This window comes from Peromyscus californicus, unplaced genomic scaffold, assembly GCF_007827085.1.
Source record: "Peromyscus californicus insignis strain IS unplaced genomic scaffold, ASM782708v3 Scaffold_10__1_contigs__length_136768540, whole genome shotgun sequence".
NCBI lineage: Eukaryota > Metazoa > Chordata > Mammalia > Rodentia > Cricetidae > Peromyscus > Peromyscus californicus.
The window spans coordinates 84,499,939-84,633,000 of record NW_026294391.1 but is presented as its reverse complement, the minus strand read 5'-3'; the positions used below and the strand labels follow the sequence as shown (position 1 = coordinate 84,633,000).

The window sequence follows — 133,062 nt, the reverse complement described above, 5'->3', positions numbered from 1 at the left end:
TATTATTTTTATTTTAATTTATATATATATATATATATATATATATATATATATATATATATATATATATATATCTTCTAAATTCTTTTTTTACCCTACAGGTCTGTAGTTGGAGTTTTCCTGCCTGGCCCACAGTCAGGACAAATCTCTGTCATCCGCCAGTCCCACAGCCACTCAGACCCAACCAAGTAAACACATTGACTTATACTGGTTACAAACTGTATGGCCGTGGCAGGCTTCTTGCTAACTGTTCTTACAGCTTAAATTAATCCATTTCCATTAATCCATACCTTGCCACATGGCTCGTGGCTTACCGGTATCTTCACATTCTGTTTCTCATCGTGGCGGCTGGCAGCGTCTCTCTGACTCAGCCTTCCACTTCCCAGTTTTATTCTCCTCCTTGTCCCGCCTACACTTCCTGCCTAGCCAATGGCCAATCAGTGATTTATTTATTGACTAATTAGCAACACACTTGCCATACAGAACATCCCACAGCACTTCCCCCATTTTTTTTTTCAAAAAGGAAGGTTTTAACCTTAAAGTAAAATTACATATAATTTGGGAATTTGGGCGTAGCTTCTCTTACTACTTCCTGCTGGAGGGGGGCGCTGTATCTTATGGGGAAACAAAGAAAATTTTAGGATTATGGAGTAGTCCATGAGGCTGTATCGTCTGAGCCAGTTGCCTTCAAACCATTCTGGATGTTGGATCATCTGGGCCATGGTGTCATCGGAGACCTTTCAGGGGGCCTTGGCTGGTCAAACCTGATGTGTCTTAATCTGGAACAAATCCATAGCCTCTGGCTTTCTGTGGAAACAAAAACAGAGTCTCCTTTCCAAAGCAACATATCCTTATATTCAAATTTTGAAGTCAAGGTACCTTTAAAATATACATTTTGGCATAACTCGACAGCTTTTACAATCAAATGTTTTTCTGCAGTTAAAAGTCCCAAAGACAACACAATGCAGATTCTCTGTGTAATATCCATTTTTACGTGGCTTATTTTTTATACTACCTTTACTGTCTCTTTAAAGACTTTATTTTTTTAAACTATGTATTTGTTTCTATAACTCTATCATCTTTTTTGTCTCTTTCAAGCCTATGTATCTTTTACACACATTGTAAACTATTACATCTGAATCTGTCTTATTGTGAATCTATTGCTTTAAGCTGCAGCAGCTGTGGCTGCTGGCTCCACCCACCTCAGCTTCCCAACATGGCCTTGGTTTACCGCCAGCTCTGGGAGCTATCGGGGGTCTATGCTTTTAGCCAAGCAGCGTGTAGCCCAGAAACCTCCCCTTTTGCTCTGCACCAGCAAAGGCTAAATCCACCATGCAGCTCAAAGTGCCACTTGCAAAGGCCTCATTCCCGCCATAGGCAGGTCGAGCACGCATGCTAGGAACCCACCAGTAGTTCAAACCAGCAGCTGCCGCTCATTTGAGAGAGACAATTAGGAACTGTTTTTAGCTCCGTTTTAGAATCTTTTTTCTCAGTTTTTAGGTGGAAACTCTTGCCACCACGTTGGACGCCATTTGTAGCTGGAGTTTTCCTGCCTGGCCCACAGTCAGGACAAATCTCTGTCATCCGCCAGTCCCACAGCCACTCAGACCCAACCAAGTAAACACAGAGACTTATACTGGTTACAAACTGTATGGCCGTGGCAGGCTTCTTGCTAACTGTTCTTACAGCTTAAATTAATCCATTTCCATTAATCCATACCTTGCCACATGGCTCGTGGCTTACCGGTATCTTCACATTCTGTTTCTCATCGTGGCGGCTGGCAGCGTCTCTCTGACTCAGTCTTCCACTTCCCAGTTTTATTCTCCTCCTTGTCCCGCCTACACTTCCTGCCTAGCCAATGGCCAATCAGTGATTTATTTATTGACTAATTAGCAACACACTTGCCATACAGAACATCCCACAGCACAGGTCTTTGTGTATATACCATGGATTCCAGTTTAGTGCTTTTATGGGATTCTTGAGTGTGCAAACATGTGGATCTCTGATTCTTGTACCTTCTCTTGGGCTCTTTTCCTTCTGCTGGGTTGTCTTGTCCAATTCTTATGTGTTACTTTTGTTTTATCTTATTATATTTTATCTTATTATATTTTATTTTATTGTTATCCCATAGAAATCCATTTGTTTTTTCCTAATGAGAGACAGAAGGGGGTAGATTCAGATGGACAGGGAGGTGGGAAGAAGCTGGGAGGAGTAGAGGGAGGGGAAATCATAATCAGGATCTATTATGTGAGGAAAAACATCTATTTTCAATAAAAGAGAAAAAATTATGAAAAAAGAGTAGAGTAACAAGATGAGCATAAATGGCACTTGTGCCGAGGAGATGTCACAAGTGCTACAGCCTATTTACAATAATTTAAGTGCAAGATCAGTGGTAGCTGCCAGGGAGGTGCCCTCTCCTCTAGAACATAGGCACCATGGGAGCAAGGAGCTGGACGAAGACTTCTGAGCTGCAGAGATGTAAAGAGTACCTGAAGAAGTGTGCATGGAGAGACATCCAGAGTAGATCAGGCTGTAGAGGTGGAAGCAGAAATATACCACAGGAGCCTGAACCTAAGGTTCTTCTTTGGCATGCTAAAATTGGCTGATGGAGAGGCATCATGTCTGTATGAGCAAGCCACACAGGAATGTGGAAGTGTACTACTGAAGTTAAGGTAGTCTCTGGCAGGTCTGGAAGACAACAGTAAACACAAGTAGGCAGATCTAACATATTCCCTGGGAGCCTCACTTGTGGAAAAAAATGATTCCCCAAACACCAGAGATGGCTTTGTAACAAGAAGGCAGAAGGAGGCCTTCCCACATAGTGATGCTGTCTTCTGAATCTTATCAGAGACACAAACATGGGAGCACACAAGTATCTTCTGCAACACAACACTAGCCTGCTGTCAGGTCTCTGTATCAGAGACTGCAGTCTGCGTCACTCCTAAATAATAGTGGAGGACACAATCCAAAGGAAGACCACTCACCAGGGGACTCACATAAAATGAAACAGACACATAAAAGATTTGGGAAAGAGGGAAAAGAAATAAAACCTCCAGAAGCTCACAACTCCTCAGTTCTGGAAAGTTAAGATAATGAAGTAGCTGAAATGTTAGAACAATATTTCAGAACCCCATTTTTGATAAAGAGATCAATTCGAGGATGTGAGCAAAGCAAGGAAGGTGGTCAGTGGTTAAGAGCACTTGTTGCTCTTACAGAGGACCTGGTTTGGTTCCTAGCACCCACATGGTGGCTCACAAGCATCTGAAACTCCAGGTCTAGGGGATCTAATGCTCTCTTCTGACCTTCACGGGCACCAGGTATGTACATGGTATATATACCTTCATGCATTCATTGACACAAAATAGAATAAATAAAAATCTAATACAAAAACCATATTGAGGACTCTAATAATCAGGTGAGTGTAATAAAGAGGCCAATTCAGGCTCTAGACAAAAAGCGCCAGCAAAATGAATGAGACAGGCGTTCATTTGTAGAAGAAATCCAAAAGTATGGAGAAAAAGTCAGCAAGGAAATTAAAAATCCAGAAGCATGAAACAGAAATGTAGGAAATGAACCAATTACAACTGGCTAAGAATCACAATTGGAAAGTGTTAACAGACAAGAACAAAGGGGACAACAGTCAGGAACAGAGGATAAAATTCAGACAACAACCCACTCAGACGTCATCCTAGCTGGCTTTCTGTTGCCATTAACAAAACAGTATGATCAAAACCAACTAGGGAGAAAAGAGTGCGCTTGGCCTACGGGGTTACCTAACCCATCATGAAGGGATGCCAAGGAAGGGCCTTGGAAAGAGGAACTGAAACAAAGGCTGTAGAGGGACACTGGTTTTACTGGTTTCCTTGCTTTCCCTGGTTTGTCCAGCCTGCTTTCTTACACCACTCAGGACCATGTTCCCAGGGGTGGCACCACCCATGGTTGGCTGAGACCTCCCACAATACCCATCAATCAAGAAAATGCCCCCAATGACATGCCCACAAGCCAGTTTAATGGAGGCAGTTCCTCGATTGAGGTTCTCTCTTCCCAGGTAGCTCTAGTGTGTGTCATGTTGACAGAAACTAATCAGCACAGACACATATGAAGAAAAATTAATGATTTGATATGACCCAAAACTCCAACAATTTTGAGATACAATCAAAACACCCTAACTAAGAATACACGTGACAAATGTAGAAGCTGAGATATTGTCTAAGGGCATAATTTAATCAGTAAAATTACAACAGAAAATTTCCCTAACATAGTGATAGAAATGGATATTCAAACACAAGAGGAATTTGAAATCTTAGATATGTTCAGAAAATTCCACAGAACAATATACTATATTGTGCGATATCATAATCTGCTGTGAAAAATACTAAGGAAATAAATATTAAAAGCACTAAGGAAAAAATGTTAACTCACAGGCAAAAGAAAACATAGCCAAATAATATCAGATCTCTCATCAGCAACCCTAAAACCAGGGAAGCAGAAAATTGTATGATTTTAAACTCTTCAAAGAAAATAGCTACAAAAAAATCACTGCCCCTGACAAAGTTGTCTGGGCTTTTGTCTGCCCTTCCTGGCCAGCAACTCTGCCACATTTCTGAAAAGAAGCTTGCCGCACAAACTGACTGTCCAGTACACAAAGGAAAACTATGCAGCTGCTCATCCCCATATGCTGGAGCCAGCCAGCCTCCACTCTGAGTCCAGCCCTGGGAAGGCCCCACCAAGGCTGTTATTCTGTGAAATGCATCCAGAGCTGACTGATAGAAGGCCTTGCACTCCCCATGACCTCCAGGTTTTGGCTTTCCAAGAAACCTCTAACTTTGGATCACAGCAAAGACCAGGACCTGCTCATTTGCTTCTCACTGTTTGTGGCAGATGCCCTGGGTGCATAGAAGAGAGAACTGCTGATAAATACGCCACCTCACACCAGAAAGAGAAAGTCGGGGTTCATCCTAGGGGAGTAAGGAACTGTCTGCAAGCACTATGGATTAAAGGATGCAGAGAAGGCTGAAGGCCTGTAGTTCCCTGAACACTGATAAAGTTATTGTCCGGGAAGGAAACAAGTCAGGCTTGGATCTGGGTGGCAGAGAAAAGTTGAAGAAGAACAGAGAGAGGTCCTGGGAACCTCTGTACTTGAGGCTGGCTAGAGGTCCTATGGTGGCACAAGTGAGTGTAGAGATCTAGCTCTGGCACTGGAGATATGAGCAGATGGCACAAAAGGAAGGGGCATTGTAAGTCCTCTTCCACCACTGGATTGACAAGCTGAGTCTGTGGCAGTCTGCACCTTATGATGGGCTGTGAGTGTGTATAGTGGAGGTGTATACCTATCCACAACAGGACCCCGAAGCACTGTAGGTCTACAGAGAGGTGTCAGTCTTGCCCTTCCCTTAGTGGACCATGAGGGAAACCAGTAATGGGTTTCTATGGCAACCTAAATATTAGCCAGTCCCAAGTCTAGTTCCAAGGTGGGCAAGAATAGGAGTTCACTGTCACCTAGGAACTTAAAGCTCACATTTCCATGGCTGCTGTGGGTATCTGCTGCTTCCCTATCAGGCCACCAGAGTATCTGCAACTACCTTGTCCCAGAGGAAGCACGGTCCTCCTCCCTCTGCGGCCAAGGACAGTAGCATCGTCCTCTGTACCCTGTGTCTATCACACAGGGTCACTTGTCCTCACACATCAGGGACAAACTCTGGGTCCTGCCCTCCATATCTTGTAACAACTCTCCAACAGCCACCGTATCCCCTGCTTTCAAAGAACACAGTAACAAAGTTATTTCTGGCAAAATGACCTCTAGAGTTGTGTGGAGACCTGGAGCTTGCCTCATGAAAAGATGGAAATTAAGGGCCCTGGTGTCCCTCAGAGCACTGTCTTCCTATTACTTTCATGTCTCCCCAGATCTCATAGAATCTTCTGTCCCACAGGATTACAAGGTCCTTGTTTAGGAAACTCACCATTATGCCCATGGAGTGATAGCACTCTCTAAAGAGCCCTTTCCCTGTCCCAGCTTCCGTTTCCCTCATCTGTACACTGGCTTGCCTCTCTAGCCCCTTAGTCTGGTGCCTGAGTACTTTCTTTGAGAAACCACCCCCAATAAAAGGAAGACTCCCCATTTTCTCCCTTGTCTTCACAACTGTCATGGCTTCCATCTTTAGAACATACCCCTACACCAAACCAAACCCATCCCCAAGGTGTAGGGTGCACAGGGGTAAGGAGCCTTCAGGGTACCTCCAAGCTGTGCTTTGGCTTTAGTGAGCCAGAGAGATGGAGCCCTCCCTGTCTTGCCCAGCTGAACATTCCCATAGGCATCAAATTAGAAAAAACAGAGGACCCCCAGCTGATCACTTCTTACCATTGCTGCTCTATCAACAGCCTTTCTGCTTGGGGATAAAAGGCCAAGGCCTTGCACTAAGGCAGAGAGCGTAACTGTAGGAGCCAGCTACTGGGATGGTTGATGCATGGGTAAGTGGAACGGTGAGTTTTCAGAAATGTTCCCCAGGAGAAGCTTCCTTTGCAGGTGCGAGCAGAAGAAGAGGGGAAAGAAAGATGGCACAGGGCAGAGAAGAGGGTAATAAATGTTCCTCCTTACATGTTGACACTTCTGGACACCTCTGTCCAGTAACACAGGTACACCACACACAGCATGGGCACAAACAATTACACACACCATAAATACAACATTCAGTCACCACACACAATATGCACTAGTCAACACATAGCACACAATACAACAGACAGCACATATAATTTAGTACATACTACATACATCTATCATACCCCTCAACAAACAGAACACACACAACACTCAGTCATACACATATATAACATATACATATATAACACATAGAACAAACATAGAACACACAGCACATATACACGATACACATAGACAGGTAGAGTCTCTTATTCTCGGAGGGACAATAATATTGGGTACTCAGCTTCAGATCAAGCTTCAACTAAGAAATCCCCAACTGTTTCTTCCCCACTCAGTTTAGAACAAGTGAGTGATACTCCAGCCAGCCCCAAAACCGTCCTGTCTCTGATGAAAGAATTCCTAGAACAAAGATGGATAAACTTACAAGGTAAGTATAAAGGAGGAGTAAATACACATTTAGAGGAATGGGTGCATGGGTTGGTAGATGGATGGATAGACAGAAAGATGGATTGATATATAAATGGATAGGTACATGGCTGGCCAGATAGGTAGATGGTGGTTGGATGGACAGGTGGATAGGTGGATCCTGTATAACCGAATACATGTGTTGGTGAATGCATAGATGTGTGATCTGATAGGTAGAAAGATGAGTTCATAGATGGGTAAATGGCTTAATGGGTAGGGTAGATGGATGAATAGATGCACACATACATACATGACTAGACGGATGGGTGTCAACCTGCTCCATGGCCAGCGAGGCTAAGTTTTCACAGATTGAAGGATATTCCAAAGACTTGCATGGGTAACCAGAAGACTCCAGGCATTTGAAATCAAGAATAGTGCAAACAAAGTACTTCTCATTTGTATTATTAAAACAAGCAACACATGATGTGACATTTAAGCAAATACAAGTACAGTGAGGGAATATACCTGGTGTTATATCTTATCACCTTTGGTCATGTGAAAAGAGCCAAGAATATTTCTCCCAGGCCTTTGCCTCTCTAATGTGGACATGCCAGGGCATTCTTTTTATGTCCTTGAATTCAAGAGCATCCACTTATCATAATTTATGCAATTCTTTCTAGGCCACCATGTGGGAAGAACTTCTGCACTGTGCCCTATCCATAGTTCACAGGAAGTTCACAGCTTTCTTACACAGGCTCCCACAGATGGGGAATCTGATGAGGTTATGGGTGGTATGTGTGGATGTGTGGATGGATGGATTGGGGATGGGTTGATGGGGAGGGTGGGGGATTGGAAGTGGTGCTGGATGGCTAGAGCGTAAATGCTAAGCATTGGTTGAGTAAGGAGACACTTGGCAATGAGTTTATCCATGAACAAAATGGGGTTAAATTCTGTTTGTCCATCTAGGAATAGTGTGAACAAAGAGGAAGGGCAAGATCACACATCTTGGGTATGCCTGATCAGCTAAAGGCATCTCCGGTCAGAGAGAGGCAAGGGAAAGAAGAGAAAGATAGGCTGGCTGAATCTTACTTCCTTTTGTTCTTGTGGGGGAAGGGGCATGGAACAGGTGACAGTGAGTCTGTGACTCCAACTGTGACTCTATTTGTGAATATGTAAGTGTGTTGCTGTATGTGTCTCTGTGTGAGAATATTTGTGTTTGCGGAGCATGTTTGTACCCAGGTCATGTAGGGTTGTGCATGTGTCTCCTTCCGTTGATGTCTGGGAAGTATTTGGCTGTTTATCTGTGTGTGTTGTATGTGTTTTTCATGTGTTGTGGCTGGGGATCCTCCCTTCCTTGTTTCCTCCCTGCTCTCTGCCAGTGTAGAGATTGTCAAATATTTAACAAATGGCTCTGAGGGGAGGTTTTTATATTTTGTCATTTTTTTTTGTGAAGCAAAAGCCCTGGTTGTTTTCCACTTTGCCAGCCCTGATGGCAGTGCTGGTCAGAGACACATGTGCAATACCAACTCGCCAGAGTTAGTACTAGCGGGCCCCACGATGCCTCAGCCTAGGCTTGAGTCTTCACTTGTCAAAACTCCTGTCTCCCCATTCTACCCCAGTTCCTTGACCCAAGGAGCAACTCAGGTAGCCTAAGGGGCCAAGTGACTGTGAGGTCATGAGCTAGCCTGGAGAATTCTTTCTAGGCCTGTCTGTTCTGCTGATATGCAGGAATCAGGCTGAGTGCACAGAAGTAGAACATGGTTCTGCTGGAAAGGGGCCAGAGGCTCACCAAGATCAGCCCTGGAGTTCATCCTGCTTCCTAAGTATAGAAGTACACCTAAGCATCTCTTCCCTCCTCATCCCCTCTAGGAAGCCCTCTCTGCTGCATAGGCCACCCACTATGAGACAACCATGGAATTGCCCTCAAGTCTCTCACTGAATATGTCCCACAGGGGCACAGAGGATCCTGATATGGTGGGTGATACCATTTATTCATCCAGTCTAAAACTGAATTTTTTCTTACCCTATGCCTCACACGCTAGGGTGGATGTTGAAAGTACAGAGATGGTGATACACCCCTACTTCCAGGAAGATCGCCACAGGTACACCATCCCCTACTACAGATGTTTGTTGCTTCATGGCACTGTGCCATAGACCCTGTAAGGAGACATGATCCTACAGGTGCATGTTAGCGAGCAACAGCCCTGCCTGGGCTGAGTCCTGTGTTTACGTGGTCCATACCGAGTGGGCTCAATTTCCTGCTGCATCTGACTTTGTAGTGAAAATACTAGCCCTCCAGAGTACCTCATCTTGGTTAAACAGCCCTGACTTTGATTTACTTCTCCTCTTCTCTCCTTTCTCCCCTGTTTGTCATGGGAATAGAGTGCATGGCTCTTTGCTCCTCTAAGCAGGGCTGCCGTCAGAGGTCAGGAACAGCCCTCATCCTTTAAAAGGCTGTTTGGGAAATGGTGGCTCCAGTGTGTGAATAGATGAGGGAAGCCTACCTCCTTGCTCTACATCCAGCAGGGTAGATATATATAAGACATATTACAGTCTTACCCACTCACAGCATGCCTTGCTGTTTTCACATGCTTAGTTATCATCTCTGCTTCCTTGGCCAAGCTAGCACCAGCCTCCTTGTTCCTACCATCTAACCATGCCTTCTGCTGTAACTATACTCTCCATTTTGTGTATGCCCCCTGGCCTGCCTACAGCCATTTATGGCTCTTCACTGTCCTCAAGACCAAGCGCAGAGCCCAGAGATTCTATGCTTGTTCTACCCTCCCTGCCTATCCCTCCTCCCTCTCCAAGCGAGGCTCTATGGCCCCCAGGGGTGCCTTTTCCCCCTTGAATGTCCCCTGGTTGTCTGTGATCACACTTCAGTCCATCTTTGGGTAGAACAGCTTATATTTGTTCCTCTTTTCCGTACACAGATTTTAAATGGTCAACATATGTCCAGAAGAATTAAGGGAACATGGAGCGGGAGGGGCCACAGGTAGCATATTCTGCAAGAGCAACAAACAGATAAAATAAGGGAAAGGGCAAGCTGGGTGCAGACAAGGGAATGGAGAAGGATGGAGAAGTGACTCAGGAAGGAGGCTGGCACTCCGCTGGCTGGGGAGAGTTGCCAAGGGCAACTGCGACAGTTCAGTCGTGGTGCCAAAGGAGACCTTACTCAGATGAGGTGTGGGTAGAGACTGAAGGTGGGCTAAAGAGTAAATCACATGGCTGGGGGTAGAGGTGTGGGTAGAGACTGAAGGTGGGCTAAAGAGTAAATCACATGGCTGGGGGTAGAGGGCGGGATTGTGTCCTAGGTAACAAGTGCAAAGGTCCCTTCATCAGAGCTTTGCAAAAAAAGATCTCAAAAGAACCAGAGAGATCTGTGTAGCTGGATGCAGTGAGAAGGGAGCTGAAGATGTCATGCTGAGGAAATGGCAACCTGGCTGTCAGCTTTGCTGGATGGTTGAAATAACTCAGCAGAGCTTTCAAGCAGCTGCCCATAGTGTCTGGCCCTGAATGATAACAATTCCTCCCTGTGCGCCTATGCTCAGAGGCCAGACGCTGTCCCCCAAACTCATATGCCACAGTCATTTAACCTTTACAAAGATTTCCTCCACAAACCAATTTTGCGGATATGTAAGTGGAAGCATATATAGGCGAAGTAAGCTGTTTCGAGCCACACAACTGGTCAAAGGAGGAGCGGGAAGGCTGATTCCAGATTTACTGCCCTGTCCACCATGAACCATGGCTTTATTTCCTATATGCAGTGACATATCTGGGTGCTGGTGCTGGGGTGACAGCACAGCATTGGGCAGTGCCCAGGAACCAGCCAGGACCTTCCTAAGCAAGAAAGCTCAATGTGCCCAGTTGCTTATTAACTCACTTATGCTTTAACTTACTCTCCTGTATAGGCCACTCATTATCACCAATTTCAGCGTATTTTCCCTCATGTCTCTCACTGAATTTTCATTCACTGGCCCATTCAATGGTTCATTTATTCAACCCATTTACTCTCTCTGTATTACTCACTTATTACAGCCTAGCTAAATAAATCTATTCCCTGAGCCTAGCAGAAGGCACTGGGATGAAACAGTGTTGCACTCAGGCAAGAAAATCAGACAGAGACAGTTGGGAGGGAAGCCCAGAGGTGGCAAAACCTAGGGGAGAACTTTTATGGGCAAGGGTCACAGAGCTCTCTGCTCCTGAGTGAGATGACCAGATTCTTCCTTTTTAAGGCCACTGGTTCCATTTCTGCTCCAAGTATCCCTGGGATACTACAGAACGTGAAATCACCGACCTCCCACAAACCTGATCCAGAACCTTAGCTGCAAGCAGAGGAGGCCCCCTGACATGACCTCAAAGAGCCATGTATAGTAGTGACACAAAGCCATCAAGCGTGCCTGTTCCATCTAGCACCTGAGTCTCTGCTGACACTCAGCCCCAGAGGCCAGAAGACAGACACAGCGCAGGATCCAGCTGAGTCTGGCAGGACAATGGAAGCATGTCTCACAGCCAAGGCAACTGAGGAGTAGAAAGTGGCCACATGCCCTGGCCTCACTGAACTAGGAGGGTAAATGAAGATGGTCACTGAGAGCTTCCAGGCACCAGATGATGTGGAAGCTGAAGTCTGAAGGAGCCTCAAACCACAGAAAAGAATCCAGAATCAGGAGGTACATGTCTTCCTAGCAAAATAGGCCTGGGTTATCCATAAAAGGGAGCCATCCTGAAAGCTGACTAAAAGCCAGAGTGATCAGATACTTCTGTCCTCTCAGGAGCACGACTTGAGAGGTCTCTAGGGTTCACACACCATAACTGTCACTCAGAAAGTCCTAGGTTCCCCTTCAAACAAAGCTCAAAGACTTGCGTGACTGGAGAGACAAAAGCTCATCACCTGCCCAGTCCAACCTCCTCTGGGATGAGAGCAATGTAGCACCAAGGACAACGGCAAATAGGAGGCCCAGAGACAAACACTTCACTATGAGGATATGGGTAGCTTCAGCTAAGTTGGCCTTAGAGCTATCCACCCTTAAGCTGGAGATGTTCATACCCATGGCTCCTGAATGTCAGTCTGGTAGAGCCATAAGAGCTCTAGGCCCACCTGCCCCTCCCTGCCCCACTGACTTGATTATCCAGGTGTCATCTGCTTCCCACCTCTGACTATCCAGGAGGCTCTGGGCTTCTTCCACACATTCCATAGCCCAGTTTCTGGTTCTGGGTCACAGGAATCCTTCATGCCCCCTTTCATTGCAAGTGTTCCAAGGAACCCCAAAGAAGGAAAGGGTTAGGGGAAAGCTGCAGGTAAGGTTTCAGACCTCTGGTGGCACTGAACAACTGCAACCACATCCCTCACTTGTGAGATGCTCTCAGCTGATCATAGTCTGCCATGCTAACTACCATTATCTAGTAAGGGCACTTGTGGAAGAGCCCTTAAAAGGAGAGGAAAGAGAAAGTTGTGGTTCAGTGCTAAGTGCAGAACTGCCTATGCCCTTTGCTTTCACCCATGCATAAAAGCCAGCTTCAGACTTCCCCTGATGGTCTGCAGGATGGGTGCTCAGTACAGCGAGTGAACTGAGCAAACGTACTTCCTACTGCTTTGCTGGTCACACCTTCCATGGGATCTGAACCCCTGCACCAAGTACCTGTAGATCTCGCTGCATTTTTCTTGGCTTAGGGGTATCTGGGCTTGTGGTTTCAGGCCTTTCCAGGAGACACTTGCCAGTCCTGAGTCTTGACTTGAGGATGACCAGATGTGATTTCTCAGTGCTGGCATGGCGGTGTGTAAGACTTCTTATACAGGAAGTAGGGGCTTCAGTGTCTAAACCTTAAGGAAGGATGTTTGTGGGCAAGAACAGTTTTGCCTTAGGTACAACATTGGGACAGGTAAGGGTGGCTGAATGGAAAAGGCTTCATCCTTAACTGGACTATGCCTCGCATCTGTGTCCTTGGACTCCTCACTATTATGTACATGGATATGTTGACAAGAAGGATGACAGGCACTCTAGGGCTCCTGTCCACCAGGCCATGCAAGGCAGCCTAGGTCCTTCTATGAAGGGGCCATTGGCCCCAATGACCAGTGCCTAGTAGATTCTGGAATGTTCTTCTTGTATTTCTAGGTCCACAGCAGATGATGACACTGGTCTGGGTTTACCCTCACCCCCTACTGTCTTCTTCACCTACTGTTGACTTCCTTACTTGCTGACAACCCTTAGGGATGAACTTTCATCAGATGACACCATTGCTCCTTTAAGACCTTTCTGTTCCTTGAGACAGAACTCTCGGACCATGTGATATATAAGAATGAGGCAGCCCGAGGACACAATGCCCCAGCCTCCTCCCTGAGGCTCCTTCAGAATCAGTAGGAGTGCTGCAATTTGTTGGATACTGAGACATATACGAGGGCACATGTGGTGGACAGCTTGGTCCCTATTCTCTTACCTCCCGGCTCAAGTAACATAGCCACCCACAAAAAAAGCAGGTACGAATCACTATGAGAACAGAGTCTGAAGAGGGAATTGAACTAATGAATGTGTGTTTAAAGAAACATGGCTTATCCAGCTTAGTAAGGAGTCCATGCTATAAATTAAAAGACTCCTTTATCCTGGGGATGGATATGAGTGGTACAGCACTTGCCTGACTTGTTCATGACCCTCGGTTCAATCCCCAGCATCACACACATAAATAAATTAATTAATTAATCAGTCGGTAAGGCAGACAGTCATAACAGTGTGGGCCTGAAATCCCAGGTAGTCAGAAGGTTGTAAGTTCAAGGTTAGCTTGGGCTACAGAGTAAGTTCAAGTCCAGGCTGGGCAACTTAGTAAGACCTTATGACCTGGCCAAGTAGGGGAAAAAAGCCAGGCATGGCAGTACACTCCTTTAGTGCCAGCACTCGGGAGGCAGAGGCAAGAGGATCTCTGAATTTGAGGCCAGGTTGGTCTGCAGAGCAAGTTCCAGGACAGCCAGGGTTACACAAAGAACCCTGTCTTGAAAACCAAAAGTTGGGGAAGGGCTTATACTTTTGTGTTAGAGTGCTTGTATGATGTGCAAAAGGCCCTGGGTTCAGTCACCAAGGCTAAAAAACCACCACATTGTCTGAGGTGTAGTGTGCACCCTTGCTTCACCTGGCTCTTCTCTGGGTCCCTATCAGATCAGGCTTTTGGGGAGACCCCAAAGGGGCTAGGCGCCCCATATAGCTTCTTATAAGTTCTGAGAAACCCATGTAAGGTATTGTTTGTGAGCACCCTACTGCAGATCCATCCCTGGACTAAAAGAAAATAGGGGTTGTCACATGAAAAGTATGACATTAGGGCGGCCCTACTGTTGCTGCTGACCCGAGCTGAATGCAAAGTGGCTCTGAGCATGAGAGAAGCTGCACCTCAAATCTTAGTCTTTGACCAGCTTCTCTTGTCACTGATGTGAGAAACCTCTTGAGCCTGGAATGGTCTTTGTCCTCAGTCCTACCAGCCTTCACATTTGAACTGTCTTCCTGCCTTCCAGGACCAGCCCATAGGGAGACAAGTCCCAACATGCCTAGGATCACCCTACTAACAGGAGTGTCTACAAAAACAAATACCCATAACGCTCACACATGCGCACACACACACACACACACACAGCCCTGTGTGGGCATTACGTGCCCTCGTCAGCTCCTGAATTCCATACCACAGCTTGTAGAAAATGACAGGCATCAGTGTCACCGAGTTTATCTCTGAGCAGTGTCCTCAGCAACCTCTTACAACACATGCTCTCAGGCTGTCACCCTGTCAGAGATTTCTAGTGTTGATAAGTGGATCGTGCGACAGATTTGAGCAGGACACCTGTCCTTCCATTCTATTGTGTAAGCTGTGCTGGCTTCTTGCAGGAAGCTGGTGGCCATCCACCTAAATTAATTTGCTGGGACCCAAGAATGCCACATGACTCTCTGGCAGAAAATAAGAGGATTCTGTGGAAAATAAATGAAAGGATAATACACAAAAAGAACATATGAAAGTGGATGGGGGAGGCTTGTTGGGATGAAAGATTTCAAAAGAAGAGGAAGCAGGTGAGAGAGGGATATGGGGTGAAAATAACTAAAATTCTTTATATAAATGCATGAAAGTGTCAATAAGAAAAACCTGATCAATCAGTCAATAATCAACCAATGGCTGGCTGGGTGTAGTGGCACAGGCCTTAAATCCCAGTGTTCTAGAGGCAGGCAGATCTCTGTAAGTAGAAGGCCAGCTTGATCTACACGGAGAATTGCAAGCCAGCTAGCATTACATAGTGAGAGATGCTGTCTCAGTACACACACACACACACACACACACACACACACACACACACACACATACACACACACACACACACACTCAAGAACTTACAGTTATCAGGGAAGAATGTTAACAAGAAGTGTGCCAGGAGATGATATCAAAGGTAAAATCCCCAAAGCTGGCAATACCTCCTTCTATAAAGTTAAATGTGTGCTTTCATGGGCTGAGTGGCTGGCATTATAGACAGGACTAGAGAAAACCCTAGACGGGGGTGGGGGGGTGGGGGAGTGGGAGGGGCGGTGGTGCTTCAAGGTCACTTTCTTTGTAAAGGTCAAAGCAGAGGGATTTCCTTGTTACCTTGACTCAGGATGACTGGAACTTCCTATTTTAGGAAAATGGTGTCATTCTCAACATTCAGTTTGGCAAGAGAAACTCCAGTCATTGATCTTGTCTGCTGGAGCCTCCTGCAAAGCAGTGGCCTCTGATGCATATTTTCTAACTAGAGGAAATGTTTGCAAACTTCTGAAAGACAAGCGAGGATACTTTGAACAACTGAAAGAGCATATATTCTGGTATGCAATGATTCCATGTAAATGAGGTTCAAGTTCTTCACAGGTAAACACATACATTTAGCATGATTTTAAATACAATATCAAGAATTCATTTTAGATCAATTAATTCTAATTTTTAATCAGTAGGAGAAACTCTACTGAATCAAAGCAGAGGAGTAGTAGTGGCACTGGCATGTACTGTAGAGTCGTGGCACTGAAACAGAGAGCCTGATCCAAGGTACAGGCCTCATACATAGGGATTGTATAAATGCTAAAAGGGGACACCAAGTGACTCAGGACACTGGGGTATGATGTACTGTTTAATAAATGGTCCTGGAACTGTCACTTTAAAAGCATCTGATCCAATCCCAGGTACTTCAGAGGCTGAGCCAGGTAGATTACAAGTTCAAGGCCCACCTGTTCTGTAGTGTGAGTTAAAAGCCAGCTTGACAGTTTGGGCAACTTAGTGAGACCCTGTTAGAAAATTAAAAGCCAGCAGGGTTGTAGCTTAGTGGTAGAACACTTTCCTTGTTTTTTTAAATGAGGTCCTAATTTCAATCCCCAGCAGCACAGAGTAAAAATTAAACATGAATGTACCTTAGGGTCCAGTAATTCACTCCTCAATATTTGCCTAAGACAAATGAAAACATGTAAACATGTGCCCAAAAGAATCTATGCACAAAATATCCATAGCAAATTTCATCTCTAATAGCCTCAAACTGGAAATGGCCTAAGTGATAATCAGTAGAAAAATCAATAAACTTATTATGCTCTACTTACATAATGGAATCCTACTCAGAAATGTTTATAGAGCTAAATATTGATAGTGCAACAGTATTCCAGCCCAGCCATGTTGTATCTATCTCAAAAGCATTATTCTGAGTTGAAGTATACACACACACACACACACACACACACACACACACACACACACTGCTGTATGATTCAGTTTGTGTGGTATTTTAGAGTACTTAAAACTACCTTTATGACAGCTCACACGATGTCCTCTAGGGTTGGGAGTAACAAGATGACTGCAAAGAGCAGCGAGACTCCTTTTGCAGGGGATGTAAATGTCCTCTTCCTTTGATAAGCAGATAGATTATAGGAGTGCATGCCTTTGCCAAAACAATGGTGTATTTTAAGATTTTAGTATCTCATGTAAATTATATCTAAAAATAAGGTAGTATAACTTGGTTGCGCATGCATGAGACCCTAGTGTCAGTCACCAGTACTACAAATAATTGTATATTATAATTATACATGTGTATATGTATATACACACATATTACTATACCTTAAAATCCAATAATTTACTCCTACATATTTATACAAGACAAATGAAAATGTATCCACAGGAAGCTTTAAATGATATAACAGCTGCTTAAGATAACTTATTGATTTTTTTCTATATAATAGAGCAATATAGTACTCGTATTTTGTGAGTATATGAGACATAACTCTAAAATGAGTACCTCTGAATCCAACATCTAATTTCACTAGAACCTTTCAATATGTTCCAGCTTCTCCCACCTCTCTCAAAGTGTCTGTTATTCTGAACTTGTTTCCAGTCTTTTAAAGAGCAGTTCCGATGCAGAGGCTGGGACAAGAGGGTTATAATTTCAAGGGCTTTCAGTGTTGCAAAGTTAGCTCAAGGGCAACCTGGGCAACTTAGTGAGACCCTCGCTCAAAATGAAATTTAAAATGTGTGTGAGAGTGTGTGTGTATGTACTTGCTTCTCTCATCCCACCTTTTCATGAGTTCGGGGAATCGAACTCATGCCATTAGAGTTTATATGGAAAGCATCTTTACCTGCTAAGCCATCTTGCTGTCCCCTAGACTTTCAAATTTTAATTATGACTTTTCTAGATTAGATTTAGTCGAGCAATAATGATCCAGGTGCTCACTATAGCCTTTAAACTAGCTAGGATTTTGTTTTGTTTTTCGAGACAGGGTTTCTCTGTGTAGCTTTGGGGTCTGTCCTGGAACTCGCTTTGTCGCCAGACTGGCCTCGAACTCGCAGAGATCCGCCTGCTTCTGTCTCCCAATCTGCCTCCCAAGTGTTGGGATTAAAGGCGTGCGCCACCACCGCCCGGCCAAACTAGTTAGGATTTTTACTTTTATGTTTGAAATACTTAAGTGGGTGATTATACCAAGGAGAGTTGATAGCACATTTGCTAGGGTTCCTGGTAGTGACTACCTGGCATGAAATCCACCCATGGCATATGGTCAGTACCTTGCCAACAAGAAAACTGAGGACCACTGGGTGGCGCAGGGATACCTAAAGGTGCTTGCCTGTAGGAGGGAATGTACGCTGTGAGAGTCCAGGGCTCAGTGATACACTTCCCAAACGCCCGGAAGGCCCCTGTGAAGAAACGGCGCGCAAGGATCAACAGCCTGCGGGAGTTGGGGCTGTTGCCCGCGGCCGCCGAGATGCGGCAAGCGACTGGGTGGACGCCACGTGGGGCTACTAGGAGGTGGTTCCGGGAGCGCTCGTCCCGGATAATTGCCTTTCTCCATCTGCACACACGCAGGCCAAGCTGGACCTCCCGGAGGTGCTGGAGCTGATGGCGTGCGCGGTGAGTAGCCGCTCCGTGTACCCGCAGGGGAGCAGGCCACTGGAGCCTGCTAGTGGGCTTGAGTACATTTGCTCAGCCAGCCCAAGCAGGGCTGGCCTCGTCTGTCCGGGCGTTGAACGCAGCGAACCCTAGGTCCTGCTGAGCGGGCGGTAGCAATAGCTGCTCACGGTGCAAGAACATTGCTTTGGACCCCCTGTTTTCGGGCCAGAGCAGAAACGCCTACAGGCAGAATCCAGGGAACTCCTTGCCGCCTGTTTACACACACAGATGTAAGTTCCACACACCAGGCGATCAAACCTCCTTCGCTGCCAAATTCTGGAACCACCTATTCTGGCTCTGCCACTATGTAAAGTCAGCAGCTTTTAGGGTCTGCTGGGAAACACCCTGGCTGGACTGGCTGGAGCCCCTGGTCTGAGGGGCTGGCCTGTGGAAGGGGCTCCTGTAATCCCATTTGCCCAGCCCCCAAGGTCCAGGGGACAAACCATCTCCAACCCGAAAAAAGCCCAACAGTTTAACTGAGTCAGGAGCCCTTTGAGGCTGGGTTTGAAGCTTGTGGCTCTGGGCAGCTCAACCACTGGCCTAATCCAATGTCTGGAGGCCCCGATGACCAACATCAGCCTAAGGCCTTCAGGAGTGTGCATGCTTTCCCAAATTTTAATTCCCTATGCCTAAAGTTCAGATGTGGCTAGGTGCAGGATGCCGTTGTACCCCCTTCCTCACCAGCAGTAAATTGGCTTGTAAGACAGCCTCTGATGACTGGCCTAGTCTTCATTCCTGTTTCTGAGGCACCCCTCGTGTGCCTGTGTATTGGTGTGCAGACCCCTTTTAGTTGTATTTAATTAGTATACAAAGTAATGGATTTTATTATGGGGTTTTCATACATAGTTTTTGCTGATTCTCTCCCCTGCCCCCGGCTCTCCAATTCCTTGCCCCCTCCCACTGTCCCCCACCCCTCTCCTGCTTTCATGTTACATGTATTTTGTAACCCTCTTTCTCTTTCTTCTACCCACTCCATGACCCTCCCTTAAGACCTCTTTTTTCTGCTCTTATGATCCGTTTTCTACTTTCATGACAGACAGACAGAAACACACAACACACACACCCTGAAGTAATACATTTATGGACCCTACAGCACTGAGGCAGATGGATAAGAGAATCTTGTAGAGTTATCAAAGCTTCCCACACTTGAGCAGACAAGATGGCTCAGCAGGTAAGGGTGCTTGTTGCCAAAGCCCAAGGCTTGAATTCCATCCCTGAGAAGATGGAAAGAAAAAAACAACTCCCACAAATTGTTCTCTGACCCCCATCATGTGCCCTTGACACACAAATAAACACATATAATTACAATTTTTTAAATAAGAGCTTTCTGCCTTCACCTGTGCCAGCGTTAAGTGCCAGGCACTGTGTGGTATCTGGAGACAGATACAGGAGTCACACTGATCCTCCACTGAACTAGGTACCAGTATCCTCGTGGGTAGGGTCAGTCAGGTCTTGGTAGTCCTGACCTGAACAGAAGCTTGAATTTGTCACTTCCGATGGATGACTAGAGCGGGCATGTTTATTCCTCAGCATTGCTTCGTTGGCAGAAAAGAGAAAGGCTCTCCATACAACTTGTTTGCCACACACTTGAGTTTGTGTTTTCAGCCAGTTGCTGCCAAACATTCCAACTGCATTAAGTGAAGAATTTCAGATTTAAGTTGAAGAAAAAGAAAAGATGGGCATGGTGGCACACACCTATAATCCCAACTTTCAGGATACCGAGCCGGGAAGATTGGGCTTTGGAAGCCAGCCTGGGGTACATAGTAAGTTTAAATCAGCAAGAACCATAGCAAGAAAGAGGAAGGGGACGAGAGGAAAGGTGGCATGTGTAAAATTTGAGAACATGAGCTTAGACTAGCCCAGGTATTGTGTTATCCTGCTTTGGATGGACATGGCTAATTATATAGTCCTCTTTTTGGTGAGCTTTTTTGTTGTTGCTTTTATTTTGTTTTTTGAGACAGGGTCTCTCTGTGTAGCCTTGGCTGTCCTGGAACTGACTAGGTAAACCAGGTTGGCCTTGAACTCACAGAGATCCTCCTGCCTCTGCCTCCCCAAGTGCTGGGATAAATGGCATAAGCCACCACTGCCAGGCTTTTGGGTGAGCTTTTGCTTGACCTTAGGCTCTTTGCCAAGTGGAGCGGCCATCAATTAGAACTCCAGATACAAGACAATGCCAACACTGTCTCTGGGTGTCATCCTTTGTTCTTGCAGAGTTAGAAAGAGATAGAAGTAAAACAGCCAGGGGGAAGGTAATGTTATTTCTCACGCCTCCTCTTGTTCTTCACTCTGAGCTCCCAACCCAGGATCCCCAGTCTTTGAAAGGAAAATGAATAAAACTTCTGGGGCTACCTTAGTTTGAAAAGTCTTGCTTGCTTCTACAGAATACAAGGTAAATTTAGAGATCCATGATGTTGTTTAGTCAGAATTTTTAAGCCTACTATAGAAAAAAATTAAATAGACGTAAGTGAAAGAAAACACTTTAAATGGATTTTTTCATTTAGTGAAAATGACAACATTCTGTACCAAAACTTTCCAATTTTTATGTAAATATAATATCACAGATCTCCTTGACTCTGATGTATTATTTGTGGTATAGTGTAAGAAATATATATTAAATTTATATTTGAAATATTAAAATATCAGAGTTATTTTATAGTGGAGGAAATATTACATATATAAATGTATTTCAGTGATGCAAGAGTGAATAATTCTACATTTCTACAGCTATGAAATGCAACCTAGGCTACAGTCACAACTAACTGCAGTATATATAATTGGTAACTTTTTATTTCTTTTTAATAAGTTTTGCTAGTCTTTATTTTGATTGTGTATAGATGTGTCTACACATGTGTATGTGCTTGTGAATGCAGGTGCCCGTGGAGGTCAGAGGCACCTGATCATCCTGGAACTGGAGTGAATAGGCAGTTGTGAGCTGCACAACATGAGTGCTGGGGACTGAACTCAGATTCTCTGCAAAAGCAGTACGTGCTCTTAACCACAAAGCCATTTCTCCAGTCCTGAACATTTTCAATTTATTATTATTGTGTGTGTATGATTGTGTGTGAACTCAAGTGCGCCATAGAGTGTATGTGGAGGTCAGAGGACAACTTGTTTGGTTCTCTCCTTCCACCTTTATGTGGTTTTTGAGGATCAAGCTCAAGTCATCAGGTTTACAAGGTAAGCACCTTGACCCACTGTGGTGGGCTGAATGAGAATGGCTCCCATAGGCTCATATGGTCCCCAGGTGGAGCAGCTGTTTGGGAGGTGTGGTCTTGTTGGAGAAGGTGTGTCATTGTAACTTTAAAGTTACAAAAGCCCAAGCCATCCAGGGTTAGTTCTCTTTCTGCCTCCTGCTTTCGGGTAAGGATGTAAGTGCTCAGCTACTGTTCCAGTGCCATGCCTGTCTGTCATGATGGTCATGGACTCACCCTCTGAAACTGTAAGCCCCAATAACCTCTTTCTTTTATAAGCTTCCCTGGTTATGGTGTTTTGTTACAGCAATAGAATAACTAAGACACCTACTAGGCCATCTTGTGAGTCCTATTTTTTTTATTTCTTAAAGGTAAATGAACATGGTAAATTAATAGGTGCTATCATATTGCATTTTGTACAATAGGTATTTATAAAAATGTATACCCATACACAAACACGTATGGTTCTGTAGAACACTTTTAGTTCAGATGTTGTGCTATCTCCAGTATTTCTCTTTTGAATGACTCTGGATTGCTTTGAGTACTCAAAAGTCTGTTATGCTTTCACATATATTTTAGATACTGATATTCTATTTCTGTGAAGAATGTCATTAAAATTTTGGGGGTTATTGTATTTGAATCTGTAGAACACTTTTGGTAATATAGTCATTTCCACAATATATAGCAATGTTAATTCTGCCTATTTTTTTCCTTCAGTGTTATAAAGTTTTTTATTGTAGAGGTCTTTCAGAAATCTCCTTGGTTATATTATTCCTAGGTCATTTTTTGAGGCTAGTGGACATTGAAGCAAGGACTTGGACACAAACCTGACTTCAGAGACCATACTCCTTCCATAATATTCATTCTGTCATTCATAAAGGGAGATTGGAACCCAGACTCTTGCTCAGTATACACTTCCCATACCTTCTGCAACCATCTAAAACTATGTTATAATAACAATTTTACTTCCAATTTTAAAATTTTTGTTTCGATAAATTACAAAAATAGTACATATAATTATCATATGTATTTCCCCTAGATTTTCCAAATTGTAGCATCTTTCATAACCACAGAAAAATTATCTGATACAGACCATCAGCATTGACATAAACATCTTTGAGAACCCTAGGGTTATTTTATTTTATTTAATCAATAATTAGATTGAATAAGTGATGTTTTAAAAGTAGTTTTGTCACCAGGCACCAGGTAAAACTTCTCTTACCAGCTAATTATGTGACTTTTGGCCATTACTTAACCTTCTTGAAATTCTACTTTCTATCCGATTAAGTAGAAATCTTAAAAACCACTGTAAAATTTAAGTTAGATAATATATAGGAATCACTGACCCATGGTAAGGAATGTGTAAATACTAAAAGTATTGTTGTTCTAACAGTCAACTGTAGTTGATGGCATGGAGAATGAGATTCCTGTCCTACCCACATGAAGAGACCCATTACTATATATTAAAGGTCACTTTTATACCTTTTTTGTGTACAATGTAAGAAATGATAGTGCATTCAGGCTCCAGTGTAAGGGTCCCACAGCAAAGTTCGGACTCTCATTTGCCTGGCTCTGAATATCTGTTTGTTCCTGAGATGTCCGTGTCCACACTTCATTTCAGCCTGGGAAAAGGAAGACTCATTTCTAATGTGACTAGCTGCCTGCATGGGCTAGATGGGTTCCTCATGGGAAGAGAATTACTTCTAAGGGCATAAATAGACCCTTCGGGGCCATTAATTTATAGTCTGTTGCAATTTTCAAAGAGAGTAGAAAGAAAGGGAGGTACATTCAGATTTTGAATTTTTCCTATAAAACCAAAAATATTTTTTGTATTCAAGATTAAAATTTCATTAAGAACTAGAATCATACCTCACCTTAAAATGGTGATATTATGAAACAGTTTACAACTTTGGTTCCTTTGTTATCACTCTGATTTTTAAAATTTTTCCATGCACTGTAAATTGAAAAACAAATCCAGTGAAGATAGTGTGAAATGCTGAAACATAAAGAAAATATGAATTCTAATCTTGCAATTGTTGGCAAAGGGCCACACACGCATAGGAAAGTTCATCACCATATTGGATATAATTTTGAAAGAAGCGATACTGACTGCAATAGGTTTGTGTTAGTTTGATCACTGACAGTCATCACTTAAGTTGCCTGGTCACGGATATTGCTGCTGTTTACCGGTTATTTGGTCTTTTGCTCAATGTCCTTGGTAGGGGGATGCCTTTGACTAAGATAATCTTGCTTTGTGTTTCACACCGTGTCTAATTATCCTGTCTGTTTAGTTTAAAATGTCTCTATCACTGCAATTGCTTCCACCAGCCCTTGGCATACTATCACTCACTATGTGATCATTCACCCCTAGTCAGTGAGGCAGTGGCTCCCTGCTGATTTCATTTGGCTGACTGTACTTTTAGACTTCTAAGAAGTTTCGAAAGTAGAAGAACCACAGACTAAGTTCCATCTTGTTTGGCTTAGACTGATATTCATTCTGAAATGGATTTGCTTAGTCTTCAGTATTTCTTGTATTTATTTTTATTATTTTATTATTATTATTCTTGTATTATTATTTATTCTTGTATTTGCAGTACTGTGGATTGAACCTAAGTCATCACACATTCTTCTCAGGTGTTCTGCTGCTTAGCGATTTCCCTCTCTTCACTTTGTATTTTGAGATAGGGTCTCATAAGGTGTTCAGACTGACCTTCAACACACTGTGAGCTCAGATAGACCTTGACTTTCTGATCTCCTTGCCTTAGCTTCTTGAATAAAGGGGATTACAGACCTATTGCATGAAGCCTTAGCATGTGTCCTTTTCAATTTTAACACACAGTTAGATGGGTACCTGGAGTTAGGACCTAACTTATAGGCAACTAAAATCTATTTGCTCTTAAACGCCACAATGAACCAAAAGTTGTCTCCCAACAAATATTAAACTAACTGGATAATCTAATATGCTAATACAGCCAGTCTTTGATTTCGTTCATCCATCTCTATTAAATATACATCTCTGCATTAAAGATAGATCTGGTTCACATGAACCTAAAGTTAGGAATTCTCAAATTAAAAGTTACATGTAACATGAGCTAAATTTTTTTTGGTAATTAAATATATGTTTCTGAAGGACTTGTCCCAATACGAATCAGAAATTTTTCTTATCATGTGTCATTTGGAGTTGTTCATCCTGTTATTTCTCCTTTCATTACTTCAAGATAATCAATTGCTAAATGTATAAGGGTAACATAGAAGGTACATGTTAGCATGACTAAACCATTCATTCCTTTATTGGAAGTCTGCTTAAGCTGATTCCAGAATAACTGAATGAATGGCATAGATTCTTGCTAAAATAAATAAATGTGTCATTAACCATGAGGACTGTTACAACTCATTTGGGATGATAGAGGCAAATCATAGTCTTTAGCACTGCTCTCTGCAATCTGGGAGAGTCATTTAATTCTGGAAGCTTGAATTTTTCTTTTTCTTACCTTTCTGCAGAATTGAGCTCTAGGCCCTAAGCAAGATCAAAGAGGGAAAGCAGCTAACAGTATCTTATATCAGCTTCTTCAGAGTCGATAGACTGGAGGAAAAGTGACTGGAAAAACTGTACTCATGACCACACATGTGAACTCTCAGGAAAGATACCAAAGGACAAACTCTTCTTGAGGTAAAAAAGCAACTTAAAGGTATGTGTATTTTTTCTGCCTGGGTTTTTGTAGCCATCTGTTCCAGAACTAAGAAAAGCATTTATTTTGCAGTTAATAGTAGTTCATTTCTAAAAGTGTCTAAAAGTTCATTCTATAAGTGTCTCTTACTTCTTGGGATAATACTATATAATGACGGACAGAGCACAGGATTTTGCTCTGAAAAGACCTTATCTGTAAACCTGACTTTTCCATGTACTATATATTTGAGTTTAAAGTTACTTAACTTTATCATATGCAGACTAGCAATTAAATATTTATTAGGTAAGATTATTATGAGACTTGAAAAAGATAATATAGGTGAAGGTATTATTATGTAGTAGAGAAACAACAAACATGCCTTATCTCAGTCCATTATATATTAAAATAATATCATTTGTATTTTTGTGATGAAAACTGGGCATGTGGACTTCTTTTGTTATTCTGTGTCTAATATTGACAAAGCAGGCTGGGACAGAGCAAAAGATTGTGGGCCTGGTTGGGACTAAAGGGTTGATATGATTTGGGTGGGATGAAGTCAGGTGGACATAATGGGCTTTGCTGGCACACAAGATGTGCATCCTGGCTGAAGCCTCGAGGTTGGGGACACTTCAGGCAGAGCTGACCAGAGTAGGTGGGGCACTGGGTGTGGGACACAGGCACTAGATCTGGGGATTAGGGAGGGTGCCTGGATGGGAGGATCAGGTGGACTCACCAGGCTGGGCCCTAGTACAAGATGTGCAGGATCTGACTTGGCAGAGAGGCTGGATGCGGCATAGTGTGGATGAAGTGCCAGGAGGTACTGGGGCTCCTGTACTGGCCACAGGGTATGTACTGGGGCTAAGACATTCGTCTTTGAAGTTATTTTGTCAGGTTTTGCCACAGCAATGTTAAAGGTTACTAAAATAAGGTTTTAACACATACTACCATATGCACTTGTATATACATAGCACGTACACTTCTAAAAGTAGCCATAAGAAACTGGTTCTAGTTGTTTCATGTAGACACCAGAAGAGGGCATCACATCTCCTGGAATTGGAGTTACAAACGGTTATGAGCCACCAAATGGATGCTGAGAATCAAACCCAGGTCCTCTAGAAGAGCAACCAGTGCTCTTAAATGCTGAGCCATCTCTTCAGCCCCTAGTTTTAATTTTTTGAGGAAGCTCCAAACTGATTTCAATAATATTAATTGTGCTCCCACCAGAGAGAATAATGGTTCCTCTTTCCCCACATTTTCTACATTTATTGTCAGTGTCCTTGAAAATAGCCATTCTGACTGGGAGAGGTGGTAAATATCCTACCATAGAAGTATTTTCACATTCACATTTATTGCTATTCTACATACCATAGCAAGGAAATAGAACCAACCTAGATGTCCATTAATAAATGAATGGGTAATGAAAATGTGGTACATTTACAAAATGGAACATTATTCAGCTGTAAAGAAAAAGGAAATCATGAAAATTTCAGCAAAGTATATTAAGTGACATACCAAATTCAAGAAAAACTGCATGTTCTCCTTCATATGTGGATCCTAGCTTATAGTGTCTCTGTGTGTGTGTATGTTGTAAGCGCATACAGAACATAACATTTAAAAAAGAAACCAAGACAGGGTAATATTAGGTGATGAGGAAGGATGGAATGTAGGCAAAAGAACACATGAGTCATGGATGAGGATATAATGCTTTTTTTTTCTAGTTTCAACGCTGTCATAGTTTTTTTTTTCTTTTCTGTGGAGGATATGTCCAAAAATGTAATCGATAGTTGAAATATAAAACCTGAAGGGAAGTTCCATGACTTCAGAATGGCCATTTTAACTGTACAGAAGTTCATTAAGATGGACAGAGTTTGAGACTAGGCAAATATTTATTTGAGTGGCTACCTTAATTGAGCTGTGTAATGTTTTTATTTGTGAGTTCATTACAATAAAGTGATTTTAGTTAATAACAAAATAATTTTAAGATTTCAAAATCCTGCCAGTCAGTGGTAGCACATGCCTTTAATCCCAACACTTGGAAGGCAGAGGCAGGCAGATCTCTGTGAGTTCAAGGCTAGCCTGGTTTACAGAGTGAGATCTAGGACAGCCAGTGCTACACATCACAGTGAAACCCTGTCTCAAAACACCAAAAAAAAAAAGATTTCAAAATCACTGGAGATTAGTAATCATAAAGATGGGTAATTTATGAGACCTAATACTTGAATAACACAGAAATGATGTACTAAAAATGAAGATAAGCAAATGTGTAGAATATATCCGGGGTAACAACCACAACATTCTGCATTATCCACTTACAGAGATACAAGAACCTCTTGTGGCAACTGGTCTCAATACAGACACAGCATGAGAAAAGCAGAAATACCTTCCAAAATAACTTGACTATAAATTAGCAGAAGGCTCAATAGAATTTCAATGCGTAAAGTTATTTTTCTCTTCTTTAAACTCTGTTCTGGCTTGGATGTAAAATATCCCCAGAGTGCCATGTATTTGAACACTTGATCCTCTGCTGGTAGTACTCTATGTATAGGTTGAGGAATCTTTAGGAGTTGGGGGTTAGCTGGAGTAGGTACATCACTGGGAAGCAGCCTTGAGGATTATACCCCAACCTTGCTCCCAGTCCCATATTTACTTCTCAGAACTATATAACAAACAGATGCTATATACTCTTGCCATCTAGGGTAGATCCCAAGGCATTGTGCCTTCCCTGCTCTGATGGGCTATATACTCTCAAATCTTCTGAGCCCAATTAAATCCTTCCTCCCTTAAGTTGCTTCTGTCAACTATTCTGGTACAGTGAGAACAAGAGTAAATAATGTAGAAAATTGGTACTGTGAGTGGGGTCACTGCTATGATAAGCCTGGCCATGTGATTCACTGCCTTCAGAACTTGTTAGTGAGAAGCATGTGGAAGAATTTGGAGCTATGGACTAGAGAAGCCCTAAAATATAGTCAGCAGAATTTAAGGGACCATTCTGGTAGGAGTTCAGAAAGCCAAAACCCAAATATGACAGTGGAAGTGAAGGCCTGGCACCTGAGGTTTCAGAAGGGAATAGGGACTTTATTGGTAATTGGGCTCCATGTCACTCGTCTTACATTCTGGCAAAGAATCTGGGTATATTGTCTTCATGTCCTGAAAATTTGAGTGAGGCTAAATTCAAAGATACTACACCAATTTATTTGGAGGAGGAAATTCTAAGACTGCATAACATTAAGTTTATGGCATGATCACTTTTCTGTACTTTTAGCCAGGTTCACCATGGGAATGGAGAGAAAACAGCAGAGCAGAAAGATGTAAAAATGTACCATTTGGTAAGGAAAGGAACCTATTTAAAATAGTAGACATATCATGTGTAGACAGTAACTATAATTGTTAAAGTGTTTGGTATCATTAAAAAGCAACCACAAAATTTGCACTGAAACAGTGAGTGTGGTGCCTGACGGGTAAGACCCAAAGTTCCAAGGTATAATACAAACTCATTTTGAACACCTTGATTTAAAACTAGAGTGCTGGAACTGGAGAGATGTCTCAGTAGCTAAGATCACATACTGTTCTTGCAAAGGACCTGAGTTCAGTTCCCAGTACTTAAGTTGGGTGGCTCACACCTGCTATAACTCCACTTCCAGTTCCCATGCCCTCTTCTGATCTCCATGGGCAACCACATGCACATGCACATGTCTGCACCCCATGCCTCCCTGCATACAAATTAAAAATCAATAAAATAAATAAAAGTAGAATATTTGAAAAGAGAAGATCCCCCACCCCAGAATACCTTGCTCAAACAGGGAAATATTTTCCCAATCAAGCACTTGGAGGCCACTAGAGCCATTGTGTACCAGGGCCAGGCCACATTTCAAGCTGGAAGCAAAACTTGTTAGTGTCATCCATGTGGTGCTAGTTTAACAAGCATACTAAATGCAATAGTTATGTGATTATGAAGACTTGACTGAAACTTCGGAGGGAAAAGCCTTTGAGGCTAGATGATGTTTAACAGTCATATGCTCTGAAGAGAGGCCCTGATAGGCTGGTGTGTACAGCTGTTAGTGAACCCTAAGGCTGTAATATAGGCACTAGGATAAAGGAGATGCCAGAAATGTTGAACATCTGCTGAGGGAAGTTGAAAACATTGAGTAGAGTTACCCCAAGAGAGAGAATGTGTATGTTGCAGGAAGCAAGGCTGGAGAGCCAAGGTTACCTAAGCCTGCCTATCACAACCTACATTATGCTATCATGAGCTCTAATGTTGAACATGGAGCTGTAAAGATTGATTATCCTGGGGGGTTCTGGTCTTGTTTATCTCTGCTCTTACCTTGCTCTTCTTCCATTCCTTACTTTTGAAATGAGAATGTTTATTCTGTGCCATTGTATATTGGAAGTATGTAACTTGGATCTTTTATTTTCTTTAAATTATTTTTATTTTATGTGTATAGGCGTTTGCCTGCATGTAAATGCACCAGGTGCATGCACTGCCCACAGAGGCCAGAAGAGGGTGTTATATCCACCACTACTGGAGTTACAGATGGTTGTGAGCTGCCATATAGGTGCCAGGAACTGAACCTAGGTCCTCTGCAAAAGCAGCAAGTGTTCTTAAACACTGAGCCATATCTCCAGCCCCTGGATTTTTTTAAACTAGGTCTTAAGGATAAGAGTTTGCCTGAAACTTTGGATTTTAAAGATTTGGGTCTCCTTATACTGGTGTTGAGAATATTAAGACTACAGGTATTTTTGAAGTTGGACTAAATACATATGTCATTATGAGATGGCCATGAGCCTATGGAGGCATACTACAGTTTGAATATAAGGCTCCTGTGTTTGAACACTTGGTCCCCAGCTGGTGGTGCTGTTTGGGGAGGTTTCAAAACTCTGAGAAGGTGGAGCTGAGCCGAGGAAGTCCAAGTCCATCACTGGAGGCAGGTCTTGAGGGTTATAGCCTGGACCTGCTTCCAGTTCCATCTCTGCTTCCTGGCCCAAGTTATGCATCATCAAGCTGCAATGCACACTCGCTGCCATGGATGGAGTCCCCGCTGCCATGGATGGAACTCCCGCTGCCATGGAAGGAGACCCCGCTGCCATGCCTTCCCTCCCAAGATCAACTGTACCTCCTCAAACTGTAAGCCAAACTAAAACCTTTCCTCCCTTGAGTGTTTCTAGCAGGTATTCTCTCACAGTGAAAAGAAAATTAATATGAATGCTAACCAGTTTCTAATATTTGATCATCAACATTTATGATTTAGAAGAATGATCTGATTCTCTAGCACTGGCAGAAAGTAGAAAGCTTTTAATTATTTGATCCCCATTATTTTGGTAGATAGCTTAAGAACAATCCCAATTCTGCTAGTGCCCTGTAGCTAAGACCAGACAGGGAGATAAGGTATTCTGAGACTTTCCAGCTCGGTAGGTGATTTTGCAGATGCATTTCAGACAGCTTCCATAAATTCTCCTTGCGTCTAAAGCCCTGTGGTTGGTGATAACAGAGCTACTGTAATGCTTCTATTTATAAAAAAAAAAAAAAAAAAAAAAAAAAAAAAAAAAAAAAAAAAAAAAAACACTATTTTCCCTCCCAAGAGCCTGTCTTTGTGAAGTCTAATTACCCGAGATCACTAAATCTAACATTTGGAATGTAAATGACTCTTTATAAGGGTGTGGACTTATAAGATGTAAATTTCCAAGAAAAGTCTTCCTACCACCTTGAGAGCTTAACCAAGGGATTGTCTCAAACTATAATCATTTGCTTAAAGAGGAGCTGAGAAGCTCTATTATTCTTTTTGTGAATCTTATGGACTAAAACAACTACCTCAGTTTGCAGATGAATTTAGGATGAGCTGAAATGAAAAAAGAAACATTAAAATTGTGCTGAAGGACATGTTAAAAATTGTTGTATAACCTGTGCCAAATGTCCTACTTTATATTAGATAAAAATTATAGGAGGCCATTGTTTGGGATTCTAAGCTTCTGCAGGAAGCCCCAACAGAGCATAATAAATATTGAAATATTGTTACTCATACCGAAGCAAGTTATCTGACCTTCCAAAAATGATAGGCAATAATGTAATTTCTCAGACAGGCCAGTTATAGTAGGCATGAAAACAAAATCCTCCCTGTTTCCAATCTTTATCCCAAAAAGCAACCTGAAGTAACCTAAAGTTAACCAATCAGTGTGTTTTCTTTTGTTCTCTCTATATATCTTCTGCCAAAGGAACCCTGAAAGAACTAATCCGGTTTGTTATTTGTGTATGCTTTTTTCAGCTTCTCTTCGTTTATCAATCTTCTGCTCACTTCACTGGAACATGTCTTTCTGTTTCATGAAATGAAATGCTGCTGAGTCAAGCACCACAAAGTCACTTAGAGATCTTTGAGATAAATTTGTTGTATTTTGCCTTTTGACATGACATCAGTCTCGTTCAGATTGCCTATGTGCACATAACTTGAGTATGCTAATTAAATAATCAAACATAATTATTTTCTATGCTTTATAGAGTATCCTGTGTTGGTAGCATTTTTACTTCCTGAATATGATGGCTACCAGCAGATATAAAACAGGGTGAAAAATGTTAGAAGTCAAAAGTCCAGGCAATGTATATAATACCTACTTATCTAGACTTGAAAGCAGCTAGAAGTCTGAATTCACAAACAAATCAAATCCCAGGTAAAACTCCCAACTAGAAACCATGCCTGCAGGCAGAAGACATAGAATTGTAAGGTATGTGGAATGGAGCGACCCTGGCACCAAGCACAGATAGCTATGTCAAGGACATTCAGGGGAGAATAAACACTGAAAAACAAGGAAAAGAGGGTAGTCAGATGTTCAAGTACAGTCAGCATTTCTTCCAGGGCCAAAGTGGATGAGGTAAAGCAAAATGCAAATACATTGTTTCCTATATTGAAAGAAGAGTATGTACAAAGTTGTGCTGGCCAGAGGATGCATGTGTATACTGTGACCAATCATAGGGCTGGCCAGGAGCACCAGAAAGAACAGAAGGGAAAGTGGACATTTCTACCAACATGACAGTTTTTCTAGTCCATTAAAACTAATTCCAGCCAGGCGGTGGTGGTGCACGCCTTTAATCCCAGCACTCGGGAGGCAGAGCCAGGCGGATCTCTGTGAGTTCGAGGCCAGCCTGGGCTACCAAGCGAGTCCCAGGAAAGGCGCAAAGCTACACAGAGAAACCCTGTCTCGAAAAACCAAAAAAAAAAAAAAAAAAAAAAAAAAAAAAAAAAAAAAAAAAAAAAACTAATTCCAACTCTCCATTTACTTTTTGGTAACTTTAAGATGAGTAATTTCACCAAGCAACATCTGCCACAAACCTGAAAAGAACTCTAGCTTACTTAGTTCTACTTTTAAAACATTAACATAAGCAGGGATCTGGTTAAAATATGCTAACTGCATATGGTGAAAAAACTGATGCTGCTATTTTTTTTTTTTTTTTGAGTTTTGAGACAGGGTTTCTCTGTGTAGCTGTGGAGCCTGTCCTGGAACTCGCTCTGCTAGACTAGGCTGGCCTCGAACTCACAGAGATTCACCTGCATCTGCCTCCCGGGTGCTGGGATTAAAGGTGTGTGCCCCCACTGCCCAGCTGATGTAGCTATTTTAAAAGGATAAATTCAAATTTTCACACAGAAAAAATATTTATTTTATGTAATTTTAAAAATTTAACTAGTACATACAGGTAAGCCTACATCATCATATGTCCCGTGTGTCTGTTCTGATGATTTTCTGTCTTACACCAGTTATTAAATATTTTCAATGTTTTCTTTCTATATATGCAGAAAATGTTCACCGAAGATCTAGCTGTGATATCTCTCACTCCTGTGTGCTCTAGAAATCTACTTTATTGTCCTTTAAACAAAAAACAATAACACTAAAAAGAAAAAATAAGAGCTAATCCATGTTGCCCATTTCCCTCAGGGTGTAAGCAAGTGATTCTCAAATCTCACAGTGAACTAGAACCGTCCAAGTCCTTTAGAGCTAGAGAAATTTTCTTTTAATTGAGTGTGGTAGGTATGGACACAAATATATCTTATACATATTCCAGGTGAGTCTAATATGCACTCAGAATTGAGAATCTGCCAGGAACACAGACGAGAAAACTAGACTACTTGAACTTGAACTTGAATCTTGGCTCTGTCATTTATTCCTCATATAGGCAAAATACTTAAGATTCTCTGTACTTCAGTTTTCTCACCTGACAAAAGCCCATGAATGTTAGTAGCAACTGTCTCTTACAGTTTTGTGAGATTGACCCTATGTACCCCATGTACACATAAAATGTAAGATGAAGTTTCTTCTGCCCTCTGGTAAGTATTGTCACCCAGGATCTGGTAGCAGCTCCTCATTTAGCATCTGTAATAGAGTGCTGCCAAATTTATGTCCTATTTAATAATATATTATTTACAAAAATTATTTTGAAACATCTTCCCTCAAAAATGCAGCCTTTGAACATATGAGATCTACTCCCTGAAAACAGGAACTTTTAGCTAACTGAACTTTAAAACATTGTTCTAGACAATGACAACCTACTTAAGCTGAAACCTTTTCTGGTACCATATAGAATAGCATCTTGGGGCAGGAGGAAGTTCTGAATTTTTCAGTGAGCCTCATTCATTCTATTATCTGTCCTCCATCCATGTGGTAATCTGGCATAATTTCTGAAAGGTTAGATGATGTATGGTAGAATGGGGAGACTGAATTAACAAGAAGGTAGTGTTACATTTGGGTGTTGTATAGCTAGATGCGTAAGTGGGAAGTAGCCCTCTTATAGCAAGGAAGAACGATGACAAAAGGTTAAGGAACAAAAAGGCAAGTTCAAAAGAAATCTAATATCTAAAAACATGTAATGAAATTCTATTTCATTTAGGAACTTATTTCTTCACCAATAAAATAAAAATTAAAATGTACACAGGTAAAACATTAAAAGAAATGTTAAAATATACATATATTAAGGGGTATTGTTCCTGGCACTTACATTCTCAAATTCTCAGCACATGTTCTTTGCATATCATTATTCCTCCCAGCCACTCAGAAGAATGAAGATTAGAAGAGATTGGGGGAAATTTAATGCATTTTGTCTAATCCAATGCCCTATCTCTTGTGCCATAATATGAATAGACGCTATATAGATTCTCTGCTTCTACTTAAAATGGGCAGCCCAGGAATTTGATTGGTTAGCTCTGCCACGTGGTAAGTGATTGACATATTGGCATTTTTGCAAGACCATTTAGGTAATCTCTAAAGATAATGGGGCTTTTTCTATTGCTTTCATCTGTAAGCCCTCATCAGACTTGTTCTTGTTGTGTTCACAGCAAAGCAGGTTTTTGTTTTTTTGTTTTTTGCCTGTTTTGGGTTGTATTGGGTGTTTTGTTTTGTTTTGAGACAGGGCCTCACTATTTGCTCTAGCTGTCCTGGAATGCACTGTGTAGACCAGGCTGGCCTCAAACTCACAGGAGATCTGCCTGCCTCTTCCTCCTGAGTGCTGGGATTAAAGGTGTGTACCTCCATGCCAGCTGCCAAGTAGGTTTTGTTTCGGAGGATTTGTTGTTGTTGTTTTTAAACCACATCATACTGCTTCAAATGATTCGATCTTATACCCATGGCCCAGTATCCAAGCCACTTTCACATTTTATTTATTCTGTGTATGAATTTGTGTCTTGATCTGTTTGAATGAATACCACAGCCTCAATAATTAATAAACAAGGAAACGTAATGCCTACAGCCCTAGGAATTCTGAGATGGAGGTGCCAGTAGGTTTGGGGCTTAATGAAGGCTCATCTGTCACAGAATCCCCCTCCCAGCTGTCTTCACATGGCAGAAGGGCAAAGGGGGGCGGGGAGAAGAAGCTCTATCAAGCCTCTTTTATAAGGATGCTAATGTCATCTGGTCGCTTGCAAGAAGTCCCACCTTTTAATACCAATGAGAAGTCAGTTTTAGCATATGAATTTGGAAGGACACAAAGTTTCAGACCAAAGCCAATGGTGAAGAATTTGTGACATAAGTTTTGTCATCATGCTGCCTTTTTTTTTTATCTTGGTAACATACACCCTTTTATTTCACTAACTTCTCGTAACAAATACACAAGCAAGTAATATTACCTTTAAATTGTTTCATCACTATCATTAAGTCTCCATTGGTATTTGTAAGGATTGACTAAAGTATGGTGATTGTGCTATGGCTACTGCAGGGGATGCTGCCTGATTCTGTGCCAGGCTCCAAGCTTGTTCCTTGAAAAACGTATTCCAGTTATTCCCTGCAACTTTGATGTACGGCATTATCGTTTCTATTCACTAGATGGCAGTCTTGGGTAATATAGTAACTATAGAAAGATTTACACTGCAATCCATGTCCTTATGATACTATAGTCAATCTTATTGCCTTTAGAATTGCTCATCCACATCAGGTACTGACTATGTAAGTCATCTATACCGTGTGTTTGAATGTTTAATATGGAGGACTATTAATAAATAAAGAGGGTGGTGCATGCTGGTAGGACTTCCTGAAGGAGGGGCAGGAGGATCACGAGTTTGAGGCCAGCCTGAGCTACACATTTGAGCTGGGCATAGTGGCGTGCACCTTTAACCCCAGCACTCAGGAGGCAAAGGCAGGTGGATCTTTGTGAGTTTGAGGCCAGCCTGGTCTACTTAGATATTTCCAGGACAGCCAGGGCTACCCTATCTCAAAAACAACATACAAATAAATAAACAAACAAACCAAAAGGTGTAAAGTGTTTTTAAGTCATGTGGATTCTGGAAAATAAAAATGTGGCTTGATTTTGTGTTAAGGAAACAGCTGGATAGAAAGGTTGAGTTTATCAGCTGAGCTTTTGTGACCATAGTCATCTTGTGAAAGTGGCACACTGGTTGTCTTGTCATCAATGTCTTAATCAACTAGAACCTTACTAACCTGGTCTCTTGTACGTGGAGGTCTATTTGGAAATTCAGCTGGTTTACATTTTAAATTCTGGTACTGTGAGGAAGGACTGAAATACAACTCACTACATTATTATTTGAGTATAGAAAGGGGGCCCCTGGTTGTGAGTATATGGATATATGCACACATATGTATGTATAATAGGAGAGAAGATAGTGCCCTTACGCAATAGATACGTGTTGATTTGATGGAGACTTCGGTTAACTGTCATTGAGTTAACTCTCATATGTTAATCTGGATCCCATCTTGTAGTGAAATGATAACTATTAACTTCAATTCAGGGTGCATTAACTACTTTAACAAGCATCTCATAAAGGTGGAACCAGTATCAGAGCTACTGAATGAAGACCTCAACTCTTGCCAGTAACACCGGGTGCTTCTTGATGCCAATATACTTTAGTATTATAAACCAAAGGGTGTTTAGTTAAGACAATTCACCTACACCCCACATTACCTTCCTGTGCAATTATGGATACTTGAGAAACAAAGTAGATGAAACCTTACTGCTATGTGAAGTAAAGGGGACAGGTGATAGGTCAGGTTTATAGAAGGCTGTTAAAGTTCCTCAGTTAGGCCTATCAGAAAAGGTGTCCTGAATTCACTCTAGTGGTCTCTCAAGCAGTCAAAATACTTGTTTTTTTGCTAAATCCCACCTCACCTTTAAGAAGAGTTCTTGTGCAGGTACATGTGCAGGCATGAATAGCAGGGAAGAGAGAAGAGCATGTCACATTTTCAAAATTCAGTAGTTACAGGATTAATTGCACACTAGAGTTGGTAAAGAAGAAAAGAACATATTCTAACATGTTTCCTTGTGTTGTCAAACCTCTGGGCTTATTGTTATTTAGTAGAAAATTTCCTGTTGTGTTCCAAAAGTAAAAGATGATGGTACAAAAACCACAGCACGGTGCCAAAATTGCTAGATGGATAAATGAACTCAGGAAACCCATGCTGTTTTATTCAGCCATTGCCTCCACAGTGACTGTTACCGGCCATTTGCTTTGTGCGCTTGGGTTTTTCTTTTTCACACCTTAGTAGACTGCTAATAATAACTGGATGGTGTCAACTGATTGCATTATTCTCTCTTCTCACCGCTCACTATCCCTTCTGTAGTAGATGCTCTCTAGTGAGCATTAGTACACAATACAAAGATTTTCACTGTTTACTGACCTCCTATTCGTCTAGTCCCATGCCTTCTCCCCCAATACTACCTTGTACCTGATACTCCAGTCATTCCTTCTGCAGTACTCAGATCATTTTGATAAGTCATTTTTCACTATGTATAAATTTACAAACATTTCACTTTTGCTTTGAAACAAAGTAAATGCCTCTTCACCTTGTGCCAGTGCTAAGCAAAGCCATCCATAAATCAGGTTAGGTCATTTTCCTTCCGTATTCACCAAGACCAGTAATAATGTGGAAATCTGGAACTCCCTGCACATTCTAGAGCTGCATACGCCAATCTTAGAAAAACCACTTTCATCATACAATGAGTTATCATTGGGCCCATTCAAACAGATAATTGTGTAAGTTTAAAAGTATTACATTTGGAGTGGGAAATTTCTGCTCTATACTAATTATTTGATAAATGATCAGCTGTTCTGTGTGTACCAAGGCCCAATAATATGCCAGAGACTCCTTTTTAACTCACGTCTAATTTTTCACTGCAGATAGCATGCCCCTGTTCCAGACCATCAAAGATTATGCTGTAAATTTCTTGTGATAGTTATCACAAATTGCATATGGAATCTGTTCCCTCCTCATCTATTCTAATACCATTAAGAGCCATTAGATCACTGTTTATCAACCTGTGGGTCATGACCCCTTGGCATCACATATCAGATATCCTGCATTTCAGATGTTTACATTATGATACATAACAGTAGCAAAATTATAGTTATGAAGTAACAATTAAATAATTTTATGGTTGGGGGTCACAACATGAACTGTATTAAAGGGTCCCAGCATTAAGAAGGTGGAGAACCACTGTATTAGGTCATATGGCCCAAATAGCAGAGTTACTTTTGTTCCAATATAGACCTGCTACAGGGTCTTTTCCTGATTTTGGTCCTACTAGAAGTTAGTATATTTGCATGTCACTCACTCAGTAAATGTAAATGCATCAGAGCAACAATTCCAACTTAAGTATTTTACCTTCACAAAAAGAGGTCTAGGTCTACTTAGTGGTGGATAACACAAAAAACATTATAATATGTGTTGTGACTTTCCATGGTTTTCCAAGTACATTCTGAAAACTATTGGACCCCTCAAAACTTCAGTGACATGAATCTCAGATAGTCGTATTCATCACATGCGCCAATACTTGAGTATAACTATCAATTCTTTCTCACTCGGTACAATTATTGGTGTTATCTGTATAGTGGATTAAATACTGTCCTTCAGAATATCCATATGATCCACATCTTTAAAACAAAGTGGGAGTGTTAATATATCCCTGAGGCAAAGCCATCAATTATTTGTGTTGTCTAAATAATGTGAATGTAATTTACTCCTGTTTGTTTTTCATGGAAAATAATTTTATTAGATTGATGGCTACATACCATGTATCTGAAGTCATGTTAATCTCTCCTAGCACAGATACCATGTCTAGTATGGAGAAAGTATCTTGTTCTGAATGTTTGGTAATTCTTTCCTTTTTCATAATATCTTGGGATTTTTATAATGGCATAGACTGGCTAACTAAATAGGGAAGTGACTGGCATCATTTCCTATGCATCATCAACTCTTTAAGGATAGCATGAATTTCTGTTGTTCACCACAGAATTTTCTATAGGTGATTTTTGTTGCTGTGTAATTTACTGTTTTGGGTATAGTAGCATCTTCAGAGATTTCACTTACAGATATTCCCAGAATCAGAACACCTTTTTCTTCACAGATTAAGGATGTGCTGGTTAGCATTAACTGTCAACTTGATACAACCTAGAATCACCTGCGAAGAGTCTTAATGAGGAATTCTCTAGATCAGGTTTGCCTGTGGGCATGTTGCCAGTAGACTGACTTGACTGTTACTTGCCCAGTCCACTATGGGCAGCACTATTTCCTAGGCTGGGTCCTGAACTATATAACACTGTAGAAAGTGAGCAAGCAAGGACCCACATATTTTTTTTCCCTGCTCTTGATAATGGATGTAATCCTTAATATTCTTCCTTGACGTCCACACCATAATGGACTATAACCTGGAACTGTAAGCCAAATAAGTCCTTTCTTCCCCAAGTTGCTTTTAGTCAGGTTATTTGTCAGAGCAACAGCAATTGAAGACCACTGCCATACAATCAGATTCTCAGCACAGGTAAGCCTAACTTAAAGGAAAGCCTTTCCCTATACTTGGGGTTAACCAGTAGAATTTTCTGTACATTTTGTAGTGTTTATAAACACGGGAAGTATTAAGCATGATTTTGGAATAGAAGTGTATACTAAACATGTTAAGATATTTCTTTTTTAGACTCGTCTTAATCTGACAAGAAAAGTGTGTGTGTGTGTGTGTGTGTGTGTGTGTGTGTGTGTGTGTGTGTGTGTGTTGGGGTTGGTAGCAGAAAACAAAAATGAGATTATATAAAAATTTGAGACTAATTAGACATGTATGCAGGCAAAACACCCATACACATAAAATATAATTTTTAATTTTTAGAAAAAGTGGCACCTTTAGAAGGTAATTAAATTAGGAGAAGAATGCCACTAGCAGGGCTTGAAGACACATGCATACAGAAAGTGCACACACACACACACACACACACACACACACACACACACACACACACACAGAGTTTATTTTGTACACTAATCTATAAAACCATTTTTTAAAGGCCTGAGGGAGTTCATTATCTTCTGTTCTTCTACTGTGTGGACACAGCATTCATCCTTTAACCCTCATTCACCATTTCTACCAGTGTCTTAATCTAGAAATCTCAGCCTTTAGAATAAGAAAAAAATTCTTGCTTCCTTTCTTTTGAGGCAGGGTATCACAGTTCTAGGATTTCAATCATGAGTCACCACACTCAGTTTATAAATTTGTTTTGTAAATTATTTAGCAGCATAAATACATACACCATTTTCTGCATTTTCATTTGTGTATCTTAATATGTCTATTTGACATCCTTTTCAATGTTGTTGAACAACTTTAGATATTTCTATCACTTATCACCTTTGATTCATTGGTTGATAAAATTAAGCATTTCTGTTCTATCCAGTAAGATTCACCTTTGATTTTTTTCTTAGTTGTGAGCTATAGTATTAATGGCTGAGACATCTCTCCAGCACTATTTTTTATGTGTATGAGTGTTTTTCTTGCATGTATGTCTGTGCACCAAATATATGCCTGACTCCCACAGAGGCCAAAGGAGAAGGTTAGTCCTAGTAGTTATAGACTGTTATGAGCCACCATGTGGGTCCTGGGACCTGAACCTTGGTTCTTTGCAAAAGCCGCAGGTATTGTGTAGAAGAGAGAAACATTAACTAAAGAGAAATAGAATGGGTTCTGGAAGAAATGCACTATTATCTAAGTTTCAAGGAGTGTGTGAACTTCATTAGGCACTTGCCTAATATGGGAGGACCTGGTTTTCACAGGAGTCTGTAAGACTGAGTATTGTTGATTCCTTTAGTAAAAGAGAGAAGGACAGTGAAGGATAATATCAAGGAAATGAGAACATCAGTAATATAAAACCATGTCTCTACACTTCATCCAACCAAACAAGGGAAGCTAGTGATGAGTGACAGCAATATGGAAATAGGCTGGGGGGATGGACACTAGAGGAGAATGATCAGTGGGACAGATGCCACAGCTCTGAAAAGACATGACAAGAAAGTAAGCAATGAAAGACTGGAAGGGAGAGCAAACACAAAGGAAACACTGTCCAAGTCTGCTGGGTTTGTCTAGTAACAAGGAAATAGATGAGTTTGTCCACTATTACCAGGGAATGACTGCAGCTTCAACTAGCAACATGGATGTAACTTACAAGCAAAATGTTAAATAAATGAACTAAGTCCTAAAATACTATCCAAAGAAAGTTCCAAATTTTAGTGAGTTTCGTAATCAAACCTAAAGAATACTATTTATTCACAATGTGAACATGGTTGTATTATATAATTATTTACTTCTGCCAGGTAATTTTAAAATTGCAGGCAAACTTTAATACGATCAAAAAGACTCAGAAGTTTTAAAATACAGAATTTTTTAAAATTGTATGTCCTCTTTGTTTTTTAAACAACCCAATGAGTCCAATTTGTACTGCTCATATATTCCTGGTTGTGGGGCCATCTGCCGGAGCATTGTGGACCTACCAGGGGCCACACAGCCTTAAAGATAACTGACCCTTCTTACCCCAGAAGCCTTCAACTTGTCAATAGCTGCTCAGCTAGGGTTGGGGCTCTTAAAGCCCCCTCCCCAATGCTGGAATGTAGTCTTGTACAGATCCTGTGAGGGCTCTGAATTCCTGTATGCAATGGCCCTGTCTTATGCAGAAGGCAGTTTTACTTGTCCTCTCCAACCTCTGGCTCTTACAATCTTCCCACGACCTCCTCTGCAATGGTTTCTGAGCCTTGCCAGGACGGGATGTGATATAAGTGTCCCATTTGTGGCTGAGCGCTCCAGACACTTATTTCTGTACTTTTTGACTAGTTGTCAGTTTCTACATTAATATCCAAGCACTCACTGCACAAAGAAACTTCTATCATGTCTGAGAGCTGCACTAATCTGTGGGTATAGTGATAGGAATTTAGAGGGCAGTTCGCTATTATGTCCACTTAGCAAAAGAGTAGTAGGTTCACCCCTGGGGCCTATGAACTCCCCAGCCATGGGTTCTTGGGCAGATTTACAATACTGGCATTTGTTTCCTTTTAAAAGAGATTTTTTGATGCATGGACCCTTACAGAGTTGATGAACAGCTGGTAGGATTACCTAACAGAATACAAGCAGTAATTAACTTGAAAGAGTCTAATAAATACCAAGGATGAAACTGTTTCTTTTAAATTTCATTTTTGAGGTCTGGGGAGATGGCTCTGCTGTTTAGAGCACTAACTACTCTTGCAGAGGACTTGGGTTTGGTTCCCAGCACCCACATGGCGGCTCACAACAGTCTTTTTAGTTCCAGGGGATCTGATGCCTCTTCTGATCTCCTTGAGCTCCTGAATGAACTGTGGTGCACTTGCATATACAAAGACGCACACACAACACACACACATAACATTAAATATTTTTTAAATGAAAAAATAAGTCTCATTGCTGGAAAACAGCTTGGAGCCTTTCAAATTTAATTTAGGTATCATAAGCATTATTTAAAGCCAAAAATAAATTTTGTGTTAAAAAATGAAAAATTTGCTGGGCGGCGGTGGCACATGCCTTTAATCCCAGCACTTGGGAGGCAGAGCCAGGTGGGTCTCTGTGAGTTCGAGGCCAGCCTGGTCTACAGAGTGAGATCCAGGAGCACCAAAACTACATGGAGAAACCCTGACTCGAACAACCAAAAAAAAAAAAAAAAAAGAAAAGAAAAGAAAAAGAAATAGTTTAAATTTAGTTACTTATAAAACTGTTCTAGCTTTTAAACAATTTCTTTATACTGATTTCTGTATGTGATCATTTTGGAAAATCTTTAAAATGTAATACTTGGGAGCAACTAACTAAAACATTATAGCTGGAGAATTCTAAAATATACATAATGCTTCACTCAGGGCCAGGCAATTAGACTATTCCACTAAATACATAATCACATTCACTTTTCAAACTAAAAGTCTTATCTTGATTAGTAATATCAGGTTTTAAAGGTATGTATTCATGATTATAACAAAATCATACTATTTAGGCATATATCTCTGTGACAATTAGTATGTTTTAAAGGCAAGGAAATAAAGTATTGGAGTTCTGAGAGTTTGGGGTAAAAGTGATGATAATGAAATTATCAGTAATATTTCAGTTCTTCCACTGAGTACCAGATTTACCATAATTTAGATGGATAAGCTGTTGTTTAAGGGGCCAATGAAGACTGTAGTACCAGATTCTCCTTATTTCAATCCTAAGACTTCTCAAACAGGAGAAAAATGTCTTTTAGAGATATTTTGGAGGTGGGATCAAGAAATATGCTGATATATTTTTTTAAAAAATTGGGTGTTAGATTAGCGCTTCAGTCCCCACTGTATAAGGACATTTGTTTTTCCATCCCGCGCTTTTTGCCCTTCGCCCTTGGCCATCTTTTCTTCCTCTCAGGAGGGAGGTCCGTGATGCAGAGCCAAGGGGGAAGGGGGAGGCGTCCTGCGGGTGCATGGCTCTCTTATTGGTGGACACCGGGAGCCAGAACGAGGCCCGAGTTGGAAAAGAGGAAGCGAGGGACGGGGGCGGAGCTAGGGGGAAGGCGGGGCTAAAAAAGCCTAACGGAATCCAGAAGCCAGTGCAATTGTGCGCGCCAGGCTGCGACGGCGGCGGCGGCGGTGGCGTCGCCGAAAGCTGTAGCTCAGCTGGCGAAGTCTTCCCCTCGGGAAGCTCCCTAATCTGTCGCCTCCGCCGCCGCCTACGCGGCGGCAGCGGCGGCGGCCTTGCTGGTGCCTCCCTCCTCTGCCACCTCCACCCCTGCCTGCTCACTTGCCGGTGCGTGGAGAAGGCGGCGGCAGCTTTGGCGGCTCCACTATGGCGGCGGCGGGGAGGGGGGACAGTAGTTTTAAAGTAGACACCTGCCCTTGCCTCAGAGAAGGTGAGTTCCCGTCCCGGGACGCGAAGGCGGCCTGTTCGCCTTCGCCGCCAAGTCTCCAGCCGGCCCGAAACCCGGGCTGGGCGCGGTTCGACACCGCCCCACCCCCCACCTGCTGTGGCGCAGTAAAGGCCAAGCTCGCCCCGCCCCGTCCCGCCCCGCTCCGCTGGGCTTGGTCCCGTCCCACCCCACCCTACCCCACCCCACCCCACCCTCCCTTATTAAGCCCTCGAGTGCCAGAGGGACTGAAGCTGTGAAGGGCGTCCCTAACCTCTCCTTCCCCAAAGGCCCCCAGGCAAAGGAATGGCAGATACTCTTAAGGCAGGAGTTTGAAGGGAAAAAAAAAATAAACATAATTTTTGTCTTAGCCAGACGCTTTAGTGTGAAGTAGGACGCAGAGGTGCGATTTGCGACGAGGCAGAGCAGAAGTGCTGTGGATCTCCAGGGCAGGGAAAGGAAAGGGAGAGCAAAGAGGGACTATCATAAATGTCACAGGAACCCCCACCCACCCACCCTGAAGAAATTCTAGGTATTGCAGTGTAGAAAGTCAGTGTAGAAACTTAGCAGTGAGATATTTACAGAGATGGAGTTAGCAATTTGGGTAGGGTATCATGTGTACTTGAGCATTCAAGTAGAATTTGTTGGATGATAGGGTCATAGGGTCCTCTGGGGCAGTGAGGTCTGTACTGAAGAGAAACAGTGTTTGGCAGAAGCACAGATTTCAGAAATCATTTGGAGAATTTTCTTTGGTATTTGAGGTTATGACCTAGTAAAACAGGGTTTAAGGGCCCATCTTTAACATTTCTTTGGTTTCCAGTAAGTGCTGTTGTACCTGCCAACACTTACTATGCCAAACATGGAAAGCTGTCTCTTGACTGTTTGAATATAAGCGATCTTCACACAGAGTATTATAGATCTGTAAACAGCCTACTATTGGACTGTGAAATTTGCCATTGCAGTGTGTTTTAAAGCAGTTTTGGAAATGTTCTTAAATGGTTAAGACTGATTCTGCTGCAGAAGCTCTCAGATTTAATAAGTACTGTAAAATATTTGCTGGATTACCTTATCTTGCTCATGTACATCCAAAGTGAAAGATTATGAATGTAAAAATAGAGGAAGTAATTTAAGTTCGTTTTTCTTGGATAAAGGACACTCATTAAAATTAACCTCATAAAATAATTTCTTCACATTTATAAATTATATACCCTTGTGTGCAATTCCATAGTATTTCACACCTTCCACTTTGGTGGAATGGCAAAGCAATAAAAAAAAATCCCCCATAATATTTGTAATAGGCACATTATGTAAGTACCACCTATTAAATACTGGGAATCCACTGTGATATCATGCTTTATTAACAATTCTTACTGAAGACAGTCTTTGCAAGACTAATGTCTTCAAGCAGCCATGAATTATACCATTGTTTGGGAACTCCTGGGCTGTTAAATTGTCAAGGGACTTGGTGATTGTTTTTTCCCCTTTTGTCTGTTTTGTTTGGAGACATGGTCTCATGTACTTCACACTGGCCTCAAACTCACTGTGTAGCAGGGAACCAGCTGATCCTCCAGTTTCCATCTCCTGAATGCTGGGATTGCAGGTTTGTGGCACCATGCCTGGCTTTAACTTGGATAGCAAACTTCGTCTATAACCAGCAAATAGGTGAGCGTTGGTTTTGTAGGCATTAAACAGTTTGGCTCTGGTGACCTGTTCATAGTAAGGTTTCAAAACAGTGTTTCATAGAAAAATGGCTTTTTGCCTCACTGTTTAACTGCTTTGGTTGCAGTGTCTTTGAATATATGCAAATAACAACAGCATTATGAGAGAATTTCAGGGGCCTGCATGATGGCACAGTAGGAAAAGGAGCCTTCTTCCAGGCTTCAGGACCTGAGTTCATTTCCAGGAACCCCGATGATGAAAAGAGAGAACCGACTCCTACAAGTTGTCCTCTGACCTACACACACACACACACACACACACACACACACACACACACACACACACACACACACATTGTGGCACACACATACTCACACAAAATAAATGTGAGAAAAGATAATTTAATAAAAGAGGAAGAGTATTTGAAGTCTGGCACAGTAAATACAGACTATGATGCTCACGAATCCACTGGACTTTGTGATCCTGAATTAGTTCCAGATTTCCTTGATTTGAGCTTTCATTTCTGAAATAAGGGACTTGGACAAGACAAACTCTGAGATTAATTTTTGATCTGAAAATATGAAAGATGATTTTGGAGTTTGCATTGATAATTCTTTTGGTGGAATTTCTGTAGCTGTATACGAAAACAATAATTCATAAATCATAAACTTTGACTATAATTACCACTTGGCACTCCCTGAGTAGCAAACTCTGTGTTGAAATACTGTTGAGAAAGTTTACTAGGATATGAAAAAAACATGTACTTTTTATCTAAAAATTATCTGTCATTTCATTTTAGTTAAGTATCCTTCATTAACTCTGAAGTCCAAACTAAAAACCCCTTATGTTTTCACTTAAAATGGTAGATATTTAATACATTGTAGTATTCAAACACTATTAGGCCTCAGAATCTTGTTTAGATATTTATAAAACACTATTTTTCTAGTTATAGTGTACAAAAGACAAGGAAATATTGCTTAGTTGTGGGCCAATGTCCTTTTTTTCTAAATCCTAGTTAAGATATAAGTCTGAAATATGTCAGAATATTGTCAAGATCCCAATTATTACAAGATCACTCCTGATAAGATCATTACAAGTGGTTTGAAAAAGTATTTGCTGGCCCATTTACAATTGTAGCCACCATTCACAAGGCCTTTTTTCTACCTTAGTAGTGGGCAAATGGCAGTAGACATAAAAATTGTCATACAGGGAATGTTAAAATTTTTCAAAAAATTCTATTGTGGTATTGAACAACAAACTTAAAACAAGCAAAAGAAATGCCAAGAAAATAATATGCAAAAAGACATACACACAGAGAATACCTGGATAAGGGGAGTCAGGAGGCTTTTTAGGACACTTCATATTTCATTAAGTGAAATTTTTCAAAAATATTTATGACAAAATGAATTCTGATCCAGTAATGATGCTACATGTATTTGTAGGTTTTTTTACCCCTCCTTGCATATTTTCCCTTTAAAAACAAAACAAAACAAGGTTCTGAGTTTGTATTTTAGATTAGAACCATTGTGGATTTCAATTTAGTTGTTAAATAGTTCCCATAGCAATTACCTTCTCATAGCAATTACAAAGGCTTTCCTTTGTCTCCCTAATGTTCAGTAATGCTTTGAGTCATATGTCACTAAGTCCTCCATCAGAAAACCTAGTTAATCTTTCCTTCATTTACTAAGTAATAATTGAGTGACAATGCATGTGTGTGTGTGTGTGTGTGTGTGTGTGTGTGTGTGTGTGTGTGTGTGTGTGTGTGTGTAAGTAAGTAAACCATACTGGCTAGTGCTGAGAACCTACAGATGAATTAGAAACATCTGTAATGGGCCTGGGCAGATGACTCGGTGGTTTTAAGAATACTTACTGTTCTTCCAGAGGACCCAAGTTCCGTTCCCAGCATCCATGTGTCAGGAGGCTCACAACTGCCTGGAACTCCAATTCCAGGGGATCTGATGCCTGCTAATACATGCCCATGGCATACATTTATACACATACACACAAATATAAATAATAAAAGTAAATCCCTAAAGAAACAGCTATAAAAACAACTCAGTAATGGTCTGTGGACATAGCTCATTAGGTAAGTGTTTGCCTTAAAAGCATAAGGCTCTGAGTTCTGTCCCTTAGAACCCATGTAAAAATATGCATGGTAGTGCACACTTGCGATCCCAGCATTGGAGAGGCAAATGCAAGAGGACCTCTGAGGCTCACTAGCCAGCCAGTCTAGCCTAGTTGATGACCAAGCCAGGGAAAGATCATGTCTCAAAGGACATGGATGGCAATTTTGAGGAAGACACCACTTGCACATGTACTAGTGTGCACACAGATGTGTAATAAAAAAGAAAAGAAGAAACTATGCTCAGTAGTGCTTGATAGGAAAATTCTAACACAAATCAAACAGTGGGAAAAGTGTAGTTTTAAATATAACTAATCAGATTCCTGGACTGTCAGTACTGTTCAGATATTATAAGTCTGATTCTGTGATACCTTATGTACTATAGGCACACCAAAGCATATTGTGGGTCTGATGTTGGTGCTCAACAAAAATGATTAGCAAACAGGATTAAATTTCCATTTTCTACATTTGGCAGATTGGAGATGTCTAGACTGAGATAAATGGCCATTTGTTGGTGTCTGTCTCCCTGAATTATATCAGTATGTAAAAATAATCACTAGTCATTAGTCGAACAAGGAAGTCTCCTACTATATATTACATATATGCTAGGATAGAACTTTATTTACTCTCCGTCTGAAACAATCTTGCACATTCATTCACATGTATTAAACTGTTGGCATGAGTAGCATATATTTAGTAGCTATCTGATATAAAGCAACTGTCATGGGATCAAGGAAATTAAGATTACACAGAGCCTTAGCATTATTTCTGGCTTTATAAGCATGACTCCTGAGCTCCCTAGCCACAAAGGCTTATTATTCCAAAGGTCAAATACTCATTGTGCATAAAGACAGCACAAATATTAATCATAAACATAGTATTCCCAATTGTTTTAATTCTGGTTCATTTTGTTATTGTTGAGATACCATGGAAAACCCTGCATTGACTGTGATGACCTATGTAAAATTGCAAGAACTTGTCAAACTCATAAGCCAGAAGCTATTTTAATCACCTTAAAACTAAGGATGCAAAATAGCACTATAGCTATGAGCATTTGTCATGCTGACAGGTACATTCTTTATAAAGTTAATATTTCTGAGTACTCTTTAAATAGAGTGTAGCCTTTAGAAAGAGTATTAAAAATATTGTGGCAAGTTTAACAGTCATCCTCATTCTCTTCTATCTCAGGACTATGCTCTGCTGATTTTTTTCCTATGATAATGATGGTACTAAAGGAATACAAAAGTCAACTCTTGCCCAGAAAATCCTATTTAATGAAGAATGTTTAAGGAAGACTATCTCTAAAGGTCTATTCACAGAAAATATAACACGTATGTTCTTTGCAAAGCAAAATTAGTATTTCACAGATTTCTCTGTGAATAATGAGATTTGTGTATATAGTGCTGCAGTTCACTCTTGGATTTTCTCTATTCTGTCACTATAAAAGTGGAATATATAAGTTCTTTACAATGCTGTGTTTCTTTCCATCAAGATCATTTAGATTATGAAACTCACAATTCAGAATTAAATACAAAAGTCACAATTCAGGAAAGCATTAAAATTTATATTAAGTAATTGTATAAACATCTGGGTTTCCTAAGGATAAAATTTGATATTTTGTGGAACAAAATCAAATTATCATTTAAGAAATGTGAGAATGATTTTGTGATATTTAACCAGTTATATCTAGAATCACCTAATTTGAGTAAGTTTAAATTTATCAGACTAACCGAAGAACATTTCATTACAGTAAACAGACAAAATTCTCATTCCCAGAACTGGAGAAATATGATAACCTTCCATTTCCTTTCTTCAGAAATACTCTGTGGTTTATAATTCCATAAGTGAAATTGGACCAAAACCATTATTCTTTTCTGACTTCTGCTGTGTTAACTTTTTGTTACAAAAAATTTTTCACCCTAAATTTCCTGATTTGTAGTGTGGGGAGAAAGTCTCAAATATAGTCATTTAGATTTCATTAGTTGCATTATTTTTTGATTCAGGAGTTAATGTTATTTTACTGTAACATGACAGTTTAGCTGTTTGCAAAAGGCATGATCCAACAAAAAAGTAAGTTTCTGTAGAGTGGATTAATTTTATATCATCAAAGCATACATTCTGATGTAAACTGAATGAATAATCAATAAAGGAAATTCTACTAATTCCTAAGTCTAGAATGTTACCAATATTAATATTCATAACTATAAGTTACCTAATAACATCCCTCTGCTATTACTATTGTCTTTCCCTAGACTGTTGCAATTATTTTTTAACCAAATCTACGTAAACTTAGAATCACAAATTTAAAATTTTAGCTCTCCCAAATCTTTTATTTCTTCTATGGTCCCTAGCTTTTTCTTTTATGAAGTAAAGTCATAGATTGGATTGGTTCTACACTGTAGGTGGTTTTACCCCACAAAGAACATTTGGCAATGTTTCCAGACACATTAGGTTTTCATACTAGGGAATGCTACTGCCAGCTTACTGGTCAGAAGCCAGGGATGCTGCCAAATACTTGCAGTGCATAGGACAGCCTTGAGCAATGAGTTCTGTGGCCCAAAGTGACTGTCGTGTCAAGGTTAAAAAAGACTAGGTGATCTCTTAAAGAACACTGAACTAAACTAGGGTGATTATCGACTAGTAAATCAAATTTGCAAAGCTTCTAGATAAGTAAATAATCATACTTTTATTGAGTATAGAACATTCGTTGAACTTTTTGGGGAAAAACATCTTTTATGTTTGTCTGATCCTGGGAATTAGAAATTATGCATTATATTTCTGTATTATTGGGGGAAATAGTTTACAACAGTTAAATGATTTACTCAAGGTTATAAGTCTTTTTACTAATACAACATTTTTATTTTTTTCCTGTTACCTAGCACTACAGATCAAAGGCCCTAACCTCATTCCAAATTATTGTTAAAGTTATATTTTCTCAAATTATATAAACCTTCCATGTAGGAAGGAAATAAAATAGAAAAACACCTTTTTGAGGTGAAGTCCCACTGTGTTTCTCTGACTGGCCTAGAACTCTCTGTGTAGACCAGGATAGCCTCAAACTCACGAAGATCTGCCTACATCTGCCTCCTACATGCTGTATTAAAGGTGTGCACCAACAGACTCCACTAAAACATTTTTTATTAATAGGAAACTAGGGTTGATTCATTCTCCTACTGAAGACTGAAGCCACATTTCATCATTAATACATTACATTGAATGGATGAACTCTCTTATCCGATAAAATTTGTCATAAAACTACTCTTTCATTTCAGATAATCTTCCTAAGTGTTATGCAAGTGATGATCACTGGCATCATGATACCAAAACAAAAGTTAATGAAATAAATTTAAGTACAAAATAAACTTTAGCAATAGAAATCTGAAAGGTTAGCCTTTGTCCAACAACTAGTTAACAGCAGAATGAACCTGGCAGTGCTGTTTCTCTCTCGGTCTGGTGCTTTTTACAACTCATTTCTTTTGAAATTAAGGATTTTCACAAGTTCATATTTACCCATCTACCAAAAATGTTAATAAGGAAGAGGGGGAAGCATGGGAAAAGTGTAAGGAGAAAAAAGGAAAGAAAGGAAGATAAACATCCCTCAGGTTTCTCCAGCTATGCCTCACTTCTTAAATCCCAATTCTTTGACAAACACCTCTCAGTTTAGGGGCCCAAGTATTCTCTGGAAGCGAGTTCATTAAAAGGAAGGTTTTTGCCGGGTGGTGGTGGCACACGCCTTTAATCCCAGCACTCGGGAGGCAGAGGCAGGCAGATCTCTGTGAGTTCGAGGCCAGCCTGGGCTACCAAGTGAGTTCCAGGAAAAGGCGCAAAGCTACACAGAGAAACCCTGTCTCGAAAAACCAAAAAAAAAAAAGGAAGGTTTTCCTACTAGGGAGTGCTAGTCACTTGGGTCACATCAGGAAAGCTGACTCTCCCTCTCCCAGAAGCCAAAACAGCTTCTCCTCTGAGCTTCCAGCCTAAAGAAGAACTCTGGCATTCAATGTTTCAACCAATTTACGAAGCAGCTTTCAGGGAATGCTTGGGCAGAAGGAGATTTGAATCCTGGCTCTAATCAATAGGAAATGTGTGACTCTGAGAAGATCACTAATCCTGCAAGCTTCACATTTCACTTTTGAGCAGATAGAATTCCGGTCATGATGAATGTGGGGGACGTGCAGCTTGAGGGGAAATTGGACAGCATAGACTGGGCCTTAAGAACAATAAATTTGTTCTCAGAAGAAATCCAACTTCCACAATCCCCCTGACAACAAGTTTAAGACTTAAAAAATCTTTATTTTTTTTTTAAATTTGGGGGAAAGTTGTGTGTTGACGTATACCACAGCATGCATGTGGTAGTCAGAGGATAACTAGTAGAAGTAAGTTCTGACCTTCCATCGTGTGGGTTCTGAGAATCCAACTCAGGTCTTCAGGCCTGGCAGCAAGCAGCATTACCCTCTGTGCCATCTCATTAGCCAAAAGGGATCTTAAAAGGTTGAAATGATTAGTTGAACGCAGCAAGACAAAATGTAAATAGAAGTAATATAAATAGATATTGGGTCTGCTTTGGGGAGCAGTTTAATCAACTCCAGGTGGAATACAATCATGTATTTGTTAGAAATCAGCCAAGTGTGAGTCAGCAATATTGTGTAAAGTTGTCTTGGGCTATGTTAGCAGAAGATATGTATTCAAAATAACAGTTTATGTATACTTAACACTGCCAAACCATATATTTAAAATGGTTGCAATGCTAAATGTTATGTTTTTCAGAAATAAAAAGATGGAGCAGAGTGCAGTTATCACACATGTAATAATAGCGCTTAGGAGACTGAGGATATAAATTGAAGGCCAGCCTGAATTACATAATAAGACACCATCTCAAAACAAAAACAACAACAAAGGGATGGCCCCTTTTTAATGGTCATTATGACATTGTTAAGGGGATTGTGGTTAAAAGAATTGCAGTTAATTCACAAAAGAAGTGAAGAGAAAGGGAAAGAAGAAAAACATAATTCTAAATGTCGAATGAATATTATACTGGAAGGAAGGGGATTTATACTTACTGTGTGTTAGGAAAACAAAGTGGATCCAGTGGAAGCTCTAAGTAGTATTCAAAGAATTGGTACTATACCAGCACCATTGGTATTGCCAGGGAACTTTTGAGCATTTTTTAGCTTGAGCCCCACCCCGGAACTATTGAATCATCAATTCTAGGTGTGGGTTTTGGTGCTATTTCTTAATATCCCTCTAGTTCCTGAGTACTAGGATTATAGATGTTTATCCCCATACCCGATTTATGCAATGCTTGGGATTGAACCCAGGATATGATACACTCTGCCAGATAAGTCCCATCCCCAACCCTGAAACGCTGAATAAAAATAATTATACATAATAATGAGTTCCAAAAATTTGAGATTCAATAATATTTAAATTGATTAGGACAACTTGCTACTTAGATAAAATTAAAGTAAATCCTAAGTATACTTTTGTTTGACTTTTTTATTGATATTGGTATTATTGAGTTAGAATACAAAATAATCTATGACATTTTAATACAAACATATTGTGATTTATTCAAGCTTACCTCCTCTTACCCTCCGTTGACTTAGTTCCTTTTTTCTCTTTGTCCCTTTCTTTCTGACAAATATATATTTAATATTTGCAGTTCTTTCCCAAGTTAGTCTCTTTTACTCTTCCCTTATTTCCCTTTTAGACCCCTTCCTCACTTGACATGTTCAGCCTTTGACTTTCATGTCATATATCTATACAAATAAAATTAAGTATATCATATGTTAACTAAAAATTATGGAATAAAAGTATTTCAAGTAAGACAAGTGTATAAATAATGATGGAAAACTTAGATTGGAACCAAATAATGATAGGATTCATTAGGGCATTTGAATTTAATTGTACATTAAATGGAGGGGAAATTAATGATTTAACATGGGTCTTTAATAAATAATTTGATATGTGACATAATCTAGATTCTGCATAGGAGAAAAATATCTTATTTGTCAGAGTCTAGATAATTTTCTTAGCATATCCCATTCATTTTCCTGTAGTTGACATAATTTCACTCTTATGTATGAATGAAACCCTTGTGTATAAATATTTTCATTATCCATTTATTTGTTGATGGGCATCACGAGTACTTCCATACCTTGACTATTGTGACTAGTGCTCTAATTAACAGGAATGTGCAGATTTCTCTGGGGATTATAACAAAGGGTTGGTATATTAAGTATGCTTCAAGAGTGAATCACCACTCATCTTCTATAATTTCTCATTTCATGTATTTCAGTTTTTTATACTCTAAACTTGGAACTTCAACACTTTCATGCTATAATAACAAAGAATTTGCCACTGACGATAATTGTAGATGGTAAGGTTGAATCTCCACCTCTTATTAGGAACAGCATTACCTAAGCTTAAATGCAATAGATCTAAATGTCCACCATATTGATAGCAAAAGCTAAGCTCAGCCTTTAATGCCCTTTGGTTTTGAGAGATGGGCCTTTTCTTTATGTATCTATGGCCACTTTTCTGGTTTAAGCTTCAAGCCTACAACTGACTGTTAGTTGATATACCCATGTTGAGTGACTCATTTCTCTCTAATGTAAATTCAAATGCCTAAAGTAGCCTGTCATTATTTGATTCCATTCTGAGCCTTCCATTATTATTTATTCTCTTGCCTTCCTTTAAATACTTTGATTCTGTTATTTTTATTAATTTTTAAACTGTGTATTAATATTTTTAGTTAATGCACAAAATAAGGTGTTTATTTCCTTTTGGCATTTTCTTGTATATATCATTATACGTTGTTCTAATTTGTCGCCCTTCCCCATTGCCCTCCTCTGTGCCTGTGCTTCCCATGGTTGGTTCTCTGCCACCCTTCAAAGTAATCCCCATTTTGCTTCCTTGTCTCTCTTTTTCCCTCACCCCTTAAGATCTCTTCCTTCCCTTTCACAATCCCCTGTCTAGCTTGATGATCTGCATATATACATGTATGCATATGCACATACATATAAACACAGGTTTATATGCATACATATAATTTTAAATCTGGGTTCCACATATTCCAGAAAACATACATTATTTGTCTTTTAGAATCTTGCTTATTTCACTTAGCATGATTTCCAGTCCATCCATTTTCCTGCAAATGTCGTGATTTCATTTTTATTTATGGCTTAGTGAGATTCCATTGTTTACATATATTTTAAAGCTTAGACAACACCTTATTATGTATAATTTTCATCCCAATTCCCTCAGAAAGAATGTGCTGTACTCTCTTACATCTTTTATCACCTGAAACATTTTGGTCTGGGGATTATAGTTTTTCCATACACATCTTATCTTTCTTATTCAATTTTACTCTCCTTGGAGTTAGGGATTGGTCATTTCCAACATGTATAACAGTTGTGTATATATAATGGAAAGAGTCAAAGTAAAACAAAGGTTTATGTACCCACTCCACCAAAGAAAACATGGCACTTTATTTCAATTTCACTTGTTCCCACTTTCCTAACTCAGAATGTACAAAGTGCTATTTACTGTATACATTTGTGTTAAGGTCTAAGGGTTTACCATGAAAAGATCCGCAATTATCTTCATTTTTGTCTACTTCCTTCCAGAATATGTAACATAATAGTATCAGTAAAGCTAAATCATGTTGGAATATATGGAGGGCGTGAACTAAAGTATTGTTATGTGGAATTCAAAGGAAAAAGTAGATAGGAAAGGATATTACAAGTCAGAATTGTTAGGAATCAGTGATTAAGTGAAGAGAATGGCTGAGATTTTGAACCCAGGTATATTGTGCCATTTGATAAACAAAAATAGACCAAACTTTATTTGAGAAAATAAGTTGAAGACAGTAAGTCTTAACAGTACGATTCGGAAGGGGAAAAAATACAGTAAAGTAACCATAGATTTATTAAGGAAAAAGAACTCCCAAGAGTGGGAGGGGCTCCCAGATGAGGAGACAGTTTCCTCTTCAAGAAATTTTCCATCAGTAGTAATATTATTTTGCCATCAAGGGATTACCTGTCCAGAACTTTCTGACAAGCCACATGATGTGATCCTTTACAGGCTCACTGCTAGTGTCCTTGTGCACTTTCTTGCTTAGGTCAGCAAATGGGCTTGCCCATGTTCTCAGGATTAACCCTGAAATCTGAATCCGGTGTGGTAGACTTACTTAACAGTCATTTAGAGATGGGCCTAGAGTCTGAGTCTACAAGGATGGTCCTGGATCTTGTACCTGTGCTGAGCATTCTGAAATCTGGGAACTTCAGTTCCTGGGGACTGACTAGGTGTATAAGGGCTTAGTATAGCTCATGGAGCTCCAGGAGCCAGCCTGGGAACTCATTACACAAGAGTAATGCTGGAACCTGGGTATGTGGGAAGGTGTCCAGCTCTAAGATCTAGTGGGACAGACCTGAACACTAGTCTTCTAGAGCATGGGACTGCAGGTTCTAGCATGGAGGGTGATGCTGCAGGTATTAACCTAAAGGAATAATGTTCTAGTTGGCACTGTGGCAAGCTAAAGGTTCTGTCTGCAAGTATAAGCCTGGAGCTTGTGTCCACAATAACTTGCTTAAGAGGTTGGGGTCTATGTGAGCTGGCCTGATGGAGCAGGACTTACAGGAATCAGCCTGATTGTCAGGCTAGCCTGAAACTCAAGGCTGTTGAGGTCAGTCTGGTGTTTGAGGTCAGTCTGATGCTAAGAGGAGGTTGGCCAGACATTACAGCAGCCTGGAAACTGAAACTATTGCACTGCCCTGGAGCCTGAGACGGCAGGATCCAGAGAGTTCCCAGAGCTGGCTTAGAAGCTCAATCTGGAGCCACCTGCCTGATTAGTCTGGAGCTTTTGGGTGCCTGCTAGGTGCTAAGTTTTAACAACATGTGCCCACTATTAGGGTTCAAAGTAAAACATGATTTTCATTACCTGCTTCTTCCTCACACACAAAGTATCTTTCTTCATTCTGTCCCACCTAGGATTAGAGAAGGAATGATCTAGGTAAATGAAAGTTTCCATCTTATGCTATTCAATAGATTTTATTTCTGAAATACACCCAGGTAATATAATCTACAGCCTGATTTCCTTAACTTCTGCAAAGGTATTTTGTGAATGGATAATTATTTGAATTGAGGTCCTACCGTTTTGCTGGTATCTATCCTAACCATATATAGAAATCCCGACATGGTTTTTACAAGACAAGAATTATAGTAAATAAAATGTTAAGACGACTTCTCTTGTCTGCCCCACTTTCCAGAGATAAATACATTTAAATTTAGTTTAAATCATTCTGTAACTTTCTATGTGTATATGTATGTATATTTCATGCTATCATTGTTAGAAATGGAGTATATTGTATTTTAGTAAAACTTTTATTTATTCAGTATATCATCCATGAAAGTGTGTGTAATACAGAGTTACTCATTTAAATAGCCAAATAATAAGCAAAAGTATGATTATTTTGATTAATAACCTATAGATAAACTAATAAACATTGGCAGCAGAATACACTGAAGCTGTGTAGGACATTAGATATAGGTGTGGACCCAAAGTGTAGATATAAAACTATTTTATATGTGCTATTTATTACAGACGCAGGCACTACAGCATAAACTTCTTGATTATAGTACTTGAACATTACTTTATATATTTGGAGGAAGACTTATGTGAGATCTGTGTATACAAATAAGTGCCCTGGTATTTTTTGTGGTGTTGGGAGAGATTTGCCTATCATATATAGTTGTGATTTTTAAATAACACTGGAGCCATATCTCAAAGTATATGACAGTCTTACGTACCTTAGGGATTGTCTTACATTTCTTAGGATTGTCTTCTGTAAAACAAAATATCAAGGCTATTTTTTTAATTCAGCCTTTCATTACTGATTCCTTAAATTGTTCTATAAAGTTCATGAAGTTACCTATATCCATTTAACTATTCCTTTACAATGTTATTGCCTGGACTTACCATTCTAAATTGGTAACTATTGCCATATTATATATTAAATATGTATGTGTGTGTATGTGTGTATATACATGCACACACATATTGCACATTAAATAACATATTAGAGGAAAAGGCTGCTACTACATACTCCCAAACATTAAAATTTAATTAATTCAAATTTCATTGATCTGATAGATTTTTTTCTTTACTTTATTGATAGATGCCACCTGTGATGGACAAGAAAGACCTGCATATTTTACAGATGATTTTTGTCAAGCATGTGGAGTGGTACTGCAGCTTGAATCAGAAAGGATTTCACATTATGAGGTTGGTTAAATGCAGTGGGAATAAGGATGAGAAATCATATTTTAAGTGTAGCAATTCAACTTCATATAAGTCATCTTACTTGATTAATTTAAGAACCTGAAACATGGTAACATTTCTATTTCACAGACAAGAATATTGGCTCAGAAAAAGATAGTCACATAAAAATTTAAGTTTAGGGAATCTAGATTAAACTCAGTGGTTTTGACTGCAAAGTTTCTCTTCTTTCCTTCACAACATTCTGCCTCCCTTTGTATTCTCTATTATTGTAGTGAATATAATGTAGGTATTAGCAAGTTTGAGCGATACTGTAGAACTCCTAGAGTCTCCCTTTATAATAAATGTAGACTACAGATTTGACTTGTCAGCATCCTGCCATTGAAGTTGGAGAGACTCATCCGTTGACAGTTAACAGGTGCTAGGAGGCAGGAGATCATGAGGCCTCATCACTCCCTGTGCATCTATTGGCAATTGATGGTTGTTGGGAAAGGGAGACATTTTCTGCAGTGATGTAGTCACTGATAAGGTGCTCATAGTCCTGTAAATATCTTTTACTAATCTTCATGTAGGCAATCCTAATGAAGATCATTGTGGTACACATAAAAAGACATGAAAGTAGAAGAGGTAGTGAGTTGGGAAGAGGGTATAAGCAGGCCCTGGAGAAGAAAAGATAATAGGTAATATAATGAAAATATATACATGCATGAAAATACCATAATGAAGCCCATTATAATGTTTAACTAACATGATAATACAAACATAAAAATACTGATTTGTAAGTTGTAGAATCATTTTATTTTCATTTTAACTGAGCTTTAGAGATTTGAAAGGAGTGAAATTCTTTCTAGTTATTGAAGTCATGGGTTGAGGATGTAGCTCAAAAGTATGTCACTTGCCTAGCCTGTTCAAGGCCCTGGCCTCAAAAAAAAGTTAATGAGAATTAAATCTTTTTTTTTTTTTTTTTTTTTTTGGTTTTTTGAGACAGGGTTTCTCTGTGTAGTTTTGTGCCTTTCCTGGAACTCGCTTTGGAGACCAGGCTGGCCTCCACCTGGCTCTGCCTCCCAAGTGCTGGAACTAAAGGCGTGCGCCACCACTGCCCGGCGAATTAAATCTTTTTATCAAGATTTTTAGTTGTAGGTCATACATTATTGGAGACTTGAAATTCAATTCTGTATCCTAATCAGAATTTTTTTAATTTTTTATTTTTATTTGCAATACAATTCAGTTCTACATATCAGCCGCGGATTCCCTTGTTCTCCCCACTCCGGCCTCCCTCACCTTCCCCCCAGCCCACCCCCCATTCCCACCTCCTCCAGGGCAAAGCCTCCCCTGCGGACTGAGATCAACCTGGTAGACTCAGTCCAGGTAGGTCCAGTCCCCTCCTCCCAGGCTGAGCCAAGCCATCCTGCATAGGCCCCAGGTTTCAAACAGCCAACTCATGCAATGAGCACAGGACCCGGTCCCACTGCCTGAGTGCCTCCCAAACAGATCAAGCCAATCAACTGTCTCACCCATTTAAAGGGCCTGATTGGTTTCACTGGTGAAATGTATATCAACATACATGGATGTTTATATATGTGCCATTCTGTAAATTGCATTAAACACACGTCTGTTATGTGCAATAGATAAATAATTTCAGCAGATTGCTGTTATGTACTTGTGCAAGGGAGGGTGGGAGGGAGGGCAGGAGGAGGGAGGACAGGGGAATCCTTGGCTGATATGTAAAATTAAATTAAATTATAAAATAAAAATACATATATATATGTAAAATAAAAATAAAATAGACTATGAACATGAGAGTGGGAAGAGACATGGGAGGGTATGGATGGAAGAAATGGAAAGGGGTGAGTGTTATAATTCTATTTTAGTTAAAATGAATAAAACTAATAAATACATTGAAAAAAAAGTTAATGAAAAGACTACTAAAACTGATGTCTCCTGACCTCACATTCAGAGAGGTGTACATTTTGGGAGTCTATTGTTAAATAAACAAAGTCATATCTTTTTTTCAGAGTGAAATACATGCTCAGAATGTTAAGTTCTATTTTCAAGTGCATGGGGAACAAAACAAAGTGCCTGGTAGAAAAATGAGCATGCATGTTGAGAATTCTCAGGTGAGTTGTCTATGTTGAATGTTATAATTCTGAACTGTAAGTTTTTTAATCTTTCCAAAATAAAAAGAATTGATTGTGCTTTTTACAGGTGTACAGAATTGGAGAAGTCAACAGAAACGAATTTAGTGGTTTCTGCAACATGAGTTTTGACTCCTCAGCTGTTGCTCAATCTCACTATGTGGGAAAGAGCCATCCACAAAATCAGAAGCAATTACTGGAAGAACATGACAGAGTATCTCCATCAGGATGTCGACCAAAGATGGGTAAGATTCTGTTCATCTCTTTGTCTCCAATACATAATATATATTTTCCCCACACTGTAGTATCTCTTTTGGGGAGCAAACTTTTACTACAGTTCAAACAACTTGATTGCTCTTCTGCTTAGTAAATCACTTTTTGTGTCCTTGTCTATGGAGATAACTGTTACCTAAATTTTAAGAAATATTATGGCCACTATTTAGGTTACTAAATCCACATAAAGCAAGTGACTGCTATAAGCTATAAATAGCAAAAAGCAGCTAGAGAAATCAAAAATCTTGGATTTTTTTACTATATTTCCCCCCTTGCCATAATTTTTGGTGTACGACTTTCTCAAACTTCATCTCACTTATCTATTCAGATCAATGTCTTCACTATAGTATAGTTATATACTGTACTGCATATTCTATATAGTATGCTTATGACCAAAGCTGTAAAAAACAAACTAAATTGCTGAGTCTCCTACAACCCTGATGATCCATTATTTTATTTCTATAAATATGAATTACCAGAGAATAATTACAGTATGCTAAATCCCAAAGGTACAGAGCGTTATAGAACATTGCCTCTTCCTTCTAGTAATAGTCAAATGAACAAATGAAAGACCTTCTACTGAATTACCTGAACTGGCAGAGTGCATTTTGGAAAACAGCTCACATTTTGAAAAATTCACATGCTTCCACAAAAATGATGATTGATCAGCTGGAATAAATAATTTGTGGATTCTTAGGAGCTTTAACACTATGTCACTAAGGCATTCATTCCTAAAAAACAATTCATCAGCATTCATGTCCAGTACATCATATAGGTATTGTCCAGAGCAAAGTCATTACCTCAGCATATTATTAGAATTTATTATTTCTAATAAGCTAAACTATAATAATTTTTATATTTATTCTAGTCTCTCAAATTGTCATATACTTGTTTCCCTATCCGTTGATTTAAAGAGGGACAGAGTCATTGTGCCTTACAAGAGAAACTATTTTGTAAATATCTTACCTACAGTTCCCAAATTCATTTTTTTGCTTCAAGGAGGAGAGTAATTGAAAGACACATACAATAAAACATATAGTTTCAAGTTATTAACTGCTGAGAGTTCATTCTGGTGTAAACATCACAAATCAAGACAGACTAGATACGTTGTTCAAGAAAAATATCAACCTAGAAGTTCATGCCATCTAATTTACCCTTTGAATTGCAAAAGAATAATCTTGAAATGGCTCCCATGCTTCTATTATTTCCTTAAATGAAAATGGTCGAACAATACTGGATGTAAAATATTCCTTCCTTCCCATGCCTTTAGTGTACAAACTAGGTAACAGACTGATATTCACATTTGTCTCACAGAAGAGCCTTCACAACTTAATTTCCTTTATCCAGAAGCCCTGTGCTGAAAATGTAGAATGATAGTACATTTTTAGAGAATTTCTTTAGTACTTTACAATGGGTGCAGTTCTACTGTCTGATCACACGTTGCTAATTTGTCATTACAATTATTTCTGCAGATAAACCCAATACTACTTCAGCAGCACCAACCTTCCTAAAGTCTGTTATTGTGAAGCCTCCTCCAGGTAGGAATAAAGACAAAACTCTTCCTTTTTCCTCTAGCACTTTGGATCTGGGTAATCCAAGCAGACAGTGGAAGTTCTTTCCTGCTTCTTTTAATAATCTGCTAATGCTCCACAACATTGTATTAGGAGCAAAAAGAAATGAAGCTAGGAGAACATTTCTAGCTAAATAGCAGAGAAATGTCTCCCAGCAAATCCAATACAAATGACAATCAGGAAAAGTATTCTATACTCTTTCACAGGAAGTTTGTAGTTTATAAAACATACCAGTTTACTAATAAACCACTTTCTTTTTATTGATTCAAGAACTGGTAGCATTCAAGCAATCAAGGCCATATATTTTGATTTGTTTTTCTAGGACATGAGAGCCAGAAAGTCTTTTATGTCTCTTAATGTTAAAATCATATGTGTGTGAGAGAGAGAGAGTGTGTGTGTGTGTTTGTGTGTGTGTGTGTGTGTGTGTGTGTGTGTGTGTGTGTGTGTGTGTGTGTGTGTATTTCCATGTTATTTTAAGGAATTATTTCAAATTAGTATGATACAACAATATTCATTTGGAGTGCTAAATTAGTCATTCTCGGTAGTGTAAATAGCAATAAACCATTTTCCCTAAAGAGGAAATTATGTGGACTAGTTAACAATACCTCATTGCAGAAGACTACGGGTATATATTTTGTGCACACATTTTGCTAACAAAGGAAATGAAACATCATGGTCCATAGATTTCTATGATTTTGACTGATAGAAGTAGAAAGGTTCAAAAATGACCAGATGGTTTAGAGCTAAGAAAGGGTAGCAAATTTTCAGGTACAACATAGAGACTGGCCTTGACTGGAGAAATATATCTGTTCTTCTATTTTTTCATCCCCACCACATACAAGCACCTTCTCACTACTAGTGTATCTTATTGCCCTTTCATTATTCTCTCTTACACCTTCGTTTCTTCAACTCATTGTATTTCACTTGTTCTTATCAGATAGACTTTATGTTCCATGTGAAAATATTCATTACTCTTGTCTTCGTAAAATTCTGTTCTTTCCTTGCACAACTCCTCGTGGTCTGGTTCTTCTTTGTTTCTGTTTATTTGCTTTCTATATCAGTTCTTCGTCAGTTCATTGCCTAGATTTAGGTGCTCCCAGGTTTCCATTATTGCCCTGACTCTACAAGCACAATTCTTTGTATTCCCTTGATTTTACCTGTCATCTGTATTCTCATAACCTGTCCATCAAACTTTAGACTACACATCAAAATGGGAGCTATTACTGCACTTGGACACCTCAAAGCCATTTTAAATCAATACTCTTCCAAGTAAAAACCTAAAGTTAACTGTCAACGCCCCAATACCACACCATTATAAGTTTCTAAAATGAAATGCCAAGTTGTGCTTGTTTTATCTCATGAATTATTACTGTCTTCTTAACTCCATCCCTTCTCTTCCTGCACTGCTATAGGTCTTTACATATTCCTAGAGCTTTGTTAGTCAGACTGTGAGGTATGGACCGGCATTATTGGTATCATTTGAGAGCTTATTCAGCCCTGCTTATAGAGCTGCTTAGTCATAATTTACTTAACAAGACCTATCAATGATTTGTGCTTAAGAAACTTGAAGACACAGAGCCATAGCCTTCTAAATACTTTCCTTCCCACTGGTTTTGTCTCCATGAATGCACTCTCAATTCAATTACTGGAATGTTTCATTCAAAACACAATTATTTCCATGTCCTGTCTAACTTGAATTTCTTCACTGTTTTTCCAACTTCTAAGGGTGAAATCTAAACACCACAGCTCTCTCTTTTTCTTTTCCTCTTCATGCTTGTCCTCCACTACTGACCTACTGTTATCTATGCACGTCAGTACCTGCTTCCAAAAACAATTACCTTACTTCTTTTATTTGTACTCTTTCTCATACCTTGTTGCCTGAGATATTTCTGTAACCTGCTTCTGACTGATTCATACTTATTCTTAAACATTCTGATGTTACCTGGACACCCTTTTACTTCCCTTAAGGCTACCTCTCCTTCTGTGTGTCTACTTGTCTCTCTACATGTTTTTTCTCCCATTTCAGTTTAAGGTCTTTAAGGGAGGAAATGCCATATAATTCATCTCTATTTCTAGTACTAGACATAAAAACAAGCATAGAAATATCCCTACCTCAGTCCCTACTAGAGATTAGTTTAATATATGAATTGGTGAACTATTAATGAATCTTTATCTCAAGTGCTCTCCCTTTGTTTGTACTATTTCAGTTTCCTACACAGTGTGGTTCAAAGTGCTAAAACATTTTGTAGGGACATGTAGTTTTACCTGGTATTTTAAAGAATATTGATTTAAGTAAGCATAAAAGTAGAAGTAGCAATGTATTTTAAAAATAGATTTCTGAAGAAATGATGAATTGCCAGTTGTTGGGTATTTTTCCTACTGGTGAGCTGAGAGTGTCTGAAATGTGTGGCTTCTGTGTAAATTTGAACTGAATCTAAATGAGAAGTATTTGGACTGTTGTTGCTGCTGTGGGAGATAGCATTTTAGCACTCTGAAATGTCAAGCCTATTAGAATGAGGGAAGAAGAATATCTTAGTTTGCTTTCTGTGATAAAGCACCATGACCAAAAGCACTTTGGAAAAAAAGGGTTTATTTTAGCCTAGCATTTGTAGTCAACCATTGGAGGGAATTCAAGTCAGGAACCTGGAGGCAACAACTGAAGCAGAAACTGTAGAGGAATATTGATTACTGGCTTGCCACCATGGCTTGCTCAGTCTGCTTTCTTATACAAATAGCACTACTTGCCAAGGGGTGGCACTGTCCACAATGGGCTGGGCCTTCCACATCAATCATAAATCAAGAAAGTTCCCCACACACTTGCCCGCAGTCCAATCTGGTCAGTTTTCTCAGTTGAGGTTCCCTTATCCCAGATGATCCTAGTGCTTGTGTCAAGTTGACAAAAATCTTACCAGCAAAAAGAAATTGGGTGATGTTCTTACCTGATCATGAAATAGCATCAGTAAAACTTAGTCTCCTTACTGAAAGCATTTTCCACTAATCTCTGAAGCTAGTGCTCAAAGAATAGATATACCCTGTCATACCTCCTGTCTCCTGAGCATAAACAGTTGAGCATTATGAAAACAGCTCGTTCAGCTGGACATGGTGGTACATGTCTACAATGTGACTACTCAGGAGGGAGAGGAAGGAGGATTACTGTACACTATATGTTTGAAACCAGCTTGGGCTACATAGTGAGTTCCAGGACAGCAAAGGCTACATAGTAAAACCCTTTCTCAAACAACAACAACAAAAAGAAAACCAGCAGCAACAACAAAAACATATCTAGAGAAATTAAATTAGCTAATGAGAATTTCAGAGGACACTGACAACAGAATTCCATGTTACAAGTGAGCCAGTTTTAAGAAAAATTATGGAGATGTAGAGATAGCTCAGAAGCTAAGAGCCCTGGCTTCTCTTGCAGAGGATCTGAGTTCAAGTCCCAGCATCTACATTGCATTTCATGACTATCTTTAACTCCATTCTCAGAGGATCTAACACCCTCTTTTGTCCCCCATGGGCACTGCATAAACACGGTACACAGACGTGAAGGCAAAACACCCCTCTATACATAACATTTTGAAAAATGCAACTTGCTGTGGGATGGTCTGTATGTCAAATGTGTTGCTGATTGGTCAATAAATAAATCACTGATTGGTCAGTGGCCAGGCAGGAAGTATAGGTGGGACAAGGAGGAGAAAAAACTGGGAAGTGGAAGGCTGAGTCAGAGAGACACTGCCAGCCGCCATGATGACAAGCTGCATGTAAAGATGCCGGTAAGCCATGAGCCATGTGGCAAGGTATAGATTAATGGAAATGGATTAATTTAAGCTGTAAGAACAGTTAGCAAGAAGCCTGCCACAGCCATACAGTTTGTAACCAATATAAGTCTCTGTGTTTACTTGATCGGTTTGAGCGGCTTGGGACTGGCAGGTGAGAGAGATTTGTCCTGACTGTGGGCCAGGCAGGAAAACTCTAGCTACAAATGGCGCCCAACGTGGGGCAAGAGTTTCCACCTAAAAACTAAAAAAAAAAAAAAGATTCTAAAACGGAGCTAAAAACAGTTCCTAGTTGTCTCTTTCAAGTTAGTGGCAGCCTGCTGGTTTGAGCTACTGGCGGGTTCCTAGCGTGCGTACATGCTCGACCTGCAGTATGGTGGGAATGAGGCCTCTGCAAGTGGCACATTAAGCTGTGTGGTGGATTTAGCCTTTACTAGTACAAAACAAAAAAATAGGTTTCTGGGCTACACGCTGCTTTAATAGAAACATAGACCCACTATTTCTGAGAGTTGATGGCTCCCAGAGCTGACGGAAAACGTATCACCGCCATGTTGGGAAGCTAAAGTGGGCAGAGCCAGCAGCGCCAGTGCCATTTCAGGCTTAAAAGGCTGCAGTTTAAAACAATAGGCTCAAGCTAATATAAAAAAATAAGCCACGTAAAGATGGCTACCACACAGAGAATCTGGATTATGTTCTCTTTGATATTTGTAACTGAAAAAAAAATTTGATTACAAAAGCTGTTGAGTTATGCCAAAATGTATATTTTAAAGGTACCTTGACTTTAAAATTTAGATGTAAGGATGTGTTGCTTTGGAAAGGAGGCTCTGCTTTTGTTCCCACAGAAAGCCAGAGGCTATGGATTTGTTCCAAATTAAGATACATCAGGTTTGACCAGCCAAGACCCCCTAAAAGGTGACACCAAGGCCCAGATGATCCAACATCCAAAATGGTTTCAAGGCAACTGGCTCAGACGATACAGCCTCACGGACTACTCCATGATCCTAAAATTTTCTTTGTTTCCCCAGAAGATACAGCGCCCCCCTCCAACAGGAAGTAGTAAGACAAGCTACGCCCAAATTCCCAAATATACCAAGCTGACTTTAGAGATGTGTAATGGTTAAAACCTTCTTTTTTAAGAAAAAAAAAGGGGAAGTGCTGTGGGATGGTCTGTATGTCAAATGTGTTGCTGATTGGTCAATAAATAAAACACTGATTGGTCAGTGGCCAGACAGGAAGTATAGGCGGGACAAGGAGGAGAAAAAACTGGGAAGTGGAAGGCTGAGTCAGAGAGACACTGCCAGCCGCCATGATGACAAGCTACATGTAAAGATGCCGGTAAGCCACGAGCCATGTGGCAAGGTATAGATTAATGGAAATGGATTAATTTAAGCTGTAAGAACAGTTAGCAAGAAGCCTGCCACGGCCATACAGTTTGTAACCAATATAAGTCTCTGTGTTTACTTGATCGGTTTGAGCGGCTTGGGACTGACAGGTGAGAGAGATTTGTCCTGACTGTGGGCCAGGCAGAAAAACTCTAGCTACAGCAACTTAATACCATATGGCACTTTAATTATTCCACTATTTTCATTTTCTCCTTTCCATCTATCTTTGCCTCTGTTCATCTGATATTATGTGCATGTCTCTCCATATTTGATCTTTTTCTTCATCATTATCACTGCTTGCTTAAGTCTCTAATCTAGCTCAGCTCTTAAAGTTTAGGATTGGCTACAAGACTAATAGAGAACTAAAGTATGTATGTATTTTTTAAATGTGTTTGTTTTAGTTGCCTTACTAATTCTAGCTCCACTATTGCACTTAGATGTCTCAGCTTTACTAGTAACTCAACATATCTAAAATTAAATAATTTCTAAATCCAACTTAAATTGTAAAACTTTTGTCTTTGCCAGTATCACTGCTATTAGACACCTACACTCAAATCTCTCACTGCTTAATTTCCTATATGCTTTCTATAAGCAGGTATCACCAAATCTACTATTTCTCTTTTCTGTACTTCCCTTACATTTCCATTACCATCTCTTCACATGTTAACACTATTGGAACCATAAGTATATGGCAGTCTTCTGTCCCTTAAACTCCTTTGTGTATGATAATTAAAAATTAAAGACTTTTTAAAAGGTGCAAACAAAGCTGAGTTTCCAGGTGAACTTAGAAATGATTGTAGCAGAGCTACACAAGGCCCAAGGAGCAGTCTCTGAGATAAGAGAGTGGAGGGTGTAAGAAGCAGTAGAGACAGGTTGTTAGATTGGTCCAGGTAGTCTACAAGATGGCTCATCAAGCAAAGGTACTTGGTGCTAAGCCTAACAACGTGAGCTCAGTTCCTGGGACCACATAGTTGAAGTAGAGAACTACCTCCCCTAAGTTGCCCTCTGGCCTCCACATGCACAACATGGCAGAAGGCTTGCACAACATAATACACACATCATATATGTGCACATACAAAATAAACTTCAAAATAATTTTAAGATATTGGGCCAAGAATTCTGATAACTGGGGCAGTGAATAGGCTTGCTGTCTATACAGAAAGGTTTTATATATTTTTACTTACTATATCTGAGTTACCCATATTCTAGAAAATGGTAGCATAAACATGTGGAAAATCTAAGAGTTTAGGTAATAGTAATCACCATAGTTCTGGAACTGCCTCTAGACCTTTCACATGTGACCAGCAACCCTTTTAACTCCTGTATTTCCACTATTAGAATCTTAATAATGATGGAATCTGTGGAGAAACACAGGAGGAACTCAACAGAATATGGTTCAATAACCTTTACAGATACTAAAGAAATATAGAAACAGTCAAGTTTAATGAGACTTTATAATCACAAAGAAGATCACTAAATTCAGTAATCTAGATAGAACTTCAACAGTGACTGCATAGTAAAATTATCTAGAAAGCTTTCATGAAGTAGGACAGTTCATTTCTACCCCTAGAGATTCAGATTTAATTGGTCTCATGTGAAGCTAATATAATTATTTTAGAAAAAAATGATGAACATGAGTGTATGGAAAAGCGAAGGCCTAAGGACACATGAACATTTTCCACATGACTCTACTGTATAAGCAGCTTTGAAAACCACAAATCTAGAGAAACCCCAGAGTCTTGTTTATCCTGCATCACTTCGGTACACTCTCTCTATATGCTGTTGATCAAGGCCCTTTCTGGTTTGGTTTTCACATCTATAAAATAAAGGTAGCAATAATTTCCTGGAAATGGCTGCTATGAAGACCCAGAATTTCTGTTTGAGGAGTTCGTTTTGTAGGAAGTCTTCAGTTAATCGTCTTTAAACTGAGGACTCACAAACAGACTTGAAAGAAGCCAATAGATAACCAAGGGATTATTTAAAAAAAAAGTTCCATTCAGGATATTTCTCATGTCTCTGATAATCTACTGACAGTATTAGTTTTCAAAACTAATTCTCAATTCCATTATAGAAACTGAACTCTGTTCTCTAGGAAAGAGTTCTAGGAATCTATACCTAACACCCCAGGTGATTCTTACCAGAGAAATTTGGTAAACATTGTACTTGATGTTAGTGAATTGCCATCCTAGTGTTCATTTACTGTAACAGGAGACATTTCCAGTTCTTTTTTTTTTTAATGTCTATGAATCCACACTGTATTTTTCCTAGTTTCAAAGAATATAGGAAACCAAATTAGAAACAGAAAGTTATTTAGTCAGCATGCAATAAGAGTGTAGAGAAAGAAGATGATTTTAAAGAATCATTCAAAGTTTTCAAACACTCAAAAACATTAAAGCTGTAGGTATGTGTGGGAGTATCATATAATATTTGATACAGGTATACTTTGTGTAATATATAAGAGAAGTTAAACACATTTATGTCTTAAGACATTTATGATTTCTTGTAGTGAAATTTTACAAAATCCATTTCCTTGCTTTTTGAAATATACAGGTTGTAATTGTTATCTGTAATTACCGTACAAGGGACTAACACCCCAGACCTTCTTGCTCCATCTCACTGTTAACAGTACACACCCTTTCCTTGCTTCCTATTATCCTTGGCCTTGGTGATGACCATTCTAATCTAAATTTCCATCCTATTAAATATTTTATATTTAACATAGGCAGAAGGTACATTTCATGCTGGCTTATATCACCTAAAATAGTTACATTCAGTTCTGTGTTGTCACAAGAGACAGGATTTTAGTATTTTTTTTTCATGACAGAATAACATTCATTGTGTGTATCATGTTTTATCCATTCAACAATTGGTGAGCACTTGAATTGTTTCATTTCTTGCCTATTGTAAATAATGTAAAATAATCATGGGAATGCATATGTCTCTTACATATTGATTTCAGTTCCTTTGGATATACACTAATACTGTATTTACAACAACATATGGTAGTTATTTTCTTATTTGATAAGTGGCACTTTAAATGGCTATTCTAATTTAGGTTTCCACCAACATTTTCTCCACATCCTCACCAGCCTTTCCTATCCTTAGGTTTTTTTTTTTTTTAATATTAGCCATTCTTCTTCAGGTATGGTGGCATCTTCTTGTTCTTTCAGTTTGCATTTACCTGATGCTTAGTGATGTTCTGTGATTTTCATGTACTTATTATTGGGCATTTGGATGTCTCCTTCTGAGAAATTACCAAAGGAGTTGTTGTTGTTGTTGTTGCTCCTGAGGTTTTGGTTCCTTATGTATTCTGGATATCAATTGCTTGTTATACACACAAATCACAATATTGTCTCCCATTTGTAGATTGTTAATTCTGTTTTGTGCTTCTTTTGTTGTGCAGGAGCATTAACATTTTTTAAAATCCTATTTGTCTGTATTTGCATTTGCTTCCTGAATTTTGAGAGCCTTTTCCAAAAAGTCCTCATGTATTACAATATCCTGGAGCATTTTACCTGTGCTATCTTCTAGTAATTTCACAGCTGTCAGTCTTTTTGTTGTTGTTTAGTTTTGAGATTATATTTCAATTACAGCCTTGATCCCTTCTCTTTCCTCCCTCAAAGCTCTCCTATATATTCCTCCCTCTCTCCTTGAAATTTATGGCCTCTTTTTTCATCAATTGTTATTGCCTGCATATACGTGTTTGCCCCTATGCCAATCTTATATTTAAGTCTTTAGTCCATTTTGAGTTGACCAACGTTACTGGTAAGAAATCTACTTACATTTTTATGTAGATAATCAATTTTACTAACACCATTTTTGAAAGACTGTTTTCTGTATAAAGGATGTTCTGAGTATTCTTACCAAAACATTCATTCAAATTTAAATATAACCTGTTGATTACTGGTCATTAACAATATGTATTAATAGTGAAGATGTTATTCAATATCATTTTTATTTTACCCTGCAAGTAGTCTCTTGTTTCTGTAAATAATTTTTGTTCAACAAAGGTCAATACACTTGAATATGACTAACTTATCATCCTTTAAGTTGATTAAGCTGCTGTTTGATTTACAGGAAAGTGATTTTGGTTGTCCTTAAAATTTATATGGTACCAATTTATTGCCTTGTCTCTAGAATAGTGTTTATTTTATACTTGTCTCATGAAAGTTGTTCACCTTCTTCTTCTGACCAAGAAGAAAGTGGAAGGCTGGTGGGATTTAGAAAATAAGTTTATTCCTGCTTCTAACCCTACTTTGAAAACAGAATAGTGAACTGTTATACAGCCTCTTTATAATTTTGGGTTTTTTGTTAACAGTTTGTTTGGGGGAAGAATTTTGTTTTGGTCTTGTGTTTTTGTTGTTTTTTGTTTTGTTTTTTACTCATTTTAAGTAGCAACTATCATTTCAGAATTTTTTCTTTGAACTTTTATCCTATGCACAGGGCTCACTGATTTTCTTTTCTAAAATTTGTGGGAATTATTTTTGGTAAATAGTGAACAACAGCGATTTAATAATAGCGAGCAAAAAAAGCTGTTGAAGAACAATGAATAATAAGTTTGTTAACCATGTTAAGTTTGAGGTCCTTGATATACAGTATATATAGCAACCGTAAGCAAGCAGATAGCAGATTCTTAGGAAATAAATGCAGACTATAGATATAGTGTATAGTATAAAGAATTCTGTGCATTAAATGTAGAGACATGGGCTAAGAGATGCTAACTCTACTCTTTGTTTCTGTGGGTATCAGCAAGTGATTTTATGTCTTGGGACCAATCTTTCTTGGGAAATTTCATGTAGAGGGTCTCTAATAAATGGTTATCCATCACTGACATTATATGATTCTAAGTGTTTCCATATTTATCTTCTTAAACTATCATTTTTATAGCCTATAGAATGAGAACCTACGTATGCCATATCTGCAGTATCACCTTTACATCTTTACATATGTTCCGGTCCCACATGCAAGGAAGTGAACATCAAATTAAGTAAGTGGTTTTTGCCAAAAACATTTTCATGTTACCAAAGACCAAAGTTTCTAGTCAAATGCTCTTTAATATACTTTACAAACTTTCTAGGTATTCATTTTCCTATGACCTGAACCTATAAGTGGTAGATGGTATTTGTAACATAATACACACTAGTGCCAAGGATATTTCCTAATCACAGTAATGAACTGGCAGATCTGTCTGGCAAGTTGGTACCCCCTCCTGAATAGACAACATTATTTTTCTTTGTAGATGTGCTGAAAGATCATTTTTTTCAGGCCAGCCATGCAAATACAAGGCATCTCAAAAGGTTTTCTTAGTTCCAAGGATTCAGTGATCTAATCATCATCTTTACAGTGAGGTATATAATGGTTAAGAGCAAAAGTCATGCTGTATACCTAGAATACAGAATCCACATCTGTTTTTAGTCACTATTAATATATGGTTTTAAATTGAGGAAAAATGAGTGGCAATTATACAGTAGGTAATTTTGGTAGCAGAGCAAAGGGTCATTTATGTTTTGTATATTTTTGGTTGTTGATTTTTAAATCAAAATGTAAGATTTATTATTTTATCCTATAAGAAAGTATTTATAGTATTGGAGTGTGATTACTTAGAGCTGTCTTAGTTACTTTTCTATTGCTATGACAAAACACCATTATCAAAGGCAACTAATAAAAGAAAGCATTTCATTGGGATTAATGGTTTCAGAGGGATAAGAAATCATGATGATGAAGCAAAGGCCTGGTGGCAGGAACAGCTGAGAACTCACATCTTGATACACAAGTAGGAGGCAGAGAAAGAACACTGAGAATGGCCAGAGTCTTTTGAAACCTTAAATTTTGCCCCCAGTGATACACCTCCTCCAACAAAGCCACACCTTCTAATCCTTTCCAAACAATTCCACCAACTGGGGACCAAAGTATTTAAGCATGAACCTATGGAGGCCATTCTCATTCACACCACAGCAACTAAATTGTCAGACTCAGCAAATGGAACTACATTTTAGACATTAAAAAGAAAAGCTCAGAATTTTAAATAAATAACCTGTTACATCTGTATATCTAATCAAAGAACTGGTTTTTTAAATGTTACACAGTTTATTAGGACATTAGTTATTAATGTTGATTAGACACATATACCAACATGTATTAATATTTGTGGTATTACAGTAGAATGAGATCATTCCACTCTTATGGCCATCCTCCATTTTTATCCCAGGCCTGAAAATTTATTAGCATGTATTTCTTATGCAAAATAATTGGTTTCATTGTGATGTTTTCATGTATTTCTAAAACACAATTGGATCATATTCATTCTCCCATTATATCCTAATATCCTCCCTCTTCCCTAATAGCCCCTCTTGTACTGTGATGGGAGTTTTAAAAAAATATCTAGATCCCACAAATGAAAGAAAACAGTCAAGACTTGTCTTTCTGGCTTTCTGGGCCTGGGGCATTTCACTTGACACCATGATCTCCATGTCTATCTTTTTTTTTTTCAGCAGACAGTATGATTTTTATTTTTTTGTGATTAAACAGTATTTCTTTGAACATCACAACATATTCTTTATTTATCTGCTGGTGGTCACCTAAACTATTGTGTAACTTGGCTGTGGTGAATAGTATTGCATTAAGTATTGCTGTATAGGCATCTCTCCTGTAAGCAACATAGGATTATTTGGGGTATATGTCTGGGAGTAATATAAAGTTGGATCTTATGGCAGTTATACATTTAGTTTTTGAGGAACCTCCATATAGATTTCCATAGTGGCTGCACTAATTTACATTCCTACCAAAATATATCTTCATTTTTTTCGCTGCATTCTCATCAACATTTGTTGTCTTGTGTTTTCCTTCTTTAATAAGTAAATTTTGTTCTTTAACAATTTTGTACATGTACACTATGTATTCTTTTTACTCTCCATATCTCTCTTCTGTTCCCTCCCCCCCAACACACACACCCTACTAACCACCTTTGCTTTGGTTCTCTTTAGTGTTCCACAAAGTTTATTTAGGGCTGTCTGCATGATCTTGAGTTTGGAACTAACCATCAGAACCTTATGTGATCACCATTGGGGTACACATCTGGATACTATGCTTACCCCTCTCCAACAATCTGTTGGTTGACAATAGCATGTAGTAGGACCTCATGAATCCTTTTCCTCTTCATAGTTGTTAGGAGGGCCCAACTTCTGTGGACCTGGTAACAGTATAGACAGCTGCTGTAAGTTCATAATTGTCACTTCTGTGTTATGCTTAAAAGATACAATTTTTAGCCCCTCTCCCCACTCACCGGAACTTAATATTCTTTCTGATCCATCTTCCCCAGTATTCCTTGAATATTAAGTGGGTGGTATAAATGTCTAGTCTAGGGCTGAGCCTTTATTCTCAGCATGTTGGGCAGCTATGGGTCTCTGCATTTACCTGCAAAGGAGAGGCTGCCGAGAATAGCCTTTGTCTGTGGGTATAAACCTAGACATTGAGAGGATGGTTTGATGCTGTCTTACCATCCCTTCCCAGAGTCTAAGACCTCTGCAGCCATGGGTTTTGGAGCAGGTTTACAGCAGTAGGCATGATTCCCTCTTAGGAAGCACGCTCCAAATCCATTTTCTCTCTAATGTTTCCGTGGCTATGCAATTCTAGAAGCTGTTCAGAAGAATATGTATCCTGCAGCTGTTGAATCAAATACTGTATGCTTAGTCCATTTGATTTATGGTGCAGTCTAACTCTAAAGTCTCTTTGATCTTTTTAGTCTTACAATGTATATATTCAGTGAATCAGAGGGATAGTTGGGATTTAGAAATATTAAAATGCATGGGTTTATATATCCACAAGTAAGGCTGGACAACATGAGATGAACCTTTTAAGATGGTTCTTCATTTCAGCAACAATGAGTTAAGCTGAGAAATACAGGAGACTCCTTCTTTGGGGCCAGCTTACTAATAGATCATAGGCCTCCCATCTTAGACTGTATTTTTGCAAGGTTCTAGTTTCTGTACTTTGGAACTCACCAAGAGTTTCCTTCTCTCTTCTGCTAAGAGCCCCACTGAGGGGCACCTTCCTTACCCATAGTTTATTGCTGTGCATTTGGTATTATGGTTCTCTATTTAAATCTCTTACAGCTCCAACATTCAGTATTCCTGTAGTTCACTTTGTTACTGTCTACTGTTGCACTCTGGTATCTTTCCACAGCATTGCCTCTCCCTGCTGCTCTTCATCTGTGAGTTTAATTCAATATCATGGAGAAAATGAAAGTGTCAGTGTCTCCACTCTGCCTACCATCTTCTAAGAAATGTTTTTGCATAAAATTTGTGAAATTCTGGAGAGATATCTGACTATCCATGCTATGTCTTTTGATCATCAAAATTCTTTTTTATAGTTTTAAATTTTTATTTCAGCCTTTGTAGAGTTTGTTTAAACTAATATTTTAGAGCAAAGATAATATTCATAGTAATCAAAACTTTGTGTTATTTTCTTTGTAGAGAATCTCATGTTATCAGTCAAGTGAAGAATTCAAAGAAGATGCAAGAGTCTTACCAAGGTGAATGTGCAGATTATATCAAAGTGAAGAAATCTAGAGAACTAGAGTCCAAGGCTCATTTCAGGAAGATGGAAGATAATTACTTGGAAGTCCATGGGTACAGAGAAATGGTTGATTCCAGACCCAGACATAAAATGCCTGAACAAACACTTCCACTTGAAAATTTCTGGGCACACCCAGGACCATATAATAATTCTCGAGCACTAGAAGACCAGTTACCTCATTGTTCACCAGCACAGTCAAAAACATATGACTCTTTCCAGGATGAGCTTGAAGATTACATCAAAGGGCAGAAGGCCAGAGGACTTGATCCCAATATTAGTTTTAGACGGATGACAGAAAACGATAGGTATAGGGATCATAGGTACAGAGAAAGGGTTGATTCTGAACACAGACAAAGGGTGTGTGAGGAAAGATTTTCATTTGAGAGTCCACATACCTTCCAGCGACAATACAATGGTTCACCAGTGGAAGGCCAGTTACCTCACTGGTTGCCACCTCATTCAAGGAGGAGAAATGATGATTTTCAAAATGAATTTGATGATTACAACAAGGTGCAGGAATCTAGAGAACTCAAGCCAAAGACTTCTTTTAGAAGAATTGATAGTGCTGTTGAAACTCATGATTACAGAGAAATGGTTGACAGAAGATCTAAGCATAGAATGTTTGAGCAAAGATTCCCATGTGAGACTTTCCAGACTTACACAGATCCATACAACAATTCACAAGCTATAGAAAACAAATTACCTCATTATTTACCAGCTTATGAGAGCCAACAGAGCTTAGACTCTGATAGCTACTATCATTTCACCAGAGATTATTTCTCAGAAAAACCTGTTCCCCTGAGCCTTAGTCAGCAAGAAAATAACCCTAGCTCCCACAGTGTAGAATATGACATTTACAAGCAGCTGCTGCCCCCATATGACAGTGCCAGTGCCCAGGAAACAAGTCATAAAAGACGACATCAGAAGAGAAGACGACACCTGGGGGAAGAGAAAGAAAGGCCAGAGAAGGAACAGTCCAAGCATAAAAGAAAAAGGAGCTATCAGGATAAAGAGTTAGACAAAGACAAGAGCATCGAGCAAACAAAAGAAGAGGAAGATAAAGCTGGAGTCAGTTCTGAAAAAATCAAGCACAGAAAAAAGAAAAGAAAACATGAAGCATCCTCAGAGAAAGAAGAACGTAAGCACAAGAAAGAGAAAAAGAAATCTGTTGAAGAGAGAACAGAAGAGGAAATCCTTTGGGATGAGTCAATTCTTGGGTTCTGAACTTATAGGATACCCAAGAATGGCTAAGAGAAAACAATCCTGACTTAGATAAAGACAGGACTAACTAGTGAAGTTAAGGAAAGGGAGGTATAATATCAGCTCAAAAACCTTTAGAGCTTTTGTTTGCAAAAATTGAAATTGAACGTGAGAAACACAAGACATCTAAATCCAGCCTTTAGGGAAGTGTTTTGAGGTAAACCTACTCAAGAATTTTGAACTTTTAGTTTTACTTACAGAAGAGTGAATCAAGAAAATCTGTTGGAAATTTTCCAAGTAAATTTAGATAAAATCAAACACTTCAACTAAAGAGAAGAGTTCACAAAAGTCTCTCTCTCTCTCCCTCTCCCTCTCTCTGTCTCTGTGTATGTATGTATATGTGTGTGCCCTCTGCTCTGCTTTCCTCTCTTACCTACTCCCCCCTCATCATTCCCTCCTTTCAAAATGTAATTGAAAGAAGGACCACAAAGCCTAAACCTAGCCTTCAAGAAGCAAGAACATAATACTAAGAAGAATGGGAGAGGAAGAAACCTACTGAAGAAAATCCAGAAGATGCAGTGCTTTCTACTTTGCCGTTTTGTTCCTTTAAGGTTGAAGAAAGGTTGAACACGTTTGGTTTAATGAAATTTGTGTTATTTGTGTATTTGTACATGTGTACAGCAAATCGCTAACAAAAGCCAGATGGAGTAAAAATATTCAATATGCTTTTTAAACTTACTTTCTCTGATTTTTCTAAGAAAGAAAACTTATTCTATTGCTTATATATATAATATGGTTTTCTTAAGTAGAGGTGTTTCTACTTGGTCCATCAAGTTGCAATGAAAATGAGTTGTTTGCTCATGGAAATAATATCCTTAAAATGGTGAATTACAAAGCAGTCTATAGCCATACCACCCTGAATTTTTCCCAGTCTTGTTTGATTTTGGAAGAATGGTCAGGCCTGTGGGAGACCAGACTTCACAGAACCCATTCCTTTTAGAATTTGTTTGTATTGGTGGTATTTTACTACTATTGTGTGTTAATGTTTCTGTTTTCTCCAATGAAAATGTATGAAGCAACTTAGACCTTTTTTGTTAAATCTAATTTGCAGTGTATTTTTGTATTTTCTAGTTCTGAAAGTGGAAAATTCATGTATAATAAATTAGATGATATATACTTTTAAAATGTTCTCCAAAGGGCTGATAGAAATCAGTCTATATTCTGAAAAATGTTTATATTAAAGTATTTTAATTTCTAAATACTTCTTTGTGATCATTTCCATCAAAAGATTATTGTTCTACCCATGTGAGGAACAAGAAATGGAGTTTGCAAGTAATTTTTAGGAAGACCACACAGTGAAGCTGTAATTTCATTTGTTCTACAGATTGCTTGGTAGAAGTTAGCATTCAGAAAGTGAAGGAGAAAAATTTTATAAGTGGTTAAGTACTATGGGGGTTTGTTAACTTTAAATTATATGATTTTTAATTTTTTCTCCTAGTGCACTATGTTTAATGACCAGTACTTTCTGTAAGAACTTGAGCATTATTACGCTATAGTAGGAAGTGTAAAGGCCTAAGATATCCAAATCACAGGATTATGATCTTAGTTGTGCCATCTGGTTGCTACATGATTTTGCAAAGATACCACCAGAACCCAATTTGCAGTCCAGAGACAGAAAATATAAAATATCATAGGCCCTGTATATGCTAATCTTGTCAAAAATCATACCAAATGTGATGGTGATATATCTGCATCTGGGAAATCAATTTTATATTTTTCTGAGGTTTGAATTAATGACAAGTAGAAGGTGGAACATGATGATTGTGTTTATTCCTAGATGAGTGAATTATTCCAAAGAATGTTAAGTTGTCATAAAATCAATTTCTCTTCCATGATACTTTTAGTATAAGATAAATTTATATGAGTGTATTAACACTCTTAAAGAAACATTTGAGATACTGGTTAAAAAAATAGTAAGACAGATAGAGTAGACTGAATTTCCAGCCATAATGGTGGCAAATTTTCTTTTGATCACACACACACACACACACACACACACACACACACACACACACACACACATACATTGTGGTCACATAAAATGTTAGAAATCAATTGAATTGATAGAATTTTTGGATTGGTAGATTCTTTTTTGAATATCTTTTTTTTTTATTTTGCAATACAATTCAGTTCTACATATCAGCCACGGATTCCCTTGTTCTCCCCCCTCCCGTCCCCCTCACCTTCCCCCCAGCCCACCCCCCATTCCCACCTCCTCCAGGGCAAAGCCTTCCCCACAGACTGAGGTCTACCTGGTAGACTCAGTCCAGGCAGGTCCAGTCCCCTCCTCCCAGGCTGAGCCAAGCATCCCTGCATAAGTCCCAGGTTTCAAACAGCCAACTCATGCGATGAGCACAGGACCTGGTCCCACTGCCTGGATGCCTCCCAAACAGATCAAGCCAATCAACTGTCTCACCTATTCAGAGGGCCTGATCCAGTGGGGACCCCTCAGCCATTGGTTCATAGTTCATGTGCTTCCATTCATTTGGCTATTTGTCCCTGTGCTTTATCCAACCTTGGTCTCAACAATTCTCGCTCATATAAACCCTCCTCATTCTTGCTAAATGGACTCCCAGAGATCCACCCGGGGCCTAGCCATGGATCTCTGCATCCAGATCCCTCAGTAGTTGGATGGGGTTTCTAGCATGACAATTAGGGTGTTTGGCCATCCCATCACCAGAGTAGGTCAGTTCGGGCTGTCTCTCGACCATTGCCAGCAGTCTGTTGTGGGGGCATCTTTGTGGATTTCTGTGGGCCTCTCTAGCACTTTGCTTTCCACTTTGTGCTCAATTCTGTTGGAGACATTCAAAACTATCCCATATTTTGTGAGTAAACTGGGGGCGGGACAGATGAGAACAGGAGGAATCAATCAGGTTGGGTGTGGAGGGAGAGGGTACTGGGAGAAACATCTGGAGTTGGGGAACATTTGGGGGGTGATGTGGAAAGCTAGTGCAGTAGAAACTCTCAGGATTCTGAGGGAGAACCTAGTGAGAACTTCTAGTAATGAAGAATACAGAGCTGGAACTGCCCGTCTTCTGTAACCAGGCAAGGCTTCCAGCACTGGGCCTGGGACACCAACCCCGCCACAAAACCTTCAGCCTACAATCTGTCCTGCCTCCAAGATGTGCTGGGGTAATGGTGGTGGTGCAGAACTTGTGAGGCCGACCAACTAATGACTGGTCCAACTTGAGGCCCATGCCACAAGAGGGAATCCATGCCTGACACTGCCTGAATGGCAAGGAATCAGAGGCCGGACAGCCCAGAGACCCAGAATAGAATCAAATATGACTGGAAAAAAATCAAGGAAATGATTACTAATGATATTGTGCTATATTTATATTCATTGATTCGTGCCTAACCCAGTTGTCCTCAGAGGGGCATCATCCAGCAACTGATGGGAGCAGATGCAGAAACCCACAGTCGAACACTAGGCAGAGCAGGGGAATCCCACAGAAGAGGTGGAGGGAGGATTGCAGGAGCCAGAGGAGTCAAGGACACCACTGGAACACAGGACACAGAATCAACAAATCTCTCTTAACTACTTCCAACTGACAAAATGAGTGATAGAGAAGAGGGCAGCAGTTACAGTGCCTCAGAGGAGGGCCCATCCAAGGGGCCACTATAAACCTCAACAGATGGCAAAAGTCCAGAATACAAGTCAGGAGGTAATAATCATACATTCTTGTGGGGAACATTAAAAGTCAAAGTCAATGAGGAAAATTGCTACAAAAAAATAAGTATTGTGAAATGCAATTGTACAACTGGCTGGACTATGTATCAGAATTCTGTAGAAGGATAAGGTAGTTAGCTGTCAGACTCCTCCATAAGGAAGAAGCACCTGGAAGTTTTGCAAAGAAAGTCAGTTAAACTCAGCATCCAATTGAAAATTCAAAAGAGAAATAAATAGTAGAATATTATTTTAAGATTTGTTACATTTGTTTATGCTGTGGAACCTTTTTTTGATGATGCAAAGATGTGTTACATTCTTTTATGTTGCATTTGTTTGACTCTGTGAAGCTGTGTTACTGTGCCTACCTAAAACACTTGATGGTTTAATGAAGAGCTGAATGGCCAATAGATAGGCAGGGGAGAGATAGGCAGGGCTGCCAGGCAGAGAGAATAAATAGAAGGGGAAATCTTGGAGGAAGAAGAAAGAGCAAGAGAACAAAGAGAGGAAGATGCTAAGGGCCAGCCACACAGCCACACAGCCAGCCACAGAATAAGAGTGAAAGTAAAATTTACAGAAGTAGGAGAAAGATAAAACCCCAGAGACAAAAGGTAGATGGGATAATTTAAGTTAAGAAAAGCTAGCAAGAAACAAGCCAAACTAACAAACTGGGCATTTATAATTAAGAATAAGCCTCTGTGTATAATTTATTTGGGAGCTGGGTGACAGGCCCCCCAAAAGAGCAAAAACAACCAACATCAGAAATATAATTCTACTGAGTCATTTTTATAGGATTGTCTAGCAATGTTTCCAAAGACACTGGTTGGAAATCATGAATAGCTTTCCAAAAATGTGAGTTTGATCCAACAGAGTATCTGGCAGCCTCCTTTATCAGGGAACATGAGTGGTTAGGGTGTGGACCTGGAATTAGCTTTTGCTAAAATGAAAAAATGAAATTCAGGGTAAAGGGCATGACCAATTGAACTAACATGAAAGTCTCATGCCAGTAGGGTGCCACTTAGGTATATGGTTCCCCTGTTCATAGCATCCTCATGTTTGGGAGAAAGGACAGACAAATTGGTATTTACCTCTCTGTTGATTAGACTTTTAGGATGTTGGTACACTCTAAGATCCTCCACTGTGCTAAAGAATCCATCCCCATGTCATGTGAAACATGAAGAGTAATTCATCTTCCCTTTAGATGAGGAGGTTTTACTGGTCTGGCCTACACAGCCAGAGACAGGATCAGCAAACTGCTAGCAGGTCTTGTTTCTCTATGCATCCTTATCTGTAATGAGGTTAGCATGCATCTAGGGATGTCCTGCCATGCAAGTGTATTGTAAATTTAACTCATTTTACTCAAGCATTCCATTTTTTTACAACCAGATTTTTTAAATATACCTTATTTTGAATATTATTTTATATAAACAAACTTTAACTTACTTTAAACTTGTTTTGAGTTACTTGCTTCAGGTTTAGCACTGATAACATATACTTTATGTATATGTTGTCCTTATAATGGGACATATATGGTCTTTCCTTCCAAGCTTATCTCTGTAAATGAATTAAATTTTTACTTAGTATGGCTACAAACATAGTTCAGAGCATACTAAAGAAATTTGATCATTTATAAGGTGACTGGTCATTAACTTTTATGTCTCCAAATAGCTAAAGCTTTAACAAAGTTATCAAAGACACAAGTGATTAAGCATATAACTTTAAGTTAGCTTTTTAGCATTAATAGATCCTTATAATCCTAATAATTTCTAAATATTGATTTTCAAACATGTATTCTTATGTCCTCCATCAACCCTGGATAATTTACTCAGACCTTCTGTGACTGCCTTCTGTTGCTTTGCCCTCTTCTGTTATTTCTTAGGACAAATTTTCATTTCATCATACAAAATCCACCCTTATCCAAAATATTTAACTCTTTATAAATTTTGTAGAAGTTACTCAAATCTTCTGCAACTTGGCTGTAAACCTTATCTTTTACATCCAATTAAACATTTTCCTTCATATCTACATACTGTTTCTTTCCATTTCCCCAAACAAAAGTTGAATCCAAGTTACAAATATGGTATTCTGTAGCAAATTAAACTTCCCCATACACAGATGTTTGTTTATTATGTTTTAAGTTAACTTTTTTTCCTGCTTGGAATTTTGCAACTTTTTAAAACCATCCCTCAACAGTCTTACATATCCTGAGAGAAAGAAAGTTTACATTCCAGCAAAGGCTTCACAGATCTCCATGCCCTTAAATGAGGGAACATTTTGTAAACAGGAACCAAGAAAAAGAAAGGCCAAGAAGAGGGGCCAGTATTCAGAGATCTAGGCATCTGTGATTATATTTAGCCATCTTAATTTTTATGTATAAATTTCTCTTTAAAAAACTTTAATTGCCATGTGATAAAGAAGTGTAACCTCTATTGGAAAGTTTACCTCTTAGCTGTTCTCAAGCATATAATGTCTTCCTCCTGTCCTGGTGTTCTCCTTCTCTCTTTCAGAATCAGATGGTCATACTGACCCAGGACAGAGGCTTTGGAAAAAGCTTTTTTAAAAATATGCCTGCCAGGCGGTGGTGGCGCACGCCTTTAATCCCAGCACTCGGGAGGCAGAGGCCGGCGGATCTCTGTGAGTTCGAGGCCAGCCTGGACTACCAAGTGAGTTCCAGGAAAGGCGCAAAGCTACACAGAGAAAACCCTGTCTCGAAAAACCAAAAAAAAAAAAAAAACATGCCTGGTTCTAAAGTGGGCAGACCAAATCCCATCTCCAGAGCCAGATTTTCAGTGAAGTAAAACAGCACATGACGATTTTCCATTACTATCCATACCCAGAAGTCATTTGAATCTCTCTAAGACTGAACTCAGTGACCTACATAGCCATAGTGAGTTTGTGTATGACTCCAAATGGAGGCAGACAACCTCAAAAGTTTAACTAGGATTTTTTCTAGGATCTAACCTAAAGACCACCAAACAGAAAACTATAAAATACAACTAAGAGTATCTAGACATAATGGAGCAGAAATGAAGCTAGATTAAAACTGTAAAGGTACAAGCAATAATATTCAGGCTTGGTGGGACAGAAACAAAGGTAGACCATAGACAGACTATCTCAGTTTATGAAAGCAGGCTTGGAGACCTGGTAGAAATGGCAGAAATTCCCAGTAGAAATGGTTGTCATTAGGACCCTGTATAACTTCTATTTCCAGTCTCCCTCGGAGCCACAAAGACAAAGCTTTCCACTCCCACTCCCAACCCTCTCCCCCACACCTGCCTTAGAAAAATGTGCCTTGCATAGAAAAATTAGCCTTGTATCCCATAGCATTTCTGAGGAGCGTTCTGGACTCACTGGTTAGCAAGGCTGCTGGGATGCTTAGGGTCTTTGCAGGGCTACAGAAGTAGGAAGGGCTGCCCTCTGTCCTCTGCCCTCTGTATATATTGCAGCTACCACTCTGCTCCCCTGCAGCCATCATTCTCCCTCTACAGCCAGCTATCCTAGTGTGGATTTCGTCCTGACTTTATGGCTCACTTTCCACAGGAGCCCTTTGGGAAAAGAGTTATAGGAGTTACTTAAGTTTGGGCTCTGGTTGTGGTTGTAAGCAGGAGCTGAGTGGTAGGAATGAGAGAGGTTGAGATGAGCTGGAAGTTATATGGGGTTGAGGGGCTTTATACCACTCTCCATTCCATCTTATGAAGTAATCTATATTAGTTTAGATGTTAAAATTGAAAGTGCCAAATTCAAACCAGCAGTGGCTATGGTACAATGTATATTGAAACCAGATTTGGACCAAGAGCTGGACAAATGTAGCTCGTCTAGGGTCTCCCAAATGGAGGTCCTTTAGATTGGCCTGCAGCCAGGCTAAGCATGTAATTTCACACAGGCAATTTGGAACCCGTGGTGGGTGTGGAACTACGGTCAAATCCAGCTATCTGGAGGTGTCTCTCAAATTTCAGATTGACCAAAGTTGCCTGGAACGTAGAGGGTCATGCCCAAACATGGTACCTTCCAGGAGTAGAGAAACTGGAGGGCCAGTGGTGTGGGAGCCCACAAGTGACTCAGTTTCCCAGTTTGAATCCAAAATCTATTCTGAGTCAATAGAGTATAGTAGGACAGGCCCATAGAATCAATTGGCTCAAACCAGTTGCCAAAGCATGCGTATAACATACTTCCTTATGAGCCAACCTGGAGTCTGCCTGAGGGCCTAGCAACAGGTGCTGTCAGAGTTCCTGATCACTGTCAGAGTTCCTGATTGTGCCCAGCCAATAAGGGATGACCACAAAATGCTACCAGATTGGGACACAGCTTGGATGCTGGGAGGAGGGTATATAAGGCCTTCCCTGTTATTAAATAAACAAGTCTGCTATTTGCTTTCAACTGATGCCCAGTGTCTGTGCCATTGACAACCATGCCTTCTCACCCCCTTCCCCAGAGGGAGCTGTTAGGATCCAGCAACATCTGGTGCCTGAACATGGGGCTTCTCTTACTTTCTCTTTCCTGGTGCAGATTCTGATTGTCTCCCTCTCTTCATTTGCAGTGCTTGACAGTGCCCCCAAGATGGTGTGTTTCAGTGAGAAGGCCCCTCAGTGTTGTGTTCTTTTGGTTCCTTTGTCAGGTAAGCATTGGGACCTCATTTCTTTCCTTCTTCTGTGTTGTTTGTCATGTTTGCCCATCCTGTTAGGAAGGCACATTTTTTTTCTGTTTCAATTCACCCAGCACCTCCACATAAGGACTGACCCCCCAGGAAGTAGAATCAAGGCTCAGCTCCCAAATGCTCTCCCTCTTCCAGAGACATAGTGTGGGCATACGGCCATGGCCTAAAAAAAACACGGAAGTCCCCCACTAAGCACAAGACATAAGAGTCCGATACAAATTCCACCCCTGTTGACTGTCATCTTCTCTCTGACTGTTGTTTGCTTGCTGTCCCCTCTAAATATGGGTAATCTTTTCATCACCTCCACCACTTTCATGTCGGACATCTCTAAGATATCCAATGATGAGGAGACAGACAGTTTGGGCCCCTCAAAAACTGTCAAGGAGAATGCAGCTGTCATTAAGTCATGCACTGCTACCCACTCTGCTCCACCACCACCACAGGTGGCTATACCTCTGCCATGGTATACTTGGGGCGATCTACCCCAGTACTTGCCTGCCTCAAGAGGTAGCTACTCTCCCGCAGTGCCAGGCATTTTACAACCCTTACAGCCTGCACCACTGTCAGTCCGTAGGCCCATAGAAGCCTTCCCAGTCAATGAGGGCCCAAATGCTGATGCCCAGCCCAGGATTCCCACCCCCATAGCTGATCTCTCCCTCATCCAGAAGGCAGCTAAGGAGTAAGGCCCAGATTTCCCCTACTTTAAGCAGGTCCTTGCTCAATGGTCCATGCAGCTACAAACTTATTTCAATTTGTATCATTTGCTTAAAACTGTGTTGGAGCCTGTGGTCTCTGTGTTAGAGCTCAGCACCCAAACCCATAATGGAGTTGCAGCTTTGTGAAATGAGGACATACATAAATGGGTGCAGCCCACCAGAGATCTTGACCCCAGCACGAGTCCCATTGCCACTCTTACCACCTCCCTGAATGCTCTCCTTGATGACAGCCAGCATGCTAATGACACTCCCAAGGATCCCCAGGTAGATTGAATTTGCTGGGGATGTGGCAGACCAGGCCATTTGCGACATGACTGCCCCCTGGCAAAACCCAGGACCCGATGCCCCAGATGCAATAAGGGATTTCACTGGGCAAAGGATTGCAGGTCACAGTCTGCCAAAACACCAGCCCATTTAAACTCCAGGTGGGGCACTCATCAGTCCCATCAGTAAGAGAAGGCTCTTGTAATCCAAAAATCTATTGGACAATGGCCATTTTCCACACTCCCCAATGCTAACCATCTATGCCTCTCAACAAATCAATTACTTTCTGGGGTACTGGAAGATATCCCATACCACTGGCATCCCTACAACCTGCAGGGACAAGCCATTATAGAGAGGCCTAACAGTGCTCTTTTTTTTAATTTAATTTTAATTTATTTTGCAATACAATTCAGTTCTACATATCAGCCACGGATTCCCTTGTTCTCCCCCCTCCCGTCCCCCTCACCTTCCCCCCAGCCCACCCCCCATTCCCATCTCCTCCAGGGCAAAGACTCCCCCGAGGACTGAGATCAACCTGGTAGACTCAGTCCAGGCAGGTCCAGTCCCCTCCTCCCAGGCTGAGCCAAGCATCCCTGCATAAGTCCCAGGTTTCAAACAGCCAACTCATGCAATGAGCACAGGACCCAGTCCCACTGCCTGGATGCCTCCCAAACAGATCAAGCCAATCAACTGTCTCACCTATTCAGAGGGCCTGATCCAGTTGGTGACCCCTCAGCCATTGGTTCATAGTTCATGTGTTTCCATTCGTTTGGCTATTTGTCCCTGTGCTTTATCCAACCTTGGTCTCAACAATTCTCACTCATATAAACCCTCCTCTTTCTCGCCAATTGGACTCCCGGAGCTCCACCCGGGGCCTGGCTGTGGATCTCTGCATCCAGTTCCCTCAGTCATTGGATGGGGTTTCTAGCATGACAATTAGGGTGTTTGGCCATCCTATCACCAGAGTAGGTCATTTCAGGCTGTCTCTCGACCATTGCCAGCAGTCTATTGTGAGGGCATCTTTGTGGATTTCTGTGGGCCTCTCTAGCACTTTGCTCTAACAGTGCTCTTAATGAGCTGTTGACAAGGACTATCTTGCCAGAGGCTAGGAGAGATCCTCATCTGGCCTTAACAGAGTTCCTTTTCTATATGAACTTTCCCAGTTTTCATGACAAGGGGTTCAGCCTGGCCTACAAGCACTGGGTGTCTCTGCCAAAGAGCATGTTCCTGCCCCTGATGAGATGGAGAGATCCTATCTACCTGTTATGGTAGCTGCCAGCCCAACCACCCCCACTAACCCATGGGAGAGGGTATGCTTATGTTTTTCCTCAAAGTGCCATTATGCCAATATAGGTCCCAGCAAGAGATGTGTGCTTGGCCACAGATCAGCCTGCTTCCACCCAGGAGAAAATAACCCAGGATAGGTAATGTACATACTCCCCTTTCTTGCTCTCATTGCCCCTCTAAAGGCTGAAGACTTGTAGACCCTTACTTTTCCTTGTTATTTATGATACCTTTTGAGATGAGTAATGCTAGTTGAGCAAACTGGGAGCTAGCTAAATATATTAAAGGCCCATGGTCAGCTAACTTTCTATATTATTCATTATAGCTAACCATTGAAATTTTCCAATTAAATCAGACAAGGGCAGAGGTTATGGCCTTTGACTCTTTATTTTTTGAAAAGGTTTGCCATGATATAAAAAAAGGCTGTTTGATCCCTCCTGGATTTTCACTTATGTTTTGATTGATGGGGTGGTGCTTTTAATCTTCCTCCTTTTTAAGTATCTCCTACAGCACATTAGGCAACAACTGGTGGCCACTAAGGCGACTATACAGGTGTTAATGGCTCTTAGACATGCCTGGCTTTCTGAAATTCAAAAGGCTACTGCCTGACCCTCCCCACCCAGGGTGACCCCTCCCCCCCAGGGATGGACATTCTTTGAGGACTGAAAATAAATGATGGGTAAGAGCTTGTTTGGCAAGCCAACCTAAGAAAAGCACAGTCCAGTTGCTGAGACCCCCTGAGGTGGGGTCAACAAGGCCAGAGCAAAGAACTCTGACTCCCACTGAGCACCCATGTAATAAAATAAAAGGTTGGATATGTAGTGGGACAGGCTCATAGGATTGAGGAAATTGGCTCAAACCAGTTGCCAAGGCATGTACATAGTGTACATTCTTATGAGCCAACCTGGAGTCTGCCTGAGAGCCTAGCAACAGGTGCTGTCAGAGTTCCTGATCACTGTTAGAGTTTGTGATCATGCCCAGCCAATGAGGGATGACCAAAAAATGCCACCAGATTGGGACACAGCTTGGGTGCTGGGAAGAGGGTATATAAGGCCTTCCCTGTTATTGAATGAATGAGTCTGCTATTTGCCTTCAACTGGCTCCCAGTATCTGTATCACTGACACCCTGCCTTCTCACCCCCTCCCTTGAGGGAGCCGTTAGGAACCAGCAACAATAGAGTTCAAGTTTGTTTGCTCCAGGGCTGTGAGAAAGTCCTGATTAGCTTACAGAGTCTCCTTGAAGGGCTGTGAGAAAATCCTGATTAGCCCATAGGAAGGAACATACTATCTAGCTCTATGCAGGCTGATGATGCCAGCTGCAGACTGCTGATGCCAGCCCAAGGTACATCAAGACAAAAAATGAAACTGCCTGCTCCTTGACTCAAGAACAGGATAGATAGTGGTTGAATGTCTGTGCTGTGCATTGTTCTATTTTTGCCCTTCAAGTTTGGATATAAGCTGGCTGTGAAATAAACTCAGGCATTGTCCAGCATTGACTGGCAGTCCTCTTGTCTTTGTTCTGTCTTCTTCATTGTCTCTACAATCCGCATGCCTCCACCCAGCTACCTGGTAGACTGGTCAACTGGCTCCAACACGGTGGAAAGCCTCTTATTCCTGAATTTAGTTGCCCAGGCTATCGTAACAGACATTCCTTTCTAGAATGACTAAATTCGTTTGTAATCTTGTAGGAATACTGTTTCACAACTGAGGCACTCTATTATTCTCCAGCAAGGACCCTTGGCTTTTTGAGACTCCTGGTGCTTTGTATGTATGCTCAGTAGTGAGGGAGGCTGAAGAACTGAGAAACGGGTGGCCTCAGGAAAAAATCAAAGTAGGGGAGCCCCTGAGAGTACAGTGTGATGCCTTCCAGATTCATGCCAAAATATTCAGGTCTGTAGAAAACAGCTCAGTGAAAGGATGTAAGAAGAAACTAGTGAATGTTGATTGTAGTGGGTATTCTTTCCACGTATGACCTTGGGGTACCAGCCCCTAGGGCGTGGCCTCTTGCCTAGCTTAAGACCTAAGGAGCACATATACAGGACCCTTCTCTCTCAAGCACTTGGATAATGAAGACCGGGACAGGGGGCATGAAACAGCATGGGTCTGGTTCTCAGCCTTCCAGGGACTCTGCAACTGAAATTCCCATATCCCATATCAGTGAGTTGATATCCTTCTAACCCTCTTAATAAATAGAGTCATTATCGGTATCCATGGATCCAGTTTCTCCCCACCTCCCCTCTCATCCAGATCCACCCCCTTCCTGTCTCTCATTAGAAAACAAACAGGCCTCAAATGGATAATAATAAAATAAGACAAAATATTAAATAAGATAAAACAAAAACTAGCACAACAAAATTAAACAACATAAACAGAAGGAAAAGACCCCCAAAGAAGGCACAAGAAATAGAGACCCACTTGCATGCACACTTGGGAATCCCATAAAAACTCTAACTGGAAGTTATGATACATATGCAGAGAAGCTGGTACAGACCTGTGCAGGCCATGTAGCAACACGTTTTAAACAACAGTTAGTCTTGCAGGTGGAACAATGACAACATTCTAGGACTATGATTTTTATTTTCTTCTCTGTAATCACAAGAACCTGACCACAGGTAATTTCTATAGTAAGAAGACATGGGCCTATGGGATGGAAAGGGGAGGTGTTTATCAGCTATGGAGACAGCTTCTATGTGTGGAGTTAATTGCAGGCTTCAGAGGGTTTCAAATACAATGAATCACATTACACATACCTGTCTTTCTATTCACTGCCCAACATAAAGTTTCAGATGGGGATATTTTTCCATCCCTGGCCTGATGCTTTCTGTAGACATCCAAGTTCAAGCTGACCTAACAGTTTCACTGGGCAGAAATCCTGGCTGAGGGGCTTGATGGAGTGTGCACCAAGGACATCTATCCTCTCTGCTCTATACTCCTCTGAGCTGACTTCATCAGGTTAGTAGGAAACTAGGCTTGGTTGCATTTTACTTGCCTTCAGATGGCGGAAAGGAAAAGAGCTTGCTATTTTCCATTTAGCATTAATTCCACTTCCTGCAATGTAGACATGGCACAAAATTGTTTCTCCCATCCTCAAATCCCTAGAGCAATCCAAAGAAGGAAAAAAAAAAACCTTTGTAGTTAAGGAAACTTCCAGAAGTCACTCAAGAGCATTTTTGTCTAATCCTTCAGTTTTGTGTGCCTACTCCTGAATCAGATCCCTTAGGAATGGAGATTACCCTCTTAGGCCAGGAAGAGGACATAGTATCCAGTATTACCCCATAAGTTGGTAAGGCAGTACCTCATGAAGCTGACTCAAAAGCAATAACCAGGCCAAGTCCTCCAGGTATGCCTGCTAGCAAAGACATAGTTAATCATTTCCCACAGAAGATGAACTTGTTGCAGTCTTTCCTGGCTCAGATTTGAGATACATAATGGAAGAGGACATCTTAACTCACAAAAACAATTCAAATGATGATAGATAATTGATGCTTTGCTGTCTCGTGCCACTGACACACAGGTGAGTCATGACTTTTTCCCATGTCCAGTGCCCTCCTCAGGATATCTGCAAGTCTTCTGTATGACATCCCATAACTTTATTCCTGTACAACAAAACATGTCTCCAAGGTATTGGAGGTATCTGGCAGTCTAGAACCCAACACAGGCCTTAGTGGAACTCAGCTTGGGGATTTCGCAAAAGCAAGAGCCTTCCCTCCATATAGTCATCCATCTCCAGCTTTCCACCCACCAAAACCACTTGGTTCTTGAAGTAATCCTTGCTATAGTTTTGTTTGAACCCACAATGGCCTACCCTGAGGCCACTTTTCTACAACCAGAATGGGCCACTGAAAGTACCTACAAATACATGCAGTTGTTTGTAGCACGAATCTTAAAAGGTCTTATTAATAAAAACAAACCAGGAGCCAGGTATTGGGGTGAATGCTGGAAGATCAGAGAAGCAGAAAAAGTCACAGCTACCTCACCTTGCCAATTCCTCAGCTGTTGTTCCCCAAAAGAAATTGTGTGTTCAATTATATAAACTATTAGAAATATTTAGGTTTGTGACAGACAATAAACAAACAAACAAACAAATTAACAAAAAAATAAAATCTACCTGCAGGTGGAGTCCACCGTTACTTAGAAAGTCAGGTTCACCTTAACATAGTGGATTTTTTTCTTCCCAGAATTCCTGCCACCTAGTGCAGTCCATGGAAGCCACCATAAGCTTTGGTTGAGTTTGTCTAATTTTCTAAGCTTCTACTCAGAAGATTCTTAACTTTTCCTTTTCATTTTCTTCTATCCTTTCAGAAGCTGACCAGAGCCTAAGTATGCTTTGAAATTCCCCAACACTTTGGACATCCTTACTATTTTTCTTTAAAAAAAATTTTTATTTTATGTGCATGAGTTGTTGTGCCTGTATGTATGTGCCTGCTTCCCACCAAGATCAGAGGGTGTCAGATACCCTGGAACTGGGGTAGTGGAAGGTTAGAAGCTGTTGTGTGATGCTGAGAACCAAACCAAGGTCCTCTGCAAGAGCAGCCAGTGCTCTTAGCTGCTGAACCCCTCTCCAATGCCTTACTCTTTTTCTAAAGCTCCCCTCTCTACCAAATGGTTGACCCTCACACTCACTCATCTCAAATGGTGTGGCTTCTTTTTGCCCTTTTTCCCTTCTTTTCTCCATTCTCCTCCTCTCCTTGGGGCAGCTCAGATTTACACTTTGCCTTTCCTGTTTTGTTTTTTTAACTCTAACAAATTATCCTAGATCTTTCATTTGAGCCATTTTTCTTCACTAATGAGACTAAGAACCACAAGAGGGTAGTTGGGTGTGGTGATGCATGCCTTTAATCCCAGGATCAGGAGGCAGAGGCATGCAGATCTCTGTAACTTCGAGGCCAGCCTGGTCTACAGAGTGAGTTCCAGGACAGCCAAGGCTGTTACACAGAGAGATCCTGTCTCAAAGAAACAAAACAACAACAACAAAATAACCACAAGAGGAGACCCCAATATCCCAGGTAAAATATGATAGCTAAACTGGGACTCCCAAAGATCTCCTGTAACTCTTATTTTCTACCTTTTAATACCTTAATCAACAGAAAAAATGAACTTGTTTCTGTGCCTCTAGGCAGCATTAAGACCATCCTAAGAAACACTTGGACTCTGTGACTATTTTAGGTTACAAAGAAAAATGAAATTAATATTACTAATCAGGAATTTCAAACACAGTGATTATCCTGGATTACTGGGTAGATGCTGTCTTTATAAGAATCCTGAAATGGAGGAAGGTGGCAGACAGAGTTAGTGTGGAATGCACTTGTGAGAGAGACTTCAGCAACCACTTCAGAAGCAAAAGGCCACAGGCCAAAAGACATGGCAGCCTCCAGATAATAGAACAGGCAACATTTTACAAAGAATGCAGCCCTTCTGACACTTTAAATTAGCCCCAAGGGAGCATTGAGATCCCTGATCAATAATTATTAGATGATAAAATTAATCGTGTGAAGTCACTGTGTTTGTCCTCCCTGTTTTTTGCCCCCTGGCTGTAGGGCATGGATCATCAGTACCGTTTTTTTGTTTGTTTGTTTGTTTATGTATTTATTTTTACTTAAGAAGGCCGAACTTAGGTAGTGGGTCTTTAATCTCAGCACTCAGGAGGCAGAGACAGGTGGGTTTCTGTGAGTTTGAGGCCAGCCTGGTAGATAAAGTGAAAGCCTGCCCCCACTCAAAAAAAAAGCTTAACTTTGTTGCAGGATACAGACACAAAGACCACTCAGCACAATCAAAGTCCAAATTGAGAAACACTTCTCATAGAACAGTCTCAAATTCATTTTACAGGGAGCTTTTAAAGGCAAAGAACACAGAAAAACTACATCCTACTTAGTTGCAGGAGGAAGTATGGCAAGCAAGCAGTTTAATAGAAGCCAAACAGATGCCATTAGCTGGGGCATTTTAACCACTAGTTTCTAGAACAGAGTTGGGAACTTTCCCACAGGACTTTTCATGGCTAGAGTAGAAAAGGGGTAACAGTTTTCAGGTTAAATCAAAGATGGTTGCAGCTGAGACAAGATGAAAGAATCTTTCCCACTGGTCTTACTGAATGAGTCAAATCATGGACTCATTCTGCTCTAAAGGGATGTATGGTCCTAAGGACCATTAATTTTACTGAATTAATCCTTTGTTTACATAATTGGACATACTATTTAAGATGCAGGGTCCCATCTTTAATCCAATCACAATGACAATTAACGGCCCAGCCAGTGTTGATAGCAGAGTAATTAGCCTGGGGGACCAAGAGAAGAGAAACTGGTAGTACCAATTATCTTATCCATGTCTCTCTCTGAGGATCTTCCAGTGATGGCAAGATTTTCTCTAATTACTCCTGATGGATTAGCATAGAAACAACCAGTTTCTCTCAAAGCCATACATAGTCCCCCTTGTCTCAATTTTGTAGGATGACTTCTGCAAAGGAATCTAACTATTATTTTAATTCAGAAATTGGAAACTCAATACCTCTAGGTCCTGATCAACCTATCAATTTCCTCCTGTCTACTTTTTTTTTCTTTTCTTTTCTTTTTTTCTTTTCAAGATGAGATTTCTCTGTGTAACAGCCCTGACTGTCCTGGAACTTGCCCTGTAGACCAGGCTGGCCTCGAACTCAAGCTCTACTTGCCTCTGCCTCCCAAGTGCTGGAATGAAAGGTGTGCACCACTGCCTGGCTTAGTTTCTTAAATTTTTCCATTATATAGGCTGGTGCACTTGTAGCTAGCTGTGAAACTGGCTATGCCAGGTCCAACCAGGAGTGACATGAGGACAGACACAGCGTTATTTATTGAGCAGCACTTTTTACCATGTGAGAGAGGCCACAAAATGTTATTTAATAAGCAGTGCTGTTTACCATGCAAGAGAAGTCATGTGTAATATGAATCTTAAAAGATCTTATTAATAAAACACTGGGAGCCGGATATCAGAGTTAAAATCTGAGAGATCAGAGGAATAGGAAAAGCCACAGCTAACCTCACTTCACCAACTCCACAGCTTTCAAAGAGACCTACTTCCTGTATACCCACACCTATATGCCTTTCTGTTCTGCCAACTCATTTCTTCTCTGCCCAGCTACATCACTTCCTCTTCCAGCCCAGCTCTGTCACTTCCTGTCTGTCTGTACAGACTTCCAGACCTTTATTGTCAATTAGTGTTGGAATTTAATGCATGTGCCACCACATCTGACTCTGTTCCCAGTGTGGCCTTGAACTCACGGAGATCCAGACGGATCCCTTCCTCCCAAGTGACAGGATTAAAGGCATGTGTTGCCATTGCCTGACTTCTATGTTTAATAAAGTGGTTGGCTTTTCCCTCTGATCCTCAGATAAACTTTATTGGGGGACACAGATAAAATATCACCACAGTCACAAAATGTTATTTATTAAGCAGTGCTGTTTACCATGCAAGAGAAACCATGAGGCACAACAAAACTCACTTTAAGGGTTTATTAAGGGAAGGGAATAGAAGAGGTATACATAGGCCTATGGAATGATCATGCAGGAAGAGAGAGAAGGAATAGGTGGAACTTGCTTTTATAGGTCCCCCGCCCCACACATGTGCATATGGACTTATATAGCTACACCATACATGCACATAGATTACGTTATCATGCTGTTCACAAATTCTGTGATCACACAGCACACAGATTACATAGGATGTAAGGCCCTAGGATGACTAAGGATCATGCCTGGCTTCTGGACAATGCATGCGTGGTCATGTAGCTGTGGGAGTGGCTAGGAATTCTAACATTCCAAACTCTTTGCTCTTATAAAAAAATGGCAGATGAATGGGAATGGGGGTGCCATGTCTCCCTAAACTTCTTCTAGCTGACTCAGTGGGCATCAGTTAACTTTTGGGGGTAGAGAAGGAGCTTTTGAGGTAGCCAGATTCCTGAGGTAGTTGATTGTCTTTTGCTGTCTTTTGGGAATTGTCCATTGCCTTCCGCTGCTTCAGGCTCTGTGGAATTGTCCATCGCAGCTTGGATCTGACTGTTTGGGTCTGACAAGGTGTTGGCAAAGCAGAAGAGGAAGTTTAGAAAAAAATTTACCTTGGGTGGGTCCTCGAGGGGTCCCAGAATGAGAGAGGAGGGCCCTAGGATGAGGAAAGGTTGAGTTATACTTATCTGAAGTGGATCTGTCTTGTTCAGGTAGATTCAAGCAGGCTCTAGAGCTTGGGAGAATTTAACATATTAAGAAGCAGCCACAGGGAATTTAAAACCTTGAGCTGGTAGCCATGATATTATAATGTTTAGTACTTTGCTATCAGAATTTTATTGGTTAGTGTTAGAGAGAGAGAGAGAGAGAGAGAGAGAGAGAGAGAGAGAGAGAGAGAAATCTAGAGCATATTTTTAATTTTTTATTATTATCAATTTGACTTTTTATCTTCACCTGAGACAAACCTTAAGGCACCTGTTTCCTCTATTATTTAGCATCCAGGAGACACAGGTGATTGGTTACTGAGGACATTTAACAGTAATAGATTGTTATGTTATATTAAAGTCTGTTTTGAGGGGGGGTTGTTTGGTTTTTTTGCAAAGTCTAGACCCTTTTGAGTCTGGGGGTGTGAATACTTCTGGATTGTTACTGTTCCTCACTGCCTGGGTATATTTGAAGGTGGTAGGTTCCCTTAGACTTTTTCTTTTTTTTTTTTTCCGGTTTTTTGAGACAGGGTTTTTCTGTGTAGCTTTGCGCCTTTCCTGGAACTCACTTGGTAGTCCAGGCTGGCCTCGAACTCACAGAGATCCGCCTGGCTCTGCCTCCTGAGTGCTGGAATTAAAGGCGTGCGCCACCACCGCCCGGCCCCTTACACTTTTTAACTGAAAGTATGGGGGCGTTAAAAGGCAAAGAGGTTGGGCTGAGCATCTTTTTTTCTGAGAAGGTCAGAGGTGATAGGCTTAATTCTTCTAAGGCTCTGGATTGAGAGAGGGTACTGAGCTTGAGTAATGTACCTGGTAGGGTCCTGCAACTTGATAATAATAGAAGGATGGTGCCTAGCAATTGAAGGATTCTGGATGTCCCAGACTTTGGGGTCCACCTGAGAGGCTAGCAAGGGAAATGAAATGTTAGAGCTAGTATGTTAGGAGGAGGAGAGGAGCTTCTTACAAGTCTGGAGTAAGGCAAATGGGTGGAGCAAACAAAGTAAAAGCTCTTACCTTAGCTAGGAAATCTCTTCCCATTAAGGGCACAGGGCATGCTGTCACAACTAAGAATGTGTGGGTGAGAGAGATACCCCTGAAAATACAATTAAGTGGTGGGATCTGGTGAGGTAAGTAAGGCTGTCCTGCTACCCTGACAATAGGGAGACAAGAAGGAGAGGTGGGACCCCAAAACTCCCTCAGGATTGAGTAAGTGGCTCTGGTGTCCAAAAGGAAGGAAATGGATCGCCCCAATACTGTAATGGCTATCCTCAATTCCCTGTGAGAGATGACTGTGGTCGGGTCAGGAATGGAGCACCTACAATCATCCATCACCAAGACTAGGAGATTGGATGGAGGGTGGTGGTCTTCATTTGTTGTCCCCATGCCACAAGGTGCACAGGGGCAGTCAACCAACCAATGTCCCTCTTGGTGGCACTTTGGACAAGGCCCAGATGGTGGCCCATGTGGGGCAGGGCAGGCACAAGCCCAGTGGCCTTCTCTACCACATTTAAAACAGGGACCTAGAGGCGTTTGGATGGCTGGTCAGATAGTGTGTGCCAGCATTTGGCAGTTCTGTTTATGGACTTTCTCATCTCTCCCATGGTACACCTTAAATGCCACTGCTAAGACTTCTGCCTGTGAGGACAGGGGCCCTTTCTCCAGACACTAAGATTAGCCCTAATGTCAGGGAAGCTCCTCGAGACAAAATGGGTCATAAGGAGCTGTCTGCCCTCTGGGCTCTCAGAATCCAGACTACTATGTTGTAAGAGAGCCTTTGTAAGCCATTCTAAAAAATGAGACAGATTTTCTTCCTTATCTTGAATTACATTTTTTAGCTTTACATAGTTTACTGGTTTGAGGGCAGCCTTTTGAAGACCTGCCAGGAAGCAGGTTGTAAACTGATGCCTAGCTAGAGAGCCACCCAGGGTATTATACTACTGTGGGTCCTGATCAGGAACTGCCTCGGCTCTGGGTGGATGGGTAACATTTGTTTGATGAACTTAATATGCATGTATCCTAGCCTGCTCCCAAACTCGTCTGCACTCCTCAGGAAGTTGGTTATTAGGAAGTATAATATATACATCATGAAAGGTGAGACTATAAGATTGGGTAATATATTGAAATTGTTTAATAAAGGAAGCAGAATTAGAGGTATAAGAGCCCAGTTTTTTTCTATCTGAGAAAGTTCTGTGAGGGAGAAATGGATGTGAACCTTAACCAGTCCATCCATCCCAGCCACCTCTTGCAAAGAGAAAATGGTTGCTGGGTTGGCATGACTGGAGTTGGATCCCTTAGCAGCCCAAGAACAAGTGGTGGGAGGGGTAAAGGTTGGATCCAGAGTTGGGTGGTTGGAGCGGCCCAATATCATAGAGGAGGAGGGGGTTAGTGGAGGAGCTCAAGGGGCAGACACCCAAGGAGTGGGAGCAGGCAGTTGGATAGGCGGAGGTTCATTAGCAGGGTCCACAGCAGTAGTCAGAGATTCCTCAGGTTCAGGCTGCATAGCTAGGAGCATGTGGTCAGGAGAGAAGGAATCAAGAAGGGAGGGTTAACAAAAAAGCTTGGATGTAAGGTAACTCTCTCCATTTGCCCCTTCACTGGCAGAAGTTAGAAAATTCCCATAAATATTGGGGTCCAGTGAGCCTTTAGGTGGCCACTTTTTGTTGTTATCTAAGGGATATTTAGGCCATTTTTTAGTGAACAGGTGGACAAGCTTAGAGGTCTTTAAGTAAGGTATTAAGCTGGGAGGCTTAAGAGTTTCTAGAAGACATCCCAGAGGAGAAGTGGAACTAATTGGACTAGAAGCCTTGTTTCCCATCACTGCGGCAGAGAGAAAAAAATGTGATCCAAAGGCTACAGTCTTAGGCATCCCCCAGATCAAGCGAGAAATGGCAATTGGCACAAGAATTTCAATGCTTCAGCAAGTGAGAGAATGTGGGTTGGGGCATATGTAGCCCGAGGACGAGGATCCAACAGAGAGAACGATATCTCAGACTGCAGTCATGGGGAAATAGCTAAAGATCTAAGCCTGCAATAGGGGCCAACTGTAGCAAATGAAGGCCATGGACAGGAGTTCTCCAAGTCCTGAGGACACAAGAGGGTTGCTGGATGATTGACAGTCATTCCCACGGGTCCAGGGAACTGTTTACACTGGCTGGTAAAGGGAAAAACTCACAAATCGAAGCAGCCAGTGTTGTGTGAAGCATTCCAGCAGCCAGGCAAATGGAAAAGTGGGCAGTTGTAGGTAGAGCAAACCTAGACACAGGACCCCAGTGCAGGTTGCTGGGAGGGCCTGCTTCATCTCAGCACCAATTAAGCGGCACTGTTTACCATGCGAGAGAAGTCACAAAATGTTATTTATTAAGCGGTGCTGTTTACTGTGTGAGAGAAGCCACAAGGCACAACAAAACCCACTATAAGCGTTTATTAAAGGAAAGTAACAGAAAGGGTGTGCATAGGTGTAGTGGGTAGCCATTCCAGCTTTGATCTGGAAGTTCCAACCCCCATTGAGACTTCGGCAACTGTCACGCCTACAAGGCGGGGCCAAGGGAGGCGCCGGGGGACCCGAGATCTGGATCGGCGGGCGCTCTCTCTGTTGCGGGACCCTGGACGGGAGAGGTGGACTGAGCAGAGCTCCAGAGAACACCGCTGGACTGTGATACACCTTCCCCAGACTCCGCGACCTACCTATTCCTTAATTTGTAAGTTACGCCATTAAATAAATCTCCTTTTAAATACGTGGAGTGGCCTTAATAATTTCACCAATATCTGGCGCTCACGTGGGGCAAGTTCCAAAGGCCTGGGTGGCTCCCGCCCTCAGCCTCCTCCTCGGCTGGCGGGTACCTAAACCCGCCTACAGAGTTCCATAGAACCAGAGAACGCCTACACGGTTCCATTCCCAAAAAAGGGAACAGCTAGTCCGGTTTCAGCTCCCTAGCTTAGCCCCCAGACCAGTGAAAAACCGCTGTGAATGAGGCAGGTGAAATTATTAAGGCCACTCCACGTAGTTAAAAGGAGATTTATTTAATGGCGTAACTTACAAATTAAGGAATAGGTAGGTCGCGGAGTCTGGGGAAGGTGTATCACAGTCCAGCGGTGTTCTCTGGAGCTCTGCTCAGTCCACCTCTCCAGTCCAGGGTCCCGCAACAGAGAGAGCGCCCGCCGATCCAGATCTCGGGTCCCCAGGCGCCTCCCTTGGCCCCGCCTTGTAGGCGTGACAGTTGCCGAAGTCTCAATGGGGGTTGGAACTTCCAGATCAAAGCTGGAATGGCTACCCACTACACATAGGCCTATGGAATGACCGTGCAGGAAGAGAAAGTAGGAATAGGTGGAACTCGCTTTTATAGGTCCCCCCTACATGCACATATGGGCTTACATAGCTATGCCGTGCATGCGCATAGATTACATGATCACACAATACATGGATTACATAGGACGTAAGGCCCTAGAATGACTAAGCATCTTGCCTGGCTACTGGACAGCACATGTGTGGTCATGTAACTGGGGGAGGGGCTAAGAATTCCAACACACAGCTCTTTTTTTCTTTGTAGTCCAGAGTCCATATTAAAATGTATTTTCCCTTCTTCTCCATTATATGGGTATACCTGGGACAGAATGTGTACTAAGACACATAGAAATGTTCAGTGTCTTAGTCAGTGTTCTATTGCTGTGAATAAACACCATGAGTAAGGCAACTCAACATTTAATTGGCTTGCTTACAGTTTCAGAGATTTAGTCATTATCATCATGATGGGGAACATGGCACTGGAGCAGTAGCTGAGAACTACATCCTGATCCATAAACAGAGACACTGGGCCTGGTGTGAGCTTTTGAAACCTGAAAGCCCATCCCCAGTGACACACTTCTTCCAACAAGGCCACACCTCCTAATCCTTCTCAAATGGGAGCCATTCTTATTCAAACCACCACATTTAGTTTGGAAAGCATCAGAAGAGGCATATTTAGTAAAACCATTAGTACATGCCCACTAAGTAGTCTCAAGGGCCCAGTAATATTGCTGTTGTTGAGATGAGTTAGCCCACAAGGCAGAATAGCAGGCCTCAAATAAAGAGAAGTGCCTAGGTTAAAGGTTTTGGAAACTAGACAAGTTCCAGCCCTTTGTAAGTTATGTTACAAGGGACTAATGTTAATTTGGACTGCCCCCATTCACAGTCTGGTTAGTTCCTATTTTTATGTAGTACAGGGGCCAGATGTCGAAGCACAACCAGCAATCCTGGCCAGTTTCTGGCTGGGAATGATTAACTAAGTGGAGGACCTTATCAAGAGTAGAAAAGAGGGAAGGGTGATCCCTCAGCTTTCCAGACAGTAAGAGCTGGAACTCTTGCCCAGGTATGTTTTTCAGAGGGGAGAGTTGTGACATTGGCACAGGTAGGAGATCTTTGTTAGGATACAAAGGTCTGGGGACCTGGGGAGGGGTGTAGTTTTTTTTTTCTGGATAATAAATCTATCCCAATGAGCCCCTTCCTGTGGCATAGATTTTAATTCCCCAGGTTCTCCCTGTTTTTCAAGGGTCAGACTCTTTCTTAATGAATTTCCAGACTTTTAATTTTATGGTCATTGCATTACACTTTTTAGATTGTATATTCCTTGGAGTGTGTGTGTGTGTGCTTCTAGGAAGCCTATGTTTTACCCCGAATTTTGGAATGGAAACTCATTTGTTTTTGGCAATTAGGAGACCAAGATGCAGGTCATGTATAAAATTGTAAAGATGTAAAATATCTATGTTAAAAGATAAACTCCCACATTTTTCCTTTTTCCAAAACAACCAGATACTTAATTATAAATGGGCATCAGTGAGCAATGGTCAAGATGGAATATGGGTTGCTGGTCTGTAGCTACATTAGCTATCACCTCCCCTGTATCTGTCTTCCTCAGTTCATGTGGGGTTTGGACCATGAGGCTTTACTCATACCAAACATAAGACTCAGGAAGAGGTGGCAGGTTAAGATGTGGAAGAGCCTGGGGCCTGATGAAACCTTAATTTTAATGGGTCCATAGTCTGGAGACAGTACTGTTGTGTCAGGTGTTCAGTTCATGTGGGTCCGTGGAAGAAACATCACTCTAGGATGATTTTTAGCCTTTGCAGCTGCAGGGGAGTCAGCTTCTGGTGAACTGACTGTAGCTTCGTAAAGGCTTTTTTATTTTTATACAATTTACACCTTAGCAGGTCAATTTCTGCATACCAAAACCTCGGATCTAAAGCTCCCCAAAGAGACAAATGCCTAAGCAATTCCCAGTCACAGGACATCTCAGTTTTCTGAGTCCTCCCACAACTAAATTTTGCATAGGCTTTAAACCTTTAGAAGACTCTCAGTTAAGATTTACATACTTCAAACAGAAGGTAATGGACACAAAAGGTAGCACTCACAAAAGCCAGATAAAAGCTCAGGTGCTAATACTCCAGAATCAAACAGCTGCAATGCTTTGTGGAATCTCCCATTACACCTGACACTCGTGTGTGTGTGTGTGTGTGTGTGTGTGTGTGTGTGTGTGTGTGTGTGTGTGTTTGTAGACAATATCTACAGGACCTTATACTGAGAATGTAGAGTGTTTGGCCTATGGAAAATTGGTATTTGGTATTGGTATTTGGTATTAGTGGTGACTAAGGAGCGAGAGAGAGGTGGGTTGGTTACTATGACTTGAGGGCTGAGGTATTTGGAAAAATACCAAGAGTAATGGAAAACCACTTGCCTAGTACGTGCAAGGCTCTGTATTAGACCCTCAGAACTACAAAACAAAACAAAATTAAATTAAAAAAAATGAGAACAGAGTGTGTGTCTCATATTGAAGATTCCCATATATATATATTTACCGTATTTCCTAAAAAATGTTTTAGAATCTTCATTTACCCCATCCTTCCTAGTGGGAGCTGATGTCACCCTATGTAGACTGCAATTCAGAGACTGGCCTATTGATTCAGTGATGGACTGGGGAAAACGAACACGAGCACACACGCGTGCGCGCGCGCGCACACACACACACACACACACACACACACACACACACACACACACACACACACAGAGTCCAAGCCTCTGCCCAGGTTAGGTGATATGATGCAGAAGCTCTTTGTGTGTTACTTGTGGCTAGCCCAATGTGGGAGGCAAATTCAGGCTCTCACACCTCAGGTCCAAACTCATATAGACACAACACAAAGTTCTTTACACACTACCTTGAGCATTGTGGGTTCCTAAGTCTATAGGTCCCACGGATATTGCCATTTTGTTAACACTAAATTTACATCTACTAGTTATGTTGTCTCTCATTGTGTGCTGATATGGTCATGTGGTAGATCTGTTTTTTCAGTCACCATAGCACTCTGGTGCTGTGGAATGTTCTGTATGGCAAATGTGTTGCTCTGATTGGTCAATAAATAAAACACTGATTGGCCGTTGGCTAGGCAGGAAGTATAGGCGGGACAAGGAGGAGAATAAAGCTGGGAAGTGGAAGGCTGAGTCAGAGACACTGCCAGCCGCCACGATGAGAAACAGCATGTGAAAATGCTGGTAAGCCACGAGCCACGTGGCAAGGTATAGATTTATAGAAATGGATTAATTTAAGCTGTAAGAACAATTAGCAAGAAGCCTGCTATGGCCATACAGTTTGAAAGCAATATAAGTCTCTGTGTTTACTTGGTTGGGTCTGAGCGGCTGTGGGACTGGCGGGTGAGAGAGATTTGTCCTGACTGTGGGCCAGGCAGGAAAACTTTAGCTACACTCTGGTGCTCATACTTCTTTTTTTTTTAATTAAATATTTTCATTTATTTTACATACCAACCACAGTTTTCCCTCCCTCCTCTCTTCTCGTTCCCTCCCTCCTCTCTTCTCATTCCCTCCCGTTTGTCCCGACCACCCCACCATCCACTCCTCCTCTGTTCAGAACGGGGCAGAGCTCCCATGGGAGTCAACAAAACATGGCATCTCAAGTTGAGGCAGGAGCAGGATCAAGCTCCTCCCCCTGGGCTGGGACGAGGTATGCCAGCATGGGGAATAGGTTCCAAAAAGCCAGCTCTCCTCTCTGTCTTTCTGTCTCTCTGTCGTCTCCCTCCCTCCCTCTCCCCCTCCCCCCTCCCCTTCCCTCTCCCCCTCCCCCTTCCCCCTCTCCCTCTCCCTCCCTCTCTCTCCCTCTCTCTTCCTGGAGGGTGAGAGGACCGGGTGGCCAAACCAGGGCCATAACAGGCTCCCCTGACAGCCCTGACAGGGACCAGGCCTTAGTTTCGGTTCACTATAACAGGCTGGATTTGAGCAAGCAATTCTTAGGAAAACCACAACTTAGGGGCAACCAATCAACAGGTGCACCCCAGCCTTCTGCTGGCTCAGCAGGGCACCCCAATCCCCTTCTGGTAGCTCAGCAGATGCCCCCCAGACTTCTGCTAGCTAAAGATAGCTCCCCCTACTCTTTCCTCAACTAGCCCCTAGACACTAGACCCCGTCCCCCCACCACCAATGGACCCATGACTACTACAGCCTCCCACCAATCAGCTCCCAGACTAATCTTTCCCCCACCAATCAACACCAGATTAATCCCTCCTCCCTGGAGTTCCCTTAACTCTGCTTAAAAGGAGCCTGCAACCTCCCTTCAGGATCACTGCTTGCCACCCCATCGTGCTGGAAATAAAGACTCTTGCTAAATTGCATACGTGACTGTTGGTCTTTCTTGGGGGCTTCTCTCGGACCCTAACAATGAGTACAGAATATCGATCTTTTGTCTGTCTGTCTCTCTCTCTCTCTATGTGGTGGGTAGAGAATATCGATCTTCCACCTGTCAAGCACTCTACATTCTTCAGTTTAAGGTCCTTTAGATGCTGTTTTTATACACTCCCTACAAATATGGTGTCAGGCTCAGCTGCATTATTATTATTATTATTATTATTATTATTATTATTATTATTATTATTAAGACAAGGTTTTACTTTGTTCAAGAGGCTGGCCTCAAACTCACAGAAACTCACCTGCCTTTACCCCCTGATTGCTGGGATTAAAGACCCACTACCTAGATTCAGTCTTCTTAAATTAAAATTATGAGTTATGGTACTGATGACCCACCACATCCCGCAGCCAGGGGGCTCTAAACCGTAACAGGGTTGACAAACACGTCAAAGTGGCCCGAGTCAAACCTACTCTATGGCTGATGCTGGATTTTTCGGTTACGTAGCACGCTATGATTACGTGAGCCTCGGCAACCCATCAAGTGACGGCTGTGGTCACGTGATGTTCAGTCGCCGCAGCAGAGCACGCCCGGAGCACGAGGCGAAGACAGGCCATTCGCCGCAGAGCCCGCCCTGAGCACGAGGTAAAAACAGAGCACTCGCAGAGCCCGCCCGGAGCACGAGGTGAAGACAGGGCATTCGCCTCGCCGCAGAGCCTGCCCGGAGCACGAGGTGAAGACAGGGCATTCGCCGCAGAGCCCGCCCTGAGCACGAGGTAAAAACAGAGCACTCGCAGAGCCCGCCCGGAGCACGAGGTAAAAACAGAGCACTCGCAGAGCACGCCCGGAGCACGAGGTGAAGACAGGGCATTCGCCGCCGCAGAGCCGGCCCTGAGCACGAGGCACTGTTTCCTGGAGACTGACCAGACCGAGCGACCGAGGTTTCGTCCTTGAGGTGATGTGATCCTCTCCAGACAAGAATCTGGAAAACAGGTAGGATACCAAAGCTGGGGAGGGTTTCTCAGTCTTATTCCATCTCTAAGAATAATTGCCAAGCTCCAGTCACTAATGATATTGACGGTGGTAGCTTCGGCAGATCTGAGGAGGGACGAACAACTCTTCAGAGGGCCGGCTCAGGCTGCCACTCTGGCTCTGGTTCCGCTCCGGCTCCTGCTCGAATTGAATCCTTCTGAAGTCAGACTAGCTCCTTTCTCAGCTTTCCCACTGACTTTTCTCTCTCTCTGAAGGTGGGGTAGGTTTTGTGGTAGGAGGACTCCATGGTTCCACGGGTTTGCTCGGGTGGAGCCTGCTGAGGTGCTGACGCCAGGGGTTTCCATGGAGGCAAAGGGAAATTTTGTAAGTGTGACCCAACTTTACCACTTATGACAGAGAAAGCCTGTGTGCTGAGAGTGGGGTGGGCAGGAATCTTATCCAGGGGTCACTGGAGGTCTAGTTCTGGGGTAGTGACACTCAGGGCTGCGGCTGAGGAGGGAAGCGGAGAAGCACGGGGCATGGCAACGTCGTCGGGAAAGCCTCAAGAGAGCAGGCTACCAAAAAGCAGCAGCTGAGGGGAAGCAAAGCAGACTTGTGATTGTGACAAAGCCACCTCAAGGTGACAAAGCTGCTAAGCAGGAGAGCAAAGGCCACCTGCCGGCCAAATGGTAACCTGAAGGGAGGGAGCGAAGGACCAGGGGACTCAGTGAGGGTGGGGTAAGAGCCAGAGTGGGTGGGGTAAGAACCACTGTGGGGAGGGAAGCGGTGGCGGGCGGCGGGGGGGGGGGGGGGGGGGGGGGGGGGGGGGGGCGGGGGGCGGGCGGCAAGTGGGGGGGGCGGGCAGGGGAGGCGGGCGGCAGGTGTGGGGGCGGCAGGTTGGGGGGCGGGCTGCAGGTGGGGAGGCAAATTGGTGGCGGGCGGTGGGTGTGGGGGCGGCAGGCGATGGGCGGCGGGTGAGGGGAGCGAAGTGGCTCAATTGCGGAGGGGGGAGCGGGGGTGGGGGAGGAGCCTCGGTGAGGAGACTCTGCGAAGGGAAAGCCATTGTGGGGAGGCGAGGATGCAGGCGGGAGAGGCGAAGTGGCTGCTGTGGGGGTCCCAGGGTGCTGAGGAGAAGTGGCCACCGGAAAAGCGTAGTTGGGAGGTGAAGCGGCAGGGGGCAGTCTCGGGCGGGGTAGTCTCGGTGGGGAGGAGAAGCGGCCATGGAAAGCTGGGATAGGGAGCTGAAGCAGCTGTGGGGAGGAGAGGCGAAGCAGCGCGGGCAGGAGAGGGGTGAGGGGGGGAACCACTAGGGTGGGCGGGGTGGGAAGGTGAAGTGGCTCAGTCCGTCCGGGCCGGGGTGGGGTTGGGCCTTCGAAGTGTTGGCAGGGAAAGCGGTGTCGTGGGGTGGGGGGGAGCCAAAGGGGCGGCAGCTGCAATTCAAACTTGAGCAGTCTTTTCAGGGCCTTGCTGCACCAGGACGATGCCTTCCTCTCGGAAGCCTCATCTTTTCCTTATCACCTTTTGAGTTGTCGTCTGTGCATCTTTTAAAAATTAGCATGAAAAACTAATGGTTCCTCTTAGGACATTTTTGTTAATGTTTATCTTCCCCCCTGTTTACTTTCTCATGTCCCCACCTCAGTTTCTTCTTCTGGACCCTTTCTTCTTGGCTTTTGAGAGAAAACACGCAGAAATTATCATACCCCCATTATCTTTCATTTTCTCCCCCTTTTAATCATCTTCTCTCAAATAGTTTCCCTGCTTTCCTTTCATTCGTGTGTGTGTGTGTGTGTGTGTGTGTGTGTGTGTACTTACATACATACATACATGCGTGCATGTGTTTTAATCTACATTTTGATTAAGAGAAAATGTACTATTTTTTAGTTTGACTTACGTTGTTCAACGTTTTCTCTTTTTTTCTTTTTTCTTTTTCTTTTTTGAGACAGGGTTTCTCTGTGTAGCCCTGGCTGTGGTGGAACTAGCTCTGTTGACCAGCTGACCTCGAACTCACAGGGATGTGGCTGCCTCTGCCTCCCAAGTGCCCAACTTCTTAAATGTCAGTTCTTATGGACCATTCCAAATCCAATCTTAATTTATGCCTCTTTTTGGATTAATTTAAAAGAGAGGAAGAAAGAGAAAAGTATTGGAAATGTGATCATAGCCATCCTGTAAAAATGTAGAGTTTGTTTCTGAATATTTACTTGAAATTCAGTTGTTTTTCAAAGTGTCTGTAGTGTGCCCTAATCTCACTGAATTGGGGAAATGCACCTATCTTACACTCCAACAAAGCTCTGCCTTTGTTCTCCTTTCTCCCAAGTTTCTAACCACCACTTATTTCACTCCCTCTTGAAAATACTCTACAACTTTATGTATGAATAGTGGTATATTTTTAAACATATTAAGTAAATTATAAATGGGGCATATTAAAGTAGTATTAAATAACTAAAGCATAGTGCTACTGTTGTGGGGATTTGAGATACTTAAATGTATTAAAGTTGGATGTGGTTGATAGCCCATGCCTGTAAATTCTAGTGATTGAGAGGCAGGAACCAGGAGTATTGCAGGCAATTTGAGACCAGGCTGGTGTATATAGTGAAGTCCATGACAGCCAGGGTTACAGAGGTGAAGGAGCCTATTAAAAAATAAAATAAAAATAAATTTTGTACTAAAGATATAAAACATTCTAGTTTGTGATATTTTATTAGCATGCAGCTTAAACACACCACTTTTATTTTTCTCTAATCTCAGGCCTTCCAAGGTTCGGCACAACATTGATTTTGAGATAGAGCAACAAGAGTGTGATCTATCATACGAGAAATCTGTCATTCAGGTAAAAGGATTTTCATCTTACAGGAATTTATACATTGTTGCTAATATGGAATGTGATAAAGGAATATTTTTCTCAAATTTATGTGCATTTAGTATTTTTCACATAGTATAGTGGTCTTCAAAAACATTTTCTTTCATTTTCCTTGGTCCTTTTAGCTAAAAATCCATTAATTTAAAAAAGTCAGCAGATAAATTAAATCTTTATCATATGATCAAAGTATGTAACTGCTAGTAATGTCCTGTTTTTTAATTTGTTTTATTTAATTAAAATATAATTGCATCATTTCCCCCTCCCTCTTCTCTATCCAACCTTGCCCATGTCCTTCCCCTCCCTCTCATAGCGATAGGTTTCCTTTACCATTAGTATTGTTGTATATATGGAAACAAATATATAAATATAACCTGCTGAATCTGTTTACTGCTGCTTGTATGTGTATGCTTTTTAGAACTGACCACTTGGCATTGGATAACCATTTAGGGGGCTTCTCCCTAGGACTAATTCTCCCTTTCTCAGTAGTCTTTAATTGACTGTAGCTCTTCATCTAGGAGTATAGTCCCATGAAAATTTCCCCATCCTTGTTGGCCTGTTAACTGATGGTGTCATAGTTCAGGTCTTTTAAAAACAGCTATACTGATGCTGGTGTAGCTTCCCTGTCATATCTAGAAATCACAACCATGCAGCAGACTTTCCGAGCCTCTGTCTTTTACAGTCTTTCTGTCCCTTCTTCTGAAATGTTCTCTGAGTCTAAAATGTAGGAATTGTGTTTTAGATGTATCAACTAGGGCTAGGCACCCCACAGTCAGTTATACTCTGCTGCATTTTGACCAGTTGTAGCTTTCTGTAATGGCCTCTGTCTGAGCAGGCCTTAAGTTCAATTAGACAGCTCTTGCTTATGACCAAGATATGGGCCACTGTTGTATTTTTAAGGATAACTTGCCATGCTGGTCTTTGTTGTGGTTCATAGGTATCACATCTGGGTAGGACTCTTAATTGCTTCCCTCCCATGGCAGCTTGCATAGTACCTTCCAGTACTGTAAAAGCTAGTCCTCAGGGAAAAGGCTTTTAAGTCAGACCATCTCACATCCATTGAGTCCTGTCTCTAGAGTATGTGGTGTCCTCAGCAATAAGAACTTCTGAAGGACAACTGAGGGCAACAGCAAGTCTGTATTGTTTTGAGCCTGTAACCAATAATTCAAAAGGAGGCTTCTCATGTCTGGTACTGGAGGTTTTGTTAGTCCATGGCTCTTGGGGAGAATCTCATTATCCCAAGAGGCATAACTCTATTTAAACTGTGTGTGTGTGTGTGTGTGTATGTGTGTGTGTGTGTGTGTGTGTGTGTGTGTGTGTGTGTGTGCGCGCGTGCGCATGTGCGCTCGCGCGGCACACATGTATACTTATATGTAGTTTCGGGTAAATACAAAATTATTACGTCTTTTTTATACATTCTTGCTGTTATTTAGCCCTTTCTTTCCTTCTGTATTTTCCTCTGTCCTCTCTCTCCAATTAAACCCCCCCTCCATTTTTTAACATTCCTCCTTAATATTACCTGTATCATTGCTATTGAGTACCCATCTCTAGAGCTCCCTGTGTCATGGTGTCCTTTTACTTTCCTGGTTTTTGTGATTACTTCAGGTTATATACTCACATCTGAAGTTTTGGAACTAGGAACCATAATTTGAGAGAACACATGGCATTTGTCTTTCTGGGTCTGGGTTATCTCACTCAATATAATACTTTCTAGTTCCATCCATTTACCTGAAATTTTCATTTTTCTTTATAGCTGAATGGTATCCCATTGTGTACCACATTTTCATTGCTAATCATCAGTTAAATAGTGTTTAGGTTGTTTCCATTTCCTAGCTATTGTGACTAGAGTGACAATGAGCACAGCTGAGTTAGTGTCTGTGGACTAGGAAGTAGAGTCTTCTTGGCATGTACTAAGGAGTGGTATAGCTGTGTCACCTGGTAGATTCAGTTTTCACTTTTTAAAAATTCTCTGCAGTGATTTCCAGAGTGGCCACACCAGTTTGCAGTGCCAGCAACAATGAATAGGGGTTCTCCTTCCCTCCTCCTTGCCAGTATTTGTTATCAGTTGTTTTCTTGATCTTAGCCATTCCGACTTGGGGAAGATGAAATCTCAAAGTTGTTTTATTAGAATTTACCTGATTTCTAGGGAAATGAACACTTAGCTTTTTTTTTTTCTTTTGAGAACTTTCTGTTCAGATATATAGTCCTTTGTAATCGGGTGATTTGTTTTCTTGGCTTTTTGTTTTTGAGTTCTTTATATATGTTGGATATTAATTTCTGTCCAATATGTAACTGGTAAAGATTCTCTACTACTCTGTGGGCTTCCTCTTCACTTGATTGTTTCTTTATATGCACAGGAAGTTTTTTATTCTTATGAGGTTCCATTTGTAAATTATTGGCCTTAATTCCTGGGGAAAAGGAGGGGTCTTATTCAGGAAGTCCTTCCTATACATACGTCCCACATACTGCCTATATTTTCTTCTAGAAATGTCAGCATTTCAAATTTTACATTGAAATCATTAATCCATTTAGAGATTATTAATATTCTCTTTAAATTCATTTTCTTTCTTTGAATTCACTTAACTGTCTTCTTTAAGCTCCTTGAAATATTTAGTGAAGTTTGAGTATTGTTCTGAGCTCTATATCCTGGGGTTCGTCTAGGTCATTGGAGAACATTTCTATAGGATTGATGAATGAAATCCTTTAGACATAAGGTCTTGATCTTTTCTATTGTTTGTGTTTTTGAAGTGATACCTGGGCATGTGGCTTCTTTTGTTGGCTGCGTGTCTGATGTGGACACAACAGGCTGGGCTGGCACACAGGATGTGCCACTGACCCCAAACTGAAGATTGAGGAAAGTGCAGGCTTACCAGACTGGGACTAGGTTTTGATACTTGAGGTAGTTCTGGGGATTGGGGAAAGTACAGGGAGGGTACGGTCAGTCAAACTCACCAAGCTAGGACAGAGCACAGGATGTGCAGGCTTGGTTAGAGGTCCTGCAAGATAGCTCGGTGGGTAAAGGCACTTGACACACAAGCTAATTCTTGACACTTGATGCACACTAACATTTGACACATGGATAATTCTTTGCCTTACCTGTTCACACCTAGGGGTTCAGTCCACAGGGAGCTGGAGGTGTGGTGGGAAGAGGGGATCCTGTAAGTTGGTTATGGTAAGGCAAAGAATTATCTGAAGAGCCAGGGATAAAAGCATTAGGGGAATCCTGGGTCTAAACCAAGAGTTGGAGTCTCCAGTGAATGTAGTAGGTAGAGGGGGACCTGTAAGCAGGCTGTTGCTGGGCTGAAGGTGAGATTGGAGAGATCTTAGTGGAGGAAAGGAAGGATAGTGTGATTCACCTACATGAGTCCCTGCCGGGTGTGGCCACTGGGGATCCCAGATGTTTAAGATCTGTGGCTGACACAAAGGGATGGAAAGGAGGGGCAACACTGAATCCTCCTTGAAGTTCAGTGGAAGCCACATGGACTGGAGGTAGGTGGGAAGTCAGGCTCCTGCATGGAGTCTGCTACAGGCCTTAGGTGAGATTGTAATGGAAGACAACCAGTGTGGAGTGGCTTCTTTTGAAAGTTTTAGCATCTTTACATGGTGAAGTTGGTTCTGTCATGCTGGGACTGGCTCTTATATAAAACCCTAAGCAAGCTTTCATGCCAAGTTCCCCAATAGGTCACTTTTTGCTCCCCATTCTGCCACTGGATGTTGAAGAAGAGATAGTTGAAGCAGTCTTTTTGCTTTATGGTACAATACTATTCATGTACCTCAGTATAGAAGTCTTGGCTTCTGGGTAAAGATTATTAACAGACATTGACCAACAATAGATTCTAAGTTAGTTGGCTTGATATTGCATTGCATTTCTAAGACCAGGACATAATTCTCTATCTTTCACCAGTCAGAAAGGCCTATTTTTCATGTTGGGCTTCTTGGACACGGGGGAGAACAGTTGCAGATAGCTCTTTTCTTCTTCAGTGCATCTTTTTGTGTTGTTAAACTAAAAACAGGCACTATGGTGTCTCACTTGATTATCTTAAATATCTGTTCTAATAGTTTTGTGCCTTAACACTTGTTCAACTCAGTGTGTCTGTGGGAGTTATCACTGTAAGACAATACTCAGCTGACATCTTCCTCCACCCACCAAAATGTCTTTTTTCCCTAAGACTAGAACAAACTACACACTTGGGTGGTCTCAACTCAAAATAATCTGGCCTTTCCAGATAAAAATGATTTTTAAAAGAAAAAGAGTAAATGGATAATTAGCCTTAGTTCCTGAATTTTTACTTAATGAGGAACCTAGCATTGGAGGAAGGTGGGTGAATTGTGGAAAATAATATAGGTTTTTTAATCAGAGGGAAAAATACTTATCTGGTTAGTGATAATAAATTGTTCATATTATATTAAATATGGTGATGTGTTTTCAAATTTGTATTGTTTCCAATTTCAGAAGACAGCATGGATGATAACCGTGTTTTTAGAGGAAGAAAGAAAAATTTGAGTTATAACAGACATACATTTGACAGAAAGAACCATCATTTTGAGCATTATGGGTATGTGCTTCTATCTTTAAAATTCCAAGAGAATAATGAAAACATGGCAATAAGGGATGTCCAAGAGGGCTCCAAAGTGGCCAAGTAGCCCCTGGGACTTTGCAACTCTTTCACTCTCTGTGGTCTTCTTTCATTGAAAAACTGAAGTGATAGAGATTGAATACTGGTTTAGCAGCTCTAACTGTAGACATGGTGTTAATGAGGGGGTGATTCATAAAATAATTTGTTAGCATTTATAGCCTCTTTGCTTCTCTCTCTTTCCTAGTGTTCCTTATTCCATGGGACCCAAATGGAGAAGAAGAAAATACAGTGATGAAGACCAAATATTTCTAACTGTGTGGGATGATGATAAACCAGAGGAGAGTGAAATAGGTCTGGATGCTGAAAATGGAACCCTGTCGAGCTGGTTCAAGGTCACAGTGAGTATCTTAATAAGGTCTGCATTAGACAGAATATTCTGGATCCTAAAAAGATGATCATATTGACTGCAATAAATCAATTACCTGGAGAAATGCTATTGCATGAAGAGATGAAGGATCTAGGACAGAGGTTCTCAACCTTCCTAATGCTAGGACCATTTAATACAATTCCTCATGTTGTGGTGACCCCAACCATAAAATTATTTTCATTGCTGTAATTTTGCTACTGTTTTGAACCATAATGTAAATATCTGACATGTGACTCCTGTGAAAGGGTTGTTCAACAGCCAAAGGATCATGACTCACAGGTTGAGAACCATTGATCATGGAAGTCTATGTTTAGCACAGAAAACAAAGAACCATGTCAGAGATCCCCTTCGAAGTTCTTTAAGACTAGGTAGAAAGTCAAGAAAGAACACTTGGTAGTTAAGTCTGTTCTCTATCATGATTCCATGCTGTCTCTCTTCTCTCCCTTTTTTATTTTAAATATAGATTCCAAATGGAAGAAAGTATGAGAAGACATGGCTAATAAATTCAATGCAGGACCTCTGCAATGTGCCCTTCATCCCTGTTGATGTAAGAAGGCTGATGAAGCCAGATAGACACAAGGGAATGAAGGAGGGAGGCCAGGAGCTAGCTGCTGTCTTCTAACATGTCTTTTCTTTTTTCCTTTTGTTGCCCATAGTTCCACTATGACAAACACCGGGCCCGGTTTTTTGTCCAGGATCCTACAGCTGCCTATGCATTGAAGGATATCAGCCACAAGATTTGTGATGAGACAAGCCAAAAGGTATGTACTAACAGCATTCTCTGTACCTAGTCCTGAAAGGGGTGGTGACTGGCCAGGAGCTGAGCATCATCTTTGGAATTAGAGGTCATAATACTTAATCTGTTTCTTTCCCACAGATACCTATCTTTGTCAGTCCTTCTGTTGTACCCTATTCTGTGCGGAATAAGTTCACATCAGAACAAATGGACCGGCTAAAGGTAATGCAGACTTAAGGCATGTTGTGTGTCTGCTTCCCAGACCCACCTCCTTTCCCTCTTACTCCCTGACATGCCTGACACTTTGAACCCCAGAGCCTTAGAGCCCCTTTCTCTACCTTTGTCTCTGCAGGTGACTGTGATGAAACGATATGATGCCTCTCAGAAAGCTCTGGACCTCCAGAAGTTCCGCTTTGACCAAGGTATGGCTGACTAAGGAAATTCTGGGTCGTGTGAGAGTAGATGGATCTTCCTAAGAAGAAAACGTAGGGTTGGTAACTTGGGAAGGGTGTCTGTCTGTACCAATGCTGGTCCAAGTCGACAGACAGCCTTCTAATTCCTTTTGTTCCACTTTCTGAAGACTTGATGAACAGTGACATTGACATGATGCTGAATCGAAGAAGCTGCATGGTTGCCACACTGCAGATCATTCAAAGCAATATCCCTGAAGTGAGGCCATAGACTCAGTGAATTTAAGTAGAGGGATGGAGGGGATGGGATGAAGGGACATTTGTCACCAAGGCTCTAGAATAGTAACTGTATCTCTTAACTCTTCCTCCCTGAAAGCTGTTGGCCCTGAACTTGTGCAACAACAAATTGTACCAGCTGGATGGGCTGTCTGATGTGGTAGAGAAGGCCCCCCAAGTTAAGATTCTGAACCTCTCCAAAAATAAAGTGAGAAGGGGAGCCAAATGGGGGTTAGGTTGAGCGTGGGTGGTAGTGCACACCAGGGTTATGGTAAGAAGCAGGTAGAGACACTTAGGAGGGAGGGTGGAAGCGGCAGTTACTGGGCCGCAAGTTTTCTCTTTGCTTAGGACAGCTTTACCAATTCTTTCTCATCTTTATCAGTTGAAATCAGTTTGGGAGCTGGAGAAGGTGAAAGAGCTGAATCTGGAAGAGCTGTGGCTAGAGGGAAACCCCTTCTGCAACCACTTCATGGATCAATCTGACTACATAAGGTACATAATACCTGCTAAGTCTTTCCCCCTTCAGTGCCAGTGCCATAGTTTTGTTTCTCGTTGCTGTGATGAAATACACTGTCCAAAGCAACTGAAGGGAGAAACAGCTTATCTGGCTTACAGTTGGAGGTTACAGTTCGTCATTACTTCGGAGTTAAGGTGGTAGGAACTTGAAGCAACTGATCATATCCCATCCACAGTCAAGAAAAGAGAGCAATGAATTAATGAATGCATACTGTTGCTCAGCTCACGTTTTCTTTTCATTCAGTCCGAAGCCTAGCCAATGAAATGGTGCCACCTGTATTCGGGGTGGGTCTTCACACCTCATCCCAGTTAAGAAACTCCCTCAAAGGCATGCTACAGGCCAAACTAATCTAGACAGTTCCTCAGAGACTCCCTACTCAGGTGATTCTACTTTAGGTCAAGTCCACAATCTGAACTAACCATCACAAGCACCATAACCTGTAGCAACTACCTTGTAGCTTGAGCTCCTCTTGAGATGTACTTTTGCAAGAGTAGGTGCCGCCGATCCTCTGGGAGGAAAACAGGCTCTGCCTTCTCTGTGTGCTCAGCTATGCTCTCAGAAATCCCTTCCTTCTTACCTACCCATCCCCCTTTCCCCTAGTCTGGGCTGGTTTTCACTTGTCAAAACATCCAGATTCCTCCAGAACCCTCCTATGCGACATCCCAAATGTACCATCCTCCCTCTCCTGTCCTGAGAGAAGCCTTCTGTTCTTGTTCCTGAACTATCCCTTATTTGTCCCAGGCTGCCCTGAAGGCTGTCCTGCTCTAAGCTGAGGGCTGAGATCCTGGGTAATGCTGACATGGACATTACTGTCTCTGTCCCATTGTTGGGAGCCCTAACCTCCTAGGGAAACATGAACTCCCTAGATCAAGGATCCAGAAGTGGGCTGCCACTAGAGAGCTAAAGAGGTTGAAGAGACAGAAAGACAGACCTCCTGGAGGCCACTATCCCTCCCTTCTTCCTTCCCTACTTACCTATAAACTAACCTACCTGCCTGCCTGCCTGCCTGCCTACCCGTAACCCCTGACCTCTAGCACCAGGCCAGACAGATCATCTCCCATTTGCTTTAGATGTCTTCTGCTTCTATTTTGTCTCTACTCTCTTATGTCTCCCTGACAGCGCCCACACCTTACTTTAACTTCATTTCTCTTGCCACCTCCCCACTTTCCTGTTTCTTGAGTCTTGAGCCTGCCTCCCTCACTCCCTGCCCAGCATCCTGGAGAACACAGGATACCTAATAAGGTGGCAGAGCCCTGGGCTTTTACCCAGTGCCTTGCTCCCTGCAAATTCTTCTATGGGTACTCTGAGGAAAAGAATACAAGCAAGGAGAGGAAAAAGCCACAGACCCTGGGCCTCCAATGTGGCTTCTTCTGGCTCTGGAGAAGATGCCAGTGCAGTGTGTGTGTGAGCTACTCGGGGGAAGAAGAGGGAGGAGAAGCAGGATCCCCAAAAGGAAGAAAAGCTAGCTAAACTTTAACTAATAATCACTTCTTTTGGCTTTTGGTTTTTGGACAGTGCCATACGGGACCTATTTCCCAAGTTGTTACGCCTGGTAAGTTCCTACCTTCAACATTGTCTTGGCTTCCTCTCATAAATTATCTCTACACCTGCCCTAAAATTTGTTTTTAAAAAAACCTAGTAGATTTTTTAGATGTAGATTACATGTTTGCAGCAGACCATCATCCATTTTAGATTATATGGATTCCTGAAAAACATCAATATTTTCCCTGAAAAAAGTATCCATAAGCAACACAGACACACAGAGGTTCCATATAATAGAGATTTACACAACTCCATCAAACAGAGGCTCATTATATCACCCCTGGAATTTCCAGGGGCAATTAAACCCCCGGCCCTGGCCCCTTTTTTCCCCTTTAGGTCTCTGGATCTTCTTGGACATTCAGTGCCATTTACCCCATGCACTACTAACCTCCTCTTCCTTTTCTCAGGATGGTAAGGAGCTATTAATATCAACAGGAATGGACATAGAAGTCCCCCAATTAAGCAAGGTGAGAAAGGACCAAGAAAGATTTGTGGTATTGCAAAAGAGAAGTTATTAGATTTTTTTTAATTGTAGTTTTTTGGTTTTTTGAGACAGGGTTTCTCTGTGTAGCTTTGGAGCCTGTCCTGGAACTCACTCTGTAGACCAGGCTGGCCTCGAACTCACAGAGATCCGCCTGCCTCTGTGTCCCGAGTGCTGGAATTAAAGGCGTGCGCCACCACTGCCTGGCTGAGACGTTATTAGATTTATAGTCTGAAATGACTTTCTGTTTCAGGAAACATGTACAGAATCTGAACTCATAAAAAACCTAGTTCTACAATTTCTGAAGGAGTAAGTACCCCTTGGACTACAAGAAAGGTGGGAAAGCTGAGCAGTGTTGGACTGCCTTATCACATTTGCCCATAGGAGTTTTAGGTCTCACTTAGGGTTCAGAGCACAGAAATCAGCTGTCCCCTTAGTTTATGCTCCTTCCCCTTACTAGATACTACTTGTTTTATGACAATGGAGATCGACTTCGGCTCATCGATGCTTACCATGATGAGGCCTGCTTCTCCCTGGCCGTTCCTTTCAACTTCAGTGACCCAAACCTGTGAGTATCACAGCTCAAACTCTGTTCTGGAGTAGCATGCCTCTCCCTAGAAAATGCCTATATTGGGTAGAACATGGAGTTCTCTTCCTCTTTTCTCCTAGGAGCAACCTGGAAGAGTATTTCAAACATAACAGAGATATAAAGAAGCTGCAAGACTCATGTGAGTGTGATGGAGAAGATTGGGCAGAGTAAGGGAGGAAAGACAAAATTTTAGGAGTGGTCAGTGGGCCAGGTTGTATCATGCCCCTGATCTTTGCTGCTTCTCTGCTCTGTAGACATGCGAATGCGGTTGCTGAAGCACACAAAACGTGACATTGTGGACTCTCTCAGTTTGTTGCCCAAAACTCAGCATGACTTGTGCTCTTTCTGGGTGGACGTGTGTTGCCACACAGTGAGTACCTGGTTCTTCTGTAGGTCATACCCAGAAATCTGGAGGTATGTAAGATCCTGGGCTCATAGCTTATACCATCTTCCCTTTCAGGATATGATGCTCTGTTTTTCTGTCAATGGGTTGTTCAAGGAAGGTGAGTATCTATAGAAATTCCTCTCTATGTCCCCTCTGCTTCCTCCCGTAGATAGGCACCCCTGAGAAGTCTTCCAGATCCTCTCATTCTACACCCTTCCTTCCTTCCTGTTCTCCATGTTCTACTGCCTTCAAACCATCCTAATCTGACTTGGGTCCATGCCTTTCTGCCCCACAGTTCACAGGTAAGGGACACAGGCTATGGAGTTTGTTGAGTCTCATTCCAGTTCCATACTCAGCAGCTTTGGACCAGTTTCTTAACATCTCCAGTTCTCTATTTGTCAAACATGACTAATTAAACTCATCTCTGTAACAGATGTTAAAAAGACCCATCAAACACTGGAAGTGATTTTTCACAGGGTCCATAACGTGGTAAGGGGCACATCAAATGGGAGTGAATTATTACTGTTGTTGCCCTCCCCATTCCTGCCATACCCTCCTGACTCCGGCCAAGCCAACAACTCTTCAGCATAAGAGCCCAACTTGGGAATGCTGTGTGAGTATGTAAATAAGGTGCTATTCTAAGAAATTATTATTGCTTCTTGTCCTTGAAGTGGAAGGAAAATGTCAAGGCTGTGTTCGTGCCTTCACAAGGATCTTCATTGCTACCCATTACAGCAATTCAAGGTCAGTGCTGTGTTGCTTCTGGAAATTCCTGTCCCTGCCCAAAGCCAGCAGTGTGACAATATGATGGTGTAGTTCTCAGGGTATCCTCAATATTTAGAAAGCCAACAAGTAGATCCAACAGTTTTGCTTGCTGGTTGAGAGTGTAGACTTTGGGGTCAGAATACTATGTTCTTTCATGATAGGATATTTACATGCTATATCATTGGCCAAGATATTGGGCTTATCTCTGGTTCAAGGTCTTCCCTTGTTGTGTGGGTTAAATTCACAAATCTAGTCAAGCTAGTCTTTAAAAGGTGAACTTCATATGGGGTGGATTGAGAGAAGCAGGCAAGGATGTTGGGAACCAGGCATAGATGGAATGTGGAAACAGTCTGGTTAGTGACTGACAGTTATTGTAGGATTGGCATTGGTAATGTAGGCATGTCCATTTCTTTACTTGTCTGAGTGTCTGTTTTTCCTCCAGAATATGCATCATGAATGATGAGCTGATTGTGAGGAATGCCAGCCCCAAAGAGATCCAGAATGCCTTTATCTCATTGCCCACAGCCAACGCTTCTTCCAAGTCTCCCCTCTCTGAAGAGCAGCAAGAAATGGTGAAATCTTTCTCCATGCAGTCTAAGATGAAACTTAATTGGTCTCAGAAGTGAGTACTGGGTGTGCAAAGAAATGGGTGGGGTAGAAGAACAAGTGAATAATGGTACTTTGCAGGCAATTTGAAAAAACAATTAGGATATTTACTTCCCCTCCCCAAAGTGAGCTCAGGAAAAGTGTGTCCTAATCTATACTGATACCTTTAAAGGATTTTAAAACACTATAATATTCATGTGGTATATCTTATATATGAAAAAATCATAAAGAATCCACTAAGAAACTACTAGAAGTGAAAAAACAAATTCACCAAGTTTTTAGGATATAAGATTAATATATACAATAATGTTTTGCATTTCTGTGTATTAACATTTAATATCCCAAAGTTAAATTGAGTGAACAGTTCCATTTATAGAAGAATAAAGAGGAACAAATACCAAAAAGCTGTGGTGGGGAGCAGGTGAGTATAATATATGAACAAAGTCTTCCCAGCAATAGCTATTCACATATACAAACTGAACAATATTTATACAGAAAGTGACCAGGACAAGAGCTCTGGATATCAGGTGAAAAGCCATCATGTCTGCCTTGACTGTAACAAAATGATGAAAAGAAGCATGATATAAGACAGGGAATAAAGAGCCTATGTGACTTGTCACTGTTCTATGGCTATCAAGAGACCTCATGACCAAGGCAACTCTTGTAAAAGAAACCATTTAACTGGGGGCTTGCTTACAGCTTTAGAAGGTTAGTCCATGAACATCATGGCATGGCGGGAAGCAGACAGGCATGGTGCTTAGCTGAGAGCTTTACATCCTGATCCACAGGTTAAAGAGAGAGGCTTTTGAAGCTCACTCCCAGTGACACACTTCCTCCACAAAGGCCAAACCTCCTAATCTTTTTCAAAACAGTTCCACTCCCTGGTGACTAAGCATTAAAATATATGAGCTTATGGGAGCCATTTTCATTCAAACCACCACACCATGTCATGTATGCCACCCACAGAACTACCTCTTACTTGGGGGAAGGAAAGTCCAGAACTGAAATTTGAAAACCCGTCCCATGGCTTGCTCAGCCTGCTTTCTTTCTTTTTTTAAAGTTTTTTTAAGAAAATTTTTTATTCATTGTAAATACCAATCACAGATCCCCCTCTTCCCTCCTCCCACTCCTCCAGCCTTCTCCCCCAACCCACCCTCCATCCCCTCCTACAAGAAGGTAAAGCCTCCCATGGGGAGTCAGCAGAGCCTGGAACATACAGTTGAGGCAGGTCCAAGCCCCTCCCCATGCATCAAGGCTGTGCGAGGTGTCACACCATAGGTAGTGGGTTCCAAAAAGTCAGCTCATGCACCAGGGATGGATCCTGATCCTACTGCCAGGGAGCCCCTTACAGCCCAGTGACAGCACCACCCACAGTGGGCTAGGCCCTCCCTACCAATCACTAATTAAGAAAATGCCCCACAGACTTGCCTGCAGCACAGTCTTGTGGAGACATTTTCTTGATTGAGCTTCCCTTCTCTCAGATGACTTTAGCTTGTGGCAAGTTGACACAAAACTATCCAGCACACAGTATTTCATGATACTTTTTTTCACCCTTCCATTCTTAAACTACTCTGGGCATGGGAAGGGGACAGAAAGATGATATTGAGGCCCTGTTTAAGGGTGAGTGCTCATCTGTCCCTTATGCTCATCATTTTAACCAGACAAGCCTAAACCATTAATTACTCTTTGCTGCAGGCTGAGAACCATATTAGTCAGAGTATAAAAAATGCTTAAAAGGTAGTTAGACACCACGTAAGGAAAATAACAGTAATGTATTCTCCCCTTGGGCCTATGTTCTCTTCAACCAGAAGCTTTTGACTAGGTTTACAGTATCAGATATGTATTCCCTCACATGAGTGTACCTCGAACCCAATCACAAAGCAGTTGTTCATCCCCCAAATAGCCATGCCACAATTGTACAGTGGGCGTATCTTATCTGGCAGACTGATAGTGTAGAACATATGGTCTACAGCTAGGTGAGACCATTGACTGGTTTCTCCCACAGTCTACATTGCACCTTCTGGCAGTATGAATGCTAGCCAGCCAGGAGGGAGTTTTCCGTTGCAATCCATCTTCATTTCTCTGTGTCTTGTAACCAAAATGTATGGTATCTTCAGCAGTACGTCCTTACCATCTGTTTATGGTGTGCAACCAAGAGCAATGGTGGTAGCCTGTATTCTTCTTCTTTTTTTATTGAAAATATAATTTTTTTCATAGAATATATTCTGATCATGGTTTCCCTTCCCCCAACTCTTCCCAGATCCTCCCCCACTTCCCCAACCACTCAAGTACACATCAGTTCCGTCTCTCTTTCCTTAGAATATAAATAGGCATCTAAATAATAATAGTAATGATAATAATAAGAAAAAGAAGCCAGAATAGGACAGAACAACAGAAGAAAATGAGCCGCAGAGACACACACAGAAATCCCGCAAAAACACAAAACTGGAAACCATAATATACTATATATGCAAAAGACCTGTAAAGTTTAAAAAAAAAACAAAGAATAAAAAGAGAGGCCCTGACAAAACATTATGAGACAAAGAACCTCCAAAAATGCCACTGAGTTTGTTTTGTGTTGGCTTCCTACTGCTGGGCACAGAGCCTGGCCTTAAGAGTGCTTCTGTACTCAGTGAGACTCCTTTGCTAGTGACTGTCAAATGAGATAACCTCTGGGTTAGGGATGCGGGCTTGTGTTCACTTCCCTCTTAGTGCTGGAACCCCATCAGGCCTAGACCCGTGCAGGCCCTGTGTGCACTGCCAGTCTCTGTGAGTTCAAATGTGTATTGGCTCTGCTGTGTTTAGAAGGCCTTGTTTCCTGGGTGTCTTCTATCCCCTCTGGCTCTTACAATCTTTCCACTTCCTCTTCCACAGGGTTCCCTGAGCTCCTAAGGGGGAGATATTTGATGAATACCTCCCATTTAGGGCCGAGTGTTCCAAGGTCTCTCCCTCTGCACACTGTCCAGTTGTGGGTCTCTGTAATTATTTCTTCTCTGATGATAGCTGAGCACGACACTGATCTATGAGTATAGCAGAATGTTTTAGGTAGTCTGTATTCTTTTGAGTGCCTCTAAGATGTCTCTGGTGAACAACTCATAGGAGATATTGTGCACCTGGCACCTATGACTTCAGGGAGGAGCTACCTGTTGTGTGACGCTATTCCCGAGGAGCTGTAAACAAATGTCTACTCACCCCAGGCAGGGAACTGATGACAGACCAAAGTACTGATACCACCAAAGTCCAAGTTGGTAAAACAGTGAGTTTTATTGGCATTATTTAAACAGGAGTATGGGTGAGGGGTTACTCAGCATAAAAGACTCAAAGACAGCTGCGTCACCAAAACCCATGGCAGCATAGGTGACAGTTCACAAAAGCAGAAAACCTAGAGTGTACTGCACAATCTGTAAGCGGCTCGAGATGCTGAAGAGTGTCCTTGTAAGTCTGAGCTTCTTCTAGGCAGCTTGGCTCATCTCAGCTTCTTCCAGGCTACTCAGCTAGACTGAGTGTCTTCCTAGACTGAGTATCTTCTAGGCAGCTCAGCTGGTCTGGAAGTATCTCTTAGCAGTCCTTACTGCTTGGGAACCAAGGGGGCTGGTAAATCTAGTCAGTTTCTGTGACATTCTGAAGCTATTGAATTGTTTATGAAATGTTTCACATTTTTAAAAATTACTTATTTTATTTTTTGAGATTATAATTACATCTTTCCCTCCTTCCTTTTCTTCCCTCCAAATTGTCTCATATACCACCCCTTGCTCTCTTTAAATTCCTGAAATTCTTTTTCATTAATGGTTGGTGTTGCTGTGTGTGCATACGAGAATGTGTGTGTGTGTGTGTGTGTGTGTGTGTGTGTGTGTGTGTGTGTGTATTCCTAAATACATAAATACAACCTGCTCGTTCTGTGTAATGTTACTTCAAGGTTTATTTTCCCAGGCTGACCAGTTGGTATTACATAACCAGTTGGTGTGCTTTTCCCTGGAGGAGACTATTTCTCCCTTTCTCAGCCTCCTTTAGTTGCCTGCACATGAGGATCAGAGATCATTGCAGAAGAGGAGGCAGACAGATTGTAAGAGCAAACAGAATGAGTTTGTTGTGTGAGATTGTGTCAGGAATGTCAGAGGCTCCACCAGAAAGTCTCACCAACATGACTGCCTGAACATGAGCTGTACAAGGACAACCACCATAGTAGACATGCTGCTAGCATGGACTGGCATGATGGGGTCCACAAGGTCACCTTCTCTTAAAACATCCCATTGTTTTGCTTCCCTTGTAACATTGTGTCTTAATGAGCTTCCCTCCAAAACGAAAGGTTTTAATCTTGTAGGAAACTACACAGCACTATCCATGAAGTGTACGGTTTATATTTGTGTTTTAGCTTCAATTTTTAAATTAGGGACTCAGCGGTTAAGAGCACTTGTGGTATGTTGAAGTCCTCATCCAGAGGACATAGGTTTAGTTCCCAGCACCCACACTGAAGGGACCTGAGTACTGCAGGGTGCTACCCTCACGACCCCGATTAGGCACAGACCACCCCCAAACACCAATTTCCAAGCACAAACCAAACACAAAGAGATCCTTTATTAAGCAAGACAAAGGGACAAGGTCACTGAATCTGAATCAGACAGAAATAGCTTTGCAAGTGTTAACTTTAAGAGGGAAAAGGCTGTGTTAGATTGAACTAGAATGTATTGGTAAGTTCTGACTGGGTGTTTTAATTAGGTTAGTCAAAATAATGAATTTTGATTGCTGGACCTTGGTGTTTTGATAGTTGGACCTTGGTGTTCAGTCTCAAGAATGAGTGAGGGGCCAAATAAGGGAATAGACTTTGGTGGCTAGCTTTAGGAATGCAATCTAACAGTTTAGCAAGGAGGAGAAAGGCAAAAGGCAAAACTTGGCGGGTACCATGTTTGCCATGCTCAAGCCTGCTAGAACCCTTCACACATGGTGCTTAACAACTATCTGTAACTCTAATCCAGGGAATCAGATGCCATATTCCGGTCTCCTTAGTCACCAGGCATGCACATAATGTACATGCATACATGCAGTCAAAGTAATCATATACATAAAATAATAAATCAACATAGAAAATTTAAAAAACAAAGATTTTTTCATTATATTTTTAGTTTATAAAATAGTAGAGTTCGGTGTTTTTCCCTTGTATCCTTAGTTTTCATTAATTTCCTACCTGTATTTCCCCCATACCCCTACCTCAACCTCATTTAAGCCTTTTCATAGCCAGTATTCCTTTCTACTTTCATATCCCTTGTGTTTTATGATCTCTCCCCATTCTGTGTCCCTGCATGGCTCCTTTTAGTCTTTCTGGTCTCTACAGGCACTCAAAATTAACTACAGAAATCTAAATTCAAACTTAGGAAAGAAAACATACAGATTTTGTCTTTCTGGGCCTGGCTCACATCAGTCTTATACATCCAACTTGCTGTTGTGTGTATGTACCACATTTTCATTATCAGTAGATGGACACATCCAGGATGAGTCCATTTCCCAGCTATTGTGAATAGAGCTGTTATGAACATGCATGGACAGGTATCTCTGTTGTAGGGTATAGAGTTCTTTGATATGTTTAGGGGTAGTACAGCTGGAACATGCATAATTTACATTTTTAATTTTGTGAGAAATGTCCACACTGATTTCCATGGTGTCTCCACCAGTCTACAATCTCACTAACAGTGAATGAATAAAACTTTCCTTTCCCTACAACCTCAACTGATGTCATTTGATTATTTTTTTCATAATAATCATTTTTGCTGAGATGAAATGGAACCTCAAAGTGGTTTTAATTTGCATTTCCCTAACGGATAATGGTATTAGAACACTTTTTAAAGTATTCGTTAGCCATTAGTATTTCTTATTTTTAGAACTTTCTATTTTTTTATTGGAATTGGGTTGTTTTCTTGATGTTCAGGGTTTTTTTTTTGGTTTTTGTTTTTAGCTTTTTGTCGTTTTTATTCTTTGTATATTTTTGTTACTAATTCTTTGTCAGATACATAACTTACAAATATTTTCTCCTTTTCTGTAGGCTGCCTCTTCACTCATTTGGCAGTTTTCTTTCTCTGCAGAAACTTTTAATTTTATGAAGTTCCATTTGTCAATTGTTGGTGAACTACTGGAGTCCCATTCAGAAAGTCCTTACCCATACCTATACCCTCTAGTATACAGCTGCTTTTTCTTCTAGAAGGTTTAGGATTTAAGGTTATATGATGAGGTCCTTCATCCCTTTGGAGTTGATTTTTGTGTAGAGTGAGAGAGAGAAAAATCTGGTTTTATTCTCCTACAGGTGGATATGCAATTTTTTTCTGGATTTTAATCATTTGTTAAAGAAAGTTTTCTTTTCACCATCAGTATTTTTTACCTTTGGCAAAAATCAAGTGGCTGTAGTTGCATGGGTTTATATCTGTGCCAATACCCTGATACTTTTATTATGGTGATTCTTTTACTATAACTTGAAGTCAAGTATGGTAATACCTCCAGCAGTATTCTTAGTGCTCAGAATTGATTTGGCTATGCAGGGGCTTTTGTGTTTCCATATGAATTTTGGGAATGATTTTCCTATTTCTGTAAAGAATAGAGTTGCAAGTTTTATTGGGATTATATTGAATTTGTAGATTGTTTGTAGAATAGATATTTCACAATACTATTTTTTATGATCTATAAGTATAGGAGGTCTTTACATCTTCTAATTGCTTCCTCTATTTTTTTTTCTGTAGTGTTTTTTTTTTTTTTTTTTTTTTTTTTTGGTTTTTCGAGACAGGATTTCTCTGTGTAGCTTTGTGCCTTTCCTGGAACTCACAGAGATCTGCCTGCCTCTGCCTCCCGAGTGCTGGGATTAAAGGTGTGTGCTGCCACCGCCTCCGCCGCCACCACCACCACCACCCGGCTTGTGTTCTTAAGTTTTTGTTGTACAGGTATTTCACTTCCCTGGCTAGGTACATTCTAAGTTATTTTTGAGGCTGTTGTCAATGGAATTATTTCCATAATTTCTTTCTCAGTATGTTTGTCATTGGTATGTTGAAAGGCTAAGAATGTTGGTTTGGTATCTTGCCTCTTTGCTGACAGTATTTATTAATACTAAAAAAAATGTTGTGGCTGAATCATTAGGGTATACCCTTAGATATAGAATCATATTATCTACAAATAAGGAGATACTTTCCTTTTCTAATTGTATCTCCTTTACTGCTTTCTCTTACTGATCTAGGTAGGACTTCAAGCACTGTATTGAAAAGAGGTGGAAAGAGTGGACATCCTTGTCTTAGTCCACTGATCTTAGTGACAGTGCCTTGATTTTTTTCTCTGTTAAGTATGATGTTGGCTATAAGGTTATTGTGTAAAGCCTTTACTATGCTGATACATGTTCCCTTGATTTCTGCTCTATATAGGGCATTTCTCAGGAAGCAAGGTTGGATTTTGTCAAAGGCGTTTTCCAAGTCTATTGTGCTGATCATGTTATTTCTGTCACTCCAGGTGCCTTGAAGACAATGGCTGGGACTACAACAAAGCTGCTGAGATCTTCACTGTTCTTCAGGTGAGGTCTGGGTATCAAGTGGGTAAAAGATGGATGGCTCGGGGGCTTCAGCAAGATGGAGTCTAGGTAGCCTGGGGATCAAATTCAAGTCTCTTCTGACATCCTAACTCTTTCCCTGCAGAATGAGGGCAAGATCCCAAAGGACTTCTTCGAATAAATGTGCTAAGGAGGTCCTGTGGATATGATATTCCATCTCATCCACATTATTTCTGTTTGTTTATGTCTTCTCTCATGCTTGGGATCAGAGACCTGGCTAACCAAAATCCAAAGTTACCATGCAGGCCAGGTAACACAGCCACCCTCGGGGGCAAGTTCTTTGTTTTCCTCCAAAAATGTCTGTTTGTTTTCATAATAAATCATTACTTTACTTTGCACATTGTGTCCTGAATTGCTTTTCTCCTGCCTCAGCCAAGAGCCAGAGGTGCCAGGATGAAAAAGACCTTCATTCCCAAACTTCTACTACTTTTACCTCTGGGTGGCCCTAAGCAGATACATAAGGATTGCTTCAGTGGAAACTTTATGAATAAATCCACATGAAAATAGCACATGCTACTTGCAGTGATTAGGCTTGGGAATCCAGGGACTCTGACAAATCCTCTACTTGGAGGCCTGTTAGAATCATCATGTGACCTGGGTTTCAAAGGGGTGCCTCCAGGCTAGTGAGGCTGTGGAGGAGGGAAAGGTGTAAAGAGGGTACACATTTCACATCTCCTTTCTGGGCATTTGAATGTTTTCACAGTCTGCACTGTTATAGAATATTACTTTGACTAGACAAATATGTGCTATATTTGTTTATGGTGTATTTAACAATGTAAAGATGTGTTGCTTTGTTCACCTTAGGCACCTCATTGGTCTAATAAAAGCTGAATGGCCAATAGGTAGGCAGTAGAGGGATAGGTGGGGCTGGTGAGCAGAGAGAATAAGAAGGGAGAGAGAAAGAATGAGAGGAGGGAGAAAGATAGGGAGACACCTGGAGTCAGCCAGCCAGTCAGCTGCCAGACAGACATGGAGTAGGACATACAGAGTGAAAGAAAGGTAAAAAGCCCCAAGACAAAACAGATGAAGAGAAACAGGTTAAAATAAGTTATAAGAGCTAGTGGGACAGGCATAAGGTAAGGCCGAGCATACATAACTAATATTAAGTCTCTGTGTCATGATTTGGGGACTGGCAGTCCAAGAATGCCTGCTACACTGCACCATGATAAGTTTTGATTTATATGCAGGTGGGTGGCAAGTGGGTCTTTTTATAGCTCTCTCCATGTTTCCTTCTTGTCTTTCTGCCTCTCTGCATTCTGAAAGAGCTATATAAGGAGTGTTATAAAAATTAGCCCCTGCTGGAGATCAGGAAGGTGATCTTGTCTGTAGAAGCATGTGCTCCATGTCCATGTTCTTGAGGGAGGGCCTCTTCAGACACTGGCTTTCACTACCAAAAAACAGAGCACACCGTCTCACTTTTTGGACAGTTCTGTGAGACCTTTCACAGAGAGAGGTGATAAGTTCTTTGCACCCTGAAGGCCTCTCTGCCAGCGCAGCAAACTGAATCAGACTGAATCAGGAAAAGCCCAGGTTTAACGGGTAAAGCGTTCCTGGGTGATTCCCCGGCCCTCAGAGAGGAGACCGGGATGAGAGACTGAAGAACCATACGACTGTTTTCTGGGATGCAGCTTATATGCCCTGTGGGAGTGGTCTTGAGCCTCTCTGGGGGAGGAGCTGTGTTTGGTGGGCTTTGAAGGGACAGGTTTAGGGAAAGAGATAGGGGAGGGAAGTTGAGGTGGATCTTCCACCAGACTCCTTCCAAACATTCCAGATTCTTTGGGTATAGGGATGCCAGAGTGCCAGTGTCTGGCGAGCCACAAGAATATATCATAGAGATTCAGCTGTGTATTAAAGCTATAGTTTGACCGGCCAAGGGTCTGTGAAAAGGCAAGCCATTTATTATGAGTATTTGGTGTTATCCAGCTTTTAATATTTCAGCTGTCTTCTGCTATGAAATTCTTGCGTGCCCAAATATTCCCAGACCAATTGGCAAACAGTTCAGCTCCTCAGACCTGCTGAACTTCTAGGTAACTAACTCCTCCGCTGAGCCTAGGAGACAAGCTGGCTGGAGATGCATAGCTTTGTTTCTTGTGCTAATGAAGCTCAGACCATCCCCTTGCTTTGAGGCCTACTGGCTCTCCTGAGCAATTGACTGAGAACAAAAGAGGTTTTTACATATCAAGGTGGAAGGTAAGGTGGAACAACATTCCCGAGGAGGCAGAGAACAGCGTGGCCAGGGGAAGGAGGACAGGCATTTTCTGTGGAGCCAGACAGAATGGCATGACCAGGGAGAAGAGAAGAACACAGAGGTTTTATAGATGCTAAGGCAGAACTCTTGTAGAGTTCACCAGTGCCAGGAGTAGAGAGCAAGTAGAGATGGAGGCGAGGAAACAGAGGACTAAGATGAGGCTGGAAACATAAGAGCTTAGTTGACAGCAGGACTATGAGATGGCAGTAAAAGAGAGGACAAAAGAGAACTGAGTTTCAGGACAGAATTGAAGCTATGCAGACAGGATTTCATCCCAGAGAAATAAAGTAGATGGACAAAGTGTTAGTTATTTGGCGGCACTCTTACCCTGCGAGGAAATGTCACGAAACATGACAGAATCCACTAACAAGAGTTTTATTAAGATAAGAGAGAGAGAGACAGGTGTGCTCAGGCCTGTTGAAAGGACATGTGCATAAAGAGGGAAGCCAGGAATATGGCGCTGGCTTATAAAGGCTGGGTCGCGCATGTGTATACAGGTTCATGTGGCTACTGCACGCATGCGCTGCATGCGCATAGATCACATGGTTGTGTTGCGCGCGCTTTACGCAACCATGCAAAGCCACGAGGTCCTAGTCACGCAAGACGTTTTGACCCAGAAATGGCTATTTTGACCCGAAACTGACTAGGCAGAAGTGTCTAGATCCGCCGGGCATGCCCAACCATGGGGGCGTGTTGTGAATCTATCACAAAGAGCTTGGTGTATCTAGATTTATACCTGCCCCGAATATCTGATGGAGCTGTAGCTATGTAGATAAAATTTGTCTTAGCTGAATAAAGTTAACAGACATAAGAGCATAGTGTACATAGATTTTTTTCCCTCAGATATCCCACACTGAACGTAATGTCTGACCCGGACCCTGGGTAATCCATACCAGGGGTTGAGGTGGAGCTCCCACTCAAACATTCCAGACTCTTTGGGTGTAGGGGCACCAGTTCAACTCTGACTACTTCCTGCATGCTTGGGACTATGTGGGGAAGAGGAGTCGGGAGTTGGTGGGCTCACATTCAGCAGGAGGTATGAGGGGAGGAGCATCCAGTTAATTGTCATCCTGGAGACCTCAGGCATCTTTTTCTTAAGGAAGCAGAGAAGGCAAGTTTCTAGGGAAAAAATAGATTATTAACCTCTGCCCTAGTTGTACTGTACAGAGCAGAAGAGCAGATAGGCCCTTTATTGGGGCATCTCAGACAACTGGAGGGTAGAGGGTCCCAGCTGCTGGACAGACTGTGTATCCTGAATAGGTGCCCACTTGAGCCTAGAGAGATGTCCAGCATGGATGTCCCAGGAGCTTGGCAGCCGAGGGGGTGGTGAGGATCACAGTAGGAACAGAGAAGGGACCTCAGAAAAGAGAGGTAAGGGGAGGTACCCGGCCAGTGGGGGAGTTTGGGCTGGGAGGTGGTGACTGGGGAGGAAGGGCCTTCCATAAAGAAGCTCAAAAGGGCTCAGGCCTGTAGGAGAGCGTGGGGTGGCCCAGAGATGGGTAAGGGCAATGGGGAGAAGGGAGGGCCAAGATAACCTGAGTTCAGTGGAGAGCTTGGTGAGCTGTCGTTTGATGAGTCCATTGGCCTTCTCAACCTTTCCTGAGGATAAAGGTGTCAACCATAGTTAGGAGGTAACAGAGTTCTTTAGGTGTGGGCATGTGAGTGAAGTTCACCTGCCAATTCTCACCTGGTTGGTGTCCTCGAAGCTTGTGCAGAGGCTGACATATCTGGAGGGCCCCTGTGAATGGACCTGTGAAATACTCAGGAGAGTATGGGGGCCAAGATGAGTGTGGCCCCAAAAAGGCTGAGAACATTGCCGCCAAGCAGAGGTGCAGGGCAAACAGGTATGACCAGGAAAAGAGTGTAAGAAGAATTACCCTGCAAGAATGCAGGGAAGTGTCAAGAGTCTTAAGTGGGAAGGAAGGGATCCCGTCCACCCCTGTGACAGAAATTGGTGAGGGAACTGTAGGACCTGAGTGAGATGTCAAAACAGAATAGGCAGCTCCCATGTCCAAAAGAAAGTCAATGGACTTACCTGTTACCTGCAGCATCACCCTAGGCTTGGAGAGGGCAATGGGAGTCAGCAGGTCTAGGCCATATCAGTTCTCTGCCAGGCTTACTAGTTCTCAGTTGCCAGTTTTGGTGAGGCTGGACCTCCATGGCATGGCATAGAGGACAAACCTGCACAGGGGCATTCTGATTTCCAGTGCCCAGGCTGTCGGCAGACAGGGCATGGCCTCCTGGGTGGCTGGGGGTCAGGGCAATACCATGACCAGTGGCCCTCCTTGCCACATTTGAAGCAAGTTTTTGGCAGAGTTGACTTGGGGTGAGCTCCGGTGAGATGGAGCCTTGTGGCAGACTTACCTTGTACCCCTTGTGGGGGCCCTGGTGGCCTCAGAGCAGCTGCTAAGGCTGGGACTTGGAGCGTGTTCTGTTGCAGCCTTGTCTGTCGGGTTGACTTGGCTGTCATTCTCGAGCATTAAAAACTTAAAAGCCATTTTCACCAATTCCTGTAGGGGAGTTTGGGGATCCTCCTCAGCGTTTTAAAATTTTTTCCAGTATCTGGCACTGACCGAGAAATGAAATGGGTGGGAAGGCAGGAGTCTGGCGAGACAGAATGTAAGAAGAAACCGGGGAAGATTTGGGGGCATTAGGCCAGGGTGTATGTTGAGGCATTGGGAGATAGGGGTGAGCAGTGTCGGGAGGGGAGACAGGAAGAAGGGTAAGGAGGAGGAATTTGGTCTTGGATTTGTGACCCTGGAGGAGGGGGTTGGGTAGGCAGAGTCTGGGGGAAGTGGGGGAGGGGCCAGTGTCCTGGGCAGCATGGTCAGAGTGAATTTTTTTTTTGAATCCCAGTTCCCAGATAGGCGGGAATCTGGAGGCACCATGACTCTAGCCAACAAGACCAGTGCTATGAGACATTGGCCCCTGTAGGGAGGATGAGAATGCCAACCCAAAAACCGTGGACGTAGGGCAGTTCTGTCCAATTATATCAGATAGCCCCAATTTGAATAGATTTTGTAAAAGACCCCACAGGGGCGGTTGACAAGTGCCGTAGAGTTGGGGGGGGGGAGGGGTCAGTGTCTCCAGCAGTGAATGGACAGGTGCTGTGAGACGTTGACCCCTGTAGAACCCAAAAACCATGGATGTAGGGCAGTTCTGTAGCGCCAATTTGAATAGATTTTGTAAAAGACCCTGAGGATACCGGGCGGTGGTGGCGCACGCCTTTAATCCCAGCACTTGGGAGGCAGAGCCAGGCGGATCTCTGTGAGTTTGAGGCCAGCCTGGGCTACCAAGTGAGTTCCAGGAAAGGCGCAAAGCTACACAGAGAAACCCTGTCTCGAAAAACCAAAAAAAAAAAAAAAAAGACCCTGCAGGGGCATTTGGAGATCAGGCTTCAAATGGCAAGTGCTGTTTCTCAAATCTATGCTGGGGACCCGAAGCCTAGCACAATGCATCCACTGTGGTAAGCCTTGGGTTAAAAAATGGGTGTGTGGGGGAAATTTCCTTCAACACAACATCTTCTGGAGAAGGGGTCCCACGGAACAAAGGCAGACCTTTGCTCCAGAATGGGTCAGGTGGAGCAAAGGCAGCCCTGTGCTCCGGAACAAGTCAGGGGCCTGACGTGGCTGAATCTTTGACAAGACACCCCCAAAAACGAAGAGGCCCTGGGCCTCCTAGGCAAGGACTTGGAAAG

At 41.5% G+C, this 133,062-nt stretch overlaps 3 protein-coding genes across 15 annotated transcripts; 2 read left to right on the top strand and 1 right to left on the bottom strand.

Annotated features, from left to right (window-relative positions):
• Positions 1-18,184: 18,184 nt before the first annotated feature.
• On the top strand, positions 18,185-78,182 carry Zmat1 (zinc finger matrin-type 1). Of its 5 annotated transcripts, none has more exons than XM_052735896.1 (9): positions 18,185-18,440; positions 25,172-25,359; positions 30,185-30,463; positions 57,918-58,024; positions 60,034-60,135; positions 60,224-60,398; positions 61,899-61,964; positions 72,043-72,142; positions 75,627-78,182. In XM_052735896.1, exons 3-9 carry the CDS (start codon positions 30,328-30,330, stop codon positions 76,951-76,953), a joined length of 2,013 nt encoding a protein of 670 aa, XP_052591856.1. In that variant the 5' UTR covers positions 18,185-18,440; positions 25,172-25,359; positions 30,185-30,327; the 3' UTR covers positions 76,954-78,182. The 5 variants fall into 5 exon arrangements, with proteins under 5 accessions (XP_052591856.1, XP_052591852.1, XP_052591866.1 ...); XM_052735892.1 differs by having other exon boundaries at positions 29,784-30,463; XM_052735906.1 differs by lacking the exon at positions 30,185-30,463 and having other exon boundaries at positions 18,188-18,440; positions 75,627-78,180.
• A 27,104-nt stretch (positions 78,183-105,286) lies between these two features.
• On the top strand, positions 105,287-127,455 carry LOC128108813 (nuclear RNA export factor 2-like). Of its 9 annotated transcripts, none has more exons than XM_052735873.1 (22): positions 105,287-105,400; positions 108,125-108,206; positions 112,687-112,789; positions 113,055-113,208; positions 113,701-113,784; positions 113,894-113,998; positions 114,115-114,195; positions 114,326-114,395; positions 114,554-114,642; positions 114,760-114,867; positions 115,042-115,151; positions 116,692-116,728; positions 117,126-117,185; positions 117,453-117,508; positions 117,660-117,767; positions 117,869-117,927; positions 118,043-118,158; positions 118,249-118,291; positions 118,845-118,917; positions 119,381-119,560; positions 127,021-127,081; positions 127,203-127,455. In XM_052735873.1, exons 3-22 carry the CDS (start codon positions 112,695-112,697, stop codon positions 127,236-127,238), a joined length of 1,725 nt encoding a protein of 574 aa, XP_052591833.1. In that variant the 5' UTR covers positions 105,287-105,400; positions 108,125-108,206; positions 112,687-112,694; the 3' UTR covers positions 127,239-127,455. The 9 variants fall into 9 exon arrangements, 8 of the variants coding, with proteins under 8 accessions (XP_052591833.1, XP_052591821.1, XP_052591841.1 ...); XM_052735861.1 differs by lacking the exon at positions 105,287-105,400 and adding an exon at positions 105,548-105,763; XM_052735847.1 differs by lacking the exon at positions 105,287-105,400 and adding an exon at positions 105,795-106,068.
• A 3,111-nt stretch (positions 127,456-130,566) lies between these two features.
• Positions 130,567-131,939, bottom strand: LOC128115406 (uncharacterized). Its single transcript, XM_052746048.1, has 2 exons — positions 131,053-131,939; positions 130,567-130,964 (listed from the first exon to the last, which is right to left on the bottom strand). Exons 1-2 carry the CDS (start codon positions 131,414-131,416, stop codon positions 130,699-130,701), a joined length of 630 nt encoding a protein of 209 aa, XP_052602008.1. The 5' UTR covers positions 131,417-131,939; the 3' UTR covers positions 130,567-130,698.
• Positions 131,940-133,062: the final 1,123 nt, after the last annotated feature.

What these genes read in the sequence shown, in the direction of transcription:
- LOC128115406 (XM_052746048.1), bottom strand. Translation starts at nt 131,416, where the DNA reads ATGCTGCAGGTAACAGGTAAGTCCATTGACTTTCTTTTGGACATGGGA. An exon ending in GCTTCGAGGACACCAACCAG is followed by an intron (nt 130,965 to 131,052) that starts GTGAGAATTGGC and finishes CTTTATCCTCAG; the next exon opens with GAAAGGTTGAGAAGGCCAAT.
- Zmat1 (XM_052735896.1), top strand. Translation starts at nt 30,328, where the DNA reads ATGCATCATCAAGCTGCAATGCACACTCGCTGCCATGGATGGAGTCCC. An exon ending in AAAGGATTTCACATTATGAG is followed by an intron (nt 58,025 to 60,033) that starts GTTGGTTAAATG and finishes TCTTTTTTTCAG; the next exon opens with AGTGAAATACATGCTCAGAA. An exon ending in AGGATGTCGACCAAAGATGG is followed by an intron (nt 60,399 to 61,898) that starts GTAAGATTCTGT and finishes TTATTTCTGCAG; the next exon opens with ATAAACCCAATACTACTTCA.
- LOC128108813 (XM_052735873.1), top strand. Translation starts at nt 112,695, where the DNA reads ATGGATGATAACCGTGTTTTTAGAGGAAGAAAGAAAAATTTGAGTTAT. An exon ending in AAGTCCCCCAATTAAGCAAG is followed by an intron (nt 117,186 to 117,452) that starts GTGAGAAAGGAC and finishes TTTCTGTTTCAG; the next exon opens with GAAACATGTACAGAATCTGA. An exon ending in GTTCTACAATTTCTGAAGGA is followed by an intron (nt 117,509 to 117,659) that starts GTAAGTACCCCT and finishes TCCCCTTACTAG; the next exon opens with ATACTACTTGTTTTATGACA.